This window comes from Cibotium barometz, chromosome 20 (genome assembly GCF_041138505.1).
Source record: "Cibotium barometz isolate CiBa-2024 chromosome 20, ASM4113850v1, whole genome shotgun sequence".
Taxonomy (NCBI): domain Eukaryota; kingdom Viridiplantae; phylum Streptophyta; class Polypodiopsida; order Cyatheales; family Cibotiaceae; genus Cibotium; species Cibotium barometz.
This window is the reverse complement of record NC_141065.1, coordinates 25,606,438-25,723,175: the sequence shown is the minus strand read 5'-3', so window position 1 is coordinate 25,723,175 and position 116,738 is coordinate 25,606,438. Positions and strand designations below refer to the sequence as shown.

The window sequence follows — 116,738 nt, the reverse complement described above, 5'->3', positions numbered from 1 at the left end:
CATATCACCAATAATAAACGTAAGAAGAATTGGATCTGAAGTGTTAAAAGTACATCTTTCACCTAACCATATGCATAAAAGAGCTAGCATCATAGTTACTAGCCTTTTACTCACTTGCCCTCGTGGTGAGAGACAATCGACGTCATGCAACACCTCATGAGAACAAGTAACTATAATTCATTGGCAATCTCTTTCAATTCTATATGTTGTATGTATGAGCTATCAACTCATTTATGAGCTATCAACTCATTTATAAGACTTCCTTGCTGCCTTCTTTACAAGATTGAAGATAGAAAAAGAACATAATGCATCTTTAGCAGCCAATGTATCTTGGGGTGAGCGATGCAGTGTACCCTTATCAATTGTGAAACTTATCTGGCAAAACAAGTAACAAGACTGTTCATTGTGTATGTATGAGCTATTAACCCATTTATGAGCTGCATAGTAACATGTCATATGTATGAGCTATTAACTCCTTTATAAGACTTCCTTGGTGCCTTCTTTACAAGGTTGAAGGTAGAAAAAGAACACAATGCATCTTTAGCATCATCCAATGCATCTTGGTGTGAGCTATGCAGTGTATATCTACCAAATGTGGAACTTATTTGGCAAAACGAGTAGCAATACTATTCACTATTCCCATAAACACACTGCATCCATTTGTTGAGAAACCCACTAGATTTGATTTTGGTAAACCAAAGCTGCGTAGGTACTCTCTAATAAGTGTCTCTACTTCCACATTCTATCGATAAATGTTTTCAGGTGTGGTTGATCTTATTTGCTTTTGAACCCACACTTTTCTTTCTCATGCTCCTTTGACTTCTCATGTACCTCCAATTAAGGCCTTTGAAGCACCGTAATCCCAACTGTATAGCAAACACATTACTTATCTTAAATGAATTACACATATATGACAATTAATTCTCTCTTTTCCTTTCCATCATGCAATGTATAACTTAATGGAAAGTATACTTTCCAATGCTCTTTATAAGATATTTGGCCTTTATTCTTCTTTGCAACATTTCCTTCATGATCCGATATGGCATCTTAATGAGCATATCATATTATTCTCTCACCTCATGCAGGCTTCTTAAAGTATCTGAAAGTGGCTCCACCATTTCATCATCTTGCACATTCTCCAATCAAACATTAAGATCTAAGCTCATGTTCATGGTAGATTGGTTAGATGTCTAGGATTGTGAATGTGATGTTTAAAATATCTTCACCATGTAAATTGAAGCCCACTTCCTCTACTCTTCTTTTTCTTGAGAGAGGCATCGAGAGACTTAATTTTTAAGCATCCTTTTTAGGTCAACCAATCCTTGATAATGAAGCCATATCTTTAAAAAATAGTAACACACACATATAAATTTGAGGAAATGAATACAGTAAAGTAACATTGCAATAAACATTGAGTAAAGAAGTTAGATCCTAATGCTAAAGTTAGAGATCTAACCAATTTCAGCATGAACTTAATAAGGATCTCAATGAAGAAGTTATTCTTGGAAGGAAAGTTGATATATCCCACTTGCTCACGTGACGAGTTCTTATGGCCCTTTACCTTCATTGTAGAAGGTGCTTTTACTTTTCAAGAAGGACCTACCTCATCAAGGAAAAAAGGGACCTTAGAGAGAATCTCTAAGAGAAGTGATTCCAGCCCTTACTATGTAGCCAAATCCTTAGGTTAACTTGTACAAGAATGAGTGGCCAAGAAACAACATATTGACATGGTTAATTGAGCCCGCCCTTCTCATGGTTGTGACAAGTGGCAAAGAGGTTTGGGAATAATACCACATGCAAAAGATGAGAAGGTTAGCAGACATTTAAATACAAGAAAAAATAAAAGCCCCATACCCTTGGTAGTTTGCTTGATGTGCAAAACTAGAGAGACCTAAAAACGTACCTACCGCCCAAGTGTTCCTGTCTTGCAAGACCTTGCTTTAGGACTTGCTAAGTAGGCCTTGTGAACCCTAATCTCAACTCTTCTATATTAGAGTCACTTGCAAACTACTTAACTAGTACAACTAGCTCCATCTTTTGGATCCCAGAAAATTACATCACCCAAACTATATGGAGTAGATCCATGAGAAGGGTCAAGATCTCGGCTATCTGTGCCCTCGTATATGCAGCACTCCACATGGACTATATTAAACATGTGTGGTATCATCTAGGTTACACCATTGTGCCACAACATCATGTATCACAAAACAGTTCATAAAACGATTGAAAACATGTTTCAAGAAAATGCATGAAGAAAAATTTAAACAATTGTGGTAAGTAAACATTACAATTTAGACAATATAATTTAGTCTCTTTAGACGAGTCTCGGCCATGCTTCACTTGTTTCTTTACACCAGATCTCATTTCGTCTAATTATTTCAGACAAGGCTTCTTCCTAATTCCTTCTTTTTAGAATGACAATATTCTTAAAATAACATATTTTATAAGTCTTTAACGTTATAACACTGGATTATATTGGCATGCGTTCATATGCACATTCTCCTCTAATTTCCATCTTATGGATTTTTCTCAAATCCATCTCATAGATCTCCTTTTCCTCTTCAAAATCATTTTGAAACCAATAAGTGCACCCCAATCATGTTTAATGATGATAAAAAAACCTTCCCTTGTATTTGTGCTAAGTTTGGGTTATGCACCAATGATAGTGTCATCCTTAAATTTATACATGAGCTATTACATTGTTTAGATATCGCTTGGTTAAATATATCTCAGCCTTTATTTTTATCATAATATTCCAAGGGTCCGTTGTGATGCTTGGTTCTGTTGTCAGATCTCTGAATAATGCTTAACCTTTAAAATCATGCATCGAAGGAAAGAGTGTTCCAAGGAATAAAGGCACCACTCTCTAACCTTCTTATGCACACAATTTTCGTTTATCCTTCTCTTATTATAGTGGTTAACCTCCAAATTTCAGGACATTTTATCTCGTTAGGGATAGTTACAACCTTCTATATGAATATTACTAGTAAGCTAGACACAAATTTATTAGAGATTTAAGCTTGAATTTCACCCAATATTTGGGGGGACTTTAGCTAACCCAAGGTTCCACTACTTCTTCCAATAAAGGAGCACAAAGAGAAATTTGGAGAAAAATACATAAGAGAAAAAATTAGATTTGACTTATCCCACCCAAGCTTGAACTCGACGATGCAGCAAACTAGAAACATTAAGTGAGGAATTCCCCTCTTGTAAGTGATGAGAAATACACACCTACTTCTAGGGAGTAGAAAGCAACTCAGATCCCTTAAACTACACATGTTTTGATGCTAGAAAGAGACTAGAACTTTCCCCCAGTCCTAATCATAGGATTGTGCAAGAAGATCAATTTGTACCCCAAATCCCAAGAGAAAAATTTGTGAGAATGTAGGAGAGAAGGGGACTTTTCATAGGTGAAAATGGTGGTTGGACTAGATCTCATGCACGATAGTTAGCCATCAAAATCTTGTGTGAACTAGAACTCTCCCAATTTAACTAGCACGGCCATGCATGAACTCCACTTCGAATAGTATCCCTTCATTTATCCCATTTGATTTAAGTCTAAAAACAAGCTTTAGTCCTTCCATTCATTAAGAATCATGGGTATCTACAGCATGCAACAATGGAAGCAATGGAAACAAGAGGAGAGAAAAGTATGAAAGAATGAACAAGCATAAACAACTTACTGAATAATCATGAAGACACCATAGCTTGAGAGAGGACACAAGATGTATAGAAAGCTTCTTGTATTACTTTCTATTTCAACCACTCCAAAGTTTGCTTACCCTTCTCCTCCAAGTTGTTCTTGTTCTTGTTACAAAAAGTGGGGTCTCTTGCCCTTTATATAGGCTCTACCAAGGGCTAGGGTTGGGCTAACCCTAGATCCCTTTTCCACCCACACGCCCACTTTATTTGAGTGTGTTCACACCTCCATTACCTCTTCCTCTCATGCTTAACCTTGTACATCATATATTTCAACACCCCCTCTCAATGCCACCGTGGAAAAAGGTGCACATTAGACATACAAGTTCAAAAAAAGACCCCCTCTCAACCATAGGATAGAAGATAAGGTAGGTAGCCTTTATATGATAGGATTTTGCAAAAGAGATGAGTTATAGAGTAATGTGGTTCACTCTGAATTCTAGTAAGCATGTTTCACTCCTCAATCAGGAAGGTGCTTCAATGTGCTCACAAGGCTATCGAACGATGGGGACATGCTCTTCAAGAGTACGGCAATAGCATCATCTTCTTCAACTTTGGCATCAATGCTTGCAAGTCGTCCCATGATGCTATTCATATGGCTAATGAAGTCACCAAGAGAGCCACCCTCCTATATTAAGACCCAAAAACTTGAACTTAAATGCAATCTTTGAGTACTTTACCTTGGCTCCATAAAGCTTCTCAAACTCATCCCAGGACACTTTTGTTCATTTCATACTTGCCGCAAGATGAATGAGTTTCTTATGAATATGAAGGGCAATAATGGCATGAGCACTCTCATCATCTTCTACCCCCTCCGGATCTTCAAGGTCCACCTTCTTTGTGCCTTTTACCAAAGGCCATAAACCTTTGAGCATGAGTATATATTTTACTGGAACTTGCCAAGTATGGAAACCCTCGCCATCAAACTTCTCAATCGAGTCTCCCATGTCCTTCTTCATGATTGATAGGGGTAGGAGAGGTCTTACCACTTGCAAGAAACAAGGGTAGTGTCTAACTCCATTTACAAGGCAAAAAATAAATCAAGTTTGAATAGTGGTGTGCTTGAAGTGGGTTCGATGAAAATTACAAAATCACCTTACACTTTGATGTGCAAGGATGAGTGGAGTCTTTTAGTTTAGAGAGAAACCTTAGAGAAAGGATTTAAATGAAACCTTAGAAAGAAAAGGTTTTAAAAAACCTTAGAGAAAGGTTTAAGAAGAAAACCTTAGAAACCTTGGAGGCTGCCTTTTTTTTTGGGGGGTGGGGGGAAACGCCAAACTGCGTTATGCGCTGCAGATTAGTTCAGATCTTTGCTTTGTGCTCTGCTATACACTAGAGATGGTCACTACTCACTGTGTAGAAGAGTCAATGCTGATGCTGTGCTGTCGTGGGGCTAACAGAACGCGCCTAACATAGCTTCAGAGGTATAGAAGGCGGCTCGCTTATGAATTCACAACTCCAATGCTTCACTGATGATTAATCCACTAAAAATGGAGATGGAACTTTTTGACATAAAAGAACAGGACGGAACTGTTGTGTTTTCTTTTTCCTTCTTGGTCTTCTTCTTGTTCATGATGGTCTTCTTCTTCTTCTTCCAAGATTCAGGAGCTTGGCTTGTTGATCATGATGATCTTCTTCTTCTTCTAAGCTTTAGTGTTGCTGATGCAAGCCTCCACTTTGATGAAGCTCATAAACTTTCTCTCTCCTTCACTCCTTGATGCTCCTCTCCTTCTTCTACCATAACCTTCTTGCTTGGGAATGGCTTATGAGAGAGAGAGAGAGAGAGATAATGAAGGGTATCTTAACCTTAGCAAGGCTCTGATACCATGTTAAGAATCATGGGTATCTAGGGCATGTAACAACGGAAGCAATGGAAACAAGAGGAGAACTAAGTATGAAAGAATGAACAAGCATAAACAACTTACTAAATCATCATGAAGACACCATATCTTGAGAGAGAACGCAAGATGTATAGAAATCTTCTTGCATTACTTTCTATTTTAGCCACTCCAAAGTTGGCTTACCCTTCTCCTCCAAGTTGTTCTTGTTCTTGTTACAAAAAGTAGGGTCTCATGCCCCACGAGACTAAATGACACATTATGAACTTGTGGTCCGATTAGTGACCAAACGAAAATATTTGTGTTCATCCTTACACTAGAAGAAAAAGCACACCAATGGTATCAATTGCGTAATCCAAATAATAGGATTAACTTTGGATGGAGTGTGTTCATACCAATTTTTGCACAAAGCAGAGATAAGTGGAGCCCTATGGCTCAATTACACAACAATAAGCAAGAAGAGAATGGGTTTATAAGAGATAATGACACCAAATCTGTCACTTCAATAGCTCCAACACATGCATCAGGCTAAACAAGCATGACAACCTCAAAGAGATGAATAGGATATGACCTTAGATGAGCTAAGTACAACACTTCTAGATAAGATAAAGCTAAAAGAAGTAAGCGAGATGTTCCCATGAACCAACATCTGAATCCCAGACGGGAGTTAGTATGGTGTTCAATATGTTAACAAGATTACACGAGCACTGAGGGTCCTCAGTTAAGGCCTCACCCATTGATGTAATGCACACATTGTATACAACTTGGGAACCATGATACAAGTATGTGTAGGTACCCATGTCAGTAGTCACCCACAACAAATGCAAGTATCTCAAATACCTGAATTGCCTCCTACATGGCAACCATTAGCTTTACTAGCACCACTTGGGCAAGGGCATGCTCCAAGGGAAAATTTGTCAAATGTGCAAAACTAAACAAGGGGAATGTATAGAGTACTCAAAGTGCATATACTGCCACCTATCTTACCACCATAACCACCGGTACCTCAAATAATGCCAATGAATAAAATGATCATTGAAGAGATGAAAGAAGAAGGAGAATATGTACGACAACCTTGGAAAACCATGGAGGAGTTAGTTGGCACTTGGGAGGTAACCCGAAAGTATTTTTTGATGCAAGGAAACACACCAATGCTAGTGTTCTAGGTTGCAACACAATGGAGGGGCGAGGAGATTAATGCCACAACAAGGAGAGCCCCGCCCTGCTGCAATGTTCTCACTGAGTGGCAAGGACCTCACTGTGTGGCAAGGTGTCCTCACAAGGTCAATGCAATGAACCAACAGAATGCTTAAGTTAGTACACACCCAGGTTTGAGTTGTGTAAAATGTAGACTTGACCACCTAATCAAGGACTACACTTATAGAGGCACTAAGGAGTCTTCAACGACCACTAATTCAACCATAAGATTTGAATGATTAGGGTGTGATCAAGGGTGGTGGGCGACATCACTTACTATCATGGATCGTGCGCAAGCACAAAAGACCCCACAAAACAATGGAGAACCTCTAGCTAAGTCTTCTACTTGTACATCAAGAAGAAGAAGAAGAAAGGCTAAGAAAGTGGCACGAGGAGACTATGTAGTGGTGATTTAAGCTGGTTCGGATGAGGGAATGGTTGATACTGCACTGTTTCTCGTTGATTTTTCCTCTCATTGGAATGGCAAGATAGTAGTCTAGAGTATCAGACCAGTCAAGCAATGCCATGGGAGACGTGTAGCCACCCACCAGAGCTTCTGGATTTGAACACCAACTCTAGAGTGGTCATGGGGACACTTAGAACACAACTCAGCTTTGGAATTTCACACACCCACACTCTACTAAGTCACTCTCTCTTTCTCTCTCTCTCGAGCACATAACATGTTTCTTAAAATAGAGATACAACATTCCGATTCAACACATTGCAGAGAGTACATAGAGATAAAGTGAGTAGCAACATTGCTCTTTGATAAATGTATTACTTCCAGAATCAGTACAAGTTCACTAAAGAGCAACTTCTCGACACGAGGTTAAAACCTCCCAAGAACTATGACCATAGCATGTTTCACATCGCTGGTTGTCCACTAGTTGTGACTAATAGTAGCATACACTTCTGTAACCTTCAGGTAGTGCTCTTGTTGCTTTCCTTGCACCATCCTTTTCAGCTCGGTCTTCTTTGCACCATCCTTTTAAGCTCGGTGTTCTTGATCTTGGCAACGACTACTCTGGTGGTTACAACCCACCATCTTCACATGTGAAGTATCGAGGTGGTGCTCACGACATAGAAGGTGGTCAGATTGAGCACTTTCCCACCACTGAGCTACCAGGCGCAACACTTGGCACATCCGGTGCTAGATCTTCTACTCTGGTGGTTACAACCCACCATCTTCACATGTGAAGTATCGAGGTGGTGCTCACGACATAGAAGGTGGTCAGATTGAGCACTTTGCCCACCACTGAGCTACCAGGCGCAACACTTGGCACATCCGGTGCTAGATCTTCTACTCCGGAACCCGCTCCCTTGACAATGTTTTCTTTGAATTTCATAAACATCTTTAGAGGAGTGTAGTTTAGAATATACACATTATCGGAGTAAGTTGTGTGCTTCTGCATCCTCTTTAGTTTTGTCGCCTGCTCTTTTGAACACCCAAGACCCCTATTGTCGGTCTGCAGACTCTGCAAGTCGAGCACTCTTACCACTAGTCGGTGTGGGGTTTTCCCTAGGATTTTCTTTTCTTCCATTGGTATTGGCTTCCACTTGTGTTGACTTGTGCAGCTTCTTCGTACTCTACCAGATGTTTTGAATGTGGGCTTTGTGTCTTTTCTGCATTCGGGTCTCCAGTGTCCCACTTCTAGACATCGAAGCTACTTGGTGATGATGGGAGCAACTTTCTCCCCTCCGGAGTCTGAGAAAACAAGAATTGAGAGCCTGGATGTTCTAGAGGGAGGGTTTTCTTGGTCAGTATGGACCTTATTCTATTTACATTTTTAAAGTATTGTGGTGGTAACTCCTTGTTGGCCCTTCTCAATAGCTTTGAGAACATCACATGAGAGGCTTCAAAAAATGGGTTATCCGTGCTGGCCCATGGAGCAATTGAGCTATTGGCTAGTATGTCTTTCAGGGTATCATTTTATTTATTCAGGGCTTGGTTGGCATCTTGCAACTTCCAGACCTCAACTAGTAGCTCTCCATGCTCTTTTCTTGGCACACCGGTCGGTAGCATCTTTGTGCTTTCTGAGGCTAGTTCCGCATCAGCCTTCTCTACTTTTGCAAAACAGCTTCTTGCTTCTATCTCTCCTCTAATTGCCTTTTTTGTTCTTCCTCCGCTTTCTGTTTCTTTACTTCTTCCGAGTTTGGCAACATGTCTTCATCCACTCTGTTCTTTCACTTTTTGCTGGCCTTCTAGGCTATTTTCTATCATTCTACTTCATCATCCACATCATCTTCGAATGAACTAAAAGTCACTTTGGTGGACTTCGAGGATCCTCCAGCTTTGTGGTGTGGGCGTTCTGCGTTGGATTCTTCGGACTTGAGATCCACGGACCTGGCAACCTGTGCGATTGCCCTTAAGTGTGCATGCACCACCGTGGCTGTTTTTCTTTGGCCCATATGCGGCTGCTCATTTTGCCATATTTTCCTTGTAGATGGCAGCCCAATTTATCTACTCTCTTGCTTTTGTTGCTCTGAGCACCCTATAGTTTTTGTTTGACATGTCCTCTGGCTTTCCCATGAACACCACAATCTGTAATAAGAAGATAAATTGTCTCTCTCCGGGTCTCATATACCACATCCTTCACCTGGTGCATGTTGCCTATCTTCAAGATCTCTTCCTCCACCCTAGGCTTCATGTTGGTGTCCAGTGTACCGTCCATTGGCAACCCTAGTGTGTGATGCACTGCGAGCTCCGATATTTTTATGGGCTCCTTCCCCTCCACATGCAAAATTTTTGTCTCAAGAAACTGATAGATTAGATTGCCCCCATCCTCGGGGTCCTGCAAGTCCTGCCACTAGCAATTCAACAGCTTTTTGAAGTCGCACTTCCTCGCCCACTCCTGGTGTTCTCGTGTTTCTTCTTTCTCATGTCAGGGACCATCATTGGCATGCGGAGGCTTTTCTATGGCCTTTTGTCTGGCCTTAGAGTCTTGTTAATTTTTGGCATGGCTCTATCTTTAGAGAGATTACTCTGTGAATTGGTGAGAAACCTATGAGCAAGAAAGCAGGTTGAGAGTGCGCGTTTTGGCTCCTTGTACTCTTTTTTGTGATGCTATTTCCTCTTTCCTTCCTTCTTTGGGGCATTGTCATTTTTGGATTCCTACTTTTTGATGTCACTTGACCCTTGATTCGTATCATTCTCACCATCTTCGCTTAAAGGCATTAAAATTTTCTCGCCACACCTCCCTATCTTACCGTTGCATGTGGAGTTTTAATGATGTGTGACAGTTGTCTTCCATGCAATCACTTATGCCGACATCGTGGCCATTTGCATTGCTGACATGGATTTGGATGGCGTATACTTGGTTGCTTGCTTCTTTGTTGACGTGGCCTTTTGGTTGCAAAATCTCTACAAAAGAGGAATAGACCAAATCCTATGAAGGTGTGTCCCAAACCATAAGCAACAAGTGATATTGAGGGAAGCACACTGTTGCATAACCGGAGGACACATGGGCGGAGAAATCACAGCCGAAAAAATTTTGCAAGTAGGCCTATGGTGGCCAATGGTCATGAAAGATACTGGAGGAGCATCTTTGTAAATCCAAAGTGGGATTAACAAGGTCCTATTCTTGAGAAGAATAACATGACTGCATCTCCTTCCTCTCAAATATTTTGAGTTTAGTGTTCCTGTCCACTCGGAGCTTCCTTCTTTTCTGCCCAATCTCAACTGTCCATGTGCTAAACAACTTTTTTTCATCCAATTTGAGGAATGCTCGATTCTGTGAGCTTCTCACTCTTATGGAGATAACCTCTTTGCCCACCCGGCTACCCTGAGACTTTGCATGAGGAATTCCATGGGCACACTACTACTTCTAGTCTATACACCATGCTGAATGGCGTGAGTCTCGTTGCATTCTTGTAACCTGTCCTAAATGCCCATAATGCAGAATGTAGCTTTATGTCCCAATCTATCCCGTTTACATTGACTGTCTTTGATCAGAATTCCTTTAAGGATTGTGTTCGTGGATTCCACCTATCCGTTAGTCTGTGGGGTAGTAGACTATCGATTTCTTCTACAGAATCATGTGTTGCTCTATTAATTTTTGTTTTCTTCATTGAGGAAGTGGTTTCCTTGATCGATGTCTATCTCAATTGGGCATCTGAATCTTGTCATGATCGTTTTGTACAAAAACTTTTTCGCTGAATATGCCTTGTATTCTTTCAAAGATTTTGCTTCTACCCGCTTTGTGTAGGAGTCTATGGCAACCAGTATATACTTGTTCCCCATTTTCTGATCTGGTTGCTTGAATGGGCCCACAAAGTCTAGACCCCATTTTTGGAATGGCTCGAGTGGTGGTAGTATCAGGGTGTGAGGAATTTTATCTAAATTATTTGGCTGCCCTAGCCTTTGGCACATGTCACACTCCTTTGCAAACGTGTGGGCATCTTTCAATGCTGTTGGCCACCAAAGTCTTGCTTGGAATACCTTCCTTCCCATGATTTCTTGACAAAGTGGTCTCCACTGATCCCTTGATGTGGCTCTACTAGCACAGCTTCCTGTTGATGTTCCAGAACACACCTTCTTAAAATTTGGTCTATGCCCATCTTATATAATTGTCCTGCCACCATGAACAATGTGCTCTGGAGAATCAACTTTTTCGTGTGATCTCTTGACATGTACTCTGGAAACAACAAGTCAGAAAGGAATTGTAGCATCTCATCATACTAACTTGGTCTATCTCCATCTATGATGAAGAGGTGAGCATATGGGAAATCATCCTCCACCCCATCTCCTGACTCCAGTCTGGATGGCTAACTTTCCTCCTAAATCTAGCCTATTCACCAGATACAAGAGTGCCTTGTGGTCCACATGAAATTTGAAAACATTACCCAATAGATAATGCTTGAATTTCTTGATTGAGTAGACCATCCCTAGTGATTCCTTCTTCATGGAATAATTCCTCTCTGTCTTCAATAGTCTTTTGTTTGCACAGTACACCACCGGACGAAACCAGCGTTCATGTGACACTTGCATTAAAGCACTTCCTATGGGAATTTCAAAAGCATCCACGAGCACATGGAATATCAACTCAAAATTTGGTTGCTGGAGATTTAGTGTTGAAGATAGCCTACAGCTGGATTCTCCATTTCCTGAATGGGCACGTGTACCAACTTTTCACTTAGCACTATGGCGAGCAACTCTTCTTGTAGTTGGGCACCAGATTCAACATTTAATCTAATGTTATGTTCAGCTTCATTTTGTTGAGATCCTTCCACAAGTCATATTCCTCCTCAGGGTTGCTACTCCTCACTTTGTGACTGGGCATACTTTGACCTCTGTTCGCTTTTCCTTCTTTCTCACTGGCTTCTCTTTCTTTTTCCTAACCTTCCCTTGTCAGTTTTTCTATCTAAACTTTCTTCGGATTCCTTTCCATTTCCTTTTGCAAGATGATTTTATTGCTTTGGCCTGTATAATAGGCTCCAATTGGCACTTTTGCATCCCTTCTTTAGTCATCTTAACATCACCTAGTGGCTTCCTGCCTGTTGCAATGTCTTCCCTTTTCCTAACCAGGCTCATCCTATCTGGATCCGTGTTAGCATACCCATTCAGGAGCGGGCTTTCTTGTATTGCTCGCACCATTCCTTGTGTACTCTCTGCACAAGCTTGGTGATTTTCTCTCGGACCCTTTGTTGTTGCCCTACCCACTATTTTGGCTTCTGCTTTTGTTCTCGATCAACATTCTTGCCTATCACTATCTTGACAAGTTCTTGCAACCTTGTCACTGCCATCACTGCTGGTGGCTTCTCTTGTTGTTCTACTGCCCATTGATCCACTTTCACCATGTTTAACACTACATCAGCTCCTGTTGGGTTTGCCTCTCTTTATGGCCTTGCCTCTTGCAGTTCCTTTAATGATGGCATTGTAGTATACGACATACATTTTGCCTATGCCCAGGGGCAATGCAATAGTAGCATATCAACCTAGTTCCTCTTTGTCCAAATGATTTATCTACACCAATAGGATCACCTTCACAATTACAAAATCATGGCTACACAACCCCATAAAAATTACAAGAAATAAAGCATCCACAAGGTCAATGCTACCCAACAAGTTGATGATGTGACTGCACATGCAGAGGTTGAGGTAAAGGTAAATATTTGAGGTTGTTGAAAAAAAAAGAGGAGGGAAAAGAAGGGGGGGAGGGGGGGTTTTCTTTCTCAAAAATAGTGAGATGGGGTGATCGGGGGGAGGGGTAATTATTTTTTCATAACACTTAAGAGAGGGAGTTTGATTTTTTTTCAAAAGCTTAAAAGGGGAGAGTAAATTTTTCAAGAACTAAAAAATGGCCCAAGGGGGATAATATAGAAAAAAATCAAGAGGATGTAAGATTTAGGGTTAGGCTTGAGGTTAAGATTTATTATTTTTCTTTACTTGTGTGGTTGTATAGGTCATGGTGGAGATGTTGGTAGCCGGCAGCACTGCTACTCCTCATGGAACCCTCTCTACACATATTGTTGCACCCGACCTGTAAGATCAATAGTCCATCATCATATAAGATCAAAGTTCTAAATCAAAATGGGGCATATGTAAATTAGCTTGTCCTATATATACATCTTAAATATGGTCTAAATGTACATCTTAGATGTGGTCTAAGTCTATACTTGTATGTTTACAAAATCATCTTGTATGGTGTACTTGTACATGGTACAAAATAACTTGTCTAATGTGTGCTTCAACTTTGTTACAAAGAATTTGTCCAATGCTCCACTCTTGTGTTGTTTTTGAGGGTGATGGATGTGCTCTATTATGTAAGGCCCCTTTATGAGGAGTGGCCATTGTGGTGAGCACCCACCAATGGTTCCTAGTTTAGATAGGCCAAGTATGGCCAAATGGTTAGGAGATGGCTTATGTAGACTTGGCACTCTACCAAGTAGGATGCATGCTTATGCGGGTTATGTGACTACATTAGTGAGTGCTATACGTCAAACTAAGGATATATTGTTCTCAAGTTATGGTGCCCATTTGAGGGTCTAGATGGTCTCAAATGGTCATGGTAGTCTAATATGGTTCCAAGCAGATGATGTGGTTGATTAGTTAGTTTAGGCCAAGTCGTGGATTGGCTGATGTGGCTGACCTACATCCAATGTGACCATGGGTACTATATATGGACTAATTTGGCTACCTTAGTTTATCATCAAGTTCATTGTGTTTAAGCACTCTTGGAAGAAAGAAATACTTTATCCAAAGCTAGCTTATCTAGATTACCATTAAAACTCCTTACCTAGAGCAAAAAAGGTGGGTAGGTGCCATATGTTTGTAATCAAATTTTCAAGTAGGAATATTGTTTACTCTCCACTTCTTTATGCAATTTAGTGCTTTGTATTGTGTTGATCATACTTTTGCTATTATATATTCTTACATGATATCAAAGCATAGGCTCTAGGCAAAGCTTGTTTTGGTAGTTTTCTATTTGAAGGCAAATTTGGAGAGATGGCACAACCTGGAAATAATGCAACCTCTCATGCTCGCTTGGTGATGGGAAGTTGGATGGGACAAATTACACTCTCTAGAAGTTCAACATTAGGTCTATTCTTGATTCATATGAGTTGTGTGAAACCGCAATAAGGTTTGATGCAAAGTTGGGTTAAAGGACTAAAGATGTAAGGCTTCAAATATGAACACTTAAGGACCAAAGTAGTAAGGCTTCAAATATGAACACTTAAGGACCAAAGGAGTATGGCTTCAAATATGAACACTTAAGAATCAAAGCAGTAATGCTTCAAATATGAACACTTAAGGCCCAAATATGTGGTGCCAACTAGATCCTTATAACTCATCATAATAGTGAAGCCTGTTGATTGATTTAACAGGTGCAATGTCAATTTGCTAAACGATTAGCCAAAGCCAACCAATAAATTGGGATGATTACTTGTATGGGGAGATGTAGATTGCTTACAAAGCTCACAAGGAAAATATCCAAAACCTATAGCTACTAACTAAAGTAATCTACCATGTATTATAGAAGGAGGTGCCCTAGTGGATTGGGCTGATTACTTATGTAAAGAGATTTAGACTACTTGCAAAACTCACACAGTAAAGATCCAAAACTTGTAGCTCTACTAACTAAAGTAATCAACCATGTATTATAGAAGGATATGACCCCAGTGTGGAAAGTGTATGAGCCACAAGAAGAAGAGGCTATGCACCTTGTAGGAGAAGCCCTAAAGCAAAGCAAGAAAAATAATAAAGAGTTTAAACAAGAAACTAATATCAAGTCAATATTTACTAAAACCCCTAAGAAGACAATAGTGGAGAAATAAAGGGAGACTCATGTAATAAAGATAATCATAAAAGGAATCCATGATGATGATACTGATGCCTTGAAGTCCCCCATCATAACAAACCCCACAACCATATCCCCATTTTGATATGTGAGCTGGAAAATTTGGTCCCATTGCCTAAGATCTCACAAATTAAGTCACCCCACAACTCAAGATTAATCAAGATACCACCAATGAGCTTATGGAGATAGTGTATTCCTATGTCAAAGAGATGAAGGAGACCTACGTGTCTCAAGAAGGCTTTGTAAACTCTAAGATTTGGAATTTACCAAGACATCAACTTCAATGAAGCTCATTCCATCTTCAGGAGATATTGTGGACACTACTACTGCAACTACTAATGTGTGATGCCATAAACTCACTACAAGGGGCATCCTCAGATTTTGTAGCCACCAACAAGAAATAAAGAAGCTTCATGAGGAGTTATAGGTTTTTGTGGTTTCCTAGCTACCATATTTATTTGGGATTTAGTGTGGTAGTACTTGGTTTTGCTTTTGGTTAACGGATGTGTTTTATGTTGTCACCACATATTTATAGCCTTGGTGTAGGTTTTACAAATGAACATTCCATGCTTCTTATGTGAGTTACACTCATAACAATACATGGGACTAGCACCCAATCTGTGTGGGCTACATGTAAGCCATGGGATTCCCACACCCAATCCATGTGGATTCACATGTAAGCCATGTGACTCCCACATGTCTTGTATACCTAGCACTTTCCATGTATAGCTTTGACCTTTACAAATAACTTTCACAAGTTACAATTAGCCTTACAACAAGTGAAACATATAAACATGGAAATAAATGCACAACCAAGTACAACTCTACATTGAAATTGTAACACCTCCCACCCCCCCCCCCCAAATCATCAATGTTGAGTTGCAAATTGAATCATCATTGGGCCATATGTATGCATTATGTGTGGCCAATATGCTTGGAGTATCCCATGGTCATGTCACACCTTTTGATGCCTTTGACCTAGACCTTCAAGAACAAGGGAGGCCCATCTATGTTCTCCATGCTGTTGGACCTCATGCACATGCTCCTAACCTTGGGGCTAGTCTTCAAAACAATCCATTTGGAATTATTTCCACATCCCTTTTGAGATGCCCAAATTTCCATTAACATTGATGTTCACACTTAGGTTGATAATGATATGGTCTTTAATGATGCAATGTATTCTTGTTGATGTGTGTTGTGGAAGCATGTCTTGCATTTGTAGATAAAGACAAAATGATGATAAAATAGCAAACGTTAATGAGATGTGACACTTATTGTTTTCTTGCGGTCGGGACTTCCATGGCCACATTATTTGGGCCATGAGTGTGAATTTCCATGATGTTTGATTACATGAAAATGCTATGTGTGGAACAAACAAGGGTGCATGTGCTGCATATGGGTTGTCCAGCTAGAGAATTAGAAATCGCATGTGAACAAGGCTTGATGTGATGTGGTGCTTTTACATAACTATTACCAATTAAAGCCACATGAACCTCCTCTTGTGAAAGCCTATCTACATGAAGGCTTCAAAGTTTAACATTAGAAGCACTAAACCCAAAAAAAAGAGTATTTTTATGAGCCGCGTGACTTCCCACCCGCACAACTAGATTGACCACTATTCGTACAATACTAGCCTTAGGTGATAAGCGAAAAATATTGCAAATGGATGTAAAGTTAGTATTTTTGAATGGCCATCTCAAGGAATAGGTTTATGTAGCACAACCACTCGGGTTTGAGATACCCAATTCAAAAAACAAAGTATGCAAACTCTAAAAGGCATCATATGGGTTGAAATAAGCCCCTCAGACATGGTTCTATATATTGTGTTGATTGTGCTTCCATTATTGTGTATTCTTATAAGTTTGGTGACTTGTTATGTTTCAATTGTTTTGTGTTAAGTTTGGGTTAATAGTTGTGTTTAATGTTGTTCTTAAGATGAGTTCATTATGATTTGATGTAGTTTATTATAGTAGTGTTTTTTTAGGTTGTTGCATGGTGTAATGTTATTCTAATAAAAGTTAATATATTTTAATATTTTGGTTCAATGTATTGTTTGATGAAGATTAATGATATGTTACTATTGAATATTTTTTGTTGTTATTATGTATTGTTGATATTCTATGTTAAGTTTGGGTTCACCGTGTATTTAAGGATGATTTCATGGCATAAATAACAATATGAGAGAAACTAAGCTAATTTTTGGTTATGTTGATTAGATTATTATGTGGTTTACTACATCGATGTTTTTGTTGTTATTATGTATTGTTGTATATTTTGTGTTATGCTAAGCTAATTCTTAATTATGTTGATTAGATTATTATATGGTCTACTACATAGATTTTTTATTTTTATTTGGTGTAATGTTTTTTAAATTAGGTTAATTTGAATATTGAATCTATAAATATAATTTATTTTGCTATTGTGTACTAATGTTAGCTTTATGGTTGAAAAACAACAGTGTTTGGCATATAGGATGTAGGGAGAAACAAAAACAGAGCCTTACACTTCCAATTAGAGACCGAGTAAGGCACCACTCTACAAGAGGATAATAGTAGGTCTGGTGCAGCTAGAGATGATGCAGAAAAAAAGCATGTAGATCTTTAGGTTGATGGGTCAATTTATCCACTCGATCCTTATTCCTAGAGGCCTTCGCAGTTTTCTAGACTTACATCTTTCATAAAGAATGTGTGAGGGTAACGTCGGGTTATTGGGATATACTGGGAGGCTTGCAATGCAAGATCATAACATTAACACATCCATTCAATGCATGATGATGGGCAAGAAAGCAAGAATTCACAAGGTCAATTTAGTGGTGGTGAAAAGGAGAAATAGTGTTAGCATTTGCTGATATATCTTGATTGCAAGAAGGGGAGAAGAAAGGTTAATCTCTTATTAATCTTAATCATAAAATTTAAAGCCTCTTTTAAAAATAAACTAAAAACAATCCTAATTAGCTACAAGAAGTTTGCTAAGAACTAACCCCTAGGAAGCTCTAATTACTAAAAGAAACTATTAGAGTCCACCGCTAATATTTAACTTAATTAAAGAGGCTACTTATTAGACCGCCTTATGTACCAAGAGCAATGCCAAAAGGTGGATACTACCACCAGCTTCACGTATACCCCTAGCTACAACCCCAATTGTAGTAGATATTAGCCCAAGAAAAAGGAAGGAGGGTGGCAAGAGAAGTCGGAAGGGGTCCAAGGGGAATAATGCAAATCAAGCCAGCTCAAGCCAAGGTTGCATCCATACATATGTACCTTATGATAAGGAACGTTTTAGTGTACGTTACGATACTAGATCGTACACTAAGGATCCATCTGTGGCAATTTTTTAAAACATTCTAGGCTAAAAAAAACCCTAGCCCGTCACCGATTTTAGCCAACTTATGCAAAGCTTTATGTGTTTTATAAGCAAAAGCAAGTCACATCAACACACAACAATGGCTTCAAGACTACGTAGGGATTTGAAACGCAACCCGAGACTTGTCACTTGACAAGGGATTCTTGTGTACTCATCAAACCGATTTCAAGTTTCTCTCTCTCTCTCTCTCTCTCTCTCTCTCTCTCTCTCTCTCTCTCTCTCTCTCTCTCTCTCTCTCTCTCTCTCCTTCCAAGTTTTCATCTCACTGTTAGTGTCTCTCCTTGGACTCTCTCTTCACACTGTACATAGTGATCAATGTTTACGAGGGGTTTGTGTGTACATGGTGTACTAGAGTCTATATTCTGGCTCTCTGATCTCAATTTTATTTCTCTCTGCAAGCAATCTGCTTACACTATGCCTCACGTAGTAAACGCGTATTGGGCTGCTTATACCAATGTCCTCAGTATAGTGACGACCCCAAGACAATCCAGTTCAGGAAACCATTAGTGGCAATGCAAGTATTATTCGAAGACAAGCACAAGTACAATCACTCGTGTTATTCATCACTTGACAAGTATAGGCACTACTCGGAATATTGGTGCATGTGAACATGTGCCTACGGATATGAAGGATGCAATTATCCGCAAAGCAATCATTGATGGCTCCTACGAAAAATGAGGATGCTTTTGAGGATGTATTGCTCGATGGACTCGAGCCTTTGCCTAGTCAGTTTAGGAACTCAACCCTCTTCTATGCCTCATGCAACACAAACAAAGGCATCAAGAAGCAAAAAGAGGACTCATCTTGCCAATGAGGATGATGTGGATGTAGCAACAGATACTCATGCACAAGTAAGTGTATGCCCACCTGTGCAAAGGAAATCCACCTTACAATCGCGCATAAATGTGCAATCATGGATAAAGAAAACACACAAGGTTATAGAGACGGAGATAGCACACACACTCTCATTGAGTGCAATATCTCCTTTAGTGTATTGTGCACTAACCAATGGAAGAGGATGGTTAGGGCTATCGCACAAGTTGGCCATACTAACACGTGGATAGGCCTTGACTATACCAAGATACGCACTACAATCTTGGATAATCAGAAGGCTATAATAGACAGATCCTTGGCACTCGTGAGAGATGGGTGGAAGCAATTTGGCTGCACTATCATCTTCGACGGTTGGAGTGGTATCCGCGCAAATGACACACATCATCAATATCCTTGTGTCATCTTACCTTGGCACATACTTCTTATGTGCAATTGATGCTGGGAAGGTAGGCGAACGCATTTCCAGCAAGGTCATCTTCACGCTAACTGCAAGGCAATGGGAGAGATGGTGGAGGCTGAGTTCCCCTACATTCTTTGGACCCCCTACACAACACATCGCTTAGATTTTCTTATGGATGACATAGGGAAGCTCCCATGGGTACATGTGGTTGTCGCTCGATGCTACACGGATCACTACATTCTTTCACAAGAAGCATCAGACACTAGCTATTTTTAGGAGCCATAGCCCTTTGGACATGGTTCATCCCTTGAAGACACGATTTGCATACATGTACATCGTGTTGCAGAGGTTGTTCAAGCCTCGAGATCCTCTTCCACAGACAGTGGTGGATCCTATATGGAGGTTGATGCTCATGCTCACCTCAAGCCCACACGGTATATGCAAAGGCAAGCACTTGATGAGCAATTTTGGATGGAGGTGCAAAACATCACAGTGGTTCTCAAGCCATTGTTTGTCCTTCTACGCATGATTGACATGGAGGCATTGACTTTGGGGCTTGTCTACCATTTTTTCATGGAGACCCATGTCAAAGCTTGTTCATCGCTTACACAACAACATTATTTTATCTACTTGTAACCTTACATTGTTTAATTGTTACCATGAGGACATGTGTTATTACAACCCTAAACCCTAAATTGGATTTTGGGAACGTGGGTGGGTTTGCCTATCTCATTCTTGAATCTTGATTTATTCGCTCGCAAACAGAATGACATTATGGCCATCACTAACTAGAGATGGACGTATATGAGTCGCCCGATCCATGGGATGGCTGCATTGCTCCATCCTTTATACAAGACACTTGAGCTATTTCGACAAGCTACCTTGTTGACTATGTGAGATGCATACGTCGACAAGATATATTCAAAACACGAGCACATGGAGTTCGATCAAGAGATGATCAGCTATATGAATAGCTCGGTCTCGTCTTTTTTGAGAAATATTGCTTTGAGAAAGGAGACATGCAAGTCTTCTTTGACATGGCAGCAAAATTATGGTTACCATGGACTCTTCCAAAATTGTACCACTTGGCCCTTTGTATTTTATCTCAGGTAATCTTACTAATTTTAGATATTCGATTGTGGGTCCCAAAACATTAAGTACGATCTAGCTTCTATGGTATAAACATTATGCTTGTGCATGTATGATTGCTTGTTGATGCGTGTGAGCGCACTTGGAGTTCATACTCGCTCATGCACACCAAGATTCAGAATCGTTTGAGTACTTCTCAGTTAGAGAAGTTAGTGTATTGTAGGGCAAACTTGAAGCTCGTGCGAAGTCTCCACACGTTGGGGACACCGAAGTAGGTGAGAATACATGCACTTTCTTGTTTAACTTATGTGCATGTTTTATCGCATGATACACACATACTTTTGGTACTAATACCTTAGCATTCAACATGTAGATCCGAATAGCATCAAGATAAGTCTAGATCCTACGCTTGGTACTGCTAATGAGACTCTGCAACTGGTGAGAGATGAGCAAGAAGAGTTGCTTCGTCAATCGCATAGGAAGCTTGACGAGGTGGATCAAGGAGTGACGGGAGCATGTGCTCGAGCTTACAACATACAATTACAGAAATAGCCAGAGGCTACACGGAGAGAGACCATCAAAAGAGGAAAGCTACCAGTTCACACTCCTCGCAATCATGCGAACGTAGCCATTCCTCTCATTGATAGACATTGTAACAGGAGCTGATGATGATACAATGCCAACCCTGTGGTCACCGCCATTATAGAGCCAGAGTATGATAGCGAAGGAAACATGTTGACATGGAGATCTTGAATCTTCATCTTCTTCATTATCTAATGGTGATGAAGTGGATTGATCATTGAGTGCTCTGCAATGTGCAGTGATGGTGACACTAGTGGCTAGAACTATTATTTTTTGGCTTGTCTAAATAGTAAACTCTCTTTTAACTTTTAACTTTTGATTAATTGCATAATATGCAACCCATGGTATTTGACTCATGGACACTTACACATTTGAGTGATTCCATTTCATGAAACCTATTTATGCTTTTGTTTACTGATAGCTCTCGTTTTGGCAATTGTGTTGTCCAGAAATGAATTGTTTTTCAAATTTAAAGTTTACAATTTTTCATTCATATATATATATATTACACTATATAGTATATTTTTTATATTTTTACGTACCTTATGTATTTAACGTACCTCAAAATCTCAACTCGTACCTGAATGCATACCTTACGTACTTGATTCGTACCATACCTTACATACCTTTCCACCTTGGCTCAAGCAACTAAATTGACATGCAAGTTTTAAGGAGATACAAATCCTATACTACACATCGAGATTTTTGCACAAATTTGGGATCAATACATTTGGTGAATTGGACAACTTGACTAAGGTCAGCACATTTAGTCTTACATTGGATGAAAGAATAGGTGAGTGGTTTAAAACTTTGAACCCTAAAGAGGAAGTAACATTTGAAAATTTTAAGATCATTTATGGTTGGATTCGCTTGAAGCGAAGCAAAGTGGAGTACATAAAAAATGACTTCTAAATTAACAAGTGTAAAACAACACTATTACCTAGTTTTTGGTTTTGAACACATGCTCCTTTGACAAGGCTTGTGCTCCTTGAAATAGGGTTACAAATCTAGCAAGGGCTCTCTCTCTCTCTCTCTCTCTCTCTCTCTCTCTCTCTCTACACCCACTTTGTATCCATGATGATGAGGATGGTAATACTTTACGATGAGGATGACAATGATGATCCATACATATCTACATTTACCTAGGGATTAGTGTTGGTTCTTTTTGTTATGCTGTCTTTTTTTTCTATGATGAGATTCCATGGACACATTGTACACCTTTTGTCTCATAGACTTGTTGGGTCTTTCGCAAGACGCTAATATTTCTTCTTCTTTTTCTTCTTCTTCTTCTTCTCTCTCTCTCTCTCTCTCTCACACACACATGCACACGCGCGCATACAATATATGTATGCGTGTGTGTGTGTGTGTGTGTGTGTGTGTGTGTGTGTGTGTGTGTGTAGAGAGAGAGAGAGAGAGAGAGAGAGAGAGATTGTATTAATGTCTACTAAAGGTAAGGGTATGTGAGATTAAAAAAAGTAATATACATGTGATCCATGTGTAAGTTGGAGAGAGAGGGAGAGACAGAGATTGTATTAATGTCTATTAAAGGTGAGGGTATGTGAGATAAAAAAGTCATGAACATAGAAAGAAAAAAACAAATGTTTGTCTAAAACAAGGCCCACCTACTACATGGACCTTGCATGTACAATGAAACGCATATGTGCATAATAATGTGGCATCCTTTCCTGCAATCAGATATAGAGTCAATGTCCACGTCCAATGTTAGTGGTGCTGTGTTGTTGGAATATGAAGTTGATATAGAAAGGGCTTGGGACTTTGGATGCAAGGGTGATTGGCTCTCTGAAAGAACTATGCCCTCGATGAGGACCCACACGTGTGCCGGCTAGCACATCTTGAACTCAAGGTGTACTCTCCCAAATGAGAAGATGAAGTGCCTGTGCCTCTCCCATGACGTATATGTTTCCCTTGGATGTGTGTGTGAGAGAAATCTATTTATGTCTAGTAAAGGCCAAAGCAGTCAACATGTAGACATTTGTGATAGGAGATGACCTGAACTACACACACACACTCGCTTTTCCTTAGTCGCACAAGTCCGATTCACTGATGAGGTTCCGACCATGAGTAGGGATCAGGGGAACATATGGAGGTCCAGTAGGAGAGGAGGTAGAAGGGGCCGTGAAGACTTACTTTAACGAGTAGGTGGCAAAGTTCCGGGCTGAGTTGCGGGTCGATATTCAGCTTTTGCAGGAGGTGGTTTTACTTTAGAGGGCAGTGGTTGGTGCAGCGACTCCTTTGGGGACAAAATTACAAATTATCAACCTTGTTTCCTTCAATCCTCCTGAACTCTTTTCTCAATCATTTCGTGTACAAAGGCGGAAGAAAACATTGCTGGAGTTCATCTTCAAACCCTCCCCACATGTAAGTCACATTCCCACACAGGATCTCAAACTTTCCTCTAAGTGATTATATCCCACCTACGAAGATGAACGGCTCATTTACCCTTGACCACCTTATAATACAGTTCAAACTGGTTCAAGGTACAAAAAGCCACCTTACCAGAAGCCTCAAATGAACTCGTCTGTCTGATGAACTGGCTTCTTTAAAAAACCACTCTCAGCCAGACGTGGTTTACAAGGTCCCAATTTTGTATTCTTTGAGGAGGAGTTGTCACTCTCCCTTTGCTTATTCCCTTATGACGATGTAAGTTTCTCAGCTTCTTCCCAAAACCGCTCTTCTTTGTCTGCATAGCAACTCCCACTTGAGCATGGCATTCTAGCACTCCATCTGTCTCTCCAATTCATCAAAATGAGTGTCCCGTTCTGCAAGCCAGTCTTGTCATTCATCTTAATGACACTCCAACATCTGCAAATGCTGTCACTCACTCTGGATGTGCTGTTGCTGACTCTGCATCATCTGAACTATTATTTGCATCATCGAGACTGGCAAGCCAGTGGGGGACTAAGAGTTGATGAGTACAGTGCACCAGTAGGAAACCAATCTGTCACATCACCTCATCTCCTCATGCTCCAAGGCCTGACCTTCAAAGTCGTTCTTGTCGACATCAATGCTTCAACTCTCACACAAAATGACCATAAACCATCTGAAAGGAAATCACTGAAATGTCTTCTTGCAGGAGAAAAGTTTTAGACCAAAAGACTTGCAGCCTGGACCTTACTTTGACATCAATGCCAGGAATCATTATCTTGGCATAAATAAATGTTGCACCTGATCATTTCAAGCAGCAGATAAACATGTCAAACATCTAAACACTCAGCCACACCGCACTTGTATTGGTCCAAATGTGCCTCCCGGGCGCATTAATTGCTTTATTGATATGAGAATGTATGTACAAAGCTGGCTGAAATCTGAAACAGCACCATCTCAGGCAGGGAACTTAGCAGCAGCCAATTCTTCTCTTTTAGCCAACAAGTACACTTTGCTGGATATCGCAGGCCTAAAGTTGTGTTCCACTTGGTGGCTGATCTTGGGCTGCATTTGTGACACATCTACGAGTATGCAGGGCACAGCCGGGCGTCAGATAGCAGCTGGCAGGCAGAGTCGAACAGCGCAGGTGACATGTGGCACCGATGATGCAACCATCAGGTATAGGTGGCCAACAGCACTACTACTGGCCAACTAGGAGCATCGGTGCATATATATACATGGGTAGCCAAATCGTCATATTCATTTGCTTTCCAAAGTCTTGGACTTCACAGAGCGTTTCTCTGTAGGCGAAGTGCTAGCCATGAGTGTATAGTAGGTCACAGGGCTGCGATTTGATGTCTTCATTCTCAGCCACATCTTGTACTTCAATTTCAGTTGTATTACTTCTTTCTTGTGCATCAAATTAGTAGTTTAGGACTGTTGTGTGTGGTGTATGTGTGATTCTGCTGATCGGTTTATGTCTCTGGCAATGGCAATTGTGTGGAAAACTCAACATCGTAAAAAGGGTCTTCGTCTTTTGTCAATGCCAAAGATGTGCTCTCCAAAGATACATGGTGGCTTGAACATATTGAATATTCATTTTCATGTGCTTGCTCGTAAATCCACTTTGCTGTTGGAATTTGTACAACAGCGCCAGCCATGGGCTATTATGTTGGGTCATATGTGTATGTCTATGTCTTCACCTGCTTTTGGAAAGTGGACTGTTACGTATTGGGATGCAATTTTCAGCCATTTCGATGGAAAAATTGTCGGCTGCCCTCTTTCATCTAAGTTAATTTTTGGCTAGAAACAGGTTACGCAATATCTTTTTTGGAATCCTAGGCTTAATGCGCAATCTTCTTCACTTTGCCTTGAGAGTATTCATTGGTCAAAGGCTTTTGATGTACCCTTGGCTCTACGTGAGCCTAGGAAGGCATATTTCCTTTCAAAGAAAGGAGTTTATCTTATTGATGATGTTTTGGATGCTGGTGGCCATGTGCTTTCTTTTGTGGTTGCCGCCAGAAAATTTGGTCTGGGGATGCATTATAGATCAATCTGGCAACTTATTCGAGAGCTTCTTGCTCCTTTTGAACCGATTGCAGATTTGGATCGTTCTGATCGTTTGGTTGATTGGAGCCTTAGAACAGAACAACCTGCACGAGGCCCTTTATCAATGGCTAAACTTTCGGTTCATTCCATATATCATCTCTTGTTGGGTTCAAGAACATGCGAATCAGATTTGGCATCTTCATAAAAGTCAGGCTTGGTGGAAACAGCGGCTTCATTCTCTTTGGAAATGCAGACTTCCTTTGAAAAGTAGACTTTTTTTATGGAGATGCTTGATTGGAGCCTTTCCAGTCGGCCTTTTCTTGGCTAGGCGACTTTTGGCACCTTCAACTTGTCATAGTTGTGGTGCTTCTCAAGAGACAATCTTTCATCTTTTGTGGAGTTGTCCTCTGACTAGGACTTTATTGGATCGGATTGCTGCACGTTTGAGAGCCCGCTTCCGACAGGCACCCTTTGGGAAATACTTTTGGATCTTCGGTCTTCTCCCTTCACCCCTTAGATCCTATAAAGTCTTCTTTGATTGGGTTCGCTACTGGGCTTTATGGACTACCTGGCAGTCTCGCAACAGGATAGTTTTTGCTGGGCCTTATTGCTTACTCATTCTTCCGTTCCTCTCTTCAGCAATCTTTATATGACTGTCTCTCTCTTCATGAGATTGACTCATCTCTGTATGCTCTTTTTACAGATTGTTTTTAGATGTTTAACTATGTTCACACTGAACATAGTGAACACTCTAGTAGTCTCCCTTGTATATGGTCTTTTTGGTGGGTTTTCCTCGTTTTGAGGTTTCCCACCTGTAATTAATGACATGAAGCTTTACAAAAAAAAAAGTATGTGTGATTCTGCCGCACTCTTCTTTCTATCTCTGGAAAACCCTAGCACAAAGGCACCAAGTGTTCTACAATTGGTATCACAGCCTAGGAAACCTGCAAATTTCTTTTCTTTTCTAGCACCTGTGTGTGTTGACTGCTTGGATAGGGTAGAGCACTTAGATTTCAAGAGTGCACTAGTTCGGGTTAGGGGAAAATGAATATTCGGATACTCTTCATTGTCCCTGGGTTAACTGGGGTATATTGTGCTTCATTGCCCCATCAAACCAAGAGTGCACAAGTTCGGGTCATTGCATTTGGGTTAATTAGGGTATATTGTGCTTCCTTGCCCCACCAAACTCTTAACTCATCGTGCAAGGCTGAAATCCCTCACCTGGTCCTTGATCAGGTGATATTGTTCATGGATTCACAACTCAATGATTTGCTTCTCAGCATGAAGGCATCCATGGACACACAAGCAACTAAAATGGAGTCTATATTTGCCCTTCTCAACAAGATGGAGTCAACAGCTAGTATTCCAGATCTGGAATCTACAAGGACCCGTGCTTCGGAGCAAGTGTTGAACAAGGACAATTCCAAGGATGAACTGGCAAAACTTTTTGGAGGAGGATTTTTCACTCCTTTGGATGCAAGCAAGGATGTACTAGATGACCTTCGTTCCTAGTCCACCAGTCATCATTCTACACCTACACGTAGTCAGCATGAGAGACGTAGTTCGCTTCACCGACGGTGTCCTTCGCTAAGTCACTCTCCACCGGATTCCCTAATCGCCTTCACCGACTCAACGTCGAGGGACTGCTGGTTTGCCAAGTTCTTCCTCCATGCCTCGTGAGAAACGAGCTTAGCTCAATTATTGAAGCTTCTAAAGCCTCCCAAGTTCAAGGGAAGATGGATGGAGAAGTCATCACCAATTGGACCCGCGAGATGACTGCCACATTGGCAGCAGTAGGTTGTTCAAATATTTTTCAGCTCCATTTGGTGCGTACAGCTTTGATGGGTGAAACTCGCGGCGCCCGAGGGACTAGGGTCTTTGGCACACTTGTTGATACCATCAATGCATATTAAAACATTTAAACACGGCAACAGCCTTAATACATATCCATCATCACTTTGCATAAAACATAAAATCTGGACAAAACATCCACAAATGCTGAAAATGGAGCTTGCACATGTGACACCACATAGAGGCCAGAATGGGCCGACCCCCCCCTTGGAGTATTTTATTACCCAAGGAGAATAATATCATGTACAAGCTTTGAGGGCCTTACCCTCCCCATGGGAGATGCCGGATTATCCATATACAAATGCCATAACACAGCCCAACACGAGGCAACCAAGCCGGAACATAGACTGTAGAAATGCCGAGCCAACATTATAATCCATATACCTCCGTGTGGGTACTGATTCTTCCCCAAAAACCACAGGTCTTCATGCAATAGAGCTTGTACAACAAGTTCAGTTCTCCATTCAGCCGGTACAATAGGTACAATGGCTGGTACAACCAGAACAGTGGCTGGTATAGCAAGTACAGTGGATGGTACAGTAGGTACAGCAAGTACAAGGACTCGTATAGCTAGTACAGTGGCTGGTACAGCAAGTACAAGGATTGGTACAACAAGTACAATGGCTAGAAATCATAATAAATGATTAAATACCCTTGCCTTCAGCATTTCTTCGCGATGGAAGCCTCCAAAACAGTCCCCAACAATTGGTATTCTTCATGGGCAGCCTTCAAGAGAGAGAGAAAGAGAGTAGCCATCATTAGGGCAGCCTATAACGGTAGCAAGAGAGCCTCTATTAATGAAGAGAGGGCTCCAATGTATAGATTTGGGCCTCCCATGAGCTAAAATGGCAAGAGAAGGCTACAACGACAAGTGGAGAGCCACACAATAGCTGAAGTGACAAGTGTGAGGCCACTTGTCTCACTTTGATCTACTTTCTTGCCACATGTCCCGCAGTATGGGAGAAGGAATTAGGGTTAGGTCATGTGGGAGACATACACAGAGAAACCACTCCCACTGCAAATGCAATGTCCGGCCTAGTAGCAACCATGGCATACATGAGACTGCCACAAGCTGAAGCATACGGAATCTTGGCCATATCAGCCCTGTCTCTATCTGACTGTGGGCTGTCCATAGCACTGAGTTTCACATATGGAGGCAAAGGAGTACTAGTCCACAAGGCAAGCGAAAAGGGTTGGGCGAAGGCGTTTGCGAATTCACGCGGGCTACAGCCGTCTTGAAATCCAACTCGTCACCGGCGCTCAAGTTGGGTGGCAGGCGTTGAATCATTAGCGAAGGCAGGGCGGACAGCGCTGGTCCACGTCACCCAACGTGCAGTCCGACAAGGCCCGCCTCAACGTCACCAGGCGGCCTATGTTGTGAAGCTAGCAGAAGAGGGTGGTAGCCACGGCGCCTCTCATAGCCACGCCCAAGAAGAGCAACACGTTGCCTGCTGAGGAAAGCTACGCTGCCCAGCCATCCGTACAGCTGATGCATCAGCAACTCCATCAACACAAGCAGCATCAGACGTGCCCCCCCTTTCTCCTGCAACAACTGAAATTCAGCCCGCAGATCAGAGAAATTCAAAAATTACTAGGTATTTGCCTTCAATTTTGAGAATTTCTTATCAATTCAATCAATTGAGCAGGTACAGGTGCCGAATTGCTCAATTTTTGAGCAAAATTGGCAAAATTGGGTGACATTGGTCACAATCAGGATCAATTTGCAAGAAATTGGTCACAATCAGGATCAATTTGCAGGAAATTGGATGTTGAAATTTGGGGCTTTTGATGTAATAGTGCAATTAAGCACTCATACATGCTGTATGATGTGAAAAATCGCACATTTGGGCAAAATTGCAGCAAAGTGCAGTGCAAATCAAGGGGCTTTTGTGCCGATTGAGTTGATTTGCATGCAGGCAATCGCATTTGATGCTGTGGATAATGTGTTGATGCCTTACAAGCACTCAATGTGCCTGTAAATCAAGGGGCTTTCATGTATTTGATGTATATGTGGCCAGGGGGAAGCATCGTGAACACTTTGGATGCCTTCATGTGCGTCAATGTACCATGTATGATCAGCAATTGATCTTAAATCAAGGGGCTTTTCAAGTTTGTATGCTTGTTGAGCTTGGCAAAGCAGCAGGCAAGACATTTATGCCTTGAATCCTCAAAAATCAGCTTGCAGTCAAGGGGCTTTTGCCCAATTTCTGTTCGGCACTGTTTTATGCAGTGTTCGGGACTGTAAAAGTCTGATTTTTACTCATTTGGACAGCCAGGAGAGCATTTATTGCTACTGTACCTGCTGGTACAGATTTGGCACAGCTTTGTGCAAGTTTTGGCATGGCTGTACACTGTTTTGAGTGACCAAAAGGTTCAATTTCAGCTGCTGAACTTGCCGGTACAGGTTTGGTACATCATTGGTGAGCACTTGGTACTGCTGTACAGTACTTTGGAAGGGCAAAAGAGCACATTTGAGGTGCTGTCCAAAACCTGCAGCAACCAGATTTTGGTGTTTTCATCACATAAAGTGGGAGAAAAGTTGCATTTGTGCTTCCGCAGTGGGAGATAAAGCTTGGGAGAACAACTGTGAGCACTTTGTGTGCTTTTGGTGCAGTGTTTGCACATTTTTGCAGGGAGTCAGGCATTGACAGGTTGCATATTGCTATGGCAACCACAGGTGAGAGCTCTTCATTGCTTCACATCAAGAAGCTTGAAGGCTCGCATAATTATGATATTTGGCAAACCCAGTGCTACAATGTGTTGCTCCAGAAAAAGCAGCACAAGCCTATCAAAGAAAGGGGTGTAATGCCCGCTTCTCTTACTGCTGAAGAGTGGGAAGATATGGATGAGCTGGCAAGATCTACTATCATGTTGTCTGTGTCAGATTCATTACTTTTCAGCATTCGTGAAGAGAAGACAGCTTGGGGAATGTGGCAGAGATTGCAGGACTTGTATGCCCAACAAAGTGCCTCAAGCAAAGTGTATTGGTTGAAGAAACTCATAGGCCTTCAGATGAAGGAAGGGGCGTCTATGACAGCCCATCTAAATGAGTTTAATGGTATTGTCAGCCAGGTCATTAATCAAAAGCTGGCAATGGACGATGAGTTCAAAGCCACTTTTCTGTTATGCACTTTGCCAGAGAGTTGGGACACATTCAGGACAGCCACTAGCAATTCGCATGCTATGCTGTCATATGCAGCTGTTGAGGGTGCTCTTCTTCAAGAAGAGATGAACAGGAAAAACAACTATGTTGGAAAGTCCAATGCAATGAATGCACGTGGGAGATCCCAGCAAAGGGGAAAAAGCCAAGAAAGGGAAAGGAGCAAGTCTCGCTCCAAAAAGGATTTGGAATGCCATTATTGTGGCAAGAAGGGACACATTAAAAAGCAATGCTACAAATGGAAAAATGATCAAAAAGAAAAGGGAAAAGGCAAAGACAAAGAGAAGAATGAAGCCAAAGATGTAAAGCCAAAGGGCAAAAGTGGAGTCAAGATTGAAGAAATCAGTGTGTCACATGCAGGTGGCAGTGAGGATGAGCTCCTCTTTACGTCTTCACTTGATGCCCATTCACTTCTTACAGGTGGTCATGGTATGCACTCATGGATCATTGATTCAGGTGCCTCCTTTCATGTCACAGGTTGTAGAGACTTGTTTGTCAGGTATACTGCTGGCAATGAAGGAGTGGTTTATTTGGGTGATAACCATGCATGCAAGATTCTTGGCAGAGGTGATGTGAGGCTTGTGTTTTCAGATGGCTCACAGCTTATGCTCCATGATGTCAGGCATGTGCCTGAGATCAAAAAGAATCTGCTTTCTACTAGACAGCTTGATGATGCTGGTTATGTTACCACATTTGGTAGTGGAAAGTGGAAGATTTGTAAGGGCTCACTGGTTGTTGCCAGAGGCTCTAAGGTGGACACTCTTTATTTCATGCATGCAGGTGTTTGTCACCATGCTAATGTAAATGCAACCGAGCTGCCGGAAATTTCTATGTGGCATAGCCGGTTGGGACACATGAGTGTCAAGGGAATGGAGCAATTGTCTCGTTTGGGTTACTTGCCTTCTCTAAAGTTTTCAAGTTTTCAGTTTTGTGAGCATTGTATTTATGGCAGGCAACTCAAGTGCCCCCACAAGAAAGCTCTTGGACAGAAAGATGCTCAGTTAGAGCTTGTGCATACAGATGTATGTGAGATGCCTCAGCTTTCTTTGGGAGGGGCAAAATATTTTGTGTCTTTTATTGATGATGCCACACGCAAGGTGTGGGTTTATCCTCTTCGTTTGAAGAGTGATACATTCTCAGTGTTTGAGAAGTTTGTTGCTCTTGTTGAGAATCAAACTGGCAAAACACTGAAGGCTTTGCGTTCCGACAATGGTGGAGAATATATATCCAAACAGTTTCAGGACTTTTGTGATGCTAAAGGCATCAAGAGGGAGCTCTCTACTCCTTATGATCCTCCACAAAACGGGACAGCAGAGAGGATGAACAGGACCATACAGGAGAAGGTCCGTTCTATGTTGTCACATGCTGCATTACCTCATGGTTTTTGGACTGAAGCTGTTATGACAGCCGTTCACCTTATAAATAGGTCACCTAACACGAGGCTTGGTGGGAAAGTGCCAGAAGAAGTATGGACAGGGAAGCCTCCGTCATACAAGCACTTGAGAGTGTTTGGTTGCGTTGCGTACGTGCACATACGCAGGGAAATGCGCACCAAACTTGATCCTAAGTCTCACAAATGCATATTCCTAGGATATGGTGACAGAGGTGAAATGGGGTATAGACTTTGGGATCCCATGAATAGAAAGATCATACGCAGCAATGATGTCATTTTTGATGAAACATGCATGTATAAGGAGCCTGCAAGGCAACAGGAGCCAGGCAGAGTCATCTTTGATGATGATGGACATCATGGACAACAACAAAGGGCTGTAAATCAGCCATTACAGCAGGAAAACCAGCCCTTAAATGGTGCTGAAAATGGTCCAAATGGACAGCCAGAGATGGCAGAAGATATCCCTATGGATATACCACAGTTAGAGGAGATACCGGGCATGATTTTTCAACCTTATGGCATGGAACAGGAGCCACCAATGGGTGATATGCAGGCTGGACAGCAACCTGCAAATGATGGTCATTGGGTACGGAGGTCCACAAGACCCTCCAGAGCCCCTGACAGGTTTGTTCCAGGGGTTGACTATTTGATGCTTACTGACTGTGGGGAGCCCTCATGTTATAAGGAGGCTTTACAGAGGGCAGACAAGGCTCTATGGGAGCGTGCCATGAAGTCAGAGATGGATTCTCTGCATAAAAATGGAACTTGGAAGTTGGTGCATTTGCCTACAGGCAAGAAGGTTTTGCCATGCAAGTGGGTATACAGGCTCAAAGTTGCACCTGATGCAAAGCCAAGGTACAAAGCCAGGTTAGTGGCTAAGGGCTTCAAGCAGGAATATGGTGTGGACTTTGATGAGATCTTCTCTCCAGTGGTCAAAATGACCACACTTAGAGCTGTGTTAGCTTTGGTTGCGCATGATGATCTGGACTTGATTCAGATGGATGTGAAGACTGCTTTTCTTCACGGTGATCTCCATGAGGAGATATATATGCAGCAGCCAGAGGGTTATGCAGTAAGTGGAAAGGAGAAGCTTGTATGCAAGCTGAAAAAGAGTCTTTATGGGCTCAAACAGGCACCAAGGGAATGGTATCATAAATTTGATACATTCATGAAATCTCAGAAATTCAGGAGAAGTGACATAGATCACTGCTTGTACACCAAAAAAGCTTTGGATGGCAGTCTATTGATCCTCATCTTGTATGTTGATGATATGTTGATTGCCGGGAAATCTCGTAAGGAGATGGATGCCTTGAAGCAGAGGCTGCATCAAACCTTTGATATGAAGGATTTGGGTGATGCAAATCACATCTTGGGTATGCGGATACTTCGGGACAGAAATCAGCATGTGTTGTATTTGTCTCAGAAGGAATACATTGGCAAAGTCTTGCAGAGGTTCAATATGGACGGGGGGGAAGAAGACTAGTACTCCTTTGCCTCCATATGTGAAACTCAGTGCTATGGACAGCCCACAGTCAGATAGAGACAGGGCTGATATGGCCAAGATTCCGTATGCTTCAGCTTGTGGCAGTCTCATGTATGCCATGGTTGCTACTAGGCCGGACATTGCATTTGCAGTGGGAGTGGTTTCTCTGTGTATGTCTCCCACATGACCTAACCCTAATTCCTTCTCCCATACACCGCATGGGTGTACGCAGGTATATGCATGTGTATGCAGGCAACAACTTCAGTTGCACGCAGGCGGGTGCTACACGCAGGCAGGCAAGCATGTGCGCAGGCGCACGCAAGCAGGCAAGCGGACGAGTATGTGCACGCAGGCGGGTGGCACACGCTCGCAGTCGGACTGGTACACGCAAGCAAGCAGGCGGCGCTAAGGTGCTGCAAAAAAATGCGAAATGCAATCGCGAGTGGAGGATTTTTTTAGAATAAATTTAGCTTTCGCTTTTTTTTAAAAAAAAAATCTCCACGCCTTGCTTTTGTTTTTTTTTTCTGAACCTTAGCAAAGGGGTTTTTAAAAAAATCCATGCCTTGTTCTATGTGTGTTTTTTTTTTAAGTCTATATATATATATATATATTTATTTTATTTTATTTTAAAAACACAAAAGCAAAAGCTAAGTAAGCTTTTGGAAAAGCCTATAAATTTCCCTCAAGGAGGCTTCTTGCCACACATCTCTCAAGCTCTCTAGCACTCTCCTTGTGCAAGATAAATATTTTCTCACCTCTTGCCCTCTTCAAGATGTCGACACAAGAATCCGAGTTGGAGCCCATTCCCGAACGTGAAGACAAACCTGCTGGCTACGCAAGCCACCGATGGCGATCTTTTCGACGATTTTGTTTCAAAATTAGATTTCCAAGAGTTTAAAGTTGCTCTCGAAGCTTCTTCCTTGGAAAGTCAAGCACAAATCACCGCGCAGATGCAGGCTTTAAAGAACTCCATCTCTTTGTTGACCACTACCCTATCTACTCTTTCGGGTATGGATACTTTGGCATCTCCTTTAGACCCCAATATTACTCCGGAACAGTTTGGGGGCGAGCAAAAGCAGCGTACCAAAGAGATAGTGGACACTTGGCTACATAAGTGGCAAGTCCATTTTCAGTTTCATCCATATGATGATGGCAAAAAGATCCAATAAGCAGCAGGTTTCCTCTCAGGCAAGAACTCAACCCTAAACCAACGACTTGGACACAATTCGAAGAAGTCTTCAAGAAAGAGTTCCTGTCATGGCCCTGTGAAAATGGAACAGTACAAGTGTGGGCATGGTGATTGCAGAGGCAGAATATTGAATGATTCACATGGGGGGTGCCCGGACAGAGTTAATGATGTGTGGACATCCCTAGGTGTGAAGGGGGGGAACTAGAACATTAAACTTTAATGTTTATTAAAGTTTGCCCCTAGGCCTTAGTGGCCCCTAGGGACTTTTAAAGTTTGGGATCCTAGGGATTATTTTGGGGAGGAGGGCCACTCCACTTTTGGAGTGTTTCTCTCTCCTCTCTCTCTCTCTTCCCTTTTGGGAGTCGTGGAGCAAAAGTGGACACACAAGCGTGGAAAAGCAGAGAAGGAGAAAGGCGACTGCTGAAAGACTGCTTTGCTGCTGTTTTTCTGTGTGCTGTGTACTGGAGAAGGCCGTACAACAGCCGTACAACTCTGTACGACTACAGGTACTGTTGAGTACAGGTGGCGTTGAGCTGTGGAACAGAGGCAACCATAGCAGGCGACTGTCAACAGGTGGCTGCAGGTTCAGGTACAGGCCGTACAGCCCTGTACGACAGCTATACAGTGTACGCACAGGGCTGACACAAGCTGCCCTGAACAGAGCTGCTGCAGGCGGTGTAAACCGGCCTGACGGGCGGTGAAACAAACACTCACACATAAAACACTTCAACACCATTGAGGACCTAGAAAAGGAAAACAAACAAGGGGAGCTAGAGTGCTCCTGCAAACAGTACACGGACACCGATTGGCCCCAAATCGCAGTGGCGCCCCTTGCGGTATTTCTTTAATTGATTAAAAGAGCTTTGATTACAATATAAGGCTAGGAACTCAGCCGTCACAGTAGAACCCTTGAAGCCTGCAAAGAACCTGCATCTGGCTTCTTATCCACTCGGCATCCACAAACAAGTCCAGCCATTGTTCGCATCGAAAGACTCTCTCATATTGAGTCTGCATACAGAAGCTGTCTCCCATGATCAAGGCTGCCACAACCATCGATAGCCTCTCACACTATGAACAGCATCACACCCTGACACATCCAGTGCTTCTGCATCACAACACAGACTCCCAAACTGTCTCTCAAAAGAGAACTCGTATCACAGCACAGCATACCATACAGTTGACACACCTGTACAAACCCTCTCTACCTTCCAAGGGTACTATCCATCTCTGTCATGGATTCCCTGTCCCCTGTCCAATCAGTAGAAAGGCTGTACCAAACATGTGTCCATTCCTGTACCTTCTGCCTGCATGTGACCTATCTCCTGGAGAAACCCAAAAACATGTTTCCTCCTCGAGAAACCTACGACCTGTTTCCACATGAAACCCTTAGGCCTGTTTCCCTTTGAAACTTCTGTCCTGTTTCCATACATCTAGTTACCTGTTCCCTCATGAAACATCTGGCAACATAGAGATGCCCATAACTGTAGGTCCCATTGTTCCTTTCTAGCAGGAAGAAAACAATCTGCTCCATGAGCACGCAGCCATGCGAGCTTGCATCACTCCCATGCCAAGAAACATAACCAAATGACCTTGTACTTGCAGCCAAAAACCCAAGCACATAGCTGAATTTGCAACCAAACAAAAACAGCCCATAAACAGTCCTGTTTCCACCCTCTGAACTGCCAAACCCTTCCTCTCACAAAGGGCTAGAGAGAACCACTCTGGAACAGTCTTGAGCCAGTGAAAAGAGAGACTCCGAAAGACATCACCTGCAGTCCCACTTGCTCACAAAGAAAGAGAGACTTACAGTCTTTATGTCGCTTTCCACAAGGAAGAAAAGACTCGAGGAAAAGCCCCGAACTGTCTTGTCCTCTTGTCTTGCAGCCGGAAGAGGGAGAATACTTGTGAGAGAACCTGCTGTCCAGCCTTGTGTTCCCTTCTCACAACTCACACTGCCCAACTGACAACCTTCTTCTTGCCAAAAGCAAAGGAGAGAGAAAAGAAAGAACCTGCTGGCGCCTGTACCTTCTGCAATTCAGCAACCAACTAGCTCTTCAAGAACTAAAGAGAGAGAGAGAGAGAGAGAGGAAAGAGTCTTGAATCTCTGTTCTGTAGCACAGCCAGCAATCAGCCTTTGACTTTTCCCCCATGAAACCAGTCGCCTGTATCTACAGCAGCAGCCAGTCAAGGAAGCTTAGCCCATACACAAATTCTTCCAAAAACAGAGGTGCAGCCAGATGCGCAGACCCCTGTGGTTGTGTTACCAGGCCTGTACTCAATGCTGCCCACCCTGTGATCAGTGCAGCCTGCCTGTATGAGCTTTTCTCCCACGCTTGCAATCAGCCGCCTGTTTTCAGAAAGTCTCCCCTCTCCCTTGCGCTGCCCGCCAGCCTTCCTTTTCCCAAAAAGCTCACACGTGGCCCCAAAATAGCATAAGGGCCACGATTTCCCCTAAAAAAGGGTTCTTATAATTTTAAAGGTTTTTAAACCTTTGTCCCCTCCAAAACCCTTTGTCCCCATGGGTTATGAGAGACTTTAATCACTTGGCCCCCTTCACACTTGGGGTTGTCCACATATGGGTTTACTTTTTGACTCCAACCTGATGCCGTTCACACTGTCCACCATGTCCCCGTGCACACCTGCATCTTGTCCAGAGAAAAACACAGGGTCGTGACAGGCGGAGTTGGACAAGTGCTGGACAGAACTGGCTGCGCTGATTTAGGCGAGCACAAGTGTGGACAGCAGGCTGCGTGTGCAAGTACAACTCCTGGCACGTATCCCGAGGTAGTACAAACGGGTACGGGGCTGTTTTTCAGATATGTACATTCAAAGTCAGCATAGAGGTGATCACAAGGAGGAAGGTACAGACAAGTACAAACACATGTGTGAAGCAAGGTTGTGGAAACAAGTGCCTGCAAGTACAGATTGGTACCGTTGCTTCCTCCAGTGCTGTTTCACGAGCTGAATTTGGTAAGCTCCGTTTCTGTTCATCTATCTCTCTTTCTACTGCTTGATGTCTGTTGTAGATATGAGTTATCTGGCCCCTTGTGAGAGGAGGGGTATGGCAGATTGACAAGGGTTGAGACAGAGTTTGGACAGCATATGTATGTATGAGCTGAGATGATGTATCATGCACTTGAGTTATGCCAGATGTATGCTCATGGCTGCCCTGCTTAGTGGTCTTGGCTGATCAGAGGGAGACACAGTGTGTAATTGTGGAACACAGATCTGTGCGCATAGATCCTCTATGCTAAGAGATATTGTGGGCCGTCAGATTGGACATACAGGTGTAAACTCTTGGCTGATTTTTGTTGTACTCAGCCATTCATATTATTATAATTGAATAAAGAAATACCGCAAGGGGCGCCAAGCTTTGGGGCCAACAGGTGTCGCTTTGTTTTCTGATTTGGGCACTCTAGCTCCAATCTGTTTTGTTTTCACATCTAGACTACAAGTGGACGGGTGACTGCTAGTCTACCGCACTCTGGTTTCTATCAGAGGCCGGTTTCAAGGTTCCGTCCCCGGGACCAATCATCAACTTTCTGAAGGGGGTGAGCTCGTGGTTGCTTTGAAGAAAGCCATCGCTGAAAATTCAGCAAACATGTCTGATACAGAGGATGAGTACTTCTATCATGAAGAAGAAGAGCAAGAGACTTCTCCTGAGAGAGATGTATCTGAGGATATTTTTGAAGGAGAACAGGCTGCAGATGTTGAGCCTTATGAGGATGTAACACAGCCAGAAGATGTACATGGTAAAGAGGATGATGATGCTCGGTTCAAAGATCGTTTGGCTAGTGTTATGGATACTTTTATGCAGCTCTCACAGAGCGAGAGATTTGCTGAATTTATGAGATCTCACACAGAGCCCGAGAAAAAGAAGAAGAAGGTTCGTTCAAAGAATCTTCCTCAGGGTCATAGTGGTGCCATCCCACAGGAACCATCTTTTCGCCAGTTTCCGAATATGCAGCATGCTTATGGTGCAAACTCTCAGAGTTCCTTCTATGGACAGCCACCTATTCCTCAGCAGAATATGCATCCAGGTTATTTTGGTGGTGGCTCGGTGTTCCAATCCATGACTGGGGGTTATCCTCAGGGAGGCATGAGTATGTATGAGCCTTTTGGAGCCAATTTTCAGCCTGGCATGCAAGGAAATATGTATGGTGGTATGCAGTCCGGTATGCAAGGAAATATGTTTGGAGGCATGCAACTCGGGATGCAAGGCAATATGTTTGGTGGTATGCAGCCAGGTATGCATAATGGAATGTTTGGAAACATGGCTGGAATGTATGGTATGCCTGGTATGGGAATGGGAAATGTTGACCCAATGATGGGTATGCATGTTGGGGGCAGCAATCTTGCGAAACCACTTCCATATGATAATCTAACGCCTATGGGAAAGACGAAGGATTACAAGGAAGGGGGAGCTGCAGTGAAGTTTGACACATTCAGTGGGGCCAAGGATAAACTTAAAGCACTTACCTTTTTACAGCAGTTTGATGCTGCTTTTTCTGGTGGGAATTACACAGAGTCCTCTAAGGTGAGGAAAGCTGCCACTTTTCTCAAGGGCAATGCTTTGCAGTGGTGGTCTACTCTTCTTTTGCAAGGCATAGCTCCCACTACATGGGTCCAATTCAAACAGGTTTTCTCTTCCGTATGGCTCACATCTACATTTGAGGTGGATGTTATGACCACATGGCACAAGCTGGATGCTTCAAAGTGTGATAGTTTGGAGGATTATAACAAGAAGTTTTGGGAAGCTTTACTCCCAGTGACTTCTTACCGTGCCGTGCCATTATCTGAGCAGGTAGAGAAGTATTGTTGTGGGCTGCCCAAAGAGGTACGAGATTATTGTATAAAGACAAGAGTAACGAACATGTCACAGATGATTGAAAATGCTATGACAGCTAATGCGTTACTCACAGGTGGTTCATCTGGGTTTAAAGGCAGTAAGAAATTGAGCAAGAAAGCTGAAAAATTTGGGCATGCCTCTCGTGATGCTAAAGGGTCTTCAGAGACAAAGTATAAGAAGTTGCCAATGCCCAAGAGGACTTCTGAGGAAAGACAGGCTTTGAGAGATGCTCAAAAGTGTTTTTACTGTACTAAAGAGGGGCATATGTCATTCAATTGTCCCAAAAGAAAGTCCCAAAAGGACTCTGACAATAAAGGAGAGCCCAAGCCAAAGAAACCAAAGCCTTCTGCAGGCTTAGTTCCTGATCTTGTGGGGGAGCAGCTAGGTGGTGAAGCTACAGAGTTGTGCAGGGCATGGGGCAAAGTGAGAGATCAGAATGCTTTGATCTTCTTTGACACAGGTGCTAGAGCCAACTTCATTTCACCAGATTTGGCTGGCCGATTGGGGATTCGCGCAGAGGAGATGGAGCCGTTACATGAGGCAAATATGGCTTGTCCAGGGTATGCAGAACCCGTTCCTCCTATCATTGGGAAGCTTCGGCTTCATTTGCAGGGTTATGTGGACAGCGAAGAGTTCTTCATCATGCCTTTGGATGGCTGTGATGTTTTGTTGGGGATGCCATGGTGCCACAGGGTACATGCGGTGGTGGATACTTACAATAGGAAAATCACTCTGACTCATAGAGGGAAAGAACATGTATTGGATGTAAAACTCAAAGGGGAATCTGTTCCTATTGTATCCGCTTCGGCGATTTCATCAGTAATGAAAAAGCATCTTTCCGCGTACTTGATTTATGTAAAGGATGCACAGGATGATGAGTCTAAGTCTAATTTGTCTATGTTAGATAAGGACAGGACTGATTTCTTAAGTGGGTTTCAAGACTGTTTTTCCGAGTCATTGCCAGGAGAATTACCTCCTAAGAGGCCAGAAGATCATGCCATAGATCTGACTCCTGGTAGTACTCCACCGAATAGACCGCCGTACCATGTTAGTGCAGCCCAACAGGAAGAGATTATGAGTCAGGTGCAGGAGCTTTTGAATAAAGGGTTGATACAGCCTAGCTCATCACCCTTTTGCTCACCTGTGCTCTTAGTGCAGAAGAAGGATGGTTCTTGACGCATGTGTATAGATTACAGGGCGCTGAACAAGAATACCATCAAGAATCGATTCCCCATACCGAGGATCGATGACATTTTGGACCGCTTACAGGGCTCCACAGTTTTCAGTCGTATTGACTTGAAAAGCGGGTATCATCAGATACGCATTAGACCCGAGGATGTGCATAAGACAGCATTCCGAACCACGTTTGGGTTGTATGAGTTCTTGGTTATGCCCTTTGGTTTGACAAATGTGCCTGCCACATTTAACAGCACGATGGACAGGATTTTTAGACCTCATAGAGAGTTTGTGGGCACATTCTTTGATGATATGATTGTGCATTCACGAACTGAGGAAGAGCATAGAAGGCATTTGGCCATTGTGTTTGCAGAACTCAGAAACCATAGGTTGGTTGTTAATGGCAAGAAGAGTGAGTTTTTCTTGTAGGAGATACATTTCTTGGGGCATATTGTGTCTGGTCATGGAGTCCGTATGGATCCAGCAAAGGGGGAAGTAATACTTAATTAGCCAGCTTTGAGGACCGTGCATGATGTATGCAGTTTTCTAGGATTGTGTTCCTATTACACGCGTTACATACGGCACTTTGCTGAAATTGCTTCGCCTCTTCATGCTTTGACGAAGAAGGCAAGTCCGTTTAGATGGCCTGATCGGGAAATTACAGCATTCAAAAAGCTCAAAGAAAAGCTTACTTCGGACCCAGTATTGGTGTTACCGGACCTCCGAAAGGCTTTTGTTGTCCAGTGTGATGCATGTGGAAGTAGCATTGGTGCAGTTCTCATGCAAGAGGGACATGTGATAGCCTATGAGAGTAGAGTTTTGCAAGATGCTGAGAAGCATTTACAGGTGTATGAGAAAGAGATGTTGGCTGTAATTCACGCTCTTTCTACTTGGAAACACTACTTGCTTGGGACTGATTTCACTGTACAGACAGATCATCAGACCTTGCGTTATTTCCTCACGCAGACTAAGCTTTCAGAGAAGCATATGCGTTGGGCAAACTTTTTGTCAATGTTTCATTTCCAGATTGTGCATGTGGAAGGCAAAAAGAATGTAGTGGCAGATGCTTTGTCACGCAAGCCACAGGTCTCTGTAGTTTCACTTGCTTATCATCATGAGCTTGATGAAATGAAAGAGAAAGTCATGCTCCACCGTATGCAGGTCATAGAGGTATTGACGCCACGGTCAAAGCAGTGGAGACTTTCTTTTATTGGCCAACCTTGAGAAGAGATGTTGATGCCTTTGTGAGGCAATGCATCGTATGTCAGAAGGTAAAGTTTGACCGTCAGAAGACACCAGGGTTATTACAACCTTTACCTATTCCCGATAGACCTTGGGAGAGCATTGCCATGGATTTTGTATTTGATCTTCCACGGACACAAACGGGAAATGATGGCATCTGGACTATCATATGCAGGTTCAGTAAGCAGGCTCATTTCATTCCCGTGCGGAAGACAATTAAAGTGGATCATATGGTGCAGTTGTTCATGGCGAACATCTTCAAGTATCATGGCTTGCCTACGTCTATCATTAGTGACCGTGATCCACGGATGACGAGTTTGTTTTGGAGAGGGTTGTTTGACAACATGGGTACAACTCTCAAGTTTTCATCGTCATTTCATCCACAGACAGATGGTCAATCAGAAGAGGCTAACTCTACAGTATTGGATCTTCTCAAGTGTTATGTGTCAGAGCACAAGCAACAATGGGAAAAATATCTTCCTTTGGTGGAGTTTGCATATAACAACACTGTACATAGCTCAACAGGCAAGGCGCCTTTTGAGATTGTGGAAGGAGGGAAGAAGGTACCACCCATTTTGCATACAAAGGATAAGATCTTTGAGGCTGATCAGTATGTGGAAAGCCTGGATGAAGCTTATTGGAGAGTTAAGTTGGCCCTCCAGAAAACTCAGCAGAAGCAAAAGAAAGCCGCAGACCGTCACAGACGTGATTTACAATTTGCATTGGGTGACTGGGTTCTTTTGCGCTTTGAAAAGGCTAGACTCAAGAAGATGAGGGGTAAAGAGCGCTTATTCCCTAAGTTGAGCATGCGTTATTATGGGCCTTTTCAGGTTTTGGAAAAGATTGGTGAGGTAACCTATCGTTTGAAGTTACCAGATCACTGGAGGATTCACAATGCTTTTCACGTGAGTCTTCTTAGACCTTTCCGTGGGGATGTGCCTGAGGATGTATCAGATGAGGCTCAGCTGGAAGTTGCGGAACTTGATGAGGTTCTGATTCCAGGGCAGATACTGGCACATAAAGAAAGGAAGGTACAAGGTAAAGTTTCCCGTCGCTATCTTGTGAAGTTCAAGAACTATTCACCGATGGATGCGAAGTGGATGGAGGAAGGTGCCTTAACAGATTCACCTCAGGTTTTGCAGCTTTATCTCGATGCCTTTGAGTTAGAGCCGACTCTTATTGTGGCTCATCAGGTTCAGCAGAGCATGGGTCTGGAGCATTACCTGATGCTCAAGAGGGAGGTAGCACCTCCACTCCCTTGATACAGACAGGCTCAGATGACATCTAGAGGTCCCTTGGTGCAGTTTTTATCTCACCCGAAGGTACTGAGGCTGACAGTACACCTGTTTATGGGACTTCTATGATATATGTGTACAAGTCACATGAGATTTTTGTGGATATGTATGGTTCACAGTGGTATACAACTTGGACTATTACTATGCCATTGGTTTGCAGTGAATGTTGATACATGTGTATGGCTTAGAGAGATTGGGACGCTCATCTTGCCATATTGTATATTTCACTTTGGATATTTTGATGCATCACCAGAATGCAATCGAGGACGCTTGCCAATTTTCAAGAGGGGGGTATGTCATGGCCCTGTGAAAATGGAACAGTACAAGTGTGGGCATGGTGATTGCAGAGGCAGAATATTGAATGATTCACATGGGGGGTGCCCAGACAAAGTTAATGATGTGTGGACATCCCTAGGTGTGAAGGGGGGGAACTAGAACATTAAACTTTAATGTTTATTAAAGTTTGCCCCTAGGCCTTAGTGGCCCCTAGGGACTTTTAAAGTTTGGGGCCCTAGGGATTATTTTGGGGAGGAGGGCCACTCCACTTTTGGAGTGTTTCTCTCTCCTCTCTCTCTCTCTTCCCTTTTGGGAGTCGTGGAGCAAAAGTGGGCACACAAGCGTGGAAAAGCAGAGAAGGAGAAAGGCGACTGCTGGAAGACTGCTTTGCTGCTGTTTTTCTGTGTGCTGTGTGCTGGAGAAGGCCGTACAACAGCCGTACAACTCTGTACGACTGCAGGTACTGTTGAGTACAGGTGGCGTTGAGCTGTGGAACAGAGGCAGCCATAGCAGGCGACTGTCAACAGGTGGCTGCAGGTTCAGGTACAGGCCGTACAGCCCTGTACGACAGCCGTACAGTGTACGGACAGGGCTGACACAAGCTGCCCTGAACAAAGCTGCTGCAGGCGGCGTTCGACAAGTGCTGGACAGAACTGGCTGCGCTGATTCAGGCGATCACAAGTGTGGACAGCAGGCTGCGTGTGCAAGTACAACTCTTGGCACGTATCCCGAGGTAGTACAGACGGGTACGGGGCTGTTTTTCAGATCTGTACATTCAAAGTCAGCATAGAGGTGATCACAAGGAGGAAGGTACAGACAAGTACAAACACATGTGTGAAGCAAGGTTGTGGAAACAAGTGCCTGCAAGTACAGATTGGTACCGTTGCTTCCTCCAGTGCTGTTTCACGAGCTGAATTTGGTAAGCTCCGTTTCTGTTCATCTATCTCTCTTTCTACTGCTTGATGTCTGTTGTTGTAGATATGAGTTATCTGGCCCCTTGTGAGAGGAGGGGTATGGCAGATTGACAAGGGTTGAGACAGAGTTTGGACAGCATATGTATGTATGAGCTGAGATGATGTATCATGCACTTGAGTTATGCCAGATGTATGCTCATGGCTGCCCTGCTTAGTGGTCTTGGCTGATCAGAGGGAGACAGTGTGTGTAATTGTGGAACACAGATCTGTGTGCATAGATCCTCTGTGCTAAGAGATATTGTGGGCCGTCAGATTGGACATACAGGTGTAAACTCTTGGCTGATTTTTGTTGTACTCAGCCATTCATATTATTATAATTGAATAAAGAAATACCACAAGGGGCGCCAAGCTTTGGGGCCAACAGGTGTCGCTTTGTTTTCAGATTTGGGCACTCTAGCTCCAATCTGTTTTGTTTTCACATATAGACTACAAGTGGACGGGTGACTGCTAGTCTACCGCACTCTGGTTTCTATCAGAGGCCGGTTTCAGTTCCTCAAGAAAGAGGATGACTATGATGTTGCCCGGTTTGCTACTTTGACCATGACCTCACAGAACCTCACTTATGAGGTCTACCTCCAAAAATTTAGGGACTGGCAGAAGATGAAAGCTACGAAGATGGATTCCACCACTCTTTTGGGGTTCTTCGTAGCTGGTTTACCTAACTCATACCGTTTACAGGTTAAAAACAACAAATGCAAAACTTTGGACGAGGCCATTCATTCCGCTCGTATCTATGATGATACAATGGTCTCTTCCAAGTCTAAACCCGTTACCGAGCAGGGGAACAAGCACAAAAGGAAGTTCTCCGCAGCACCGATGGCTAGCACGACAGAAGGAAAGTCTTCGGACCAACCTTCGAAGAATTCAACTTCGACCCCAGCAAAGAAAAAACGTCTCCTTAAGGCTTTGAAGCTCAAGAAGGAGGAACGTTGTTTCATCTGCAAAGAAAAAGGACATGCGTAACGAGTGCCCGAAGAAAAAGGGTGGAAAGACCAATGCAAGACCCAAGCCAAAGGCAGCTAACCAGTTGTCTTTGACAGGTATGTCAGTTACTGTACTTTCTCGATTGTCTGTTCAACTCTAAAGTTTTTGGCATGCATGATCTTCTCCGAATTTATGGAGAAGTGAATGGCCATAGAATCCACATTCTTCTAGACCTTGGCAGCTCACACAACTTTGTTAATTACAAACTTGTGCAGAAATTGGGTCTTGACTCAACACCTAGCGATCATACTTATGAGGTACGCCTACCTGTGGGTCGGCAAGTATGGAATCGAAAGGTGGAGACGCTACCGATCCAGATTCAGGACTACGAAGATACTCTGGAATGCTATATTATGCATCTAGAGCATGTAGACTTGTTATTAGGGATTGAGTGGTTTAAGACTCTTCAAGTCCAGATAGATTGGTCTAGTCATATTTTTTCTTTTGAACATAGGAACACCCAGTATAGTATCTTAGGTGATTATATACATCCCTCTCAGGGACCTCTTGTACATACAGTTGATTTTGGAAATATAATGGATTCTTCTTTGTATACTGCTTTCCATTGTGTCTTGATTCCATTTTCTTCATTTCTCATACCTACTATGGATGTCGATGAATTAAGTGTGTTTGAAAGCAAAGAATTAAAGAAGATACTTGTTTGTTTCAAGATGTATTTCCTAAGGAACTACCATCAGGCATACCACCCGAAAGGACAGTAGATCATCGTATTGACCTAGTCCCTGGTGCTCACCTTGTTAGTATTCCACCTTACAGGATGAGCCAAGCCGAGGAAGATGAGTTGGCCAAACAACTTGAAGATTATTTGAGGATGGGCCAGATCCGTCCACGTAAATCACCTTGGGGTGCACTTGTGTTGCTTAGGAGAAAGAAGAACAACACTTGGAGAATGTGTATAGATTACAAGAGATTGAACAAGCTGACAATTAAGAACCGTTATCCTCTCCCTAGATCAGATGACCTGATTGACCGGTTAGCCGGAGCGAAGTATTTCACAAAGATAGATTTGCGTACTGGCTATCACCAGATGCGTATTCATGAAGGGCATATCGAAAGAACTACCTTTCGGACTAGGTATAACCATTACGAGTTTCTTGTATTACCTTCTGGGTTAACCAATGCTCCAACCACTTTTCAACAAATGATGAACGATCTTTTTCGTGAACATTTAGAGAAATTTGTGGTGGTGTTCCTGGATGATATTTTGGTATATAGTCGTACTCTTGAGGATCATGTTAGACACCTCACGATTGTCTTAACTATTTTAAGACAGAATTGACTGTATGCTAAATTAAGTAAATGTGAGTTTTTCATGACAGACATCATTTACTTGGGACACAAGATCACTAGAGATGGATTGAGCATTGACTATGACCGAGTTCAGAAGGTTCTAGCTTGGCCTATACCGCAGACAGTGAAACAACTTCGTTCTTTTCTCGAGTTTGTTGTTTTTCTTCGGAAATCTGTGCGGGAGTACTCTCAGCTCACACTACCGATGACCGACTTGTTGAAAGGTCGTGGACGTAAGTTGCATCAGCCTATCACTTGGAATAACGATCTAGATATGGTCTTCAGACTTTTGAAAGATAAAGTCAAGGAAGCACCTATCTTAGCATTACCCGATCCTAGTCGGCCTTATGTTCTTGAAACTAATGCCACTGACTATGCAATCGGGACTGCTCTATTTCAAGATGGTAGACCTGTTGCTTTCGAAAGCAAAAAGCTAGACGACACTCAATTTCGTTGGCCAACCCTTGAGAAGGAGCTTTATGCTGTGATTCACGCTCTCAAGGTTTAGAGACATTATTTATATGGCTCCAAGTTTGTGGTATTGATTGATCATCAGTCAATCAAGTATGTGTGTGATTGAGAGGAAGGAAAGCTCCATGTGCTGAATTAATGCAAGATTTTGATTTTGAGATTTGTTATAGAAAAGGACCAGTGTCGCAGATGCGCTTAGTCGAATTAGAGAGGTGAGTACTTTGTCGTTCACCAAGATTTCTACGGACTTATTTCAGTCATTGAGAGGGCTTTGCAGGACTGACAGTTATTTTGGTCCATTTTGGCAGAAGATCCAGGACGGGAGCTCATTGATTGACCAAGACTTAATGACTGAGCAGCCGGTCAGTGGATGATTCGGAATGATTTACTATTCCGTAATGACAAAATTTGTGTACCACAGATCTCGGACATTAGGTTCAAGATTCTTGAGTGTCACGACGCCCCTTCTGCTAGACACCCTGGGGTACACAAGACATTATCGTTAGTGAAACACACTTTTTATTGGCCAAACATGAAAGGGTATGTAGAAGATTATATTCTCAAGTGTTAAGTTTGTCAAGCAAATAAAGCTGAACACTTTAGACAGGCTGGGTTGTTGCATCTTTGCAAATCCCAGGTATTAAATGGGAAAGTATTTCCATGGATTTTATTACCGGATTGCCAAGAACAAGTCAAGGCCACGATTCTATTTGGATTGTGGTAGATCGCTTGACAAAAATGGCTAGATTTTTACCGACACGGAAGACCATTACAGCTACACAATTAGCACGGCAGTTTATCGAGCAATTGTTTAGACTGTACGGGTTACCGCAAGACATAGTCAGTGATAGGGACTCAGTTTACAAGTGGCTTTTGGAGACTTGTTTTTGAGAAGTTGGAAACAACTTTAAATTTGAGTTCCTTATATCATCCTCAATCTGATGGCCAGACTAAAAGAGTGAATCAGATTTTGGAGATATGCTTCGAGCATATGTATCCAAAAGACAGAGTTCATGGGAGGATTATCTTCCTGTGTTAGAATTTGCATATAATAGTACTAAGCATACGAGTACAAGTTTCAGTCCTTTCATGCTTATGTATGGTTTTCAACCTAGATCACCTGTTACAGTGGGATTCTCAAGACTTCAGCATGATGCAACACGTAATTTTTTGCAAGATATGCAAGAAATGTTACAAGTTGCAAAGGAATCTATTAGAAGTGCTCAAGACAGAGATAGATTTTATTCTAATAGACATCGTTCACCCAGAGAGTTCTCTGAGGGAACAATGGTGTATTTGCAAGTTCCGAAAGATTCCGAGACTTTACGGACAGGTCGATCTCTGAAACTATCTCCTAGATATTGTGGACCATTTCGCATTACACGATGGATTGGTTCAATCGCATATGAATTGGATTTGCCTTCTCATGTGAAAGTTCATCTTGTATTTCATGTCAGTAGACTTAAGGAAGTACTGGGTGGAACTAACCAGTTAGTTACTCCTCAAGAAATCATAGATGTCGAGGACATGACATTTGTTCCACACGAACCTGAAAAGATTCTTGGATTTCGTGAAAGAAGATTGCGTAATACGCTTATCACGGAATACAAAATCAAGTGGAAGGATCGTGTTGAGGAGGACGCTACATGGGAGACATTGACTACTCTTCAGAGAGATTACCCTGGCTTTTTAGTGAGCTCAGGAGTGAGCTCTTAGAGGAAGGGGAGTATGTCATGTGCACAGTGTGTATCTACCGTGTGTTACACGCACACAAGACTAGCTTCGAGGTTTGGGGAAGCTTGGAGCTAGGCAAGCTGATTGGCGAGCTGAGTTAGGGATAGACTAACGGACACGCACCCAAGTATGGATGGACAGGCGTCAAGTGTGGACGCCCGATGACCGGCCAAGAGCCTATAAAAGGGTGGCCAAGGTTAGTTATTAGTTCATATAGAGTCTCGCGTGTCTTTGTGAGAGCTCTATGGTCAAGAGCCTAGATCTAGTGCAGACGTGCACCTCCTTTATGCAACCGAGGCCGGCAGCAATCTCGAGGCCCGCAAGGGTAGCTTCGTGGTGGTATGGGACGTCACAAGGTAGAGATTGGTCGGTACGTCTATCTAGTTAGCTCAGCTCGTGGCTCGGTGGGGACAGCCAAGACATGTGGGCTTGCCCCACGGCTGTCAAGGTTGGGAGGTGAGTCATGCCTGCACCTCCTTCACGTTGCTTGGTTTGTTTGCAGGTTTTGAGTCTTGTACCAGGAGCGTTCTACGAGGTGATCCTATGGGGATTTGACACTATGTTCTCCCATACATCTCAACTCTGATCAACAAGCATGGTGTGGAAACAATGAAACACTCACTCCACAATCGCAACACGAATCCACATGTATGGTGGAGTGTTCATTGAATTGCCCTCTCACAATCCCAACATGGTGAGATGAACAATGAACGTCTTGGCATCTGTATGGAGAGATAGTGATTCTAATATGGCTTTAAAAAATAAATAAATCCATGTCCCAAATAAATGGGCAAGACAAAACAGTCCCATAAATCCACATATCATAATCATGTCCCAAGTAAATGGGCGAGACAAATCAGTCCCATAAGTCCAGATATCATAATCCATGTCCCAAGTAAATGGGCGAGGCAAATCAGTCCCATAAGTCCAGATATCATCATCCATGTCCCAAGTAAATGGGCAAGACAAAATAAGTCTCCTGCCAACAAGGCATCGGTCCACATGACCCTTGGCATAGACATAAGTCCCGTGCCAACTAGGCGTCATGTCCACTTTACCACTTGCACTCCGTGTTGGTACTCTGACCACACACTTGGCTGAGAGGTGGGCTCAAGTAACAAGATAAAGCAATCACTCGCAGGCATAGATAGCCTGGTGTTCCATAAGCATTTCTGCTACACATATTTTATAGGCATTTCGGCCACCAATAGTTTGTAGGCATTTCGGCCACCAACTCACACTACCCTCTCAAGTGCACATGTTCCCTTCCATCTGCTCTCTATTGTTCCACCCATACATGGTAGAAACAATCTTCAAGAGAGCACGTAAGACAACAGAATACTACACAGGGTATGTTGTGCTTGACACTACCCTCTGAAGTGCCCATGTTCCCTTCCATCTGCTCTCTATTGTTCCACCCACACATGGTAGAAACAATCTTCAAGAGAGCACATAGGACAAGAGAACACTACACAGGGTATGTTGTGCTTGTCACTACCCTTTGAAGTGCCCATGTTCCCTTCCATCTGCTCTCTATTTTTCCACCCACACATGGTAGAAACAATCTTTAAGAGAACACTACACAGGGTATGTGAACCATGAGTTTCATAAGTCCAATGCATCCCAAATAAAGGGAGCCATAAAGAATAATCCATCCCAGTAAAAGGGAGTCATAAACATAATCCATAAACTTGAGGATGGATCCAAATCCCTAGAAAAGAAGTCTAGGAATCCATAGACCTGTATACCATAATCCTTGTATACCATAACTCTTACCACATACTCCGTGCTAACCACACACCTTGGAGTAGAGGTGGACTTTTATCCATAAAAGCATCATATCCATGAGATATCCTAATATTTCTTCTCTATAAACTGGGACAGATTCGTCCATAGAAATTGCTTGTGAAGTCCAATATCTATATAAATCTCATCCAAGAAAGAAATCTCCATAAATATAATCCATCCCAATTCCCAAAGCTTGTACTTTCCAAATATTTAGACATCCTGGATTCATACTGGGAAATGTCCAGGCTGGTGACAATGGGTGCCGCCCTCTTGTGGTAGTTAGATCACCTTAGGCACCACTATGTGATATGCTGGGACAATTGTCCCAAGGCGGTCTTGAAGTAGTTTATTCCCATATATTAGCAGCGTGAATTGAAGAAACAGTGGGAGCATTTTATGCAGAAACATGGAGAATCGATAACTGACTATCTCGCTCATTTCTGGAAGCTTTTGCTCATGCTCCCAAGGACCATCCAACGGTCGGAGCAAGTTTGGTTTGAAACCATCTTTACACAGACGTTCTTGCACATTGGCCTCGTGACCTTTCAAATGCAGTTCGCCTTGCTACAACCCTCGAGACGCCGGGGAGTTCCAAGTTTGGGAACCAACAACAAGGGCAACAAAAAGGCGAAGACAAGGGTAGCCAGTCCAAGGCCAAGGTTGATAAGGAGAAGACATGTGGACGAGCTTTCCTCACCCCTAAAGAGCGTCGCGTCATGATAGCTACTGGATAGTGCTTTTATTGTGACTCCACCAAGCACATCGCGAACGATTGTCTCAGGACCTTGGAGGAGCAATCCAAGAGGAGGCTTCTTCACAACCGGAGGACAAGTGAAGGAGATGCTTGTGTGCGCGTCTCAGCTTTTTTCATTTTTCGGGTTGAGCACACATCCAGGGTGCTTCATTGCATCAAGCCACAAGCATGAACAGAGGAAGTTTTCAACCAAGTCTCTGAGGGAGTCTTCACAATTGCCATTTGCACTCAATGGAGAATCTTTGGCTTCGATGGCAGTTGCTTGAATTCCTAGGGTCGTTCAAGAGGACTCTTCTCACCTGCCGTTTGCATTAGGTGGAGTATCTTTAGTGTCTAATGTCATGGAGGCACTACAGAAGGACATGTCATCAGATTTGTTTTCATCCTAGGAGGATAGGCCAGTATCTTCACAGTACATAGATTTCTTAGAGACTGTACAGGATAGGCCAGTATCTTCACAGTACATAGATTTCTTAGAGACTGTACCGACAACAACCAAGGTTTTGACTTTGATGTATCAGTGGATGTATTACTTGGAGTATGTTCCACAGAACATGGGTGGTTTAGACATACATGTGATGGGCAATAGTGATGGATACAGATTTGGTGCAACGTTTCCGAGGAGTATTGTTCTTGGTTATGCTTTCTTCCTTCAAGGTGCAACATTGGAGCCGATGCAAGCAATTCTTGTGCTCCACCTCATCCAATGCATTAGTGGCTGGAGTTCGGATAGCGGAGTTTTGCTCGGCCATTCTCTAGAGGGTTCTTCTCGTGGGCTACCGAAGGATACTAAGTGATTTGCAATGTTTTTTCATGGATGGTTGGACACACGGAAGGTGATTGATCTGGTGGAAGTTGGTCATCCGCGCACGTTGCTTTGTGGGTCTTTGTGCTAACTAGGCGAGGAGCTTTCACGGTGGACATAAAGTGGTCTCGTAGTGTTTGAGATCTTGGGTCTCTTGGATGAGCTTTGCTTGGATCTTTTCCTTTTATGGAAGGGCACTTTATATGGACATCGTGCAACTAAGGACAGTTGCAATGCAAGTAGGGGGAAATGTGACACACCTACGAGTATGCAGGGGGCACAGCCAGACATCAGATAGCAATCAATAGGCAGAGTCAAATAGTGTAGAGACACATGGCACTGCCTGTCAGTTGCTACATGTGCACTCTCCTGAGTGTGACGTGGACATGTTCTACCCATTGGCCACTTTTATTAGAATGATGCAAAACTGAAAATAAAAGACTGATTGAACCTGTTTTGGCTGAGATAGATCTCTGCCCTTGACCTTCAAACCTTCACCCTTGCGTTAGCTTCTCCCTTGGTTGTCCTGGCCCTTGAGTAGCTGTAGCACCTTGTGAATTATGAGATGAATGGACTGAAATTATGCTATGGATATTTACCCTTCACGGTGCTGGTCGGCTGTATTAAAACCAGGCGGCTGTTGATTAGAAGCCTCACGACTGCAGAAAATAGCTTTTAATGCTTTTAAACCTTGCGCATTCAAACCTGGCTGGCTGGCCAGCATGCGCATCAGCCTTTGGCTGCTGGGCAGCCTGTGTGGGCTGCCCCACACCTAGCCGACAGGCCTCTAAGGACTGGATGCCCTGTCGGTTGCCTATCCAGGGGCCCTACGGCTGGCCTACAGCCCTTCCAGCCCATCCCATGGCTGGTGGGCACAGCCAAGGCCCTCCTGGCCCCTATGGGGGGTGGTTCTACACCTCCCCCATGCCCACATATCTGTTCATTTGACTAGTAAACTTGGCATTTCGGTCTGAAACTATGGTCCTAGAAATCCTGCCAATCGGGTACTAATGTCGAATGAACAACTGGTCCCGTACCACCAAGGTCAATAAAGAGCAGATGGTAGGAAACATGGGCACTTGAGAGGGTAGTGTGGATTGCAAGTCTACATTGACAACCACTTGTTTGCAATACTGTATTCATATGCATTAGTATGGAAATGTGGTCAAAAATGCCCATGACACTATGTACTTGTTTGCAATACTGTATTCATATGCATTAGTATGGAAATGTGGTCAAAAATGCCCATGACACTATGTACTTGATTCTCCCAAGATCAATATACTTTATTTCAAGGAGGAGTCCACCGTGTCGGCTCATTGTATGTCTCGTGTCAATTCAGCAAATTACTTCTCGTATTTGAGCAAGTGTCCATCAAATCTTAGTATATTTAAGTGTATTGATTAGCATTGTGTTCAACCAAGTTACATTGGTATCAGAGCATACAGTTCTCTTTCACTTCCAACGTGAGAGACGATCACCGTGAATACTAGCTATCTCTACGCTTAGAACATTATGGACAGCCATACAATGAATGTTGGAGATGCTAACACAAGAGGCAGGGACAATGAAATGCATGCCTCCAATGCTTTACACGATGAGCAAACTCATGTGGTGCACAATAGGGAACATGAATATGTAGGACAGCCGTCCCGTGGCAAAGAGAAGATGCAGGAAGAAGAGTCGCATATGGTTAAAATATATCTTGCACAAGTGTTCAAGCATCAAGTCCATTGTGGGGGATCCCCAGGACTACAGGTCTCTTTTGGCGGACCTTATTTGATAATATGGACACCCAATTGGACTTCTCATCAGCTTATCACCCTCAAACGGATGGGCAAAGTGAGGCTGCAAATTCAGCCGTATTGGATCTCTTGAAATGTTATGTGGCGGATCAGAAGTCTTCTTGGGAGAAGTACTTACCGCTTGTGGAATTTGCATACAACAACACGGTGCTCCGGCCCTACATACTTGCGAAGGAGACTAACATGAAAAGTATTGTGTATGTGCCAATGACTAGGTAATGCCAATCTTAAAGCCACTTCATTGATCTTCTCGATGACTCGAAAAGGCCCATAGTACCTGGTTGCAAGCTTAGGATATGCACCCTCTTTGCCAAATCATTCTCTTTAACATCCAATTGCCTTCTATGCTTGTCTTGTGACCTTGCAATGGCTGTCCCCACTTGAGCAAAAGCAATATCCAAGTCTCTTACATACTCATCAATTGCAAATATCTCAAACGGAGCCCAGTGAAACGGTCATTTGAGGATCTACCAGAAGTGGATGAGCTTGAGGAGATCTTGCAGCCAGAGCAGATTGTGTATCACAAGGAACGCAAGCTTGCTGCAGGCAAAGTTGGGAGTTACCTTGTCAAGTTTAAGAACTATCTTCCCATTGATGCTGAATGGGTAGATGAAGAGTACTTCAGAGATTGCCCGCATGTGCTTCAGACATATTTGGATGCTTTTCAGTTGTTGCAGACAACTGTTTAGAAGCCAGGGGGGATGTCACCATTTGGCCATCCAATTGGTCCACCCGTGCTTTCTCATCATGTATGTGTTAGAAGTCATCTCCTATCTATACATATACACCAAGGCCTCTGTTGTGGGTGTGCCTGCCCTTATTAGGTGTTTTCTCATTTTTCCTCACTCTCCATATTTTTTCCCATTTTTCCCTGTTTTTCCATGGCTTGGGTGGCTGCCCTGATGACAGGGTGTCCCAGGAGCTGGCCGACTGCATGTGTTCACAGTTTGGAGCAGGCCGACTGCTGTGATCTGGTCGTGGACCTCTCAGATGCTGGCCGACTCTTTTTCTATTGGCCGACTGATGACATATGTTGGTCGTGGGCTTGTGTCCTGTCGGCTGTCCCTAATGCAGGCCGACTGCTCTCTTAGGGCCATATAAAATGGCCCCATAGTGTATCTTGTTTTTCGGGATTTTCCTTGTGTATATACAGCACAGTTACACGCCTCTCTCTCTCTCTCTCCATTGCTGTATTTTTCTGCACTTGCTCTTGTGTTCTCAGATTTTGTCTTCATCTCCGCTGCATATTTTGACATGGTATCAGAGCTCTAGGCTCTTGATAGTTCTTGGGAATTTTGTGAGCAAGAGGGGGACTGTTGTGTTGCTGATTGGTGGACTGTTTTGGACTGTTCGGGAAGAGGAGAAGCAAGAGGAAGGCGGGCTGATTTGCTGGACAGCCACTTGCAGGTTTAAGTTCTTCTTTGTTCCCACCCACCCACCCTTTTCAGTTACATCCCCGCAATGGCAGATCTGCTTGAGATGGTTGAGAGACATGTGAAGATCTCGACACTCCCCACGTTCCCAGTGGACCGTCAGTTGGATGAGAATAACTACAGCATATGGAAGATTATGATGGAATCTGTTTTGGAGTCATACGACCTTGCTGATTTCATCGTTGTTGGGGTTCCACGGTCGGAGGTAGAGGAAAGGGAGTTACCATCGATTCGAAAGGACCGAGAGGCACAGGCACAGTTGTGGGATCGTGTCAATGCCAGGGTCCATTCATTCATCTTCCTCAACTGCACACCGCAGGTAATCAATCATATAAAGCATATGACGCTGGCCAGAGGTATATGGTAGCATTTGGCTTCTCTTTATAACAGGGTATCGCCCATGAAGAGGATTTCCTTGGAAGTACAGATGCAGGTTATGAACCCTGCAAAGTCATCGACGATGCGGGAGCACATTAACAAGCTGCAGGCTCTTCAGCAGGAAGTTCTTCAGGCTGGGAAGGAGATATCATCAGAGGATATGGCCATAACGTTGATGTCGCATTTGCCCTCTCAGTACTCAGCATTCTACTCGTCTTTGATTACCAGTGGCAGGCTCAGCACCATCACATGGGAGGAGCTTCTGCCTGTGGTCTTGGACCAAGAGGAAAGATTCACGAACTCTCCACAAGGCGGAGGTTCGGAGGCCTTAACTGGCCAACGGTCGAAAGGCCATAACAGCAAGAGCAAAGGGAAGGCTTCATCGGAGAAGTCTTCTAAGAAGATGTCTGACGTAGACCGCGAGAAACTAAAGGCAGATAGGACCTGTAATGATTGTGGCAAGAAAGGCCACTATTGGAGGTAGTGTCCCAAGTGGAATACCGAGAAGGGTGAAGAATCCTCAGCAGCAACCGTGAAGACTTCAGCATTTGTGCACCTAGAGGTGATGGACATCGATGTTTTATTTTCTTCGGGCAGGGAGGAGGTTGGAGGACTCGCCGCTACGGATACTCGGGAGTGGATTCTAGACAGTGGTGCTTCCAGGCACATAACTCCTTCCCGTTCAAATTTACAGGATCTCTACAGGTATTCTGTGTCAAAGTGCGTGCGGAAGCGGTACGGAGACAAGAGAATGAGAATGAGAGAAACACATAAATCTGAATATATGAAGCAAGTACAACGGCCCTGCGTGGAGCAGTGTGTGGCTCTATGGGTAGGGCTTGTGCTGATGGAGAAGAAAAGTGAATGAATGAATGAGTGAGAGCATGGGGGCATATATATACCCCCTCTAGGAGCTGGCCGACTGGTCCTTAAAAGAGGACAAAAGAGGCCAAAAATAATAATGCTAAAAACCCATAAAAGGTGCCTAAAATGCATAATAAAAATAGCCAATGCTCCCTAAAATAATCAGAGCTCCTATGTCCCCCACTGACTCAGTGATGGGGCTCACAACCAGGAGATGATTCATGCTAACACCCCCTCTCAGATCCTGGGTGTGGCATAAAGCCTAAGGAGCTGAAGTGAGTGACCATGGAGGGCTGTGGAAGGACCTTTGTAAACAAATCCGCTGCATTTTCCTTGGAAGGACAATACTCAATGAGAATCTCCCATGCCATAATCTGATCTCGAACAAAATGATATTGTATCTCAATATGCTTCGTCCAAGCATGGAATACTGGGTGCTTGGCAATTGCCAAGCAACTTTGGGTCACAACGAATCAAGGTAGGCGCCGTCTATGGAAACCCAATCTCTGCAAGCACTCGTCTAAGCCAAACCACCTCTTGTGCAGCTGCTGATGCCGCTCGGTACTCAGCCTCTGTAGAAGACAATGCCACTGTAGGCTGCTTCTTAGAACTCCATGTAATAGCTCCGGATACAAGACTAAAGCAAAATCCAGATGTCGATCTCCGTGTGTCGACGTCTCCAACCCAATCAGAATCTGACCATCCTTTAAGAGTAATCCCTTGGGTATACATGATGCCATAAGACCGAGTACCCTGCAAATATCGCAATACCCGCTATGCTGCCTGCCAATGCACCATTAAAGGGGAGGCCATGAATGAGCTGAGAATGCCCACTATAAAGGAAATGTCAGGTCTCGAATGAATGAGCCAAATGAGAGACCCAACCAAGGTCCTGTATCTAGAACCATCTGTAAAGTCACTAGCTGCCTCTAAGGACAGCTTCTGCCCCGGGTCCATGGGGGAAGAAATGGGGCGGCAATCTACCATGCCAAATGTCCCTAAAAGCTCACAGACATGTCTCTGTTGAGACACAAAAATACCATCACGAGTCTAGAAGATCTCCAAGCCGAGGAAGAAATGAAGAAGTCCAAGATCTGTCATCTCAAACTCCTTTCCAAGCTATTCCTTAGTCCGAGCAATATGCGAACTGTGGCTCCCAGTGAGAATCAAATCATCCACAAAGAATAATAATAGTAACCAGCCCTCCTTCTCTGTAGATGTAGGGATTGGGATTTGAATCCGATCTCTGAAAACCAGTTTGAATGAAAAAGCTATCAATATGTTGGTACCATGCTCTGGGTGCCTGCTTGAGACCATATAAGGCCTTCCGTAAACGGTAGACCATATCCTCTGTGCCTGGAATAAGGAATCTTGGGGGTTGCTCAACATAGACCTCCTCCTGTAGTGTTCCGTTGAGGAATGCAGACTTTACGTCCATATGATAAATGGGCCAATGATGATGAGTTGCGAGAGCAATCACTGTCCTGATGGTGGTCATCAGGGCCGTAGGTGCAAAGGTTTCCTGAAAATCCACGCCAGACTTCTGGGCATAACCCTTGGCAACAAGACGAGCTTTGTGCTTATCCAATTTGCCATCTGAACGATACTTGGTCTTATAGACCCATCGGACTCCAATCACCTTCCGCCTTGTAGGCCAAGGGACCAACTCCCATGTCTGATTCCGCTCAATGGAATCCAACTCTGCCTCCATAGCACGCCTCCAAACATCTTGTGATGGAGCCCGCTCAATGCTAGTCGGCTCACTATCCTGTAAAACTCGCGACATGAGTGCATAGTTCACACTCAAATTCCCCACATGTGTCTGACCCTGCTGCTGAAGTCTCTGGGATCTCCTCAAGCCATCTTGGCTGGTCTCTACAAGCTCGGTAACTCCAGAATCCCGGACTGTCTGAAAGAACCATCTAGGTACACGCCATGCCCTAGTACGGCGGTCCTAAGTGACCTCTGAATGCCACAAAACTCTTGTCTCGGCTACTGATTTGGCCATAAGAGCGGTGAGTTTGTTTAGGCCATATTCCTGCACTCCTTGCCATAGAGGCTGCCGTGTATCACGATCCTCAACGATGACAGAATGCTCATCAAAGATGATTCGGGTACCTAGCCTGGTAAGAGAACTCACAGACAAAAGGTTAAATCCCAAATCAGGAACATAAAGGACCTCAGCATCTGACCTGTGTCCTTTGCCATCTGGAACGAGAGGAATAGTGCCAGATCCTTGTACTAGAAGAGTGGACCTATCTCCAAAAGTGACATTAACGGACTTGTCATGAAGGTTATGAAGCCAATCGTGCCGATAGGTCATGTGGCTAGAAGCGCCACTATCCACATACCAAGGTCGAGAATCAGAAGAGGCCGATGCAGAATAGCTCGACTCCAACTCTGTAATTGAGAGGAATACCCCCTCTTCCACGGTTGCGGCTGTAAAAGAACCTATATCGTTGACTTCTCTCTCCACCATGAAGGTCTAAGGTTGGGGTGCTTTTTGTAGCATTGATCCATAGCATGCCCTGTCTTCTTGCAATGGGCACACTCCACCTCAGACTTGGTCTTCTCTTTCCAACCCTCTTTCTCCTTTTTGGATGAATCCTCCTTCCCTTTCCCTTTGGATTGCCCCTTCTAAGCGGTAAACGCCTTGGAGCCTTTGTTGCTACCACCATCTCTTTGTAGGAACCGGGCCTCCTGCTCCAAGATCATAGGAACAAGATCCTCCCATGTGATGTCCTCTGTCCGGTTGGAGGCAAGAAGTGAAGTGTACAGGTTGTCAAACTTGGGAGGCAACTGAGCAAGTAGCTTCATTGCCATATCCGTTGAGCATCGTAGAGGTCTTGACCTCATAGAGGTCCTTGAGCTTCTTCCATATCAGATAAGCCATGGTATAAGACTTGATATGGGTGAGAACCGCATCCTGGCAGTTCATGAAGATGACGGATCTAGCTGGAGCATTGAATCAGTCCCATAAAGCCACCCCCTGCAAGGTACAAGATGAAGCCATCTCTGCTGAGGTATCTGGCCGACGTATAGGGGTGGTGACAAACTCCCAAAGGTCATATGTCCCTAGAATAGACATGGCCTTGACCTTCCATAGGTCAAAATTGGTGCCATCTAGCTTTGAAGATTCGGGAATATTGGGAGGAATGGGTATATGCACTGAAGGTGCTTGAAGCAAGGGCTGTTCCACGATGTCATCAGCCATGAGCCCACAATAGAATGCTGTAAAGAGTACTTACTGCTTCAGAAAACGCAGCCAAGAAGAGGACTGCAGATCAGCCACAAAAACGCAGCTGTATGGAGTGTTCTCTCTCTCAAGGTAGCACCACACTGAAGACGCAATCCCTAGATGATGAGGGAAAGCAAAGAGGAGGAGGAAGATGAGGCTGAAGTGTAGAGGAAGGGGGTGGGAGGCTGTAAAACGCAGCCGATATCTGCCGGCTGATCATCAAGGAAAAGAAGGGCAACTGAAAGAGGAGGGAAGAGGGGCTGAAGCGCAACCCCTAGGGCTGTAGAGAGGAGGCAGAGCAGAAACGCAGCCACCTAATCAGTCCAACAGCCGGGAAGCAAAATAAACGCACCTCTCCAACCGGATGATGATGCCCGATGCCTGAAAAACAGGCCGCCTTGATGAAACGCAGCACCCCTTTGATGATGACAATGCTGGCTGTCTCTGAAAACCACAGAATTCAGCAGCTTCTTCGCGATGAAAACCTCCGGAAAGATGCCTGGTGCTCTAAATCCTGATACCATGTCAGAGTGCGTACGGAAGCGGTACAGAGACAAGAGAATGAGAATGAGAGAGACACAGAAATCTGAATATATGAAGCAAGTACAACAACCCTGCGTGGAGCAGTCTATGGCTCTGTGGGTAGGGCTTTGTGCTGTGGATGGAGAAGAAAAGTGAATGAATGAATGAGTGAGAGCATGGGGGCATATATATACCCCCTCTAGGAGCTGGCCGACTGGTCCTTGGAGCCTTTGCTGCTACCACCATCTCTTTGTAGGAACCGGGCCTCCTGCTCCAAGATCATAGGAACAAGATCCTCCCAGCTGATGTCCTCTGTCCGGTTGGAGGCAAGAATTGAAGAGTACAAGTTGTCAAACTTGGGAGGCAACTGAGCAAGTAGCTTCATTGCCATATCCTTTGAGGCAATGTTCTTGCCACAAGACGCTATCTGACTCCACAACAACTCCATCCGGTTGATGTGATCTCGCATGGAAGACGAATCCATACACGTTATCTTCGCAAGTTGCACCTCCAAAGACATGCGCTTGGTAGAGGTCTTGACCTCATAGAGGTCCTTGAGCTTCTTCCATATCTGATAAGCCATGGTATAAGACTTGATATGGGTGAGAACCGCATCCTGGCAGTTCATGAAGATGGCGGATCTAGCTGGAGCATGGAATCGGTCCCATAAAGCTGCCTCCTGCAAGGTACAGGATGAAGCCATCTGTGCTGAGGTATCTGGCCTAAGTATAGGGGTGGTGACGATCTCCCAAAGGTCATATGTCTCTAGAATAGACATGGCCTTGACCTTCCATAGGTCAAAATTAGTGCCATCCAGCTTTGAAGATTCGGGAATATTGGGAAGAATGGGTATATGCACTGAAGGTGCTTGAAGCAAGGGCTGTTCCATTATGTCATCAGCCATGAGCCCACAATAGAATGCTGTAAAGAGTACTTACTGCTTCAGAAAACACAGCCAAGAAGAGGACTGCAGATCAGCCACAAAAACACAGCTGTATGGAGTGTTCTCTCTCTCAAGGTAGCACCACACTGAAGACGCAATCCCTAGATGATGAGGGAAAGCAAAGACGAGGAGGAAGATGAGGCTGAAGTGTAGAGGAAGGGCTGTCAGAAAGGGGAGGGTGGGAGGCTGTAAAACGCAGCCAATATCTGCCGGCTGATCATGAAGAGGGCCTGAAGTGCAACTCCTAGGGCTGTAGAGAGGAGGCAGAGCAGAAACGCAGCCACCTAATCAGTCCAACAGCCGGGAAGCTTAAAAAACGCACCTCTCCAACCGGATGATGATGCCCGATGCCTGAAAAACAGGCCGCCTTGATGAAACGCAGCACCCCTTTGATGATGACAATGCTGGCTGCCTCTGAAAAACACAGAATTCAGAAGCTTCCTCACGATGAAAACCTCCGGAAAGATGCCTGGTGCTCTGATACCATGTCAGAGTGCGTGCGGAAGCGGTACAGAGACAAGAGAATGAGAATGAGAGAAACACAGAAATCTGAATATATGAAGCAAGTACAACAGCCCTGCGTGGAGCAGTGTGTGGCTCTGTGAGTAGGGCTTGTGCTGTGGATGGAGAAGAAAAGTGAATGAATGAATGAGTGAGAGCATGGGGGCATATATATACCCCCTCTAGGAGCTGGCCGACTGGTCCTTGGAGCCTTTGCTACTACCACCATCTCTTTGTAGGAACCAGGCCTCCTGCTCCAAGATCATAGGAACAAGATCCTCCCAGGTGATGTCCTCTGTCCGGTTGGAGGCAAGAAGTGAAGAGTACAAGTTGTCAAACTTGGGAGGCAACTGAGCAAGTAGCTTCATTGCCATATCCATTGAGGCAATGGTCTTGCCACAAGACGCTATCTGACTCCGCAACAACTCCATCTGGTTGATGTGATCTCGCATGGAAGACAAATTAGTACATGTTATCTTCGCAAGTTGCACCTCCAAAGACATGCGCTTGGTAGAGGTCTTGACCTCATAGAGGTCCTTGAGCTTCTTCCATATTTGATAAGCCATGGTATAAGACTTGATATGGGTGAGAACCACATCCTGGCAGTTCATGAAGATGACGGATCTAGCTGGAGCATTGAATCGGTCCCATAAAGCCACCTCCTGCAAGGTACAAGATGAAGCCATCTCTGCTGAGGTATCTGGCCGAAGTATAGGGGTGGTGACGAACTCCCAAAGGCCATATGTCTCTAGAATAGACATGGCCTTGACCTTCCATAGGTCAAAATTGGTGCGATCCAGCTTTGAAGATTCGGGAATATTGGGAAGAATGGTTATATGCACTGAAGGTGCTTGAAGCAAGGGCTGTTCCACGATGTCATCAGCCATGAGCCCACAATAGAATGCTGTAAAGACTACTTACTGCTTCAGAAAACGCAGCCAAGAAGAGGACTGCAGATCAGCCACAAAAACGAAGTTGTATGGAGTGTTCTCTCTCTCAAGGTAGCACCACACTGAAAACGCAATCCCTAGATGATGAGGGAAAGCAAAGAGGAGGAGGATGATGAGGCTGAAGTGGAGGAAGGGCTGTCAGAAAGGGGAGGGTGGAAGGCTGTAAAACGCAGCCAATATCTGCCAGCTGATCATCAAGGAAAAGAAGGGCAACTGAAAAAGGAGGGAAGAGGGGCTGAAGCGCAACCCCTAGGGCTGTAGAGAGGAGGCGGAGCAGAAATGCAACCACCTAATCAGTCCAACAGCTAGGAAGCAAACAAAACGCACCTCTCTAACCGGATGATGATGCCTGATGACTGAAAAACAGGCCGCCTTGATGAAACGCAGCACCCCTTTGATGATGACAATGCTGGCTGCCTCTGAAAAACACAGAATTCAACAGCTTCTTTGCGATGAAAACCTCCGGAAATATGCCTGGTGCTCTGATACCATGTCAGAGTGTGTGCGGAAGCGGTACAGAGACAAGAGAATGAGAATGAGAAAAACACAGAAATCTGAATATATGAAGCGAGTACAACAGCCCTGCGTGGAGCAATGTGCGACTCTGTGGGTAGGGCTTGTGCTATGGATGGAGAAGAAAAGTGAATGAATGAATGAGTGAGAGCATAGGGGCATATATATACCCCCTCTAGGAGCTGGCCAACTGGTCCTTGGAGCCTTTGCTGCTACCACCATCTCTTTGTAGGAACCAAGCCTCCTGCTCCAAGATCATAGGAACAAGATCCTCCCAAGTGATGTCCTCTGTCCGGTTGGAGGCAAGAAGTGAAGAGTGCAGGTTGTCAAACTTGAGAGGCAACCAAGCAAGTAGCTTCATTGCCATATCCGTTGAGGCAATGTTCTTGCCACAAGACGCTATCTGACTCCGCAACAACTCCATCTGGTTGATGTGATCTCGCATGGAAGACGAATCAGTACATGAACAATTTGGAGAAATGATTGAGTACATCCCTAGTAAGCATAACCCACTAGCAGATGCCCTTAATCGAAAGGCCAGCATCCAAGTAGTCCAGGAGTCGACCATTCTCGAAATCACGAGGAAGGACTTAGATAGCATGAAAGACCAATATGTCGACTCCCCTGAGTTTGGTACTCAGTATAATTTGGCCCTCACTTCTGAGCCTGGCCATTATTCAGTACAGAACGGTTGGTTGTCTTCAAGAACCGCCTCTGTGTCATTCGGGAAAAGCGATCAGCTCTTCTCCATGATGCCCATGACTCCTTAGTTGGAGGACATAGAGGTATCAACAGTACCCTCGAGAAATTAGAACGGTCCTATTATTGGCCAAAAATGAGGCGCGATGTATATTCACATGTTCAAGCCTGTAAGATTTGTCAAAAAGTTAAGGTTCCACATACAAAGAAGGTTGGGTTACTTCAACCTTTGCCTATCCCCGACAGACCTTTTATCGACATATATATGGACTTTGTAGAGCCTCTACCAACATCCACCGGATCCCGTAACACTCAGTGTTTTACGATTGTGGATCGCTTCAGTAAATTCTGCATGCTCATCCCATGTAAGCATATGGTCACAGCTGAGAACATAGCCCGTCTTTTTCTCAAACATTAAAACCCAATTTGTGGTTTGCCTAGCACCATCACCTCAGATAGAGATTCCAAATTTACCTCGCATTTTTGGAGGGCATTATTCGAAAACTTTGGAACTAAGTTACAGTTGTCTAGTGCATTCCATCCACAAACAAATGGCCAGACAGAAATTTATAACCAGTTGGCCTTTGATGTTCTCAAGTCCTATTGTCATGACCAGCAGTCCAAATGGAAACATTATCTTCCATTGGTCCAAGCCATCTTGAACGATACGCATTCATCTAGTATCGGACAGACTCCATATGAAGCAGCCTTTGGTCGCCGTTTCTCCTCTCTTTTGACGAGATTGGTGTCTCCATCTCTAGAGACTAATAAAACCACGGACCATTTTTCGAAATCATTGAGTCAGTCAAGGACCGCTTGACCAAAGCACAGGAAGCCTATAGCAGACAGGCAAATAAGTCAAGACGAGATGTCCACTTCAAGGAAGGAGATTGGGTCTATCTGCGCTTCATGAAACAAAGATTGAAACAAGTGAGCAAACGTTGTCCCAAGCTTTCATTCCGTAGTTTTGGACCTTTCCCAATAGTTAAAAAGTTAAGTGATATCTCCGTGAAGTTGAAATTGCCTAACAGTTGGATGATGCATGATGTTTTCCATGTTTCTTGGCTAAAACCATATGTTCGACCCGAAGTTTTCGATGTTTCAGATGAACAACAGCCAGACGTGGTAGACGAAGCCGAAGTCATCGAGCCCGAGCAGATCCTTCTTCATCATTGGAAGCATGGTTCCGGTCGACGGATACGTCAGTTCTATACGAAGTTCCGAGATCAAGGTACCCACGAAGCCGTATGGCTAGACGAGGAGTTCTTTCAAGAGTACCCCCAATTGTTGGCGGACTACTTGGAAGCCATGAAGCCGCCAAGCTAAGCACGAGGGAATCTCACATGCACTGTGCACTGTAGTGCATGGTGACAAGCTGGCTCATTATCATCAGTGCAACATCATGTAGTATTAGTTCCTTTTAGGATGATATTTGTTGTACGCCGTGACCCCATTGTAATCCTCAGTCCAGGATAAGTCAAGCACGAGCTACGTAGGTCATTCTCAGCCTTAGACAGTCAATCAATCAGTCCAAGTCCCTTAACCCACTTTTGAAGAGATGCATTCATGCATGTAGAGTCAATAGAAACCTTAGGGTTTGCATTAGAAAGCACTCTGCATATTGCAGATCATTCATCCATTGCAAAACCCCTCAGATATCATCTAGTATTTATTAGAATATTTATTAGGATTTATCTGGTATTTTTTCCACAATTTCCAGCATTTAAACACCATTTATCAGTCGTGTAGCATTTTATGGCCAGTCCGCCAGTATTTAATGCCAACCGACCAGCCCTCAGTGTAGTATAAATCGGCATGCTTTGCTCATTCGTTCGTATCATCTCATATCTCAACAATCAGCCTCAGGTGCTTCAGCGTTTCAGTCTTCAACCCATAGTTCACTTCAGCAACCTGCGTTTTGGAGAAGCGTTTCATCCTCCAGCCATAGGAGCATCAACACATGTGCATCCAGCCCTCCATCAGCTTAACGCAGCAGTCTACAGGCATTCAGCCATCAGTAAACCTTGCGTTTTCTGCATACAACCAGTTTTCAGCATTCATATCTTCATCGTTTTGCTCCAACCAATTGGTGAAGGTAAAACTCAGCATTCATACTCATTTACAGCATTCATACATAGCCTAGAACAGTCCCAAACAGCCCCTATCTCAGCCTCAGATTTGCAACCCTTCCTCATTCCATTGGGAAGAGTGCATAGGCTCAAGATTGGACATCATTGGTGTTTCTACAGCTGTGTACAGTTCAGCCCGACTCTTGGTCTTCATAGATCTTGCGTTTGGCTTATCGTCAATCCACCGTCAGTCTCTTCAAAGTAATAAAGCAAATACTATTCCAGTAATGGGATAGGGGGCCCTTCAGTGGGTAGTTCGGGACCCCATACGGTGTACAATTTCCATCTCTCTCTCTCTCAAATCTCTTAAAGTTTGAAGTCTTAAAGTGGATTGCTAAACTCGCGAAACTCAAGATTCAGAAGACGGTGTGAGCAATGTGTGACAGGATCCTCAATTACAAATACTTTCGCTGCATGTTACATCTGGTCTGCGAAATTGCTCGCATCATCTGTTGGAACATCTCTTGAACACTCAAGCCTAATGCCCTAGCTGGGCTGCCTGGTGCACTTTGGTTCCAAAGTTCTTGGTCTCTCTCGTCGTCGAAGCTCGCCATAGCAGGAAAATGCACTTCCTTTCCAGAGCGCAATCTAACCATCCACTATGTGTACGGGAGACTTCCGGAGGCTTCCAGAGGCTGAAAACCAACCATCCTTCAAGGGACAAGAGTCACTCCGAAAGGGGTGGTCCACCAGAGTCTGAAAACCAACCACACAAGCGAGAAAAAAGTTCTGGTTTCTTGCTGAATCTTTACACTTGAAGTAGGCTCTGATACCACTGTAACATGCGGAAGCTTTGGGGGAGATCGATAACTTCGATGCTCAGAAAACCAGCACACTTGTCGCGACGAAAATTAACGAACAAAACTAAATGTAGATGTGCAGAAAAATAGAGAGAGAGAGAAGGACACAGGATTGGGTCCCGATCACCCTCTGTAGGGCCCCCACCACGAATGGTGTATTTGCTTTTATTAGAATGACGCAAAACTGAAAATAAAAGACTGATTGAACCTGTGTGGGCTGCCCCACACCTGGCCGACAAGCCTCTAAGGACTGGATGCCCTGTCGGCTGCCTGTCCAGGGGCCCTACGACTGGACTACAGCCCTTCCAGCCCATCCCATGGCTGGTGGGCACAGCCAAGGCCCTCTTGGCCCCTATGGGGGTGGTTCTACACCTCCCCCATGCCCACATATTTGTTCTTGGGACAGTTCTATGGGCTGGCCCCATTCCTATATGCAAACCCTACCTGTCTACACAGTGGTTTGGCAACTGGTGTCATACCAGATACACAGAACCATTGACATCATTCCAGAGGGAGACTCACAGCGCGGACTCGCACTGTTTCATGTGCAGAACAATGCACACCTGACCTCGGACGACTGGAGTGGAACCCTGGCTGACTCGTCCCGGACTGGACTCACATGGGACCAGTTTTCCACCCCAGGTCCCTGCACCTTCTGTACAAATATGTCTACGTGGCATCCAAGTGCGGGATGCACGTGACATTAGAGGTCGAGTATATGGCCGGATTTATGGGCTATTGTGCGAGATCTTTGTAATATTGTCCACTCTACCAACCCTAATAATAATGTTCAATTGATTGTGTTCACACAATAACCCAATAACTTTGTCCACACACTGGGTTGCTCATTGGGTGCTTTGGTAGCCAACTCACGAACATTAGACACTATAAATAGGAGTCTAGGCCATAGCCATATTCATTCATTGATCTCAATCAGTCACATCATTGAGTCATTGAGAGCTCAAGAGCAATGCTACTAGCGAGTATCTCTATTCAGCATTGTATATACTTCATGTTAGTAATACGTGGCAAATTGGGTCATCTCTCTTTATTGTGTAGCATGAAGAAGAGGCAGTTTGTGCATGGGTTTTAAGTCTCTGATTAAGCACTAATCATAATCAATCAATTCATAAACACACTTCTGCAAGCACCCATGTTACAATGGCAGTCGGGTACAAGTGGCCGACTAGAAGCATTGGTGCATATACATACATGGATAGCCAAATTGCCATATTCATATGCTTTCTTCAGTGTTGGACTTCACAGAGCGTTTCTCTATAGGCAAAGTGCTAGCCAGGAGTGTCCCGTAGGCCACGGGGTTGTGATTTGATGTCTTCATTCTCAGCCACATCTTGTACTTGAATTTCAGTTGTATTACTTTGTTCTTGTACATAATACAGGGCAGTCCTCTAGGACTCATGTGTGTGTTGTATGTGTGATTCCACAGCACTCTTTTTTCTCTCTTTGGAAACCCTGGCACATGTGCACAAGTGTTCTACAGAATCTGTACACTCAATGGAGCTATTTTATGCTCTTCCATTGAACTGAAGCCTCGAGTGAAGTTAAATGAGAAATCAGAAAGGTGGGGGACTCTATTTGAAGAGTTTATCCCTACCCTTTTACTGCTGGATGGAATGCTGGAGGGCAATAAAGTACCCAAAAATTGGGCCCAATGGGCGGCCACTTTTACCCTGCCCAGCCTTAGCTGGGCTATGGGCTGTCCCACAGCCCAGAACATGCAGAGATCCCAAGTATGAATACAAATAAGGGTAAGGGAACCCTAATAAACACTAAAGCCTATCGCACAATGTGTGCCACCACACCATGCCAAGGTAAACCAAACTTTTTTTCCCCACTAAAATAAGCATTGTACAGGTGACTCTATAGGATTCCCTAGAATGAAAACAGCAAGGTAACACACTCTGCGAGGGCACTAAGAGCGCCTCACAGGCGAATTGGAGCGGATGCAATAGCGCCAGCTACGCACTTGGAGTTGGGGCCTTTTTCTCACTCAAGAGGGCGATGAACCATGTGGCTTTTCCCTCCCCCTCCACCCGATGTAGCCTCGCTTTGAGAGCAGCTAGCTAGAGAGGGAGCCCCCTCTTGTAGTTTTTACTTTTACCTTCCAGCTGTACACAGTAGGCTCTTCCTGAGGCTGAGTTTTCATAGTTCACTTTTCTGCGGACATTTCTCTTTGCTTGGGAAAAAAAAACAGCAAGGCAACGAGAAAAGTGAGAATACTATTTTAACAGCAGAAAATTAGGCAAGCACAATGCCTTCATAAAAAAACTAAATGCCTTACGTCAACTGCAAAAAGAGCTTCAGTGATCGGCATTTTCAAGCCACTTCACAGTCATTTGAAGGATTTGGCCTAACTTTAATATGATATGAGCTGTCAAGAAATGGTCATTTTCAATCTCACTCCACATATATATTCAGAAGAATAAGATAATCTTACCTTATGTGATACATCAGAGTCCTAATCCATGTCTGCAAGGACCTTGAGAGCCTTAAATCTATGTGTGATTTGAACTCTCTTATTCACACCTCTGGCCAGCTCTTTGATCTCCTGTCTAGACATCAGTCTGACCTTGTTGCCCTTCTTGTCCTCGCACTCCAGATCCCTTCCATATTTTCTGACTATTTCTCTCTCATTGCATTTGTACTTCTTAGCGAGGGTGCGAATTGCTGACCACCTAACATGATATATATTTTCATTTATGATATTGAAATATATATATAAGCTTTTTAAGTTCTTTTAAACAAACATTAAAAAGGACCAATGAAACGTGTTGGGATATTGCCAGCAAAACAATGGGGTACAGTGTTCCCAATGGGAAGCAAAGCTGGGATCAATCCCCAATCGGCATTCATCACTTCTTCACCAAGCTAAAAATTTCCAAGCTTACAAGATTGAATGAAATCGAAAGAACAGGCAGCAAAAAAGACTACAGGGTATGGCAGCTTATAAATTTCCAACCCGTTGGCCCCCAGGTCTTTAGCAACTACAGTGAAGCTCAATGCAAAGGTTGAGGCCAAAGCAAATGGGAAGCTTGGCAAAGTGAGAGCTGCAAACAAGGTTGTACTTGAAATATTGCGAGTGGAAACATGCCAGATGATAATTTGGAAAAGACTTACCTGATGTGATACTCCACAATAGCCTTGACCTCCTTTAGGTTACGGCAGATGCGGAAATACTGCAGCAACTCGATGCTGCAATAGTAATACCAGCCAACGATTTCTGCATCTGATTTCTTCACCAGCTTGAGAACAGGCAAGGGTTTCTTGAGCCTGGAGGAGACAAGGCCACCTTCACTAAGTTTCTGGTAAATTTCATCTTTAGGGGCAAGGATTTCAAGGCGTCTGTACTTGAGTTTCCCTGCATTTTCAGTGTAATAATAGCTATCGTCATCTTCATTACCATAAACATCGTCCTGATGGTCATGGCCTTTCATTCTTTCTTGTGCTGTATCATCGACATCGCCCTCCTCATCGTGGTTATCGTCATGGCATTTTCCTTTTACTTGGGTTTCATCATCATCATCATCAGTATCATCGTCCTCATCATCATGCCGATGGTAGTCTTCTTCTTCTTTGTCTTCCTCATCGTCTTCGTCTTCATCGTGTTCTTCTTCTTCGTTTTCACTGTTATGGGTTAGGGTTTTCTCCTGATGGTGGTGGCGTGGCCGCGTCGGTGGCAGTGAAATGAATTCAGGAGGGACTGTGCGAGCCCATTCTTTGATTTTATCGCGGAAAGCCATGCAGAGCTGCTGTCGCATGTCATCGTCCCCCAGCTCAGGCGGCTGTTGTTCTTGCTGCTGCTGCTGCTCGGGTTCGAAGAGCCCAAAATACCCCGGGTCGAGAGGCCTCAAATGCCCGCGATCGGCATGGAAGGACCTCGCTCGTTGCAACACTCTCCTCACCCTTGCCACAAACATCCCTCCTTTTCTGTGTCGAAATTTTTAGTACCTTGCATATACACACACAAAATGCAGCAGTTTTATTATTTTTTTGCTTTTTTTTGCTAGGAGGAACACACATTTTTTTATCTTTTTGCAAGGAGCAACACATAGACATATTCTTTTCACCACTTAAAGGAGAAGGGGTGGGCCGTGTCCGGGAGGAGAAATGTTGCCACCTTATCCACCCAACTATTGTCCCTACCCCCAAAAATTGCATCAGTTTTTTAGAAAAAGAGTGTGAGTCAAGTATTGTTTACAAAAATGGTGTCTTTTGGCCCCATAGTGTATGGGTTTAAGTCCCAAGCGTGAGATTAATTCTTCTTGTTGGTTGCAATTGTGGATGTGTTAAATAAAAAACATGCCCAATCTCGAAATTGTGCTAAAAAAATGATCTCTCTCTCTCTCTCTCTCTCTCTCTCTCTCTCTCTCTCTCTCTCTCTCTCTCTCTCTCTCTCTCTCTCTCTCTCTCTCTCTCGGTTTTAGGATTGAGAAGTTGAAATGGACAGGAAAGATGACTTAATGGTGTACCCACAATATGTTTAGTTTACCATGGAGCATGGGATACCAATTGAATGGGCCATGAACTAGACCTCCTCATAAACAAGGAGATGTGAACTAATGAAGCAACTATTAAACCAACTTGGCTCCATCATGGGACCGTGGTTGAATGCAAAAATAGAAATTGAGCAAAAAGAAAACAAGCAAGGGTTGTGAAGTGAGGTTTTAGACTTGTATATACCTCTTAACAAATCAGCACACCAAGGGTGCTCATGAAAGAAAGTAAACTCAAACATAATAGGCTAATGCTATTTTGTAGGCTTAAAAAGGCCTTTAACATGGTTCCAAAAGAGAGCCATCAGTTAGCCTTTGGAGAAGAATCCATGAATTGGGGATGCTTGTTAACTACACAAGTATATAAACACATCACATGCTAACTATGTATGTGAATGAAATCTTAAAGATGCTCGGCAATGCAAATGTATTAGTTTAAACCCGCCTCAAGAAAACCCACAACAGCTTCGTTTTCCAAGTATTGACTTGTAAGGGATTTTGTGTATAGGGGAGGGGCTTATACTAAAAAGAACTCCATATGTGGTGCAAGCCCATCATAGCTAAACTTAGGCATAGAGAATCAATTAGAAAGATAGTCAAAGGGTAAAGGATCATAGGAATAAAGATCCCCCCATATTATAGATCCCTTAGATGAGAAGCCAAAAAACCCCTAAAACACTTTGCACTATACTCTAATTGGCATCTACTAGGTGACAACTAGTAGAAGGAGAAGCGGGTAGGCTGAATGGACCACCTTATGCTATAATGTAACACTAAACCCTAGAAAAGGCATTTGTGTGCCTATAACAATTGAGTTAACACAATTTTTTGTCACCATTGCCAAAAAAATGTGCCTATAACAATAGCACCATTGCCGATGACATAACACCCGTGTGAAGCTTGCTCAAGACTATACAAAGAACTAAAAGTGAAAATTGGACACAATTTTGGCACCATTGCCAAGGACATAGCACCCTTGTGAATTGGACAACATTGTAATGGTTGAAAAAGCATGCCAAGTACTACTAAGAAAGAAGTTGTTTATCCAAGAACATACTCACCTTGACTAACATTTACATCTTGATACTGACATTCTTATCTTGGTACTTACATTCTTATCTTGGTGGTAGTATCCAATCATTCATAAAGTATGCCTTTGCAAATCTAGGTATAATTCTAAAAAAATCATGATCATATACACCAATCAAAATCTAAAGTCACCGATCTAGGAAACCCAGAAAGAGAACTACCTCACTTGAAATCCTAAGAGTAACCAAGAACCAATCAAAATCTAAAGTCACTGATCTAGGAAACCCAGAAAGAGAACTACCTCAGTTGAAATCCTAAGAGTAACCAAGAACCAATGCATCAAGCTAAGATCAAGATTCGCCTTCAACACAACTCCACAGCAAGAGAACAACCTAGATTTTTTTTTAAAGACCTAGTAGACATTGATCCAACAAAAGAATATAATTTTCCTTAGGGGAGAGAGAGAGAGAGAGAGAGAGAGAGATGAGATGAGATGAGATGAGATGAGAAGACCAAAAATGGCCTCTGGGACTATGGTGGCGGCGGGCTACTAAAACTATATACAAATAATCTATGTCCCGCAAGGAGGGGAGAAATGTGAAGCAAGTGTGAGATGCCACAATAGAAATGCATAAGAAATCATGTTTATAGATAGAGCTTAGTCCGATTTTGGTGATCCATAAGGTGATGTCAATGATCAATAATGGTGCAAAGTTAAGCTGGGAAGCTGCTACTACAAGCTCTCACATACTCAAAGCTTAGAAAATGACATCCTATTGGTGGTGGAATAAAAAAATGCATAAGAATATGATGTGTTCTCTTCAACATAGTGCACATATAAGCATCTATTAATTGCTTCCCATGACATCTGACCTCAATGTTCAATCTGTGCAATCAAGTGCTTAGTAGTATAATCACTCTCTCCACACTCATGCTAGCATGGGTACACAAATATGTGGTTGCGTTTAATCGTGCTTTTGAGTTGTGTGTACATGGTCTAAAAATGAGAATAAATGTGTAATGATAGCCAAATTTGGACAACTTCTATGTTATCCTCCATTTTTGATACTGAGCATTCAAGAGTTGTAGTTAAATGTGTGCCCTCTTCATCTCTTTGCTTGGGAGCAATGTCTGGTAATCTTTCATCCCCCCATCTCCAAAATAATGTCCTTAAGTCATCTTTATGTCTAGGACATGGCCCATCTTGAACTTAGGAGTTTGTCTTGAGACTGTGTGGGTTTAGATCCTATTTCTCAAGCCAACTTGGGTAGTCTATCATTTGGCATGCCTTGGTCACATATTTATAAACCTTCTCCAGGGCTCTCAACTCTAGTGACCTAGTACTTATCTCTAGTAACATGACTATCATTTGGCATGCCTTGGTCACATATTTTTTGACCCTCTCTAGAGCTATAAACTCTAGAGTCCTAGTACTCATCTCTAGTAGCCATGGCTACATATGGTGTGGAGGTTTTCATTCCTAAATATACTGACGTAGGAATGTCTTCTAGATTTTTTGATCCAAGATGATGCTAAAAACGATAGATTACAAACTATCATAGACTATAGACTTAAGGTTGAGGTCGCAATGCTTGACTGTGCAATATATGGGTGTTACTCTAGTTACATCTATTCTTAAGTAATATATAGCACCTAATGCTTGATTGTGCCATATATGGGTGTTACTCTAGTTACATCTATTCTCAAGTAACATATAGTACCTAATCCTCCCCGCCTGTAATCTATGTTGTACAGATGAACCCCATTTGTGATTGGTAGGAATCTCAATCTTAAGAATAATTGCACTGTCATGATAGTCTAATCCATATAAATAAAGGGTATGCAATTTGTGAGGTCAAACTATCTTGACTAGCATTATTTTTGTTTTTGCAATGAGATCCCATTAATGAGGTAAATGACTAGCATTATTTTTGTTTTTGCAATGAGATCCCATCAGGTAAAATCGAACACTAGGCTATATGGAAAGAAAACTACATCATTAATCAAATCCCCTACATCATTAATCAAATCCCATTAATGTGGTAAAATTGGACTCTAGGATCCATGCAAAGAAAACTACATCATTGACAAGGCCTTGGAGTCCCTTAGTATGTACAACCTCCTCTATCATCTGTTTTTTTAATTAATCAATGCAAATCTCGAAGAGGGTGGAGGAAGAAGTCTCACGCCACATGCATCTCTAAGTTAATTGATTTTATAGTAGCTCCAAGAATTAGGAGGGTCTCTGAGTAGGCCCATATATTTGCTTTGAGCTTGTAAACAAGCTCTTAGTCAACATTCTTAGCATGCTCTACTTCCTATAGTGGATGGCATGAAGTGCTTAACTTCTCCCAATGTGCCATCGGAGCAGTCTTGACACCCCTTCAATTCGATACATTTGAGCTTTCGCATCCTTAGGTTATACGTGGCCTTCTCTAGTCACTCCTTTTTCTCACCACTCCTCTTTTTGGCTACACTAACCATAGCTCTTGCCATCTGAATACATTCACCAAGCTTAGTATGCAGCGTAGGCATGATGAGGTTGTCAACATGTCTTGACAAGGAGAGCACACCCCCTACCTACTCTCCAAACGACCTATACCCCTTTGGCCAAGGTACAAGGCCAAGCTATCTCCATGGCTATCTGCATGGCTATAAGGCTAAAGATACTCCTCCACCAGTGCTATCATTTGTTGATCTCCACCTATCAATATTCTCCTTGAGCGTGCACTTTTGGATTACATTGTCCACCACTTTGCACAAACTCAGTCCATGTAACCTTTTTCTTCTCCTTCCTTGAATAGACTCTTCGTGGCTTTGCCATTTTGAAGTGAAAAACCACAAGTAAAGGCCAAGGAGACTTTATAGTTTGTCGGGGCCTCTTGGTAGACCTTGTGATGTAAGAGCATCAAGGCCTCATAAAACTCCTCTTGAGAACCAATCTGGCATGGATCTTTAAGGACCTTTTGTAGACCTCTTTGAAGATGATAAGCCACATCTTGTCTAGGACATCAACATTCTTAATTAAGCCTACGTGGATTTTCAACCATGAAGCTGAGGCCATAGTCCTCATGGAACTCTTCATTCCTAGGCAAAATCACTTTTGCTAAGGAAGCTAGATCTTAGGGGCTTGCTAACAAGAGCCTCTTGAAACCTAAAAATTAAAGATTTTCAACATTAGATAAATATTCGCTAACCTTACACAGAAGTTTACAAACCTGTGATGTAATAATCACATTTATGGTGCACAAAGGAGTCTAATACATGTAAATAATTAGATTTATCAAAATGCATGTAAATATATGTTGTAGAATCTTCATATATTTGAATGTGCAATTATGTGAGTTTAATCATCTTTCATGCATTATAATCTTGTAGATATATATGTTTGCATAGATAAATACATGGTCCCCCAACATATTGAGAGAGAAATAATGAGGGGGAGAGATGGACATTGAGAAAGTGAATGTGTGTGTGTGTGTGTGTGTGTGTGTGTGTGTGTGTGTGTGTGTGTGTGTGTGAGAGAGAGAGAGAGAGAGAGAGAGAGAGAGAAAATTAGCTTACCTAACAGTGAGAGAAAGCCTTCCTGCACTAGAGTCATGCAATGCCCTTTCTCTTCTCCACCTATTTACCCATTGAGAGAAAGCCTTCTTGCACTGGAGGCATGCAATGCCCTTTCTCTTCTACCCTGTTTACCCATTGAGAGAAAGCCTTCCTTTGCATTGGAGTCACGCAATGCCCATTCTCCAATATAATTACCCTCTCTACTTAAGCTCCCTTGTGAGCTCCCTTTGCAGTATAGTAGGATCTTAGAGGACGTTACACACAGAACCTAGGAGAGGGATTTCAGAATGAGGAGTGGGTAGGGCCCAACCATGTAACTAGCAGTTTGTAGTTTGCATGATTATAATTTCACGTTTTTAAATTTATATTGTACCTACCTTTCTAATGTGACCAAGGTTCTTATTTCACTACTTTTACATAAGTGGTTTAAAGTATAAAAGTGCAGCAGCTTTACCACATGTATATATCCTATATCTAATATTCTCCTAGACAATTACTACTATCTTAAAGACTATATATCCTATATCTAATATTCTCCTAGACAATTACTACTATCTTAATCTTAAAGACTATATATCCTATATCTAATATTCTCCTAGACAATTACTACTATCTTAATCTTAATCTTAAAGACTATAAGGACATACGTACTCATGTCCTTTAAGTATTTCAATCTATACAAGCTATGATTTCCAAGGAATATTCTTTTTATGTTGTTATTGGGGTGTGAAAGTATAATTTATTGCCTAATAATTGTACATCAACCTTGTCATAGGCCTATTTCATAAAAGTCTTGACCCTTATTTCATAAAAATAAAATGTGTGAGCCTAGTTCATTTAAAAAAGGGGCGAGTCTACAAGCATGAGACTATATACATAAACCTACATACATGAGTCTAGAGACATGAGCCTGCATACGTGAGTTTGGACACATGATTCTAGAGGTGTGAACCTAGAGACATGAGCCTAGGAAAAAAACTATTATAAATTTTTTTTAAATGAAACTTTTAAAAACTTAATTTTTTATAGTAGCCTCAGTAGAATAGATGAATCTGGATGAATCTGAAATCAATTTCAGACATGTAAGAGCACTAGAGAAGTTCGATCGAATTTACAAGGATTATGACCAAATTTGATAGATCTAGAGTTGGGACTTTCATTTTTCTCTCATCCTAATGAAATATGGACATAGTTCATATAAAAGAACTTTGCCTCGTCTCCACCTCTATCTCACCTCTATCTCACCGCCTTTTCTTGGTCTCCATCTCGCTCCGGCTCTCGGTCTTACTCTCGCTCCCTCTCCGTCTTAATTCGAACCCACAGGTAGTCTCTGTTCAACATATATAGCCGGTTGTTGGGGATAACAAAACTATCCCCACCGCCAGCTCTTCATAATATTTTTTGGAGACAAAATGTGAATCAGGTAAATTTATTTTGTTTGGAAAAAAAATGAAGAACCGAAGGTTTAAACACCTGTATGACATGCAAAAATCTATGAAGAGCTGGTAGTTCAAACGAATAAATGGTGTATGCAAATTTTTATTTGTTTGAAAAAAAAATACGAAGAGTTGGCGGTGGGGATAGTTCCGCCAATAGAATTATCCCCACTATTGGCTCTTCATAAATTTTTTAAAAATAATTTAAAATTATATATATATACATACATACACACACACACATATATATAGTTTATATATATGTGTGTAGTTAGAACTATAAGCCCATAGAGTTGCGAGCAACTTTTGTTCCTAGTCATTTCATTCCTCTTTTTTTTTTGGTTGAAATAGTGCACATAATCTTGTTGGTGCCTTCAGCTTGTCCACTTGCCTCTCACTTGCCTCTCAGTAATATATGGAGAAGATTTCCTATGAATCACCATGAAGAGAAACTAGATCACTTTATTAACGAAATGAGTTCCCTTATCACTCTCACTAGTTCAAGTGGGCATCCACATCTCGAGATAATGTACTTATAAAGAAATTTACTCGTAATCTGTGGGCATCAAGTGGCTTTCGCTTTTGCCCATTTTGAATAATAGCAAGTAGCTAAATGATAAAATAAAGCTTGCACGAGGATTTGGCTTCAAGACTAATTGAACCAACAGACTCAACCTCATTTTTTGAAACTTGTAAGGACACTATGTTAGTTAGAAGCATGTAATTCTTGCCATGAGTGACATTGAATCGTTCACACTTGTCACATTTTGCCATGAATAACTGAATAGTTAGCATTGAACAATAACAAGTAATATACCTGACATGAGTAGATTTTACTTTAGGACTAATTGGACCAACATAGTCTAAACCCCATTTTTGAAAAACTTGTGAGGATCATACTATGTTGGTTAGAGGCATACAATTCTTGCCCTAAGTGACATTGAATTGTTCACATTTATCACACCTTTTAACAAATTTAGTCACATCACCAAATAAAGTAGGCCCTGATTGCCTAAAAATATACATTGTGTGCTTCTTCTAGCACTGCCACATATTCAGACTCCCAATGACACATCTACGAAAAACTTCGTCCTTTGAAATGACTTAAAAAGGGGTATCTAGTTAAATAAGGTTTCGAACTTTGTCCTTAAGCATATTAGGATCTGTGGGTAAACCATTAGTCAAAAAGTGTACAATATTCAAGCTAGTTAAATAAGGTTTCGAACTTTGTCCTTAAGCATATCAGGATCTGTGGGTAAACCATTAGTCAAAAAGTGTACAATATCCAAGCTTGTTACGGTTTTTCCGTCCGTCCCTCTATGGTTAATTGGGGACATCTAATTACCACTATGTTCGTAGCACAACACTTGGGTGATTCCGAATATTTTATGTGTAGGACATATGAAATTAGGGATAGGCTAAAACTAAGTGTTGGGTTTAATGCTTATGTGCTATTGTGTAATTTTAGCATGTGTTGCTCATAAGTCGGTATGGCTGGGACATGATGGTGGTGATTTGGTGTGAGCAAGTACTAGGAAGGTTTTTCCCTTTAGTATTTTGGCTTTGGCGAGATAGTCAATTATTTTGGTATTTTGGCCGCAGTATTTACTACGAGATATTTTGTATTATTGTTTGCATGTGAATTAGCCCTTGGGGTTCTTTATGTATTATTCCTTTAGTGGTTTAGATAGGAAGGATTTATCTAAGCTTTTGGTAAAAGTAACTCCTAATTTTGCAAAGGGCAAGCCCATGCACTATTTTTGGCATGTGGGCTATTTTTATGAATAAAGACATAAATACCCAAGAAGTGGGAGGATGCCGACACTTCTTGGGGGGCATATGGGTAACCCCTTATAGTGAAATCAAATTTCATGAGGATAAGGAGCCACTTGGTAATGCATCCACTAAGTTGTGCAAGGTTTGTTAACTAGATAAAGAAGAGCATGGTGATCAACAAAGAACATAAATTTATTCTCTAACAAATAGTATCTTAGCTTTTTTACTGTATACACCATTCTTAGCCCTTCCCTCTCTGTCATTGTATAGTTTTTCTTAGCATCATTCAGTCATCTTCTAGCAAACTTCATAGGAAAATCCATATTCTTCTCTCTAGGTTGTGCTAGTATATATCCTACAAGTGTATCCCATTTTGGTGCTCTAAAGAGAATTGGAGCTGACACAAGTGCTCTCTTTAATTTCTTGTAAGACTCTTGGCACTCATCATCAGTCCATATAAAAACAATCAAAATTCAGTACAGAGGATGTGCAATATCAGCATACATGAAAATAAATCATCGACAGTAATCAACATGTCCTACAAATCTATATAATCCTTTAGCATTAGTCAAGGTGGAAATTCTAAAATCACTTCGACTTTACCATTATCGATAGAAATTCACAATGTATCCAAGTCATGCCTTGCTTCTCACCATAAATTAACATTTTTAAGGATTTAAAGAGATCCTATAGAGTATGCACCTAAGAAATACCTTTCTAAGACACTCCAAATTCTCTTTCCAAAGAGATTACACACCTATCAAAAACCTTCCAATTGTTGACTCATGTGGACAAGAGCTTATGGCTTACGAAGTGTGGAAAACCTTAGGTAGCCCACAACTTCAATCAACGAACTTAGTCCTACCTTCTTTTAATGGTCATACCACAAGCTACATGGGTATTTTGACTACTTCATATTACAGTATGAATAATCCCTTAGAAGGTATACAAGTGAGATGACATAGGAGATCATTTTAAGTCAAACATGGACGGCTCTCCAATAGATATGATATCATAACTAGAAAAATCAGACTGTCTAACTAACTTTACCTCATGGAACAATTGCAGTTCTATTAGTGAAGAGTCAACTATAACCAATCTTCATATCTTGTCACCTCTATCATGTAGGAGGAACTAGATGTAGCTGAAGAATTAGAAGAATCACATTAAAGGAGAGTCCTCACTTGATAGAGGATACAACTCGAGAATCCGAAGAATTAATGATAGAGCATCCAGTTCATGAGCTAGTCACATTAAAGGAGAGTCCACCCTTGATAGAGGATACAACTCGAGAGCTGGCTAAAATTGCTCAAATCTCTAGGTGGTAAAGGAATTTAAGGTATCACTTAAATCCTAGCTACACATATACCTTTTGGGTTCCAAAGAACCAAGTGCACAAATTCTTTGAACAAGATGAATGGAGCCTAACAACAATGAATCACCCCCATATCCTATTTGGAAAACTACCCCAAGAGAGCAGCATCTAAAAGTAATAAATCTCAAAGTTCTTATGATGTGCTTGGATAATGTAAAAATTAGCTTACCAATGGGTTCCTTCTTCTAGTAAAAAATGTAAAAGTACTTGGAATCTCACACAATCTCATCATGCACTAATTCCAACACATAATACCCTATCATCAAAACTTGTTCACTAAAATAGAGTGTAAAAAAATGGGTCCTAGAAAGAAAGTGTAGTGCAATGGTAGAGGACACCTTTTTAAATAGTAAGTATAATCACTTAACAACTTAGTTTCTTTGGGATCTGTCTCCTTTCCTGTTGGGTTCAATTTGACCCCATATATCTCCAGTTTCTTCGTAAGCCATTTCAACAATTTAGAGGCCATTACTATTTGTAATGGTGGCAGAGATCCAATTACTCTAATTCCTTGTACCCCGTTTTTTCTAAGGCCTATACTTTTTTATTTAAACCCATAAAATTTTTTTTAATGGCCTTTCTGAAGAGGGTATGATAAATGTTAAAGCCCTTATTTCAATCTCATTGATTCAGTAGCTATCTTTCACATAAGCAAGGAGTTTTTTCCTTGCTTTGTTGTAGTGCCATCATATAAACTATGGCTAGTCACACTATCCTTGACGACACCACCATGCACAACTTTTATCTCATCAATCATATGATGTCGATGAATTTTTAAAAGCTTTCAACCCCATTAAAAATGTATGCCCATAAATAGGCATGTGAACAACAAGTTTGGAAAATGAATGTGTAACTTAGTGCAAACACACTAATTTATAGGTGTAAATTCCAAGAGCAGTTAGTGGTTGCCCGCCAGAAGGTGCTCTGCATGTCGGCGGACATGCGAGTTATATAGACCCTCCCTTTGACAAAGAATGACATTTTTTTAAGAAAGTTGGGTGATTATTTCATGCTTGTAGGAAGAGAGAAGACTACTAGGGTTGTCACTTGTAATCAAAGCCTGCCTTGGGTAGCCGGACATGTCGAGCCCCATGGTGGTTTTACTTGCCCCAAGGTATCCCACTGCCATGAGAAGGGAATCACACTCCCTCTCGTCCTACTCCTTTGACGCCATGAAAGTGTTGAAGACATCCACTGTTTAAACTAACTAGCTAGGTATTGATTATCCATAAACAAACAAGAACCAAACACCAGTGCAAAACACACTATTTTATAAATAGTAGGCCACCAATGAATTTGTGAGTATTGCATATAATTACAAAACTTTTCAACTCGTCGGCATCTTTTTCTCCTCTCGTCCTACTCCTTTGACGCCATGAAAGTGTTGAAGACATCCAATGTTCAAACTAACTAGCTAGGTATTGACTATCCATAAACAAACAAGAACCAAACACTAGTGCAAAACACACTAGTTTATAAATAGTAGGCCACCAATGAATTTGTGAGTATTGCATATAATTACAAAACTTTTCAACTCGTCGGCATATTTTTCTCCACGCAAATGCAAATATTAGCTCACTAATGAATTTGTGAAAATCATATATAATGATGCAATTTCTTAGGTTGTATACCATCTTAACTTTTTGAAAATTTGCTCTTCAAGTGATGTGAGAAGGAAAAATGCATAAGTGGCAAGCCCATTTTGATCATAAATCTTGGACCTTGTCCAAACTCAACTTGGACAAGGGATCTCCTTATTCAAACCCCTAAACATTTCCTAAGGCATCATTAAGAGAGATTTCTCCTATTCTCTTTTTTCCTTCATGTATGCCATTATTAATCTAAACATTAAAAAACAAACAATATAACTTGTCATTGGGTAGAAAGAAAGAAAGTTATATTAAACATCTTCAAAAGACCTAGTGGGTCTATGAGACCAAAAGTTATACAATAGTGTCCATGTAATCTCATCATGGTACAAAAGAAAACAAAGACTAGAGCTATGAGCTGAGAGAGAGAGAGAGAGAGAGAGAGAGAGAGAGAGAGAGAGAGAGAGAGCCTTCTCAGGTATTCTCTTTTTTCCTTGATGTATGCCATTATTAATCTAAACATTAAAAAACAAACAATATAACTTGTCCTTGGGTTGAAAGAAAGAAAGTTATATTAAACGTCTTCAAAAGACCCAGTGGGTCTATGAGACCAAAAGTTATACACAATAGTGTCCATGTAATCTCATCATGGTACAAAAGAAAACAAAGACTAGAGCTATGAGCTGGGAAGAGCTATGAGCTGAGAGAGAGAGAGAGAGAGAGAGAGAGAGAGAGAGAGAGAGAGAGAGAGAGAGAGAGAGAGAGAGAGAGAGACTTCTCAGGTAATTGGCCTTGGAACCTCCAAATGGGTGCATTTAAATCGCTAACAACACTCACAAAAGGCAAAGCATTTCTTGGACTAAAGAAAATAAGAACAGAGGACAAGGTATTCAAGAGGTAATTATAATTGGATAAAGAGGTAATTCTAGTTAGACAGAAGCATGCTTGCTTTGAATTACGAAATCTCCTCTTCAACCCAACCATAGCATCTATTTTGATACAAATTACTACTTGTTAAAGGCACTTACGTGGCAATGCTTATGAGGAGTTAAAGGAACACTTACGTGGCAATGCTTGAGAGGATATGTGCTCATCTTGTTTCAATCCAAATCTACTCTTCAACCCCAACCGTACTGTCTATTTTGATAGAAATTACTACTTGTTAAAGACCACTTCTATGGCAATGCTTGAGAGTAGATGTGCTCATCTTGTTTCAGGTCAAATGTCCTCTTCAACCCAACCATACCATCTATTTTGATAGAGATTACTACTTGTTTCACAAATCTCCTCTTCAACCCAACCACAACATTTAATTTGATACAAATTACTATTGGTTAAAGACCACTTATGTGGAGTTAAAGGAACACTTATGTGGAGTTAAAGGAACACTTATGTGGAAATGCTTGAGGGGATGTGTGCTCATCTTGTTTCAATGGCTTCAAATGGTGAAAGGGATTGGAACTATCAAATGGCCTCAAAGTGGTGGGAAGGATTATTGTAAAGTTTCAATGGTGACCCACCCTCAAATGGGAAGTGGATCCTTATCCAACAGCAAGTATAAGAACGGAGAAGAAAACATCACACAGGTCCCCTCTCTCTCTCTCTCCTTCAATTTTGTCTCTCCCGTCCTGCCAATGAACGCAGCAGACATGGCGAGCTTATCATGGACATCACCCTCTTCTCTCTCCTTCCTCTCTCAACCTCACCCATCTCTAGCCCCTTCTTCAAGCATCGCCTTCCTCCCAGGTATTCAAGTGGCGTTTGATCTGTTTTACAAAGCAATCAGGAGCTCTGAAAACCTTAACTGGATGTTTTAAAAACCCTACTTGAAGCAGATTGGAAGTTTTGAGGAACCTAATTGCAAGCTCCGGCAAGCTAACTGGAAATCCTAGTTGCAAGCTTCGGAGAAATAGATTGCTATCTGTGGAAACCCTAATTGAAGTTAGATTGCCAATTTTGGAAATCGTAATTGAAGTAGATTTCTTTTGACAAATTTTAAATAATAGATCGCAAACTTTGGAAATCCTAATTGAATTAGACTGTCTCGACTTACGTAGATTTCCAGTCATGGAAGCCCTACTGCAAGATTTGGAACCCTAATCATGAATGCTAATACTGGTTCTGGAAACCCTGATGTAAGGCTTGAAGCTTTTTCCAGGTGATGAAAACACTACACGCTCTAGAAACCCTAAATTTTAAAACTTCTCTTTCATGTCTTGTTTTGCATTGCGTAAAAGCTAGGAGAAGATGCATTGGAAGACCATACTTCTGCATAAGGGTTGTGCAGGGAGGGTTTACTGTGCGAGCCCAGAAGTTGCAGAGCTTAGAGCTTGTGGTGGACTCAACAGAGCAAGTCAAGGTAATGTTTGTGATTGCTTTCAATGTGATTTGATGATACGGTTGCATTCCATGTGATATGATTGCATTTAATGGGATATGATGTGATGTGATTGACATTTAATGTTGTTGCCATTATTACTGTCCTTGACAAAGCTTTGAAGTGCAGTTTGTGCAGGATGTCAAAAGCAGGCTAGAGAGCATGCATCCTGACCTCCCAGTAGGAAAGAATGGCCGGGATGATGATGACCTCCTCCTCTGGTTTTTGAAGGACAGGAAATACAATGTCGATGCTGCCATCGGGAAGCTTGTCAAAGCCCTTGTATCCTAGCCTGTTTTTATCTGCCTGCCTACATTATCATGGGGTCGCATCTTCCAGTCTAGATGGGGTTTAGGGTGCACTGGCCTTCTCTTATGTATGGGAACAGCTGTCAGTGCAGGTACAATCCCGATGTTTTCGGTAACGATCAGATGACCACGGCCAGAACAGAACAAAATGCTTCAGTAAGGTTCGTAGACAATTTGTCCAGTGATTTATCCAGCATAGCTAAGCAAGTTATCTCAATTGCAAGTAGTGTAAGAGACATGGGCAATTGTGTTTTGGGCTAGCCGCCAAAGGAAAACACAGAAAATAGGTAGGGCTTGATGGCATGGGAGAACGTAAGGGCATGGTCGCATTGCACGCGAAATTGTGAACTCCGGCAGGGGACAAGTGTGTAAAGGCTTTTTAAAGCCAAGGGGTATGAGAGTTAGATCAACTATTGTTCTATGCCATATCATCTTTTTTTGAGAGAGAGTCATGAGCTTTTCTAGAGGGGGATGGGTGTCCTTTATTTTCCAAGGAAGTAGCTGAGAGGTAGTGCTCTAAAGAAGGGGGGTTCGCACAGTTTGCACTCCAATGGAGAAATGTCTTCTTATACATGTCATGGGTATTTGGGAGTGTGAAGGGTGTTGTTTTTGAAGTAGCATTTGTCTATGTAACATTGTGATGATGCGTTGAAATGGCACTCTCCTGCAGTGTGGCAGTGTGTGGTTGCAGTCTGATGTTTGGAGATCACATGAAAGGTGGAATCTGGTAGGGACTGCATCATACCAGAATATTAGCTAGAGTTTGGGTGTGATGGTGCTGACCGTCATGCCAGTTATATGAGGCAGATGCTATTATAGTTGTCCCTTCACTTATCCCGCTTCAGACACACTTCGAGAGCTGGCAGGGGCTGATACTCTGTGTGGTGCCCAAGCTCTTGCCCACCATATATAGCTTACCTGATCGAAGTACATGGTAGACGATTGTCACCGGTTTAATGTAATTGGTTGTTGGATAAGGTTGGGGGTGTTGTGTCCAGCCTGAGGATGGCATACGGGTTGACATCGCAGGTGGGCATGACAAGGCATGCCACCTAAGCAGTCCACCTGACTGTCCAGCGCCCTTTATGAATTGTGAGAGGCAAGTGCCCATTCGCCTTTGCCAATTCAGCATGTCACGCTGGGCACTCTTTTGTGAAGGGCCCCTAGTGAACCATCATGCCCACTTCCAAAATGATTCTCTCTTGCACAGCAGTGTGCTACCCATATTTGAGCTTGAGACCTCCATGCTCAAATCACTAAGCCAACTTCTACCTATGCTCCCAAGTCGATATTAAGATTTTTTTGAAAAAAAACTGTGGAATGCATGAGCAACTCATGTTTTCTTTTGTCGCTTATCCTTAAACAAGAAGTATGCAAGACTTGGCGCCGGGATTTTGGGGTCGATACTTTGACAGAAGATTCAGTCAAAGGCATTGCAGCCACTGGTAAAGCCTATCTGCACACAAGCCCTGATATTGAAGGGAGGCCTGTCGTGGTGGTCGTGGCTGCCAATCACGTACCAGCTGTGAGTATTTTGATGAAAGGAATCATGCACTTTTTGTTTGTGAGACTCATATGTAGCATTTCTGTATGAGTGCACACACACACCATTCTAAGTAAGGGAATCATGTTGTGAATCCCATATGTAGCATTGTGTGTGTGTGCACGCACGCGCATGCGTTTGTACTAAGAGGGTGGGGGTGCATGCATGTGTGCGCTAAGAGTGTGGGGGTGTGTGTGAGGGGGGTGGGGGAAAAATTATATCTTGACTATAACTTGTTTGATGTGTTGGTTGTGTTCTAGAGGGATGATCTCATTGAAAGTGAAAAGCTATGCATTTACCTGATAGAGAAGGCTTTAAGCCAGCTACCGCCTGGCAAAGACAAAATTCTCGGTATTTTTGATCTGAGAGGCTTCACTTCAAAAAACGGCGACTTGAAATTTGTTAAGTTTTTGGTAAGCTTTACACAATCTCATGTGTTCACGTTCCTCATCGGTGTGGCCATCGCCCCGTGAACTGAGCTTAAAGCTGATCATGATTTCTACCGTTTTTGTAGGTGGATGTATTTTTCAACTATTATCCCAAGAGACTAGATCAAGTGCTGTTTGTGGAGGCTCCATTCATTTTCCAACCTGGTTGGAACATGGTTAAACCATGGCTAAAGTCTTATGCTAGTTTGGTGAGTAAAAGATGGTTAATGCGTTCTTAAACTGATGATCAAGATTGTTGCATTACATATGGTTTTTTGTCTAGTAGACAATGTGGTTCTAGTTTTGAATGAGTGATTCTGGATGTGTTCAGGTGAGGTTTTGCACAGAGGAGGTGGTCCGGCAAGAATATTTTACTGTAGACACAGTCCCCTTGGGCTTCAAAATTGCCAAGGTTTCTGACTCATAGTAAGTTTGGGTTGTGTAGATATCAGGATCAGCTCAAAACAGGGTGAGAGAATGCATGGGCCTTCTATTGCCAAGGTTTCTGACTCATTCAATTGGGAGAGAGAGTCAGAAACCTCCCCAAAACAGGGTGAGAGAATGCATGGGCCTTCTATTGCCCCCTTTTGTGTTGTGCAACATCGTGATAGTATGTACGTTGTGGTTTTGGCAAGTGCAATGGTGTGGTGCCAAGGTGTTTTTCCCTCAATCAGGGATCATCGGATCTTCGCCACTGCCTTTTCAAAAGATTGGGGATCATTGGACATTCATTACCTTCCTTCCGAAAGATGTGCACAAGCAATATTTGATTCTCTGCAGTTGTTTCTTCTTATTGGTTTTTAGAGCACTTTCTTGCAAATGATTTATCCCAACGATGAAGGTTGAAACTTTTTTTTATGCTTGAATGCACGATCTTTTAGTGAGTCCTATATATGATAGGTTTGGAGTTTTGAACTCACAAGCAGTGTGGTCCTATAGACACCCAATAGGTACCTAACAAATACATGTAGATCTATCCTTTTTAAGTTTGCTCTAGAGTAGGTTTAACTTTTCATCTAGGTATGTTCCTAGATTCATCTAGGTATGTTCCTAGATTCATCTAGGTATACATGTTAACTTTTAAGTTAATATCTTAAGGGTGGATGCATGTAAGCAAGTGGATTGGATTTTGGAGCAATGTGCGAACATAGTCACAAATATGTTCTGTTATTTTGTTGTTTCGAAAGGGTTGTTTTGTTTCATTTTATGTCGTGTCTTTGGAAGACATTGTCAGGTTTCAAAGTGACACTTTACAAGTCACACTTAAGGCTATAACATAGAAAGAGACATTCAAGACACATTCTCCAGAAAATTTGCAGACAAATACATTTTGTGCATGAATAAAACCCTCCCAAATATCTTGTTGATTAGGGGATTTGCGGGGAGACATGATGGAAGAGGAGTTGGGATTTGTAATGGTGGTGAAAATTTGGGAAAAGGTAAGAAATTTGGCTCCTAGTGAAGAATTGCAACAATTGAGTGTGTAATTAGGTGACATTTGAAGGATGTTAGTGATACCAAGGATGCAAGGATCAACTATATAAGATTAATATGTGTAGAAGTCAAAGCTTTAGCAAGGGAGGATGCAAGGATCAACTATATAAGATTAATATGAGTAGAAGTCAAAGCTTTAGCAAGGGATTAATCACGCATAAGGCCTCCAATTCATGGGTGGGTACTAACCCAAGGTGATTCCATATGTTGAAAAGTGTAAATATAAGGTCAAATACGTTAATTAGAAGTGGTGAAAAGTGTAAAATATGTTAAGTAGAAGTGGTGAAAAGTGTAAATATAACGTCAAATATGTTAATTCAAAGTGGATAGAAGGTTTACATCGATCAAAGATTTTCTATGTTTAATGATTGGAATCCACTAAAACAGTCGAACATTTTTTTGTTTTGGGGGGTTTGAAGCTTTAAGGAAACATGTAAAAATGTAGTGCTTAGGTGTTCGTGATGTATGCCAAGGATGTGCCCATGCTATATTTATTGAATTAGGAGCTTAGAGAAAAGAGCTAGAGACTATATTAGAAAATAAATGGTCTATGGGCATTGGACAAGTGTAAACGCTCGTAACTTAGGTTGTCTATTGCTTATAAGTCAAAATAAGCTCAATATACTTTTACATGCTATTTTTAGCCTTGAGAGCTCTCTTGCTCTTTTTTCCTCTTGTGGATCCCTTTCATTACTCTCTTCGTGGTACTTCTCTCTTGGTAATTCTCGTTTCATGATACTTGTGAGTACTCTAGCTCTCATATGAGCTCTAATTATGTTAGTTCTTACATAAATTTGTGGATTTGCTTGAGATTTGAGTCGTGTAAGTGTGAAAAGCTCTCTTCAGTGAAGGAGCAAGCTTGGGCTTGAAATCTTATAATAGGGTGGAGTGAAGCTTGAGTATGGGATGGGAGTTAGGAAGGGAAGAGGGCTTATGAGAGAAAGAGGAGATATCAAGAGGTATTGTGGCCTAAAGGGTTGGATTGCAGAAAGAGTCGTAAGAGTCCAACAGTAAATCTCCCTTATGTAGCTTGCAGTAGCGATTGCAACAAGAGGCATTACCTTGAGGATAAAGGAGAGTGGAAAGGATTGGTTTTCTCTCTACAAAAGCTTGTACACACCATACAAAAGTGTTATACACTCACATTATTCAAAATATTCACACATCATCATTACACTCATGCTGTTAGGAAGTCCACTCTATTGTTGATTGGGGATGCCTAAGATACGATTGTACCACTCTTCTATGGTTGATCATGGATGCTTGAGTTTCCATTGTAAGGAACTTCCCTCTATGGGTAGTTGGGGATGCTTGAGATTCCATCATTAAGAAGTCCACTCTATTGTTGATCTCGCTAAGATATGATTGTACCATGTTGGTAGTTGGTATCGTGGATGATACTACATCTTTCCTCATAGGGTAGTTGTAACCTCTATGGAGACGCCCATTATTTTCTTTCGTGATATTTTATTTTGGATGCGCCTTTTATGTATATCATCTACCAAGATTAAGGTGTAATCAAGCTGTGTGGGCTTGTATGATGTCTCTACCATGATTACTGTGTTTAATCAATTGTGAATGCTGGTATGATATGGTCATGATTAATGTGTTTAATAAGCTGTGTGCACTGACTAATATTATTTTGGTTGAAGGCAATGAATGAGCGGCGGATTATGTGTTAATTGTGGGTAGAACATATGTTGGGCCACTATGTATACTATGGAAGACATGTGAACACCTTTTATGGCTTCATATTTTGGAAGACATGTGAACACCTTTCATGGTTTCATATATAGGCATCAATATTTATACATAGTTGCTTAAGACTAGACCTAGTGCTAGTGGACTATTTTTAAGTTTTTTTCGGTCTAGTGTGAAAGCTAGTCATTTGTATATAAGTCAATTTTGATAGAAGCAATGGAATACTTGTGAGCTTGTTAGCTATCCCTTTTCTCCACTCTTGCTTGATTGTGTTCTATTACATGCTAGATGGTTTAGTTGCTTGAATAGGTAAGGCAAAGGCCTCATACGCCTTGTCGATGGAGATGTCTTGTGGTAAGTCACATGGATTATGTGAATGGTGGTGCATCTCCACTTGCAAGGACTTGCTCGAGGTACGTGTAGACTATTTGATATAGTCTATTTAATTGAGGTATGTGTAGATATACCTTGTAGGCTATATTAGTTGTGCGAATGCGACAAAGCTAGAAGTAGGTCGACTTCACTCCTCCATGAATGAGAGTCTTCATGGCTACTATGGAAGAGTGATGGAAGAGTGAAGTAGATCTTCATTAATGGGATAGTTGAGGCTAGGATGTGGCATGAGTTCTAGGAATTCTCTTTTTGCTTTCTTGAGCTCGACTTCTATCTTAGAAATCTTCTAAGTTATGGCCTGTGAAGCAAACGATAAGCTTAACCCATCGGTGTGTCTATTTTTGAAGTACTTCATTGGGCATGTCCTATGGGATAAGATGGTCCATGAGTGACCAATTGACGGCATCCTTGAGAGTTTCGTACAGTGGGGCATGGGACTGGGAGGCATACCTAAGGGGAAGCTTGCTAGTGTGTCACTTAATTTCTTGGTGGGCATTTTTGGCTTGGGCTGCATGCACCCCTACTAGTCTAATTCCTAAGCGCAAAAGGCTTGTGGCTTCTTGTGGAGCCAATATAGGGGCTTTGTCCTAAGTGGATTGGTGAATGGGGATTGTGGCTTCTTTGAGGCAGCTACTACTATGGTTGTCCTTGGGCAAGAGGCTTGTGTATGGCTGTGATGGATCCTCCATGGTTGCCATGGGTGAGGAGACTGAGGGGTTTTAAGATGTTTCTAGTTTTTGTCCCTTCAAGGGAAGATGAGGCTTGGGGTTGTCAAAGCTATGGTGATGCTTCATAAGATGGGATAATGGTGGGTGAGAGGTCCATGAGGTGGAAGTGAGGACTTTTTGTTAAAGTGTACCTTGCTTGCCAGGTTCTTGCACGAGCCTTGGAGTTGGTAAAGGCTTTGGCCCAATTTGATGTAGTTACTATGTAAGCAACTTGGCTAGAATGGTGAGTGATGCCTTGTTGTGTCGGTTCTTTAAGCGAGGAAAGTGAGCACTCTAGCCAGGTGCACCAACTCACCCTATTATAGTTGAGGCCTTCTTTGACTAGGTGCTGAAACTTTAGCCACCATGGCTCCTTTCTCCCTATGGAAATTTATTGAGACGCTTGGGAGATGTAGGGCTCTTCTAACCAAATCCTCATTGAGATGTAGGGCTCTTCTAACCAGATCCTCATTGAGAGTGATAAATCAGTGATGTGACCCATTTGACATCTCTACCTCCCTTGAATTGTTCGTGTTGTGGTAAGACTCCAATGAAGTATAGGGTGAGAGGGATATTATAGCCCCATGAAGATTGGCTTTAGAAGGCATTGAGGCTGAACTTGTTAGGGTTAGGGTGCTATTTTAAGAAGTTTGAAAACATTTGGCTGATATATAGGAGATGCTAAAGTGATTTCTGAGGGTGTGAATGAGGATTTTATTGAGGGAGTACTAATTGTCCCTAATGGTTATTGTCATTTTGGAAAATGGATTAGGGAGATCTAAAGGCTATTTTCTAACATTTCCAATGGAGTGGGGATGAGGTGGAAGTGGCACCATGTGCTTGCTATTGATGTTTCTTGTGCATGGATTAAGTCCTTAGTCTTAATATGTGTGCAATCGTTTTATATGAAGTGCAATGCAGAGAGGAGGGTTGGATGTAGCAAAAATAAAAACTCAATGAATAGAAGGGGGCTACATCATAGTAAAGATCACAATGAATAAGAGGGGGCTACATCAAAATAGAGATCGCAATGTGACGAGTCGCGAATAGGAAGATGCATATAAATCAACAAATTATATAAACTCAAATTAAAAGAGACTTATTTGCAACACAAGATAAGAGATTTTTTTAAAAATATACATCGAGCTTTACATAGCTTTTGAGAATTACAATCATGCGAGATATACAAAAATAAAACTAAAGATCCTGGCTCTCGGAGTATCTCTCCAGCGTCGCATGCATCGCACCAACTTCATATCCTTTTCAGTGATGGTGACCCTCTTTGCATGGACAGCTGCAAACAGCGTGTCACCAAAAATTTCCACTGCGTATGCCTCCACAGCCTCCTGGAGTGCCTCCAAAGCTTGGGCTGTCCACCGTGTAGGTAGTGGGATTTATGCTACGTGAGCCTAGAATCTCCTATCACACGACGGTATTGCCTTTGGACTATTTAGGTGTATACATGCAAATGATCCTAGCTATACCACCTCTACCCTTCGTGGGGGAGCACTCCCACAGGAGCAAAATAAAGTAGTGATGTTGGTGTTGCATCGAAGTGTGTTTATCGAAGCAGATTTGGTGCAGTTTTTTATTATACCGATGCAATGGATGATTGGATCTTGGTAATGAGGACACATGCATGTATCGCATGCACTATCGCAATGCCCTTGGTGGATTAATTTTGGTCAAGGGCATGTTTTAGCAAGAGAGAAAGAGCTGTACAAGCTACATTTAAAGGAGGACAATGCTTAACAACTAGATAAGAATAAAGCTAGATAATGCTTAACAACTAGATAAGAATAAAGCTAGATAATGCTTAACAACTAGATAAGAATAAAGCTAGATTCAAAGGAGGACAATGCTTAACAACTAGATAAGAATAAAGCTAGGGCCTCACGTTCCACGAAGACTCCAAAGCCCATAGAAGGTGCTAATGTTTAATGCTATTTGATTCCTCTACTAGGATTTTATTTTTCTATTTATTTAATGGTGCATTTGGGAGCATAAACTAGTATTTGCATTATTTTTGTGTCATAGTTCAATAGGTGGCGGATGAAAGCCCGCCACACAATGACCCAAATCTAGGTCTTGTTGGTATTGAGGATGAGAGTGCAGGTAGAAGAGACTTGACTCTTTCCTTGATGTGTAATTCAACATGCTATTTGTTTGATTGAATGGTACATTATGTTTTGTTGGATAGATAACAAGATTGCGGCAAAGGAGATGGTTACTTTTGTTTTCTTGCCACTCTCTCTCATTGGTTTTCTTCGAGCATATGATGCCAAGCTACCTTATGGGTATGCTGTGGGTGACTATGTTTCCATGGGAAGGGATTTCATGGAAGGCAAGAAGAACAATTCATACACCAAGGTGCATGAATTTTTCTCAAATTTGGTGAGGAAAGACCAAGTTTACATTAGGTTCAGGAAGATGGTCGCGAGTGGGCATCAAACCTAGTCTTCCTTAACTTGCCTACTTGACTTGAAATGGAAAAGGGCTCTCAAGATGTGGAATGTGTTGAGTGAGGAGCACGTCCACCATGGCATCTCCGTGGGAGTAGCTTCATTGTGGGGCAGATGGTGGATGGTTGGTCATATAGTGTCCTTTAGCAGATACAATCTATCTCTCATGCTCTAAATAGTGTGTGCACTTGCTTGTTATAGTGGAGTTAGATGACTATTTAATTTTGAGTGTGTGTATGTGAAGCTCCAACATTGGTAGAATAGACCACGTTTCAAAACATGGTTTATTCTACCGAGGTTGGAGCTTCACATATACACACACTAGAGCTTGACACACACACACACTATGATATAAAAACAATGACATATACACTACCGAGGTTGGAGCTTCACATATACACACTTAGAGCTTGACACACACACACACTATGATATAAAAACAATGACATAAAAAGGTTATTTTTACAAAACCTTACTTATTGTACACTAAAAACCACATAGTAGGATGTGCAAAACCATGTTTGCCTTCTTATTTTAATCTGCACATTCTATTAGTTGTTGATGTTGACATTTAATCCGCTAGTAGTAAATCTTGTATCTTCTAAGGTATTTGAACTCAAGTTGGCATTTCTCTACCTATATGTACATTTTCTAGATAACAAGTCTTGTTTATCAAGATTTTCAAGCCCTCCATGAGCTCTATCAATGTGTGTGTGTGTGTGTGTGTGTATGAAGCTCTAACATCGGTAGAATAGACCGCATTCAAAACGCAGTCTATTCTACTAAGGTTGGAGCTTCTCATACACACACACACACACACACACACACACTTAGAGCTTCACCTATTTCACAAGCCAGTTAAACTTCATCATTCTCATGGGGGCTTGAACTATGTGTGTTTTTTTAACCTTTGTTAAGCAAAGTCAATTCTGTGCATGTACAACAAGCCTTGGGTCAAATGCACCATACCATTCTCAACACACTGGAAAGTAGCAGTAACAAATTGACCATCTATGATGTGTCTTGTAAGACTATAGAATGACCTGACCAAAAAGACATTAAAAAGTGAAACACCCCGATCTTTCTACCACACCCCAACTGCAATGCACCATCTTTACCATGAATTCATAATAAAAAATGTTTCACTTTTGCTTGTCTAAGTGTAGTTACAATTTTCTATCTTTTAAAGAGTAATACAATTAGAACCTGCATGGAGCTAACAGTGCACACATTTGTCGGCATTTTCAAATCACATTATCACTTGAAACTTGAAAGATACAGCAAAGCCATCTCTGTGCTACACATTAACTACAAATTACACAAGGTAAGTAGAACCATTTCACAATAATGCATCAAATGAAACATCACATAATTACCATTGGTATTATGTCTACCTTTGTAAGTTGTCTATTTTATAAATGATATATATTAAACAAAAGTAGCCCAAAAAACCAAAACATTATACACTTCCAACAAGAATAAATTCAAACTCACAAGAAGACCTGCACAAATGCACGACAGTAGTTTATAGCTCACTTTAAGCTCTCATCAAAAGAATAAGCTAGCTAGAATATTGCCTTATGAGAATCAACCTCTTAACACATTGCCTTACATTACATTAGAATCAACTTGTTAACGCATGCCTCACAAGGCTCTAAAAATGAACATTGGTGAAAAATAATGCCTCGCAAGGCTCTGAAAATGAATATTGGTGAACATAATGAACATTGTTGAAAATTAATGCATGCCTATCAAGGCTCTGACATAGTTTGCACACTAAAGACATATATATTAGTAACACACTAGATAGACAACAACAACAAGGCTGATTTCAATGCTCGTGGAATAGATCATGTTTTGAAACACGGTGTGTTCTACTAAGGTTGAAGGTTCATATAAACTAGGACTCATTGCTCATAGAATAGACTGTGTTTTGAATCACGGTGTGTTCTACTAAGGTTAGAGGTTACTTGTACCTGGCTAGCTTGTACCTGGCTAGCTTCATTTGAAATGGAGAGGAGAGGCAGGCATGATTGGAAATAGAGAGAAGAGGAGCTCACACTTTGAAATGGAGACGAAGGGCGAGCGTTTATTCCACATAGAGGCATCGTTTATCCCACATAGAGGCATCGTTTATCCCACATAGAGGCATCATTTATTCCACATAGAGGCATCATTTATCTCACAAAGAAGCATAATTTTTTTACTATCATGCAAAGAGGCAGTGTTTATCCCACATAGAGGCAACATTTATATATATATATATATATATATATATATATATATATATATATATGTGTGTGTGTGTGTGTGTGTGTGTGTGTGTGTGAGAGAGAGAGAGAGAGAGAGAGAGAGAGAGAGAGAGAGAGAGAGAGTCTCTTACCTTTCTACAAAAGTATGACTAGAGAATTAAGCCTATTCTATTTATCTCTTAAGACTCATTTATCTCTTAAATTAAAATTTTGTTTCTTAAGTTATGTTAAGTCCTTATTTCATTCTCCACTATTATCACATTTGAACGTTGAAATCATATTTCCACTCAATCGCATGAAGCATTTCTCTCTTGGATATTATTTTATAAGCAGTCATCACTGAGAGAAAATAAATGAATTTTCTAGAGAATATATTACTATTCAACTCTCTCTCTCTCTCTCACACACACCTCATATTTCTTTCAATCACGGTTCAAGATAAACATTAAAAACTTTGATGAACAATTAATTTTTTAATCAAGCAAAAAATCTCAAGTACTCAGAATCTCTCTCTCTCTCTCTCTCTCTCTCTCTCACACACACACACACACACACACACACACACACACACACACACACACACACACACACACACACACACACACACACACAGAGTAGTAATCACAAATTTAACTAATAAATTCTTTGCTCTACATCTTTCTTTCTAGAATTAGTTCCCCCAAATAATTTAGAATAATGCTCAAAATAACATGCACATAAAAATTAAAATAAAATACTCAAAAGTAAATTAAAATACATGCACATAGAAAGAGTATACTTAAAATAATATTTACTACTCTCTTTAAATACTGTTACACAATGGTTTTCATTTATAATAGTAGACCCTTGCATATTAAAATTTAAATGGTTTGAGAGAGAGAGAGAGAGAGAGAGAGAGAGAGAGAGAGAGAGAGAGAGAGAGAGAGAGAGAGAGAGAGAGTATACTAAAAATATATTGCTCTCTTTCAAATACTATAATCATAATTAAATGCTTATGCTGCCTAGTTATATATTACTCTCTTTCAAATACTGTAATCATACTAAAATGCCTTAGCAGCCGCCTAGTTATTTATTGCTCTATTCACATACTGTAATCATAATTAATTTCTTCTACCACCTAGTTATTTTGTTTGATAGCCATCTCCAAAGAAAATATTCTTCTAAGGACAATCATAAAGACACTAAAGTTTTTATTGGTTTTTAAAATACCCCGATATTTTTGGCTAGTTATAATATTCAATTTTAAACTTTATAGATTGTTTGAACGTCGCTTATTGAAGCAACTTATTTATTATTTTATTGATAGTATTATCTGATATTATTTTAATTATTTTATTGATACTGTTATATGATGTTTTTATTTTAAACTATAACTCTAATTTTTGGTTTGTGCCCCAATATTTAATCCACACCTTCAAAAGTCATGAGAGAGACTAGCATGAAGGGATGACAAGCTCATGAAGTGGAGGATCAATTGAACAAAGAGTTTGTTTGAGAGAATAAAAAGAGCAGAGTCAATGGTTGCAGAGGTCATGCAAGAAAATGTTATTGTCTGTAATGAAACTCATGTTTTTTTCTTGAAAACAAAAAGAGCAAAGTTAATGGTTGCAGAGGTCGTGCAAGAAAATGTTAGTCTATAATGACACTCATGTTTTTTTCTTGAAGACAAAAGGCTCAGAAGCAAAAGGCTTGCCCTATTCGATTCAATATCAGAGTTTCCACGATGCTCATATGCGAAGATTTCACCCACCATAGGGATGCTAAAAGAGATTCTCTAGGGCTCAGAAGCAAGAGGCTTGACCTATTCGGTTATAATATTAGAATTTCCACGATGTGTGAAGATTTCACCCACAGGGAATGCTAAAAGAGATTCTCCAAGCAGGACTGTGGTGGCTAACACTGTTTGGGTGATGCAGCATAATTTACGAGAGGTTATGAACAAGTGTCAATGATTCCTTATATCATAGTAGAGGGACATATTTCCCCTCACTCCAATTATAGTCCAATGACCTTTCAACAACCTTTTAAGAACTGGGAAGTCCCTTTGTAGGACTCATGGGTCCTACCATATATAAAACCCAAGCTAGCTACACCATAGGAGAGCGATATACTATTTCACCAAGTGGGTGGAATTGAGGATTACCTTAAAGGTCGATGCTCGTACCATTCTACATTCCTATACAAGTAGTTCATTTCTAGGTTTATTAGATACCAATGATGTGACGACTAAGGGTCACATTTTGTTAATAAGGTGATTGATTACCTTATGAAAGGCTTCTCATGATAGTTCACAGAAAGTTTTCACCTTACTATGCACAAGCCAATGGCTAGGTAGAGAGCATAAAAAAAATCTTATGTTGCATTTTAACAAAGAGATTGTTCAAGACAGTAGAACGGATTGGGATCATAAGATTATAGATGCCTTATGAGCTTATCAAACATCAAACAAAGTGGCATAACCTAAAAATTCTAGTTTCTTCCAATTCTTTTAGGTCAATTAGTCTCTCAGCCTATAGCATTTTCAATCAACCTCTCGTTGAAGCAATTCTCAAGCTGGTGTCCTCTCCAATCGCTCCCAAGAAATGTCACCCTTCAAACCAACCATCTAGAAAGCAACGGGTTCATGTGAAATCTCCTGAAGACATAAGAAGGGAATAAATACATTTGGATACCCAAATAGAAAGTGAAGAGATCCCTAGCTCACATACAGAACAATAACTCTAACTATCACAATGGGAAAGTGAACAATCACAAGAGGCCAAAGCCATTGGTTAGGTACCAAAGGCTATTCTAATAGCACAAGGGTGCTATAAGGGGGCCACAAGAATATGGATACCCAAAGAGCCCAAGAGTAAGAAAAAGTGAGGGTCAAGAACACAAAAATACCAGAGATCAAGAAGTCACAAAAGGAAGGAACCGGCCTAGCAAAGAGAAGGTGACCACCACAGATAGAACACAGACACTCGTCTGGAGAAAGAAATTGTCAGTGCCATCTTGCTCGACTAATAAAAATGAAGGAATGATCCAAAAAGGGCCAGAAGAACCAAAGACCTCAAGGATAATAATATGACAAATCTAAGAGAAAAGTGGAGGAATAACCATAATAGATCCTGCCATGGATCCAGTAACCACTTTTATTCAATGGTTGGAAGAGAAAATTCAACACTCAAGAAAGGAAGAGTATCTCAGCCAATGGTATCCCTTAATGGCAAAAGAAAGCAATGGATATTAGGGACCTGAAGATAGAGGGGAACATAGGCTTGGGAATAAAGGCTCAAGGGAGGAACAAAAAAGACGCTCTTTATATCATAGCAACCAGTGATTAGTAAATAGGTGGTAAATTCACACGACTTTCCATAGATAGTTACGCTGTGAAATTTTCAAGTCTTTTATGACCAAAAAAGTTACTCCAAAAAGGTAAATAGGAACAAAAAAGATGCTCTTTATATCATAGCAACCAGTGATTAGTAAATAGGTGGTAAATTCACACATGACTTTCCATAGATAGTTATGCTGTGAAATTTTCAAGTCTTTTATGCCCAAAAAAGTTACTCCAAAAAAGGTAAATAGTCATGCTTAGCACCCCACAAACGTCAAAGGAATAAAACTATCAACTTAAAAGCATGATACTTTGAAGTTTGGTTCCAAAAAGGTAAATAGTCATGCTTAGCACCCCACAAACGTCAAAGGAATAAAACTATCAACTTAAAAGCATGATACTTTGAAGTTTGGTTGGCGTGATAAAATAGTAGATACTCCAAGACTGTGATGAGTATCTCAAGTTTTTCACATCCTAAAAAGTTGTTCCAACAATAGGCATGAAAATCATACTCAGCAAGTCCAGAGATCACATGACCCAAGAAAATCATCGTAAAAGAATAAAAATCAAAAGTCTTTTCTAAGTTCAAACCAATAAAAGTTCACGATTATATGTATCTTGAGTTTTTCATGTCTAAAAAAGATGGTACAAAAGTAGTAAAAATTATCAAAGGTAGGGATCCAAAAAATCAACTCACAAATGTGAAATTCAAAAGTTTTTTGACGTGAAAAACTAGTAGATGTTCACAGCCACAAATATCTTAAGTTTTTAATGCCCAAAAAGTGCTTTCAAACTTGTTAATTGATGTGACAATAAGCTTCCACAAGGTGTGAGAAGGGCCTACATCTGGTCAAATAACAAACTTTTTATGGTTCGAATAACTTGTTCCCATGTGAAAATTTTGACTAATGAACTGATGATAGGTGTTGCTAGCCAAATTAATGAGCCACTACCCCATCCCCATTGTGCACTTTTAAATTTATTTTAATCCTTCTTTCTTGCTTATTTTTCACTTTTTCTCTTTCATATTCTCTCTTGTTTCTTTGTCTTGCCTAATTCGTTTCATGTAATCCTTGTGTTCTTACATGCCGCTAACTTTGGACCACTACCGCATGCTACACTCATGCCTTGCTTTAATTTTCATGGTTTAGTCTATCATTCTTATGGTTAAAGTGCTCTCTCGCTTTGCTCAATGTGAACATCACATTGTCTTTCTCTCTCAATGGCTATGCTTTGCTATCCTAGCAATGTTTTTTGTGTGTGCTATGAGCATGTTCACCAATCCTACCTTGGACCAAGCTCCTAACCCCCACCCCCCCATGCCACCAAGGTACCCATCACCATACCTTGACACCCCCCACCTCTTCCACCACAACCCTACCCCTTTTCTGTTCACCATCCTCTACACTCCCTCTATCCTCCACACCTCCCACCCTCAATCTTCACCTCGGCCTCCCCAAGCCCTTCACAGATAGACCCTCTACCTCTCCTTCGACTGCTCCTCCACCCCTATCACAATTTCCTACTGACCTCCCTTCCCCCACACCCTTGGAGGAAGGTGAAATTCCCCCGCCACCCCCACACAAACACGAAGAGGTGGATCCACCACTCAACCCCCTTAACTAGCACGACCCACTAGATTTCACGGATTTTGAGCAAGCCATCAATATCTTGCTCGGTCGACAACTCCAACAAGCACCTATCAACAAACTCACTGATCGTTTGGACATCCATTTTCTTTGGCCTTATCTCAACACCAAACACGATGCATGGAAGCACCAAACATGATGCATGGAAGCACCAACATCCACATCAATAGTGCAGCGGTTATACCAGCACAGCGGCCCTCCTCCAATGCTTGGCCCATCACCTTTGAGCTCATAGGCGAGCAACCCGTTTGGCATTGGCCCTTTCTGCCAAAGCCCTATATCTAGGAAGAATACTATAAGGCACCCCGCAACCTGTGGGTCAATCTCGCGTACCTGCCTTCTATCCACAAACGCGAGGCTTGGGACATGTTCTGGCAAGAGCAGACAATGAATCCCAAATTATGGTACAACTTCCCCTGGTTCACCCCCCCCATCGACATCCCAAATCTCATGTACTGAGGCCACCATGCCGATGAATATGCACGCTTTCATCGGCTGCTATGATCAAGTTCTCGACCCTGCCATCATGGCCACAATCTAATTTTTCAACCTCATCATCACATTCCTGGAGGACTAGGACCACTACCAGGAGGGTAGTAAAGGCCTCGTCTTCGATCTCAACAAAGGCCCGACCTTGAAGCAATTGCTTGGCTATTATGAGCACATCCAATGGATGCCTACTTGGCAACTGTAGACCTTCGATGAGGACATGATGGAGACAACATTCTAGACTAGCTATAAAGTCTTCCACCAATCCCCCCCACATCCTAAATTGCAGTACGACTTCATCCAAACATACTCCATCTATTACCATTGATTATCCTTGCCAACTCCGAGGATGGATCTGAATTAGGGAGGGGGTATGTTAACCACACGGATTAACATTACTTCTAAGCATGGTTATGCTTCCTGTAACTCATTTTTATATGTAACCGCGCTAAGAGCTTCATGTAAAAGCTATATGGGATGACCAAACTTACGACTTGTGTAATTTTGGCTACTATAAGAATAAGCCTAGGTGTACATAGAGCTAGGAAATGAGTTTTGGGCCCCCAATTGTTAAATAGGCAGCAGCAAGCTATTGTGAAAAGAGAGCTCATGTATATAACTGACTTATTAAATATGAAAAGGGACAATCCCATTATCACATTTGAGTTTTCCTTCTCTCTCGCTCTCTCACTCTGTTGTGGATATGGTGGTAGGCTTGTGTATGTTTATGCTTGCTTACTTGATTGTTGGTGTGTGAATGTAGGTGATGGCTTCTTGTCTTGCTTCTTCTTCTTCTCCCTCTAGTTGTCTTCTCCCTCATATCACACTTGCACACATGAAGGCACGGAGTAAAGGTTGAGCTCTCCATAGCTCCCTTTCTCTTTTCTCACTACCTAGCTTGTGGAGCTCCACTTGAGTGACACAAGTGGTAGCAGAGTGAGCCCCTAGAGAAGTGTTATATGCACATTATGTGTGCATATACTAGGAGGCTAACCCACATTAGGCTTGTGAGCATGGGAGCATGGGAACAAGCTCTAGTGGAGCATAGGTTAGGACTAACCTAAAGGGTTAAGGTTAGGGTCAGGCATCCAAGGGTCACACACGAGAGATGGAGAGTCAAGAGTCACTTGAGGGCCCTCCTATATAATAGGGGCATGGGGCACACTCAAGGGAGGGACAAGGCTATGTTATCTTGTGGTGGCTTAGGCTATGGTCTCTTGATGTTATCTTGAGGCTAGGTTATGTTATGTTCTCTTGTGTAGAGGATCATAACTACTCACCTACCATTTCACACTATAGCTACATGTTATTGGATTGGAGTTATAACTCTTGATGGTATGGGACATCAAGATAAAGGTATGATGTACTTCATTATAATTCATATGTGCATCCTTTGGGCTGGTTGGTCGGGTGGATGAGCTTATGCCTGATTTATGCATGTTTATGGATAACAATTATCTAGAGAGAATTTGGGTTTTAACAAGAAGCCACATAGGGGGGGTTAACCCTCATTAGGGTTGGCTAATTACTAGTCCCCAAACCGACCCTTGCATGGTATTCTTTCTCTTCTCCTCTCCCTCTCTTGTGCAAGGTAGCATGTTCAATTTGGTGACCACCTCATCAAAAGTTTTAAGTCATATCAGAGGTACTCTACTCCTTACAAAAGAGGAGATTTTTATAGAACCTGACTGCTGCCAAGATCATCCAGGAGGATGTAGTAGAGGACCTTAAGAAGCAGATGTCCTCATTTCAGCACTAAGGAGATTAGTATGGGGCAAAAGAAGAAAGCATAACCTCAAACCAAAAAGACCTCCATTAGACCATACCCTCGGGCGGGGTAAACAAGAAGCTTCAAATGAAGGTGGAGAGTAAAACCCCCCTCCCAACAACAAGGTTCCCTACAATGCTCTCAGGTGTCAACATAGATGTACCCATTGAGTTTCTTACTTTGATCAAATCTCAAGAAACACCTCCTATTAGACTCTCCTTGGCAAGTGCAACAATACGAGCCTTTCCTATTTCATATAGAAGATGCCCATCACATAGTGGAAGTAACTCAAAAGCCCCTAGAGGACATATTCAAAGAGCCATAGATTCCCTCCCCACAAAAACTGGAACAAAAGAGGTAGGCAAGAAGGAAGATACCCATAAAGCCAAGGAAGTAGTAAAAGAGAAAGTGCAACTAAATGAGATCCAAAATGTAGAACCCAGAAATTCTAAGCCCCATTTTCTTAATTGGTTATTCTAAAATTACGGGGCTTAAAGACATTCGATTTGTCTATTGGACCATGGCAAACCTTTGGCACTCAACATAGTGTTTGCTCAGCTAAGCCTTCAAAGAGTGTTGGCCACACCAAAATCCGGCATGGAAAACCTTGCAAGCTATTGTGTTCCACCAAAGTGTCATCCTCTTATGCTGGAATGGGCTTGTTCAAGAATGGCAACAAAGTCACCTTCATGAATGCATTTCCTCATGATGCCATCTTGACCCTTTTTTAAAGCATTTCCACTATCAATAAAGAGGGGAAACCTTCTTGATGAGATGTTCGGCTCTTAGTCCTTCTTGATGGGAAATGGGCAATGTCTTTACTCCCTTCTAGTATATGGTCAATGTGGAATAATGAAGGGTCAAGAAGATCATCTTCCACTCCTAGAGGGGGTTCTTTGTATTGGAATTTTAGAAAGGTGATCTCACCATGGACATGCACTTACCCCTTTTTCATGAATGATGGTGACTTTAGATGGTGAAATCAAATTCCAAAAGCATGAGTAACCATTTTGGTGATGCGTCCCATAGTGTAAGCCTTATTCATCAAATATGTTACCTTTATTGAAAAATTAATTGAGCCCATGCTTTTATCTTTCAGTTTAGCCCATGCTTTTATGTAAAAAACATCTAAATGTATGCTCATAGGACATCTTTGATACACTCCTACCTTTATATAATGTCGGGTAGCCGTATGTGGACCAAATGAATACTCAATCAGCAAATCAACTCATACCAATTGAAAATCAACATGAATTTCAGCCCTCAGTTCAGTCTATTGATGAGGCAATTATGGATAGTGTAGTGGATAAGGAAAGAGTAACTATATAGACATCCAAGAGTATGCTAAAATGGCTAGTGCAAACACCACAAGATAGCAAATTAGCTACTCCTTTGCCTAGCAGGACACATGAAGATTCTCATCATGCATCTTATTCTTTTGTGGATCATGCTCTCCTTGCCAGTATATGCAATGATTCAGAGGAACCTATTTCCTTTGAGGAAGAAAATGATCATTAGATGTAGGCCATGCAAGATAAGTACAACTCAATCCTAAAATAACACTTGGTATTTACCTTATAGTAAAAAGGCCATTGGTACAAAGTGGGTTTATAAGATTAAGTGTAAAGTTGATGGTAGCATTGATCACTACAAGGTAAGGCTTGTTGCAAAGGGTGGCCCAAGAGAAGGGCATAGGTTACGAGCGACGATGAGACCTTTGCACTCACATCTTGTATGACTATAATTAAAGGTATTATTGTATCAACAATTGCATGCTTTTAATGATTTGGATTGGGATGAATGTTATCTTAGTGATTCATATATATCATGGCTCAACAAGAAGCAACCCCAATTGTTATGTTTGTCTCCACTCTAAAATCAATGTCCACTTGTAGGTGAACTACCTCTTTGGTCCAATGTCGTCAGCGAGTGAATGAAGATAGCACTTTAACAAATCTATCCCAAGAGCTTTGTGAAATTATCTACATAATTCTCTATTGTCAAGGTAGTAGACAACCTATGAGTGAATGAATATAGCACTCCAACAAATCTATACCAAGAGCTTTATGAAATTATTTGCACAATTCTCTATTGCGAGGGTAGTAGACAAGCTCCACCTCTCCGTACATGATAAGCTTATGCACATAATGATATTGTATCTCAATGTGATTTGTGCGAGTGTGAGAACAACACTATCGCTCCCTTTTGAGCAACACCCATGTCTCAAATATGCATCTCTCCTTAAATCCTTCTCAACTATGCTTCATATAAAATAAAAAGCATGTTGCCTTGCACTCAACCTTTGTACATAGCCTCTATAGAAGAAAGTACCACTGTATGCAACTTCTTGTGGATCAAGGATGTAATTCTACACCTAATCAAGAAACAATAGCCCAAAACAATTTTTCTTCTATCATATTCTGCTACCTAATCTCAGCCATAACATCTAGTCAAGGTATCACCTAATGTATAAGTGCAATGCCATACCCAACGGTACATTTGATGTACTTTAACACATGCATCCCTACCTTAATGGTTCTCTCTGATCTAATTTGAGAACCACTGGAAGGTAGGGATATACCTTTGATGTGCTTTAACACTTGGATCACTGCCTTCCAGTGGTTCTCTCTGAGTTGATTTGAGAATCACTACTAGAAGGATGGGGTCTACCTTCTTTGATATACTTTAACACTTGCATCCTTTCCTTTTAATGGCTCCCTTAGGGTTGATTTGAGAGAACGCAAAGAAAACTAATTACAAAGAGGATGTCATGCCATATATTGCACAGAAAGATCAAACTCCCCACCAACTTCTTGTACTCCTCCATATTTACAAGTGGAGAAAAACATCTTCCACCATAGGTGTAACCACTAATCAGCCATGCCAAATGCCTTTAGAACTTCTCTTGCATACATTTATTGAGAAATGAAGATTCCATGTGGCTCTTGCTGCTGTACCTTAATCCTAAATTAGAAATACATAAGCCCATGTTTTGTCATTTTAAACATTTAATTCAACATCTCCTGTGCATATTCGATCCTCTCTTCATGGTAAAAGTGTTACCACCATGAGGCAATAGACCTAGTAGATAATATGCAAGATAGGGATATAGAAGTCGTGCACCTGAACAAAAAAATAGGGGACACATCATCCAAAGCCTCTATGGATAAGGGTGCTTGGGGCATATATGTCTTTCTTGGGGCTCACGTTCATTAGTCATAAATGGCTCTGTGACATTGTTGTAATGTAGCAGGAAAAGGCCTAAGGTATCTAATTGGATAGTGAATCCTCCCTCTTCTAGTTATCACCTAGAAGAGCTAGTACCAGTAGGTTATGCTTTGGTGATAATAACATGAAGTTACTTACTCCTACTCGTACGCGTATACACTCTTCACTCTCTTCCTAACCTAAATGGTGCAACCATCACACACATGGAGAATTTTATGTTTGTACTCCCCTTCCACTAAAAGGTCCTAGGTGTAAGAGTTTTAGTCCTTCATGTCTTTTACGAGAAACAATCATAGCCATGTGGAGGCCCTTATGCGGTGGCCTTCAAGCCCAATCTATTTAAATGCTCCTCGAGTGGTGCTGGGTCTTATTGTGATCTAGTCTACCTTCCTGAACCACTGAGGGATCCAACTTCCATCAGCATCCTTCTTGTTGAAAAGCTCCACACTTTCAATGTCACAGACGTGTTTTCTCCTAGAGCTCATCCACAAAGGCAAAATAAAACATTATTACCATTTCATTGGGCACAACAATCTAAATAACGAAAATAAACTTTAAAGAAATGCTATGAACCTTGCACTCCATTTTCCTTATAGTCAAGTTGACAAATAATCTTGTAAGTTTTCCCAAATGACATCATGGTCAGGAAGGTTAACGAATATAATAAACAAAATAAAATCACAAAGAAATCATGATTAGCAAACATAGCTTAACGAAGTTTACTAGACAATTAAGGTGGAAGAAAAAAGAGGTTGAGAGAAGAAGAAGAAGAAGAGATGAAGCAAATATGGTGGAAATAAGTGACACTATAAGAGAGACGGGAAATAAAGAGAACTAAGTTCCAATTATGGAGAAAGCTTTCAATAAGCCTAGTTTTCAATCAGCCTAGTTTTTAATTAGTTTGGCCTCTTTTCCTGATATTCCTTTTGATATATGTTTTGGTAGGTGGTATTTAGACCTGACATTCTTCTATTTTTTGAGTTTTATGCCAATATATTTTATTCCTCCTTTTTGAGCTGAAAATTATGGGGACCAATCTGACAAAAAAGATCCATCTAGATTCCAAGCACTCTCATTGGCTGGCCTTATTTTATTTAAATGGGCTCCAAAAGGGCCCATTTTAGGAGCCCAAATTTCCCCTAATGGGGGAATTATCTCTCTCTCTCTCTCTCTCTCTCTCTCTCCCCACACCCACTCTCTCTCTTCCTCTCTCTCTTTCTCCCCCCACCCCTCATTCACTCTCTATATCCCCCCCCCTCTCTCTCTCTCCCCACCCTCTCTCTCTCTCTCTCTCTCTCTCTCCCCCCACCCTCTCTCTCTCTCTCTCTCTCTCACCCACCCTCCTCTCTAATTTTTTGCTTTTCACTCTCTCACTCTCTCACCCTCCTCTCTAATTTTTTTCTATTCACTCTCTCCCTCTCTCTCTCTCTCTCTCTCTCTCCTCTCACTCACTCTCTCTCTCCCCCTCCCCCCCATCCACCCTCTTTCTCACTTTATCTCTCTCCTCTCACTCTCTCACTCTCTCTCTCTCTCTCTCTCCCCCTCCCCCATCCACCCTCTTTCTCACTTTATCTCTCTCCTCTCACTCTCTCTCTCTCTCCCACACCCTCTCTCATTACCTCATCCGGTGCTCTCTCTCTCTCTCTCTCTCTCTCTCTCTCTCTCCCCCCCCCACCATCCACCCTCTCTCTCTCTCACTCTCTCTCACTCTCTCTCACTCTATCTCTTTGCTCTCATTGTCTCCCTCCACTCTCCCACCCCCCCCCCTCTCTCTCTCTCTCTCTCTCTCTCTCTCTCATTTTCCCTCTCTCTACCTCTGTCTCTCTCCACCCACCCTCCTCTCTCTACCTCTGTCTCTCTCCACACCCACCCTCCTCTCTCTACCTCTGTCTCTCTCCACACCCACCCTCCTCTCTCTATTTTTTGCTACACACACACACACACACACACACTCTCTCTCTCTCTCTCTCTCTCTCTCTCTCTCTCTCTCTCTCTATACTATATTCTTCTCTCCTTCAATGCTTAATATATCAAATTGTAGAACATGTAATCGACACTAAATGTTGACCTCCCTTCTTGTTCTCTCTCTCAATGGTATTAATATCCTCTTTGTGATGGAAAAACCCTAAGAAGAGTTTTGTGTTTGCAATGATAATGAGTGTGTGTGTGTGTGTGTGTGTGAGAGAGAGAGAGAGAGAGAGAGAGAGAGAGAGAGAGAGAAGATGAGGAGGAGAGGAGGATGAGGAAAGAAGCAATGTAAGGAGATTTTGGTGTTTGCATAGGGAGAGATAGAGAGAGGGGAGAGGGGAAAGAGGAGAAGAGAGAGATAGTGCAAGGATGAGAGATAGAGAGAGAAGAAGAAGAAGAGAATTATGCCATGAGAGACATAGAGAGAGAGAGAGAGAGAGAGAGAGAGAGAGAGAGAGAGAGAGAGAGAGAGAGAGAGGAGAGTAGAGTGAGGGTTGAGGGCTGGTTGGGAGGAGGGATGAGGGGAGAAGAGAGAGAGAATAGGGGTAATAGAGGAGTGGATGTCAAAAATAGCTTGCTCCAAAAAGCTCACTACTGTAAACCCATCCCAAGGGAGATCCCTATACAGCCATTTAGCCACATTTAAACCGATATGTACTATAGAAAGGTTGACTGATCCTCGAACCAAGATCGATGCTTTTGGTGTAACATTAGAGAATGACATTAGAGAATATAATGCGTTGCTTTGGTTTTAATTGCTAGAAAATTCCTCGGGGGGTGCACTACTAAGAAATGTCACATGCCAACTAGCTCCGGCGAGACGGATGGCGACGATAGCAAATGGTGATGGGCTGCTGTCGACAGTGACGGATGGCGACGGACTGTTGCGTTTTTTTTAAAACCAATTTTTCTTGAGTTTTTTTATTATCCTTTTTCCTCCTCCTCTTCTTCTTCTTCTTGTCGATGATGAGGATCACCTTCTTCTTCTTCTTCTTCTTCTTCTTCTTCCAAGCTTCAAAAACTTGATGATGACAGACTCTCCTCGTTGATGAAGCTCTTTTGTTGCCTTCCTTCTTGACACCTTTTTGCTTCTCACCTTCTTCTAAAACAACGTTCTTCTTGACGAGGATGTGACTGGCTTATGATAGTGAGAGAGAGAGAGAAACTTAGCCTTTGCAAGGCTCTGATACCATGTCAAAATTATGGAGAGTATGCACAACGGAAGCAATAGTTGATGGCAAGATAGAGCAACATATATGAGAGAGAGGAAGAACACAAGATGTATAGAAAGCTTCTATATTACCTTCTATTTCAGCTATTCCAAAGTTGGCTTAACCTTCACCTTCAAGTGTTGTATTGCTTGTGTTACAAAAAGTGAAGCCTCCTGCCCTTTATATAGGGTTCACCAAGGGCTAGAGTTGGGCCAACCCTAGATCCCTTTTCCACCCACATGCCCACTTTATATGGGGTGTGTTCACACCTACATGACCTCTTTCTCTCACCCTTTATCACTTGTATATCATATATTTCAACATGCATAATACCTCCATCTAGCTCTACATGATGTGTCCCTTACGTTCATATATCAGGGACATACCCTCGACCAGCCATTAAACTTCCTGATGTTTATAGAGCTTTGTAGAAAGGTGTCGGAAAATTACATGCACCTAATTAACATGATGATATTTAAAGGGACATCTGTCTAGAGAACCTAACACATATATCATCAAAGAATTCACCCAATGGTCTCAAATTATCATGCGCATTCTTAAGAATCCTTATGCAGAGGATCATGTAGATCAGATTGTTTTTAAATGCCTATTGATTCGCTAAGCTGCATCCATGAAGGATGTTATGATGGACAATGTGATAATGTGGATTCATGAAGAGGGCTTAATTGACATGAGGGCAACTTATAAAGGTTTAAAACCAAGCCTGTTAGCCGCCACATATGACCCAATTGATGTGGTGATTCTCTATAACCGCATTGTGGCACAAATACAAGAACAAAAGGTGGCCCCAATGCATTATTCTTCACCACATTTTACAAGTTGCCTACCCCACTTTTGACCAACTGGAGGGTGATGAAGCATTTGATTTTATTGATGATATTGAGAGGTGGGATTACATGGATAAAAATGGACCATCGGGCAGGATTACATGGAAAAATATGGACCATTGAGTGGGATTACATGATGAGCTTGAGAGGTGGGACTATATGGACAAACATGGACCATCGGGTGGCTCACACCCTGGAGGATCAGGTGAAGGGGAAAATAAGGAGATCGAGGATGCTCGCAAGGGTCCAAATGAAGATGACAAGGAGCCACCCTTAAGAAGCTAAATAGAGAAAGAGAATCAGACCCAAGAGGAGGAATTTCTTGATCTCAATACCAATGCTTCAGAGGAGACACCCCACCTATACGAAGAAGAGGGCAACAAACTACAAGAAGAAGGAGAGGTCCTACCCAACATGCACATTAGAGAACCATGCCACAATGGGTGCATGACCCTCAACTTGGATAGTGTAAACCAACAAAATTATTCTTTGAGGCAGAGGAAAGGTACAAGAAGAGATACCAATGGGACTTTTCCCACCTACCCTAGATCAAGGACTAGGATGATATCATTTATAGAATGATATCATCATAGTCCAAGAATTATACCAAGGGTACAAGAAGAGATATCAAGGATACAAGAAGAGATATCAAGGATACAAGAAGAGATACCAAGGATACAAGAATGATATCATTTATTTAAATGATGACAAGGGTACAAGGAGAGATACTATGATAATATTATTTATAAAATGGCCAAGAAGCTTCCTTGCATGGAGCTAATACATGGAGTTCACAGACTCAAGATCCTGCTTATGTAGATGTACTTGGAACATCTTGTTAAGTAGTGGCTCTACAAAATATGCCAATCGAAGAGCACAGGGGCTATAGAAGGCCAGCAAAAAGAACTAAGCATTCAAGAGTGTAGGGATGAAGAACCAGCCAAAGTGGCGACTCTGATATCCCTAGGACTAGGCCATGTATTGCATTGTGCAAGTGAACCAAAAAATTTAATCACATGTGCATGCCATTGCACGTGGAAAAAGAATGAAGCAAGAAAGAAAAACAATCCTCTACTCTTTAATTTTTCAAAGTTTGAATCCCTTCGATATTCCTCACATGGCACATCGATGAACAGACAAGATACAACCTATTTGCCAATTCAAAAGCTAGAAGAACAATGATAATGCACAAAATACGCATGCTTCTGACTAAGGAATGGATGCAAGGGGTGATCGTCCAACTCATAGCCTCTTATCAGGATGCCTCGGATATTTGAGCGAAATTTTCATTGTTTGAGTCATCTCCCTTTTGCATGCTTTCGACTAGGGAATGGATGTGCGGACTGATCGTCCAACTCATAGCCTCTTATTAGGATGCCCCAAATGTGGCCACCTAAGCTTTAATTAAATTCATCGACACAATCAAAATATGCTTATAGGATTTCAAATATGAAAAGGGAGCCATGCAGTGGCATAAGTACAATGAATCCCATGTGCAGGGCCTGGCCTTTGACCTTAATCTTGGGCTCACCTTCGACCTTAATCTTCGACCTACACTACGGCTTTTGCAAGGATTCAATTTTTGCAGGCACTCCGGATACAAGCTTTTGAGGAGATTTTTTCTTCAAATTCATCCTCTCATGCTACAATTTTGTGTTCAACCACAAACAATGGCACACTTCAACATTTAAAGATGGTGCAACACTTCCACTAGATGGGACCATTGCGAAGATGAAGCCAAGCCCTTTCATCATCGACATACCCATCTTTCATAGCTTTCAAGGACAAAAGCATATCTAGGAAAGGGGGGTTGGAAAGACCTCGCATCATCGACATATCCATCTTTCATAGCTTCCAAGGATAGACGTATGTCTAGGCAAGGGGGGCTTTGTGAACTCTTCTCCATACACCCAAAATCCCCACCTCTAGCATAAATTATATTCACATTATACATAGGCTATAGACCATTGATGTATCAAAGCCAGCCATAGCCACAAACCTTGTATATATGGGTAAAGATAGGATTTGACTTAAGTTGGCCAATCAAGCAAAGTCCTTTTGTATATTTACAACTTTTGATAATGTGAATGGAGAAATTCTATCATTTCTCAAGTGCAAAGCTTCAGTGTATGGAGTGTGCATGCTTGCTTACTTGAGTGAGAGAGTGATTGAGCATGATCATGAAAGAGAGTGGTTCAAGCTTCCTAGCTTAACTATTGCCTTTTGGAAGGATTGCTTGATTGGTTAGAGAGGGCTTAAACAAGAGGGATGGACACACCTCTTGGCTTCTTTAGCTTCTCCAAAAGGACTTCCATGATCCAAGACAACAAGACAAGTGGTCTAACCATAGCACCTATGATTCCAATGGGCTTGGGGTAAAGGTGGATTGGAGGTTGATTACTTAGCCTTAGACACGTGGAGGATGGTTATCATCGACCTAGCTGTGTGCAGAGCAAAGCCCTACTATGCAAGTTGATCGTCAGAGGCCTTCTCCCTGTGCCGAGCCTGGAAGGCCTTACTAATTGAGCGGATATCAACTCGGACCTCGTCACTTGGCATCGTACTGACTCCCAGTGTGCAATGGATCTTCTCGGACGCCCGATCCCACCTTTGAAAATAGATTTGTAGCCAGTTTGATGACAGCTTGGGGCCACCTCAAGCCAGACCTTCAGCAGCTCCCCTCGGCCTCGGACAAGGAGAGACTCCACCAGCCACCACTACTAAGTATGCCCAGTAGTCACCCTTTGGGTGTGTGTTCTCACATAGCCTAGGCCGCCTAAGCTTTGGTCTAGCCCAGTGTCTTGGCGAGTGAACTAGTTGCGGCTTCCTCTAGAAGCTTAGAATAGACACCTCACAAAGATCCGAGACAAAGAGCAGACTGTCCTTGCCCCCCCCCCCGGGAGACTGGTAAACCCCCCTCTAGGAACCCTCCCCCTCCCCCAGTGGGTAGGATGTCATGGACGTCTGACCCTCTCCCCAGCATAGGGCTTAAGTGGGGGCTCACTTCAAAGGGTCAGGATCATCGGCTTCTAGGTAGCCCAAGATAAATCTTGGAGACTGGCCTTGTGAGGGACCCTAGCAAGTGGGAGCGGGCAGACCCCTTTAGCTCAAAGAGCCCTACCACTCCCTTTTCTCACTATTCACCGTAAGCGACATTGCCTTACCACTCCCTTTTCTCACTTTTCTGCACAGTGCATGGCACCCGCTATAAGCGACATTCCCTTTGGGACTGCCCCAAGGCATAGCAGGTTTCTTTGACTATTCACAACCTCTCGAACTTCTTCCCGCATCATCACTTGGGGGGCAGTTGCCTGGGTGTCAAAGTAAGGACCCACCCTCCACTATGAGGAGACAGCTGATGGACAGGCCATCAGGCTCACCCATTACATGATAGAGTCTATCCCCACCCTCCACTCTTCAGTAGAGGCATGGTCCCCAACACTCGTCAGAGGTGGGAGATCATCAACAGCATTGGATCATGGAACATTTGGCAGACACGACGCAACGAATCCATTGATGACACCCTCAACACACCCCTCAGTGGAGTCCATCCATGTCATATGGACATATATCAGTCATACCCTCCAATGCACCCGCCACGGTCAATGGGGGAAGCTACAAGGAGACTCGGACCACATGTAGAGACATCGAGAGGCCTTCCTCCACATCTACTAGCAGGGCCCCTTCCTCTCAAATAGTAGTGCCAGTGACCTCACTTGGCACTACAGGCCACTGTTTTTTGCCCCCCACCCCAGCACACCCCCTTCGCTCCCTTCCTCCCTCCATGCCTCCCTTGCTCCCTCTTGTATGAGGTAGTTCCCTTTGAGAGTAGCCAACCATGGAGGTGACTACCCTCACTAGTGTTTTTCCTCTTTTGGAGGTTATGAGCATGTACTTCAGCTTATTAGTTGGTTTTTCGTATAACTAATAGAAGGATCTATTTCCCAAAAAAAAAAGGTTTGACCAGCTCTAGAAGAGCAAAGTGCCACTCAATTATGAGTGCCCCCAATAGGTAGTGGGCGGGGGGGAAGGGGGGGGGGGGGTGTTACTTGTGCGCGCACGTGTGTGTGTGTTCATTAGTCCAAGAAAACATTATATAGTATACAATTTAAACATAGCTATGATTGCTCACCCCACATAAGTGAGCTATTTGCATTTTTGGCCCCCGTCTTGCCATGAGAAACTTGGTGCCATTATCTAGACCTTGGGTTGCATCCCTTTCACTCAAGTTCTCTTTCTTGCCTTGTGTTCCCAAGCTCATGTGCTTTTACTTGAAGATACAAAAGTTCATCAAAAGCCTTATTAACCCCCTCCTCTTGGATTATGAGACTTTTGATGAACTAATTCTAGCTTGAGCTTACTCTTAAAATGTATAATCATTTATGACATTAAAAATTTAATGGATTGTATTATCTTCCAAAACTTCTATGATCTCACTTGTGAAGTTTGGCGTCACTTACCTCCCTATTACTAAAATCAACAGAATGAGTTTTAAGTCCTACCTGAGTATGACTTGGACTTTCCCTCTACCAAGGCCTACCAAGTATCAACCTATAGGCATGAATTGATTACAAGATCTCTACCTTCTTCAAGAAAATGGTTTACCACCCCCATAATGGTTACGGGCTCTATAGCTAATTGACAAGTTAACAAACTCTTTGAGGTAATCGCACCTCTCCCATAGAATTAATGGTATAGCATTAGTCAACAGACCTATGTCCACAGGTGCTTCCTAGACTAGATCCCTAAATGATTTGTGTGTAGTCCCTTACTTGTTTCTTAAAATCTGCATGAAACTATCGGGCAGTGATATATTTAAACTGTTATCCTCAAAGATGTCCACAATTGCCTGCTAGACTAGATCCCTATATGAGATTGTGTGTGGACCTTTTACTCTTTCTCCAAATATTGCAGGATACCATGTGCAAAAATATGAGACCATGTGTATAACTTTTCTCATTCCACAAACACTATAAGCTACTATGGGTGATGATATATCTAGGACTGTTCTCAAGGATAATCATTATGAATGGAGGGTTTCCATGTACATATGCAATAGTAATCAACTTCATAAGCATATCAACTAGTCTGAAATTATGATTTCTTATAGCAAACCTCACTTTACAGATTGTCATGAACATCAAATCCATTTGGACTATGCCATAATCAAATTCATAAGCATATCAACCATGATTTCTTATAGCAACCCTCACTTTACAGATTGTCATGAACATCAAATCCATTTGGACTATGCCATCATATCCTTGGGCGTACTCTCAAGCAAGCAGTTACCAGCACTGGATTGCAGATTGAAGTTGGCCCTTGATTGTTGAAAGCTTACTTGAAAATGACCTTGCCTCACTACTACATTGTTAGTCAAATCTCCATGATTGTCCAAATTGACGTGCAATGCTAGCCAGAGACGATGATGGAGTGTAATTGACAACCCTCTGTAGCAGAAATGGGTAAAGGGAGAGGGGAGGGAGAAGGGGGGGGGAAAGGCATGGGCAATACAGGAGGCAGAAGGATGTGGCCAAAATTGGCAGCTGGGAGGCAAAATGCCAGCCCCACCCAGTGACACAGGTGGGTTTGGGAGCTGCCCTGTTTCTCGACCATAAAAAGCAGTCCCTGCAGCATCACCTTGGAAGCCCATTGCATCTCAAGCTGCCATGATCAAGAGGCAAAGAGTTTTTGTCTGCTTAAAGGAATCAGAGGTCATGGTCCCTGAAAGATGCATTGAAACCACTGATTGCATGGACTGCTGAATGACCTCCCCTGCTGCTGTAAAATATAGAATCCACTCGTTAATTACAGATCCCAGTAATAACAAATGACAAACTTTAGCACACTATCCACTTGAAATTCACCAACATTAACGTCCCATATATCTACCTTGATGTCCAAGCTAGACAGATTTACCACCTGATCGCCCAGCATCAAGCAAACTCGTTGACGTCTAACACGTGCAGCCCCTGGCCCCTTGCATGATGCCAAAGTTCCTTGCACTTGAAGCAACGGTATTGATCTGTTAGCCTTACTCACTACAAGAGCATGCCCCAGCTTGGAA

The 116,738-nt window shown here is 42.2% G+C and overlaps 3 protein-coding genes across 15 annotated transcripts in view; 1 reads left to right on the top strand and 2 right to left on the bottom strand.

Moving 5' to 3' along the window:
• Positions 1 to 22,858: 22,858 nt before the first annotated feature.
• LOC147627705 (uncharacterized) lies at positions 22,859 to 71,232 on the bottom strand. 6 transcript variants are annotated; one of them, XR_015268319.1, is made up of 4 exons: positions 70,382 to 71,232; positions 69,702 to 69,939; positions 69,366 to 69,440; positions 22,859 to 24,485 (listed from the first exon to the last, which is right to left on the bottom strand). XR_015268319.1 is itself a non-coding variant. In XM_086814654.1 (3 exons), the coding sequence occupies exons 1-2, from the start codon at positions 71,179 to 71,181 to the stop codon at positions 69,723 to 69,725; spliced, it is 1,017 nt and encodes a 338-aa protein (XP_086670780.1). In that variant the 5' UTR covers positions 71,182 to 71,232; the 3' UTR covers positions 22,859 to 24,485; positions 69,702 to 69,722. The 6 variants fall into 6 exon arrangements, 3 of the variants coding, with proteins under 3 accessions (XP_086670780.1, XP_086670781.1, XP_086670782.1); XR_015268321.1 differs by having other exon boundaries at positions 22,859 to 24,293; XR_015268320.1 differs by having other exon boundaries at positions 69,366 to 69,435.
• Positions 71,233 to 84,006: 12,774 nt separating this feature from the next.
• LOC147627704 (Sec14p-like phosphatidylinositol transfer family protein) lies at positions 84,007 to 87,715 on the top strand. Of its 3 annotated transcripts, none has more exons than XM_086814651.1 (8): positions 84,007 to 84,272; positions 84,764 to 84,885; positions 85,033 to 85,185; positions 86,590 to 86,736; positions 87,015 to 87,167; positions 87,269 to 87,391; positions 87,514 to 87,644; positions 87,696 to 87,715. In XM_086814651.1, exons 1-7 carry the CDS (start codon positions 84,035 to 84,037, stop codon positions 87,607 to 87,609), a joined length of 1,032 nt encoding a protein of 343 aa, XP_086670777.1. In that variant the 5' UTR covers positions 84,007 to 84,034; the 3' UTR covers positions 87,610 to 87,644; positions 87,696 to 87,715. The 3 variants fall into 3 exon arrangements, with proteins under 3 accessions (XP_086670777.1, XP_086670779.1, XP_086670778.1); XM_086814653.1 differs by having other exon boundaries at positions 84,584 to 84,885; XM_086814652.1 differs by having other exon boundaries at positions 84,362 to 84,885.
• A 28,040-nt stretch (positions 87,716 to 115,755) lies between these two features.
• LOC147627703 (pentatricopeptide repeat-containing protein At1g11290, chloroplastic-like) overlaps positions 115,756 to 116,738 on the bottom strand; it is a 9,144-nt gene continuing 8,161 nt past the window's right edge. For 2 of the 6 annotated variants that reach the window (XM_086814649.1, XM_086814648.1), the window contains exon 2: positions 115,756 to 116,738. This exon is cut by the window's right edge. In XM_086814649.1, coding sequence (XP_086670775.1) covers positions 116,706 to 116,738 — 33 coding nt within the window. In that variant the 3' untranslated portion in view covers positions 115,756 to 116,705. The other 4 variants (XR_015268315.1, XR_015268316.1, XR_015268317.1 and 1 more) reach the window with 4 other exon arrangements.

Excerpts from the sequence above, each read along its gene's own strand:
- LOC147627705 (XM_086814654.1), bottom strand. The coding sequence starts at position 71,181 with ATGTTTGTGGCAAGGGTGAGGAGAGTGTTGCAACGAGCGAGGTCCTTC. Across the intron at positions 69,940-70,381 it reads ATTGTGGAGTATCACATCAG|GTGGTCAGCAATTCGCACCC; the intron begins GTAAGTCTTTTC and ends ATATCATGTTAG.
- LOC147627704 (XM_086814651.1), top strand. The coding sequence starts at position 84,035 with ATGGTGACCCACCCTCAAATGGGAAGTGGATCCTTATCCAACAGCAAG. Across the intron at positions 84,273-84,763 it reads AAGCATCGCCTTCCTCCCAG|CTAGGAGAAGATGCATTGGA; the intron begins GTATTCAAGTGG and ends ATTGCGTAAAAG. Across the intron at positions 85,186-86,589 it reads GGAAGCTTGTCAAAGCCCTT|ACTTGGCGCCGGGATTTTGG; the intron begins GTATCCTAGCCT and ends GAAGTATGCAAG.